Source organism: Suncus etruscus, chromosome 12 (assembly GCF_024139225.1).
Source record: "Suncus etruscus isolate mSunEtr1 chromosome 12, mSunEtr1.pri.cur, whole genome shotgun sequence".
Classification (NCBI taxonomy): domain Eukaryota; kingdom Metazoa; phylum Chordata; class Mammalia; order Eulipotyphla; family Soricidae; genus Suncus; species Suncus etruscus.
The window spans coordinates 18,754,089-18,898,267 of NC_064859.1; the positions used below are offsets into that span (position 1 = coordinate 18,754,089).

At 45.3% G+C, this 144,179-nt stretch overlaps 3 protein-coding genes across 3 annotated transcripts in view; 2 read left to right on the forward strand and 1 right to left on the reverse strand.

The window, feature by feature from the left end:
- Positions 1-9,053, forward strand: part of SPTBN1 (spectrin beta, non-erythrocytic 1) — a 120,762-nt gene extending 111,709 nt beyond the window's left edge. Inside the window, exons 32-35 of the mRNA XM_049784810.1 lie at positions 3,912-4,150; positions 5,782-5,955; positions 7,095-7,137; positions 7,685-9,053. Of these exons, the coding sequence (XP_049640767.1) occupies positions 3,912-4,150; positions 5,782-5,955; positions 7,095-7,137; positions 7,685-7,903 (675 nt within the window). The 3' untranslated portion in view covers positions 7,904-9,053. The remainder of the gene's footprint in view (positions 1-3,911; positions 4,151-5,781; positions 5,956-7,094; positions 7,138-7,684) is intronic.
- Positions 9,054-17,022: 7,969 nt separating this feature from the next.
- UNC50 (unc-50 inner nuclear membrane RNA binding protein) lies at positions 17,023-24,738 on the forward strand. The gene is made up of 6 exons (XM_049784806.1): positions 17,023-17,102; positions 18,713-18,996; positions 19,784-19,904; positions 22,643-22,782; positions 22,869-22,970; positions 24,401-24,738. The coding sequence occupies exons 2-6, from the start codon at positions 18,717-18,719 to the stop codon at positions 24,535-24,537; spliced, it is 780 nt and encodes a 259-aa protein (XP_049640763.1). The 5' UTR covers positions 17,023-17,102; positions 18,713-18,716; the 3' UTR covers positions 24,538-24,738.
- A 6,650-nt stretch (positions 24,739-31,388) lies between these two features.
- MGAT4A (alpha-1,3-mannosyl-glycoprotein 4-beta-N-acetylglucosaminyltransferase A) lies at positions 31,389-100,641 on the reverse strand. The gene is made up of 15 exons (XM_049784802.1): positions 100,330-100,641; positions 75,496-75,663; positions 66,443-66,583; positions 49,393-49,526; positions 48,552-48,598; positions 45,751-45,864; positions 43,714-43,789; positions 40,067-40,181; positions 38,671-38,801; positions 37,483-37,590; positions 37,168-37,361; positions 35,934-36,012; positions 34,920-34,986; positions 32,498-32,610; positions 31,389-32,370 (listed from the first exon to the last, which is right to left on the reverse strand). The coding sequence occupies exons 1-15, from the start codon at positions 100,421-100,423 to the stop codon at positions 32,344-32,346; spliced, it is 1,608 nt and encodes a 535-aa protein (XP_049640759.1). The 5' UTR covers positions 100,424-100,641; the 3' UTR covers positions 31,389-32,343.
- Between the last annotated feature and the right edge of the window lie 43,538 nt (positions 100,642-144,179).

Consider the following 144,179-nt stretch of genomic DNA (forward strand, 5'->3'; position numbering starts at 1 on the left):
CCGCGAGAACCTTACATGATAATTGAGATTTAATGCGATTACAGCACAATGAAGAAGAGAACTAGAGTCTGACAGGTACGATATGTGCAGTTTTACTAACAGGGTACAGCCTCCACGTACCTGCACTTGTGCCCAGCGGCCCTGTGACTAGGCAGACTGGGTGCTTTGGAGACTATGATCCAAGCTTCATAGTCCAGAGCTCTGGAAACATTCCATGCACCATGATGCATTCTTTCTCTCTCTCTCTCTCTTTTTTTTTTTTTTTTGGTGAGTTTTTTTTAAAAGGATGTTTGATTGACTTGGGAAAACTGTTGTAATTAGGGGCGCAGAGTCTCAGATGTTGTGAGTCCCTCGCACTATTTACTGGCATTTTACAAAGCAGTGCAGCCCCTCTCCTCTCGGCCAAGTCCTGAGTACAGAGGTCCCCTGTGTGGCTGAGCAGTTCAGCCAGCCACAAGGACTCAGGACAGGGGCGGCTGGCTGGTGCTCGCTGAAGTTAGCCTGGCAGGCTTCAGACCTGCCTGTGCCATTGATGATTTCAAGGTACCAGACAGACAGAGAGAACTTGAGCTGGTACTCATGGGACCCCATCCAAGCCAGGCACACTTTCATCTTCTTTTGGCCTCAGAAGTAATTTTAGTGTCTCTGCCCAGAGACCGTTGTATGTCTCATATCTTCCAATCCATGTTTGATTCTCTCAGATTGTGTGTGGGATCCTTTAGTGAAGAGGGGGCCTTCCTTGGGAATGGTGTTTATCTGACCAGCCAGGATCGGAAATGGCTTAACCACAAACCCCATTCCTTAGGAATTAGAAGCCAATTAAAGAGGTGTGTTCCTACTACCAATAAAGATAGACAGATCGAAACCAAATCCTTCCCAGGCCCCAGTGAGACAGTCACGTGCTCATTTGCCATATGTAGATGGTAGTGGCACCAGAAACCAGTGTTGCTATGTGTCCCCATGAGTTAAGTCTCATTTGTCTTCTCATTTCATGATGCATGTCTTTTTTTTTTCTCTTTTGTCAGGATAACATCATATAGCATCTTGTTTGTTATTTCTCATTTCTATGTACATATCTATCTACCAGTGCTTGTAGATGGATATCTAGATAGATGCCAAGCTTCGTCTGCCACGGGGTAGTGTGCAGCCAGTTGGGTCTCTGCATTAGAACACTGCATTTGCGAGAAAGAACAAAAATACTGCTTCGCCATGGTCTTTAGGGAGCCCCTCTTATGCTTTTCTGGCTCCAAATTATGTTTGTCTTTGAATTATATATATGTGATGCTTCTGTGTATATTTATATGTACATATATATATATATATATATATATACACACACATATTGAAATGTTTTTAAACATCATCAGGGCCAATACTCAATTTTATGCTTTTTTAATATATTAAAAGATAAAAAAAAAAAAGTGAACCATGTAAGCACAGAGAGAAGTGCAATGCTATTCACAACATTTGTTCTAAAGACTATTTTTAGTTTTTTTTTTTTCTTTAATTAGAACTTGCCAGAACAACTTTTTAATTGGACTGTATGGGAAGTAAAAGCCTATTAGTTCTTTTGAGCCATGGTGCAGAGACTCAAGTTCATGAACTTGAAAAAGAGTTGCTTCATGCACTTGGGAAGCCCACCGGGCATCTCTTATGCTACTAGTCATCACGCTGCATTGTTTCACCCCGGACTTCAGTGTCCAGGGGTGGTAGCCAGCCAGCCACTAAGGCACTAATCGCTTCAGAGTAGCTGCGGGGGTGGGGGCTGGGCGGGACACCGGGGACCCACCATTTGGTCACTGCATATGATTTGCTTCTGATGTTTGTCTCTCGCTGTGTGTGGCCTGTTGGTTTGCTCAAATCACATGTCCATTAAAATTCATTTTTGTGTCCCTTTTATTTTCCTTGTTTTCTTGGTTTAGTGATTCATTTGCATCAACATTAATTATCTCTGCATTCTGGTTTGGGGTTTTTCTCTTTCCTTCTAACTCTAAACAGAAAAAAAAATTTTTGCTGCAGAATTTCTCCCATAAGTAAGAGACTTCACATTTCCCTTTCTCAGCCCCGTGGAGTGCAGTATCTTCCCAACTGTGACTGAACAGTTGTTCAAGCCACCTTCCCCAGCACTTGGCTGGCCATACCTGCAGCACTAATTTTTTTTTGACCTGGTTTCTGTACACACTAACTTTGTGCCTCCCCGGATTCACACCCTCCAGATCAAACTCACACTTCAGAAGGCTCCTGAAATCGCACACAAAAACAGATTTGTCAACTTTGAAGTCCACATTTTATTTTAATTTTGGGGTGGTTTTTTGGGGTTATTTTGTTTGGGGGGTGTGGGGTTTTTTTCTGATATTTTTTTCTCCTATAACTGTGTATTTAAAGTGAAAGGAAAGGAATATTTGAATAGCTTTTTGCTCATCAGCAAATCCCTTCTGGCTGCTCCCTTGAGGACAAGTGACAAGTGAAACAACACGCATCCCCGTGCCCTCGTTCCTTTCTGCCCTAAGATTTCATTCCCACACTAGCGTGTGGGTGCAGGGCACCCCTGGATTTCAGAGCCTCTTGTGAACCCCAAGACAAATGCTGATGGGTTCTGGATAGATCACATCAACTTGTGCTTCCCATCCAGCCGGTTTAGCTAAGATAGCAATGAGAGACCCACGTGCTGAGAGTTGACATTTCTGAGTGTCCCCACAGGGCTGGCCTTCTGCCTGCTGTCCTTGAGGGCATTGCTCCTAATCGTGTCACTTGGGTTCTGGGCAGCAGCATTGGGAATGCCCCTAATGAACATACCTCTGACACACCTATGTGTGTGTCTGTGTCCCAGGGGGCAGGTGGTCGGTAACCCACTAAAGCACCAGTCCCTGCCCAGCTTTCGTAACTCGCTAATCCCGCACCCTGGATGCACCAGCCAGGGGCAACTCGGGGTCTTGGGGGGGTTGTTAAGGGTCCGCAGACAGGCAGGCAGGCCAGGCCAAGACCTCACTGCTTTTCCGAAGCCGGAAAGCCCTGAGGGTTTCCCTTAAATGAGCTTGGGAAGGAGCAGCTCCCGAAGACGCCTCCATCGCGAAGGGCCAGAGTGCGGGAAGCCTGGCCGTGACGGACGCACGCGCCGGGGAAGGCCCTGGCTGTGTCCGGGGGTAAATAGCCGTGTGCTGTTGAGTGACTGTGACTGGCTTCTCCAGCTCCTTTAACCAAACTACAACTCACGATGCCACTGGGCAGATGTGGTTCCACGTGGTGTCTGTTGACTTGCCTCGTTTCTTTCCGGCTCTTAAAGTTCCCAAGTCTAACTGGGGTGGTGATGTGATGCATGATTGCCGCCCTAATTCCTGCATGTGTTTATGATGAGGTGTCGGGTGGGGGGAGGCAGGAAGAGCCAGAGAGAATCTTCTGGAAGCCAATGGTCCTGCTGTGGCCTCCATTGGGGGAATGCTGTGTTGCTCTGATGGAACTGTCTGTGGGTCTCTGTGAATGCCTTTCGCTTGCCCTTCCCGCCCTCCCGGGGGCGCTCTGGGGTGTCCAGTGGCTGCTGTATAACACTCATTCTCCGATTTGGTATGTGTCATTGTCCCCGTGTCCTTCCGTTCCAAAGTCACCGTCTGAGGAAATGACCCGAGTTCCACTCGAGCAAATGGAGCGGTCAGAGGACCAGAGTGCAGTAAAACTCAGACTGGCCTTTTGCTTTTCTTGTTTCCCAGTACATGGGTGGGCATTAATCCGTCCTCTCTCCCTTCTAATGTCCCGGGGTGCCCCGCTGGCTTTGTGGGGTGTGCAACGGTTTTACTGTACTGCCTCGATCCGTGCCGGCTTTTATACGCAGCCACTAGTGCGAGTCAGAGCGTATGTGGCCGCCCTGAGCTGCCTGCAGGACCCTGACCCGCTCTCTGCTTCTCCACTGTCCCTAGATGGCAGAAAAGGGGGACACAAGCGACTTGGTCAACGGCGCCACGGAGCAGAGGACCAGTTCCAAGGAGTCCAGTCCCATCCCTTCGCCCACGTCCGATCGCAAAGCCAAGACTGGTCTCCCGACTCAGGGTGCCGCCACGCTGCCGGCCCGGACACAGGAGGCGCCTTCAGCCCAGATGGAAGGTTTCCTGAACCGCAAGCACGAGTGGGAGGCCCACAACAAGAAGGCTTCGAGCAGGTGGGCTGAGGGGTCATGTGCTCAGAGGGCCCTTTCTGGGTGCTCAGGGCCATGTAGGCTGGCACAGTTGTGCAGGTAGTATCGGAAACAGAACTAGCCACTCAGTGTCTTGATGCCAATCAGTATGGTGGCTCTTCTGCACCCTGGGGGAAAGGGCACCTTTATTTGAGCTGCTCAAAGGTGGCAAAAGTACTAAAGGTTCTGGCCCTGGTGAGCAGCCGACCCAAGAGGGAGGAAGCCAAGGCCGCAAGCACTAGTACTGACATGCGCACGTTCATGGGTCAGCTTAGACGCACAGAGCTGCTCAAAGGTGGCAAAAGTACTAAAGGTTGGGGCCGGGAAGGTGGTGCTAGAGGTAAGGTGTCTGCCTTACAAGCGCTAGCCAAGGAACGAACCGCGGTTCGATCCCCCGGCGTCCCATATGGTCCCCCCAAGCCAGGGGCGATTTCTGAGCACATAGCCAGGAGTAACCCCTGAGCGTCAAACGGGTGTGGCCCAAAAACCAAAAAAAAAAAAAAAAAAAGTACTAAAGGTTCTGGCCCTGGTGAGCAGCCGACCCAAGAGGGAGGAAGCCAAGGCCGCAAGCACTAGTATTGACATGCGCACGTTCATGGGTCAGCTTAGATGCACAGCACTAGCCTGGCATGTGTTTGGTCCCTGCCATCAGAACAGAACAAAGCAAAAAGCTCCAGGGGCTGGAGCAAAATAGCACAGTGCTAGGGCATTTGCCTTGCATTTGGCCAACCTGGGTTCAATTTCCAGAATCTCATATGGTCCTCCAAGCTTGCCAGGAGTGATTTTTGAGCACAGACCCAAGAGTAACCCCTGAGGCCCTCCAGGTGTGAACAAAAAATAAATAAATAAATAAATAAATAAATATATATATATATATATATATATATATATATATATATATATATAAACTTCATTTTTTTGCTTTGGGTTGGGAAAAGGTGCTCAGCACATTGTAGCACTACGGGGGGGGGGCACAGGGTTCTGTTCCATCCATTCACTGCAGGGACCCCCCCAAACCTGGGTCTAGGAGTACCTGTACCCAGGCACTGCCAGTGGGGCCCAGAAGCAAAACTAGGTATGTTCCCCCTATCTTTGTTTCCACCAGAGAACACTCTGGTGAGAAATTTCTTTTTTTTTTTTTTTTTTGTGGTTTTTGGGTCACACCCGCAGTGCTCAGGGGTTATTCCTGGCTCCAGGCTCAGAAATTGCTCCTGGCAGGCACGGGAGGACCATATATGGGACGCCGGGATTCGAACCGATGACCTCCTGCATGAGAGGCAAACGCCTTACCTCCATGCTATCTCTCCGGCCCCTGGTGAGAAATTTCTAAAATGTGTTTATTGACATTGACTCAGCAGAGGGGGCACCGTGTTCCCCCCCCCAAAAAAATTTAGAGACAGAGAAGTCATCTTCAGACCTGCCCTATGTCCTGAGTCCTGGGGTCCACAGAGGAAGCTCTCATCATCAGGAAGATGTGCCAAGAGCAGAGCATAGCCTCCCACGGGGTGCGATTATCTTCCGTGCTGCTGGAAGAGCATTTCTAGGCCCAGGAGAGTCTCAGTTCTGTAAAGGCCCATGTGATATGTGCCTTAATGAATCGTCTTTGTACTGTACAGGTCCTGGCATAATGTCTACTGTGTCATCAACAACCAAGAAATGGGTTTCTACAAAGATGCCAAGACGGCTGCCTCAGGGATCCCCTACCACAGCGAGGTCCCCGTGAGCCTACGGGACGCTGTCTGCGAGGTGGCACTTGATTACAAGAAGAAGAAACATGTCTTCAAGCTGAGGTGAGCCTGCCCCTGGGTGCCGTGTGTTTCTTCACCCTGAACTTGCTCTCCTTAGAGACCATCCCTAGTCACTTTCTCGAAGTAGTTTAACAAAGAACACAATGAGATACTGGAGAGGGGAGGGCACTGGCCTTGAACATGGCAGACCCGGGTTCAATCCCTGGCATCCCAAAGGGCCTCACAAGCACTGCCAGAAGTGATTCCTAAGTACATAGTCAGGAGTAACCTCTGAGCACCATCAAGTGTGGTCCCACAACAAAAACAGCAACAGACAAACAGGCCAGTTTGTCTGGCATTGGGTTTGGGCTTGGTGCCTTGCTGCTGGTTTTTCTGCATGATGATGACCCGGCTGAGCATGAAAAAGGAGGACTCTTCAGCTCTGTCCCTGGATCTTCTGTCCCTAAAATGAGCTCAGCAGCTCAATCCAAAGGTCTGCACCATACACTCGCTGTGCACTAGTCGGTCCTGCTGACTCTGGCCGTGCAGAGCAGCAGCCGTTCACCTTCTCTAGACACGCAGGGATGATACTTGTGGCCAGGAGGTCATTTAGCCTTAGTGGAGCCGTGCAAAGCTTTGGTGACCCAAAGGTAGTGCTTCACCTTGGGGACCAGCCACGCACAGTGGAGGAGAGTGCAGGGAGGTGCGAGCTAGTGTGCTGGGCAGGTGGGCATTGGGCATGGCCTCATCTGACAGCCCTCTTGTGTGTGTGCATGTGTACATGGGTGTCTACAGGTGTCTCTGTGTGTGTCTGTGCATCTGTGAGTCTGTGTGTGTCTGTTTATATCTGTGTGTGTGTGTGTGTGTGTGTGTGTGTGTGTGTGTGTGTGTGTGTGTGTGTGTGTGTGTGTGTGTGTGTGTGTGTTCTGTGTATGTGTTCTTCATCTCTGGTACCTTCTCTTGCTCACAGCCCTGAGTGGGCCTCACAATCTCTGGTGATGTGTCTATGACTGGCTGTGATCCTTGGGTGGAGCTGAGGCTCAGGGTGTCTGGGCCAATAGCAGTGACCCAGCCCCTAGGCCCGCAGCCCCAATAGGAGTGTTTCCGCTGAGGCGCCAAGAGCTAGTGCTGCCCCACGGAGCTGCCCTTGGCAGCTGTTTGCCCTCACATCCAAGGCTCCTGACTCTCTCCCTCCTTTGCAGACTGAGCGACGGCAATGAGTACCTCTTCCAAGCCAAAGATGAGGTGAGTCCCGCCGCTGATGGTCACTCCTTCCTGGGCAGGGCAATGCTGACCACCATGGCCTGGTCTCCTCACTAACCCCTGGAGGGCCCTGGGTTCTCCTGTACCTCAGGAGTGTGGGTGTGTTCGCATTTCCCCAGCCCTGGCAAGACAGCACATTTGGGTTCATGTCGTCCAGTAAGAAAGATGCCCCGGGCCGGTACATCCCTACTGACCTGCCCTCTCATTCTCTGGCCCACTTGAAGGAAGAGAGGAGGAGAAGGAAGGTGAACAGGTAGCACCTGTGGGACCTTCAGAAGGTCCCTGTGCCACAGCTGTCAGGCACTGAGGCAGCCAGCATCAACCTGTAGGTGGAGCCAGATATGAGGCTGTTCTTCCTCCCATGCACAGCTGACTGAGGCTGCTCTCAGGGGTGTCTCTGACACTCAGGGATGACTCTGGCCGCGGGTGTCTTTGGCCCTCAGGGGGATGTCAGGGGCATCTCTGACCCTCCTTGGTCTGCTGCCACCCTCCGAGGTTAGACTAATCCCCCTCTCCACCATCTCCTCAGGAGGAAATGAACACTTGGATCCAGGCCATCTCCTCCGCCATCTCCTCCGACAAGCAGGAGGTGTCCGCCAGCACCCAGAGCACGCCGGCATCCAGCCGGGCACAGACCTTGCCCACCAGCGTCGTCACCATCACCAGCGAGTCCAGTCCCGGCAAGCGGGAGAAGGACAAAGAAAAGGACAAAGAGAAACGATTCAGCCTATTTGGCAAAAAGAAATGAACTCCTTCCTCTCGCCCTGCCTTTCTCATTCCTCTCCGTGAATTTCCAGCATGCAAGCTCAGAACAACACATCACTTACTCTGTGCCTAATGTTCCTCCATGTGTTTGGGGTTGGTTTGGGGTTTTTTTGGGTTTTGTTTTGTTTTTGGGTTTGTTTTTTGTAATTTATAGAGCATTTGGGGGGGAGGGGTTGGGGAAAATACACCTAAAGAAAAACAAAACAAAAACACTTTATCTCCAAGTTACAAAAGTTTGAGGTGCAGAGGGAAGACCCAATTTTTTTTTAATGAAATTCTATATAGATTAGCTCTCACTATTTAAACAGTTCCTCAATTTTGTGAGGCTGTGTTGGGAATGACCCGCCTCTCGTGCTGTTGGTACGCCTAGCAGCGGTGCTTAGTCAATACTCCTTGCTCCTCAGACAGACGTGCCGTCTCCGGCACCACATCCTTCCATGTACTTCCGGAGGTCTCCTGGGGGGTCCTGGCTACACAAGGGGTCTGACCTTGGCTCAGCAGACCCCGAGTCCTGATCACGCTGCAACCAGAGTGCAGCTCCACATTAACTACTCTACAAACCAAACCGTTTGTATCCAGCCTCACGTACTAACCCATGACATGCAGCTTTTCTGCATCACTGGTGACAACGGTTAAGAATGTCAGTATACCCGAAGGCATAGAAAACTGTTTTAAAGATTCTGTAATTTCAACTCTTTCTTTTTTTTTTTTTCTGAAATACATTATATTGTATGTTTGAGATAATTCTAGTACAAAGTATAATAAAACTAGATGTATAATAAACCCTTTAAATCATTGGTAAGTGTACAAGTGGAACCGAAGCATTTACTGGACAAAGTCATGTTACTCTAATGGTTACTTGCTCGTGCGTTACCACACTGTGTTATAATTTGCTTCATTACCTGCTCTCGGAGACATAGTGTGTATTTCTCTGTCACTGTAATGATTGTAATGACCGATTTTCATCTTACTGCACAATCAGAATGACCTTGATAGGAATGAGCTCGAAGCTGGGCCTGAAGAAGGAGGTGGTCGACCGCCCAGGCTTGGTGCTCTATTGTTTGACCTGTACCTCTTGACTTTGGCCCTATCCGTTAAAATATATGCTATGTCATTAAATGCTTTTAAATCTAGCGACTGGAGAATTGGTGTTTTTCCTCTCTGCATGCCTGCCATGGGGGTGGGAGGGAGCAAAACAAATAAGCAAACAGGGAAACGTTAGGTAGAGAGTGCATCTGGATTCCTCTTTGGCATTTTTGTTCCTGTCTGGCACACCCATTTTGAAAACTCCGGCAAACAGTAAAATGGAATGTGCTACAGCTACCTGTAAGTGTTTATCTTCTCATTAGGAAATGTTATCAGCTGGTCCAACCTAAACACACAACAGGCTTGATCAACTTTTTCTGTGCAAGACCAGACTTTCTGTCTCTGTTGGTCTTGGGTCTCTCCTCCTGCAGGCCTGAATGCTGTTGTGGCCTGCAGAGAAGATATTGTCTGTCTGTGAACATTGATGCAACACGTAAGACTTTATTTACCAAAAAACTTGGAATCTAGTGGTTTTCATATGCCAAAATATTATTCCTTTGATTTCTTAATGTAACATTAATTTTTAAAGTGTCAAATCTAGTTGTTTTAGTATAAAATCTATTTTTACTCCATAGTTCAAAACATTTGTCCATTGCAGGTCAGAGTGAAATCTTGTGGCTTCAAATCTCCCTGTAACTTCTTTTTTTGTTGTTTTGTTTTGTGGCCACACCCAGTGACGCTCCAGGATTACTCCTGGCTATGTGCTTAGAAATCACTCCCGGCTTGGGGGACCATATGGAACGCGGGGGAATCAAACTGAGGTCGTCCTAGGCTAGCGTGTACCACTCTGGCCTCTTCTCCCTGTTACTTCTAAGAAAATTATCCTTTAGAAATTAAAGGTGAGAGGGCTAGAGAGAAAGCACAGTGGTAGGGCGTTTGCTTTGCAAGTGGCCAACCCAGGAACAACTGTGGTTTGAATCTCGGCATCCCATATGGTCCCCCATGCCTGCCAGGAGCGATTTCTTAGCACAGAGCCAAGAGTAACCCCTGAGTGCCACCAGGTGTGGACCAAAAACCAAAAAATAAAAATAAAAAATTAAAGGTGAAACCAGAGTGATACCACAGCAGGTAGGGTGTTTGCCTCTCAAACAGCTGGCCCAGATTTAATTCCTGAGGACGACTTGGAGTGATTCTTGAGCACAGAACCAGGAATAACCTTTGAGCACCAAGTGTGGCCCAAAAAAGGTTCCCAAGCACCAATTAGGAGGTTCCAAGAAGAGTTTCATTTTGATAGAATCTGCTTCATCGTGGCTTTCACAACCTTGAGTATCCCAAGTAGATCTTTGACAACTTCCTCCCTACACTGTAGGGCAAGATGTCCTGTTCTCTTCTGTCCCCATCAGATTTCTCACAGAAACCTGTTAGTTTTTTTTTTTCCATGAAAGTGATGGTTCAGACCACAGTGAGGGCTACAAATGAACTCTGCAAACTACTGGGTCAGAACTTATTCGGCTATATCAGGAGATGGAGCGGAGGAAAAAAATTTAAATACCTCATGAATTAATTCCTATTGAAATTCAGGGTTGCATGACCACCATTTTCTGTGTTGTGACTCCCTTTTTCCACTTAGAATCATGACTTGGGGTCAAAGGGGGCTTAGAATATCCTATAATGACTCGTGCCTTACTCCTTTTGAGGCACATAAAATCAAAATAGCAATATCAGCACTTCTACCAATACAGTTACTGAAAGTTGTATTTTAAATTAAGCTCTTAAGATAGGTTCATACATGGTTATAAGCATGTATGGCATAAGTTGACATAAGTTTTCCCCAATAGTAATATCTCCAGAACTAGAGTGTGATTTTGCATCCACCATGTCAGACTGCAGGACAGAACATTCCCAATCACAAGACTTCCTCTTGTTCAGCATTGACAGCCAACCTGCTTCCCAGACCTCCCACGCCTGTTACGTGGCAACCACCAGTCTGTTCTCCTTTGTCATGTTTTGTCGTGGCAAGATTGTATAAGCAGAACTACAAAAGGTTTAGCCTTTGGGGACGGTCTGCATTCTATTTCTCTGACCTCACTCCTTAGTTGTTGGTATTTGGGAACTACAGAATGGAAACTCCATACCTGGCTCTATGCTTGGGTCTCCCAGAGTGCTCAGGACCAGAAATAGAGATGATGCCCCAGCGTCCTGCAAACCAAGTGTGTGCCTGGTCTCAGAGCTGTCTGCAGTTTAGTCTGGTACATATTTATCACAGTTTAACTGCCCTCACTACACACACTTAAGCAAAGGGCTTCTAGGTAGTTTCTAGTTTGGCCCTGTTTGAGCAGCTACAAACATTTGTGACATTTGTGTGTACATTATTCTTCACTTCTCCAATACAAATTTCGGGCGTGCAGAGAACAATTTTTATGTACTTCTTGACTTTGGAGCCACTCCCAATAATGCTCGAAGCTTCTCAGGACTCCTTCCAGTGTTCACAGAGTTATACCCTGCTCTGTGATTGTAAAGCTTATCCTCAACCAGCCTGTTTGTCTCTCCCAAAGAATAAATGTTAAAGACATTTTGTTTGTTTTTTTGTTTTATAGGTTTTTTGTTAAATTATCTTTATTTAAATACCATGATTACAAATATGATTGTAGTTGTATGATTACAGTCATGTAAAGAACACCCCCCTTCACCAGTGCAAGATTCCCCCACCAATTTCCCAGATCTCCCTCCTCCCCACCCCACCCACACCTGTACTTGAGACAGGCTTTCTACTTCCCTTATTCATTCACATTGTTATGATAGTTCTCAGTGTAATTTATCTAACTACACTCATCACTCTATGTGGTGAGCTTCATGTCATGAGCTGCACCTTCCAGCCCACATCTCTCTTGTCTCTGAGATATTGCTAAAAATGTCATTCATTTTTCTTAAAACCCATAGATGAGTGAAACTATTCTGCATCTTTCTCTCTCCCTCTGACTTATTTCACTCAGCATAATAGATTCCATGTACATCCATGTATAGGAAATTTGCATGACTTCATCTCTCCTGACGGCTGCATAGTATTCCATTGTGTATATGTACCACAGTTTCTTTAGCCACTCATCTGTTGAAGGGCATCTTGGTTGTTTCCAGAGTCTGGCTATTGTAAATAGTGCTGCAATGAATATAGGTGTGAGGAAGGGATTTTTGTATTGTATTTTTGTGTTCCTCGGGTATATTCCTAGGAGTTGTATAGCTGGATCATAGGGAGCTAAAGACATTTTGTTATCTGCTATCTCTATTCTACACTTTATCCCAGCATGCGGGTGGGTTTTTACTATATTTATTACAATGTGCAAGAAAATATATCTGACTTCATCCTCTCCATTTTAACCTTCTGTCTCAGCTCTTGCTTGGTTTGGAGGGGTCACATCAATCGTGCTCAGAGCTTATTCCTGGCTCTGTGCTCAGGGATCACTCTTGGCAGACTTGAGGAATCATGGGATGCCAGGTACTGAACCCCAGGTTAGTTGTGTGCAAGGTCAATGCCCTCCTCAATTGCAGTACCTCCCCCCAAGCCCCAACATCCTATTTCTTACAGTCACTGGCAGGTCTGAGGACCCAGACTAGCAACTGAAGAGGCCCAAGTACCCCACATAGGTGGGTGCAGGCATGGGACTGGAGCCAAGGAAAGCCATTTACTTGGGTAAGAGGAGGGCTCAGTGGAAAAGGGTGACACAGGTTTTGGGGATAGGAGTCAAAATGCTTGGCATTCCTCAGCTGGGAGGAGGATGGAGTTAAATTCCATAGCAGAACAATCTTAAAGATAAGCATGTCCTCCTGTTAACTACTGCATGACAACATGCCTCACCAGCATTTCTATCAGATGTCTCAGGGGGAGCAGCCCCCACTGTGGGAAGCTAAGCAGATGGCAACTAGGTGTCATCTGAGGGAAGGGACCAGCAGAAGGCCTGCCCCTCCCTAGGCCACTCTCATGGTACTAATTCTTGGGGCCCAGTCTGGAGAAGGGACCCTTTTGACATTTGTTCTAAACTTGACAACTGTAGCAGGCTACCTCAGCACTTCATAGAACATACCTCAGTGATCTGTGAAGAGACATGGTTACTGGGGTAGGTTTACTGCTGACACCTCAGAACCCTCCAGGCAGAGAAAAGCCAGGATGCCCCAACCAGAAACAAGGCATCTGAACTGAGTGTCCAGAAGTTTAGACGCCACCATGTTGAACCTGTGGCTCCCTGCCCCATCACCTTCTGGCTGAGTTATGGTCTCTGCCTTAGCCTGTCAGAAGGGTACTCCAGAGCCCAGCGAGCCCTTCAGAGCCAGCCTGGGCTCTGGGTCGTGTGTGTGTGTGTGTGTGTGTGTGTGTGTGTGTGTGTGTGTGTGTGTGAGAGAGAGAGAGAGAGAGAGAGAGAGAGAGAGAGACGTGTGTGAGAGAGATAGAGAAAGAGAGAGAGAGAGAGAGAGAGAGAGAGAGAGAGAGAGAGGTCAAATGCTACCAGGATGTTCGAAATCTGGCCAGTGTCTGAGATATGAGGCTGACCTGGTCTGACCCATTTCCTCTCTCTGTTCTCTCCAGACTGAAAGACCTTGTCTTACTGATAACAAACAGCAGCAGCCAGAATTCAGCCAGGCAACTTGCCAGATACCTGGGCGACATCAGCTCCGCAACAGTCTCTGAAGCAATGCTGGCTGTCTCGATTACACAGAAGGGAAAGTAAACTGGAAAAGCAAGTGCTTTTCTAGCAGTTGAGATCGGAATGCTAGCTAACCCACTTTCCTGAGGCCTCATTCAGATGGAAGACATATCTACTGAAGGCCCGTCCATGTGCAAACATCTCTTTTGTTCTTATAAAAGAGATGGAAAGATGTGTATAAACTTATTTAAATATGGTCTACTACCCTTCAGTAACAATACTGCAAACCACTGTGTCTAAAAGAAAAAAAAGGAGAGAGAGAAAGAAAAAAAAATGCCCTGCCACAGAGGCAAGTGTGGGGTGTCAGGAGGGAAACTGAGGACTTTGGTGGTGAAAAATTTGCACTGGTGAAGAGTGTTGGCTATTGTATGACTAAAACTCAATCATGAACAACTTTGTAACTATATCTCATTATAATTCAACTCAAGAATATAGTTATAAATTTTAAAACATTGATCTTCTGGTGAAGGGTTTTGTTTTGTGTGTGAATGAGTGTGTTATGTGTCTTGTTTGGTTTTTAAGTCATACTTGGTGGTGCTCAAGGTCTACTCCCAGCTAGTGCCAGAAGGTGCTCCTAATGATTCCTACCCAGGACTGTGGAGCCACAGTCAGACCCAGGCTCTGGCACATACTCAGTCTTTGGCATGATCTCTCTGGGGATAGAGCTGATGTAGGAGGCCAGGGCCTGCACATTGCCAGCACATTCTAAAAGCTACAGGCCACTAGCAGCCACTAATAGTCAAGGCTGGATTTGGTGAGAGCAAGTCCCATATATCCCTCAGGCCAGCTCACACTCATCTTCACCCAGTACCAGGCATGGAGAAGAAATGATGGCATCCAGCTGCCTTGATGGGTGAGGGGAGACCCATAGAAGATCTTCAAGGCTTTGTGACTCCCTAAGAAAAGCTTTCAAGAAACAGAGAGAAGGTAACAAAGACAAAACCGAAAACAACAGCTCTATAGCTAAGCCGACAAGACAAGAGCAGATCTTGGTAGCATAGCATATCTTGGTAGGAGACCATATTTGCATAAGTTTATGCTTGCCTTTACATTTCTTTTGTAAGTAGCAAAAGAGAACATGTTTCTGTTTGCACATTGGCCGGCCTTCAGTAGAGCTTTTGTCTAAGTGTGGTCTCAGGAAACTGTGTTAGCATTAAGATCCCAGCTGCTAGAAAGAACTATCATCCACAAAACAGAGGAAAGAATGAAGAATTTTTAGAAATGACGAGAGCAAAATATATTTATAGGACAGTAAAAAATGAGATAACACTTGCGTCATGACCTTTAAGCCAACAGAAAAGTGAAATATAGATTCTATGACACACCTGGTGACACTCAGGTGTTACTCCTGGCTATGCATAATCAAAAATCTCTACTGGCTAGGGGAATCATATGGGACGCTGGGGATCTAACCAGGTTCATTCGGTTGGATCTGCCGAGTGCAAGGCAAACGTCCTATTGCTGTGCTATTGCTCCGGCCCCTCTGTGGCTTTTATTTACACTTTTTTCTTCTGAATTCAATATAGAAACAATTGGTGGGCCTTTTCTTATTAATGGAAACAGCAACGGTTGGCTCCTTGGAGCATGTTTTCAAGACAGTCCTGTCTCGCCCCCTGGAGGGAGGGCTGTGAACAACGCTGTGTCGCCCTGGTGCAGCCTTGTACTGTCCTTGTGCTGCCCTTCCTCAGGCCTTCCAAGACTATAAGGCCCAAAGAGAGAAAAGAAGTAAAGACATCTTTCAATGTGCACTTTGCTAGAGACCTAAAAATATATATTTTATTTTGTAGCCTCCCAAGCAGTGCTCAGGAGGCCTGGGGCCCCTCCTGGCACCTCCCAGTGTGAAGGTCTGGGGGAACAATTCTCAGCTAGTGGGCCAGCTGAGAGTGCATGTCATCAATACCAGTGGACACTCAACCACTGTACCATCCATCTAGCCCCCAAAGAAGCTCTATTTTTTTTTTTTTTGGTTTTGGGGCCGCATTCAACGATGCTCAAGAGTTATTCCTGTTTCTTTTTCTTTTAATATCTTTATTTAAACACCTTGATTACAAATATGATTGTAGTTGGGTTTCAGTCATGTAAAGAACACTCCCCTTCACCAGTGCAACATTCCTATCACCGGTGTCCTAAATCTCCCTCCTCCCCACCCACCCCCACCTGCACTCTAGACAGGCTTTCTGATTCTCTCATTCATTCACATTGTTATGATAGTTCTCAATGTAGTTATTTCTCTAACTACACTCATTACTCTTTGTGGTGAGCTTCATGTTGTGAACTGGACCTTCCAGCCTTCCTCTCTTTTCTCTCTGGGAATTATTGTAAAACTGTCTTTTATTTTTCTTAAAACCCATAGATGAGTGACACTATTCTAGATCTCTCTCTCTCTCTCTCTCTCTCTCTCTCTCTCTCTCTCTCTCTCTCTCTCTCTCTCTCTCTCTCTCTCTCCCTCTCTCTCTCTCTCCCTCTCTCTCTCAGACTTATTTCAATCAGCATAATAGATTATATAAATTCATACATGTATGAATTCATATACAAGTTGTATAAATTCAAATTATGCAAACTATATGAATTCAAGTTATACAAATTGCATAAATTCATACAAGTTGTATGAATTTAGAGCATGGACATGAGATCCTTTGAGATCAAATCTAGGCACTAAGATATAGAGATCATATACTCTGCGAATTGAACCACATCCTTAGACTCCTTCTCTTTTCCTGGGCCCAGGAATCACTAGCCCTGGAGATATTCAGGGCACAATATGGGGTATGCCAAGGATCAAACCCGAGTCGGCTGTGTGCAAAGCAAGTAACTCTACCTGCTGTACAAGACAAGTGCCCTACCAGCCCCAGAAGGTCTATTTTGAGGGCTACGAAGGAGGCTGCAGTTTGGAAAAGCACTTTTTGCGAAAAGTCGGTTCTTTCATTTCTAAGCAAAACCTGGGGTTTTATCAGGGTTTTTTTTTTTTTACTAGGGTTTAAATAGCGGGGCCAGAGCAGGGCCTTGCACGCAGCCAACCCATGCACCAGGTAAGGCCACGCGAGCACCACCAGGGGCCGCCATTGCCAGGCCCCCTGGTTGCCAGGGCACCGCTAGGGGGGAATTGGGGAAGGAACAACAAACAACAACAACAACAAAACCCGCTAGGACTACCGGGCCTTTCGTCACGACTGCGCATGCGCAAGATCCTTTTTTTTTTTTTTTTTTTTCTCTCTCTCTCCCCCCCCCCACCCCCGCCCCGTCTGAGCTCATGAATTTCCCAGCCGCTGTGACCCGGAAGCAGCCCGCCGGGACGGAGAACGGAAGTCGTGGCGGCTTCTTCCGCCCGAGCGGCAGAAGTCGGCGCGCGTTTTGCGTCATATCCGGTGCGCCGGCGACGTTGCCGGAAGAGAAGCGGCCCCGAGCTGCTGGGCTCGGCTGCTGGCTGGCTGGCTGGACTCGGCGGCGCCGTGGCTCCAGGTGAGGAGGCTCCGGGTGTGACTCGAGCTCGTGCTGGGGACCTTTCTGGGCCTCGAGCAATGTGGCCGACGCGCTGACACCGGCGCGGGACCTTGCGATCCCGGCAGGTGCTCCCCTGGCTGCGGGTGGTCGGTGGCCCCAAGCTTTGCTGGGCCGAATTGAGCCTTCCTTGGCTTGCCTGCCTACCTGCCTTCCAGGGGAGGTTTGGGATCTCCGAGAGCGCCGTTCTGCGCCCTATGCTGTTCCGGTGCCCCCCTGCACCTTCCCCGTGGCGCAGGCAGCTCCTCCCTCTCGGCGGGAGCCAAATGCACCGGGAAAGTCATGGGACCCCTGTGCTGTCACCGCCCCTCACACCCCAACTGCATTTTTGGTTTCCGGTTTTTGGGTCACACCCGGCAGCGCTCAGCGGTTCCTCTGGCTCTATGTTCAGAAATCGCTCCTGGCAGGCTCGTTTGGGGGATCCTAGGGAATGCCATCTGGGATTCGAACCACCGTCCTTCTGCATGCAAAGCAAATGCCCTACCTCCATGCCATCTCTCCGGCCCCATTGAATTTTTCCCTTTTTTGGGGGGTTGGGTTTTTGGGTCGCACCCGGCAGCGCTCAGGGGTTTCTCCTGGCTCTACGCTCAGAAACCGCTCCTGGCATCCCCATGGGATGTGAACCACTGTCCTTCTGCATGCAAGGCAAACGCTTTACCTCCATGCTACCTCTCCGGTCCCAGGAATAATTCTTGAGTGCAAAGTAATCCCTGAGCATTGCCAGATATCACACACACACACACACACACACACACACACACACACACACACACACACCCTGAGAAATGACACACACACACACACACACACACACACACACACACACACACACACACACACACACACACACACACACACACACACACACACCCTGAGAAATGACCAGGAATAATTCTTGAGTGCAAAGTAATTCTCTCTCTCTCTCTCTCTCTCTCTCTCTCTCTCTCTCTCTCTCTCTCCCTCTCTCCCCCTCTCCCCTCTCTCTCTCCCTCTCTCCCTCTCCCTCTCTCTCTCCCCCTCTCCCCTCTCTCTCTCCTCTCTCTCTCCCTCTCTCCCTCTCCCTCTCTCTCTCCCCCTCTCCCCTCTCTCTCTCCTCTCTCTCTCCCCCTCTCCCTCTCTCTCCTCTCTCTCTCTCCCCCTCTCCCTCTCTCTCCTCTCTCTCTCCTCTCTCTCTCTCTCTCTCTCTCTCTCTCTCTCTCTCTCTCAGAAATGACCACTGCATCGATATACTATTATCTAAACATGTTTTTCCTAACTCCACACCTCTTTTAATTCTTTGGGGGGGGGGGCAGTCATACCCGGCAGCGCTCAGGGGTTCCTTCTGGCTCTACGCTCAGAAATCGCTCCTAGCAGGCTCCTGGGGGGACTCTAGGAGATGCCATATGGGATTCGAACCACTGTTCTTCCGCATGCAAGGCAAACACCCTACCTCCGTGCTATCTCTCCGTCCTGCACCAACTGCATTTGCTTCGGGACCCCAGACCTTCCCGGGGTGGGTGGGTTTTGGGGTGGGAGGCTCAGCCCTCGGTGACCCTTGACACATCCCTGACTGACTGACATTCCTCCCGTAGGACGATGCTGCCCAGCACGTCGGTGAACCCGTTGGTGCATGGCAATGGGGCGCTGAGCTCCCGGGATGCGGCGCGCCACACGGCTGGCGCCAAGCGCTACAAGTACCTGCGCAGGCTCTTCCGTTTCCGTCAGATGGACTTCGAGTTCGCCGCCTGGCAGATGCTCTACCTGTTCACGTCCCCCCAGCGAGTGTACCGGAATTTCCACTATCGCAAGCAGACGAAAGACCAGTGGGCCCGGGACGACCCCGCCTTCCTGGTGCTGCTTAGTGTCTGGCTCTGTGGTGAGTGTCTCCCCCCCTCACACCCCCTGCAGCTGCACCCATTGTGCTTTTGGAGAATCTGCTGTAGGAGGCATCCTGTGGGCTCGAACTGGGGGATATTTGAAGCTGCCTTTCACTTTGTGAAGCCTCAGATTTCTCACAAGAAAAAAAGGTGGTTCTGCTGGGTTCTTCAGCCCCAGGCACAGGCCAGAGTGAGTCTTTATTGCTGAGTTTTGAAAAGTAGAAGACAGTTATTCCGTGATAAATATAAATGATGACTGTGATAAATAAAGTGGCATCTTGAAACTCTCCGAGGAAAGGCATAATGAATAGAAGCCGCCCTTTCACAATCTGGCAAATGCAGAGTGAGAGTGACTGAGAAATTACTTTTAAATCATTGGTAGCCTAATGATCCTGCCCACCCAATGGGTGTCGGAGCGTAGGTTAGGGTAGGATAGACAGGAGCCCTTAGAAACCCATAGAAAGTGTTCTGTGCTCTAAGGAGGTATGCCTTTCTTCAGTGGTCAGACTTGGCATCTTTGGGGTTTTGCTATTTGTTCAAAGAGGAAACATGTAGGGGCCAGAACGATAGTACAGGTGGAGGGTGGGGGTGGGGGGTGGGGCTTGCCTTACTCAGATGACCCGGATTCATTCCCCAGCATCGCAGATGGTCCTCAGAGCCTGCCAGAAATAAGTCCTGAGCACCAATGGGTGTGACCAAAACCTAAAAAGAACAAATATGAAGCAGCTGGAGGATAGGGAGTGTCTCTAGACCCTAAAGAGTGTTTGCATGAATCTTTCTTCTCAGTGTCCACCATAGGATTTGGCTTTGTGCTCGACATGGGATTTTTTGAGACCATCAAGCTGCTCCTTTGGGTTGTGTTCATAGACTGTGTGGGCGTTGGCCTGCTCATAGCAACTCTGATGTGGTAAGTTCTGAAGCTTTACTTTTCCAGACTTTGTAGTAGTGCTCACTCATGATAGACTGAAAGATTGATTTTAACTCCCAGGATTCTATATCATATTTCTATATTGGTACTGATAACAGAAATACTCATATTATCTCTCTTTCTCTCCCTCACTTTTTCTAGCTCCCTCACTTCCCTCTCTTCCTTTCTCCCTCCCTCCCTTTTTTTTTCTTTTAGACACTGGTTTGCAATGTTGTTACTGAAGAGGTATCATACACATTGCTTTCCCTCCTTTCAGCATCAGTTCTTGTCCAAAGTAATCATCTCCCACTATCATTGTCATAGTGGAACCTTCTTGTCCTAACTGTATCCCCCCCCCCCGCCCCCCCTGCCCCATTCCTTGTGGCAAGCTTCCTACCATGGGGCAGTCCTCCTGGCCCTTGGACCTATTGTCTGTAACAAAATTCATGACTTAGAAAAACTATTATGCAGATAACCAATAGTTTTGAGTTTCCCAGATAATGCAGTTTTCTTTTTTGGGGATGTGTGGGGGAGTTTGGGCCCCACCCAGAGCACTCCTGGCTCTATGCTCAGAAACCACTCCTGGGAGGCCAGAGAGATAGCACAGCAGTAGGGCATTTGCCTTGCATGCAGCCAATCCAGGATGGGCGGTGGTTCAAATCCCGGCATCCCATATGGACCCCCGAGCCTGCCAGGATGATTTCTGAGTGCAGAGCCAGTAGTAACCCCAAAGCACTGCTGGATGTGACCCAAAAAAACCCAAAAAAACACTTGGCAGGCTCAGGGGACCATATGGGATACTGGGGATTGAGCCTGTCTTGGCCACATGCAAGGCAAATTCCCTACCTGCTTTCCTATTGCTCTGGCCCCCAGTGCAGAATTTTCTGTTGCATTTGTTGGTGAGTCTCTTTTGAGGTGTCAAGCTAGAGGAAGTAAGTTAGAGTAAATTAGAGGAAAGATCTAAGTAATAAAAAAATTAAAATTTTTTAAATTTATTTTTATTTATGTATTGTTTTTCGGGCCACACCTGGTGACGCTCAGGGGTAACTCCTGGCTATGTGCACAGAAATCGCTCCTAGCTCTGGGGACCATATGAGATGCCGGGGATTGAACCCAGGTCTGTCCTGGGTCAGCCACATATAAGGCAAACGCACTACCGCTGAGCTATTGCTCTAGCCCCTAATATTTTTTTTAAATGTTGCCTAAAACCTGCTTCTGCTAACTCATGTCAGTCACATATTTGTTCTCAAAATATCCATGAAAAATGTATATTTAAAAAATGGTAGTAGGTAAGATTTCAAGCCTAGTTCAGTTTGTTATATTCAATATGTTTAATGTGTGTGCTCCATAGGATCACAGGAATCAAAGCAGTATGGAGTTTAGTCCTTATAGATTGCATTTTTATTGTTTTAGTTTGGGTCAGAGAAAAGGCTTGATCTGCGCAATAGCTCAGAAGACTGAATGAAATGCTTTTTGATTGCCAAACAAACATGAAGTTACACTTGAGTGTGGACCCCGAGAAGAGATGGAGCAATAGTACAACGGGGAAAGCCCATGCCTTGCATGTACCTGCCCTAAATTCAGTCCCCAGCACTCCATATAGGCCCTGAGCCCACCAAGAGTGATTCTGGAGTGCAGAGCCATAAGTCCTGAACACCCCTAGGTGGGACCATCTTTTTTTGTTTGTTTGTTTTTGGGCCACACCGGTGACATTCAGGGGTTACTCCTGGCTATGCGCTCAGAAATTGCTTCTGGCTTGGAGGACCATGGGACACCGGGGATCGAACTGAGGTCTGTCCTGGATCAGCTTGTCCCACTGTGCCTTCCCTGGGCCCTTGAGGTGATTTCTCTGGCTTCAGGTTCCCCTACTCTCCTCCCACCCTTGGTTGCTGTGATGGGCAAGGCTGCCCATGCACACTCATGGCCGCACACGTTGGGGTACTGTACACACACACACCTACTTCGGTCACCGTTTACCAGGATTTGACTAGGTTTTGGCTCAAGTGCTCGCTAGCCTGCTTGCAGTGCTCACATTCAGCAGGGTGCACACTTGTTCCTGAGAGGCCCCAGCACCGTCACCAGAATGCGCCCAGCAGGGCCCTAACATCCACCCACACGTGCTGCTCAGTGTCTTTCTCCCTGCCGTCGTGGATACTGTGATATCTCTGGTACAAAGTGTTTAGTCTTTGCTTTTCTGTGATTGCCGTGAGGCTGAATGACATCCTGTTTTAACATTTCACTAGAACTCATGAATGTGGCACCTGCACCGCCTGTCCTGGTGGAGGCCGGTGCTGTTCAGTTGTAGAGATTTGGCAGAGATTTGTAGAGATTCCGGCCTTTCCCTTTCAGCTTCTTGGCTTAAGGTCCCCTCCCTCAGTTGCTGGAGTGCCAAGTAGAAAGTTCTGGTTCCTTCTCCCATCAGACTTCTAGTGGGTCATCTCAGGAGTCCCCTGGAGCAGAGACTCACTCTGTCTCAGTGCCCTATGCTCTCTGGAGGTTCCTCCATGCTCCCCGGACAGGAACCCTTCTTGGAGTAGCCATCACTTCGAAGCTCTCAGCGTTGAGTGTTGTTCTTGGTCTTCCCAATCCTTTGGCCTTCCTCTTGGATGTGACCATGTCGGTTTTTTTTTTTTTTTCTTGCACGGGTAAGGCTCTGTTCTTAGCTTGGCACACAGGTGGTTGAAAGAGGAGGGTTTGTCGCATTTTACTTGGAAATAAACATGAGCTTTGTTCTTTAGGTTTATCTCCAATAAATACTTGGTGAAGCGGCAAAGCAGAGACTCCGACGTGGAATGGGGCTACGCCTTTGATGTGCACCTGAATGCATTTTACCCCCTCCTTGTCATTCTGCATTTTATCCAGCTGTTTTTTATCAACCGTGAGTAGCACTTCCTTTTCAAGAGATCACCCAAAAGTTTTCCTTCCCTACCTCCAAGAGACTGATCGTGTGTATCTCTCTGGCAGATGTTATCCTAACAGACACGTTTATTGGCTATTTAGTTGGAAATACCTTATGGTTGATTGCAGTTGGCTATTATATCTACGTAACCTTCCTGGGATACAGTGGTAAGTAAAACATTTTGGGGCAAGTGGGGGAAGAAGAGAGAGATGGGAGGGGAGAAAACACACCTCTTGGAGTATTTACATTCACCAAGTGTTACAGACTAATCACTTTTAATCATATTTAACAACTATACTGCATAAGTTTATTTAGTTCCATTTTTGAAATGAGAAATTTGCTTGCCCATGGTTTTGTACAAGGAAGTACAGTATCTGGAATATAGCACTTTGTAATTTAAAAACTTTATGTTAAACCATATTATTTCCAAGTTACTTGGAGGAACCGAGTTTCTGCCTCCCAGGTTTTCCATTTCTGGGGTTGTCAACTGCAGGTTAGTTTGGGATATTAGTTAGGGACATAGAAAGATAGGAACACTGCTGTATTATAGCTTGGACAAAGATTCTTTTTGGATGTTTTGTTTGTTTGGGGTGTTTTTGGTTTTTTGTTGTTGGTTTTAGTTTTTGGGCCACAACCGGCAGTGCTCAGGGGTTACTCCTGAGTCTGCACTCAGAAATCACTCCTGGCAGGCTTGGGGGACCATATGGGATGCTGCTGATGGAACCTGGGTTGACCTTGTACAAGGCAAATGCCCTCCCCTGCAGTGCTATCACTTCAGCTCCTTTTGATTTTTTTTGATGTGCTTAGGGATTTTTCTGGATTTTAGGGATTTTCAGTCCTGCTCTATGTGACGTGTTACACACAAGTTTCTCAGGAATGGTGACTAGAACCAACAGGGTAGTTTCTAGGAAGTAAATCTTTTTTCTTTCTTGCTTTTTTTTTTTTTTTGTTTGTTTTTGGGTCACACCCAGTGACTCACATTCAATAGTTACTCCTGGCTATGCGCTCAGAAATTGTTCCTGGCTTGGGGGACCACATGGGTCACCAGGGAATTGAACCACAGTCCATCCTAGGTCAGCTGTGTGCAAGGCAAAGACCCTACTGCTGCCCTAGGAGTAAAATCTTAATCATTCTGGCAACTCCCTAAAATTCCGGATTATCTGAGTGCAGCTGAGTTTCAGCAGGGGCTCCTGTAGGTGGAATATGGAGATGGAATCAGGTCAGACCTTCCATTTAAGAGATTCAACTCTTTCTCCAAGCTTGGGCTGCTAGCTGCACCCTCATTTTCCTAGAGTGGGAAGTCTAATATTTCATCAGTAGGAGAAATCACCACTAGCATGACTCTTAGAGGCTTCAAATCTGTCCTGGGTTTTCCATTAACGTTTTTGAGGTTCACCTCTCGTTCTGAGCCTCTCAGCCCAGGTTTATTAAATGATCCCATTCAGGGTTTCCAGCTATAAGCTAGAGAGAACTAGCTGGGGGAGCTGCAGGTGACTGTCTAGCATTTAGCTGATTCCTAGGTGGATTATTTGAGGCTTCCATGTTGTATAGGAACAGTCTGTTTGTCAGCTTTTAAATGAGCTTCTCTTTTTTCCAGCATTGCCATTTTTGAAAGACACGGTTATTCTTCTCTACCCATTTGCACCTCTCCTCCTGCTGTATGGACTGTCCTTGGCCCTAGGCTGGAACTTTACCCACATGCTTTGCTCCTTCTACAAGTACAGGGTGAAGTGAAGAGAGAGAAGATATCTCAACTGTGCTGCCAGTATTGGCCAAACAACAGTTTTCTAGAAAACTTGTAAATAAATCACTGTAGATGTCTTAAAAGTATAAAGATTGCAAATCTGTGTAAGTATATGTAAAGACTACTGTCAAGTGCATTCCTTAAAACTAATTAAATGTACATCTCCATAATAAATATTTTTTTAAACTAAAGCATGCTTTTTTTTTCGGGGGGGGGGGAGGGGAGGTTTGGGCCACACCTGGCAGTGCTATGGGGTTACTCCTGACTGCTCAGAAATAGCTCCTGGCAGGCACGGGGGACCCTATGGGACACCGGGATTCGAACCAACCACCTTGGGTCCTGGATCGGCTGCTTGCAAGGCAAACGGCGCTGTGCTATCTCTCCGGGCCCGCATGCTTTTTTCTTAATTTCAAGATGGCCACATAAACAAAGTATTTGTTTGGAGAACGTGGTCATAAACTTGTGTGTGCTTCCCTGCACACAGACCCAGTAATTGCTGACAAGGTCAAGTCTGTCCAGTTTCTTCTAGGCTGTTGAAAGGATTGACAGACCATCTGATTCTCATCTGCCCTCCAGGAGCCTTTCTGGAGCTGATTTAGAAAGACCCTGAGGCCACCTTTTCTCTTCAGACAGACCCAGTCAATGGAGGCAGAACCACACCAAGGTCAGTTCACAGTGAGAGTTTGGTGACCCGACTAGGGCCTGGAGTTAGCTCAGAAACTGCACACACCCTCTTGTCACAAGGCTACAGAACAATTAATAAGAGGGCCTTGAGGGCCCAGAAGGAACAGGTAGGGTATTTGTCCTTCTTTCTGCTGGCTCACCTGTCCCTGCCTGTCACTTCTCATCTTATCTTTCTCCCCTCTCCTCCATCCACTCTGTTTCTTTCCTTTTACACCCTATGCACTCAGTCAATCCCCAGTAGGAATGATTCCAGACCACAGCCCAGAGTGGTCCAAAAACAAAAACAATCTCACTGTATTCCATAACCAAGTACAGTCTCTAGAGACATTTACTATGGTCAATTGACTATAGACATTAACAATCTTACCTGGCCCGTCCGTTTCTCCTCGTCCCTCACTTCTCCCCCCTCCCCCCAAAAAAAAAATCTTAGAGCTCAGACACTTCTGGTCATAGAGGGAAGAGAACAGGAAGGGAACAGGACGGGCTGGTAGAGTCCGGTTAGGGGTTAGAGTCATCTGGTTGGGAAGGTCCCAAAGGCAGTCCAGGTGTGCCTGGTGACTTGGATCCCGACATGGGAAGAAGGCCACCTGGTCCTGCTGGTTCTGCTCATTCTTGGAGCACAGGACAGAAATGCTGCCTTGCTGGAAGGCTCCTGCCCTTCTCCACACTCCTCAGGTATTCTGGCGCCTCCCAGCCTGCCATTCCCTGAACTTTCTCAAGGACTGGGCCATTGGAGTTCTACTTTGAATCCTACCTGCTGGAAGGTTGAAGGCTACAACTTTAACAATGAAAACACAAAGGAGGAAGAAGGAAGATGGAGTGAGTCACTGCTCCTCTCCCTTTTCCCTAAGGGCTTCACTCAACTCACTCAGTGCCTCTTCTCTCTCCTTAAATTCTCACTTGCTTCATGTGTGTTCCACCCTGCAGAAAACCCTTCTCAGAAAGGCAGGAAATCTGGTTGGAGGCTGTGAGGGCTTCAGGCTCAGTTCAGTGTTCCTGTGAAGCAGAGTTCAACCCCTTGACATTCCCCCTCAGGAAAAAACACTGAAAAAAAATAAAAACTAGGGCATGTTTTTTCAACTTCTAAGTACACAGTAACAGTGGCACAGTTAACAGAACTGATGATTACATTATTTTTCATTGGAGCAGCCAGTTTGAAAATAACATCCCCTTGAAAATACACCATGGGCGGGAGTGGTAGTACAGCGGGAAAAGTGGTTGGGTGGTGTCAGCTAAGAAATTACTAAGATGATCGTGGCTTAAATTTTACCTTGATGGTATTGTCTCTTTCTTTTCTTTAGCTCTACATTCCTCATATTAAGCCTTGAGAATTAAAAAAAAAAAAAGGCAAAGAAAAAATTTAAGAAATTAAATGGAAATGAGGCTTTTTCACAATGAATAGTTTGGAATGACAGAGGCATTTTGGAAAATTCTCGCATAAAATACAAAAGATTGTCTAGAATTGATATAGATTTAGGAAATACAGTAGGTAAGTTCTAGTTTAAAGAAAAATTAAGGAGCCAGAGCAATAGCACAATATGGAGAGCATTTGCTTTGTAGTCAGCTGACCCATACTGCCTGAGAAAACGTGGATCTCTTTAATTGTCTCTGCATGTGGAGGATGGGGGACCAGCTAATGACGGTCATCAGCTGAAGCAGAATGACAATCAGACAGTGGAGTTAGTCTCTCCCTCAGGACCTAGAGATGGGTCAGAGACCCAACAGTCAAGCACTAAGGAGCTTAGTGTGCAGGGTTAGACGAGGGGTAGAAGGGACGTGAGAGATCTTCTGTGGCACCTCCTCACTAACGCTCCCCTGTAGGACTCTAGGTGGACTGGTGGAGCTGTGTGCCTATCTTCAGAGTTCTTTCTCTTCTCATTTGACTCTTGGTTAGTTTTCTTAGAGGGAGAGCAAACACCACTTCCTCCTCATCCTCCAGGTGGTGTCTTGGGACCTGGGTACCTGTGTTCCTGGCTCTGTCCTCCCTCTCTAATTTCCTTCTGTTTGAATTTCTTGGTTTCATGGAGGAGGAGGAGGAGGAAGTGAAGGAGGAGGAGGGACCCCCTCACCTCTTCTTCCTCCAGTTTAAATTTTATTGATAACATTTGTTGAGGATTAGGAATATATACAAATATATATTAGGAAATATGAGGGAGATAGTACAGTAGATTGGGTGCTTGCCTTGCACATTATCCTCCATTCCCTACCAGGTATGGCCCAGAACAGCAAAAACTTATGTAAATTTGATGATTTTGTTACAGTTATTATTTAATATTGATTTGTGTTTCTTTTTTTTTTTTTTTTTTTTTTTTTTTTGGTTTTTGGGTCACACCTGGCAGCGCTCAGGGGTTACTCCTGGCTCTATGCTCAGAAATCGCTCCTGGCAGGCTCAGGGATTCGAACCACCAACCTTCTGCATGAAAGCCATGCTATCTCTCCGGCCCCAGTGTATTTGTTTATTTCTATTGCATTTTATGCTGCACTGTATTTTTCAGACACCATATAGACATACATATGTATTATATAGGATATTTTATATTATAATTATATACAAATATTCATATAAGATAGGTATTTTTATACTTTAAAGAAAATGGATCACATAATTGACTAAAGCTATAAAATCAAGCTTTGAAAAAAAGGAAAAAAGAAAGTATACTAGCAAGCACATTTGTTAAAATTATTGACTCCAATGAAGTCACTGATACAATAGCAGAAGGTTTAGTAAACTCTTGTTAGCTGTCCATTTTGTTAAATTGGTATGTTCCTATAGGGATGACATCATCTTAACAAATGAAGTTGTCCAGAAATTCAAAGCACTATTATTGATACTGCAGCTTTTGTGGGGCTGGGTCTCATCTGCCAGGCTCTTAAAAAAAGGAATATAGGGGGAAGGTGCCTGTACTCGCTCCAAAAAGCCCTGGTGATATCAGCCCAAATACAGGTGTACCTGTAGTTTAGTTGATGTTCTGAAAGGAATCAGGGTTGATGAGACAGGGCCTTTGGGAAAACAGTGATTCCAGGTGATCAAGGCAGCAGGCATGGCTTCAGCATATAAATCTTTGATTTCCCCCAACTCCTTGCAGCAATAAACTGATCACTTAAAACTATTTGGTGGGATCTTACTGGTGGTGCTTAGGAACTAGTGCCAACTCAGTCTTCAAGAGTTGTTTTTGGTATTGCTAGGGATTAAATGTGGATTCTTTAGGCATCCAGTCCATTGAGCTGTCTCCTTGGCCTAGATATATCTTTAATGGACATCATTATATCCTATTACAGATATATATATAAGTTTATCCCTATACCTCCATCAACAGTTTATATAGGTTAAAAAAAACAAAACTGAATCTGAGCCCGGAGAAATAGCACAGCGGCGTTTGCCTTGCAAGCAGCCGATCCAACACCTAAGGTGGTTGGTTCGAATCCCGGTGTCCCATAGGGTCCCCCGTGCCTGCCAGGAGCTATTTCTGAGCAGACAGCCAGGAGTAACCCCTGAGCACCGCCAGGTGTGGCCCAAAAAAAACAAACAAACAAAAAAAAAACCAAAACTGAATCCCTATTGCTATGATCATACGATTTTTATTTTTCCTTTGATTCACAGTGTATAAGAGAGTGGGAAGAGAGAGAAGAAAACTGTGCCACAGAGGCAGGCAGGGGGTGGTGGTGGTGGTGAAAAGGAAATGGGTGTGGTAAATGTGCCCTGTAAAGAGTGTAAAACATTGTATAACTAAAAGTCAATCATGAACAACTTTGAACTGTGTATCTCATGGTGATTCAATTAAAGAATTTATTTTTTAAACACCCTGGATTTTTCTCTGCTATTCAGTACTATCTGAAATTCTCCTCCTATTCCTCCAGAATAAGAAAGTCCATTCAGAAGAAAACTGAAGAGGAGAGAAGGGCAAGCTCTGAGGATGGGCACCCAGGTCCCATCCATACCACTTGGATTCCACATGAGGAGGTTGAGGAGGGGTCCAACTACCTGGAGAAGGAGGACCCCACAATTCCTCCTTCACCCCATCCACATCCTCATGATGTAGACCACTGGTGGTGGTGGTGGTGGTGGGAACCTGGATCCCTGTCCTCTTTAAATAAGAAAATGCATCACATAGTTGGCATAGTTGACCCTAATATATCTGTTTCCAGATAACTTAGAGCAAGTTATTAAAATAATAGAAAAGGAAGAAAGAAAATTTTAAAGGAAAAAAGTACAGTGATAAGGAAATTTGTAGAAATTATTATATTGAGGTCATTATTGTATGAGGTCATTAAGACATTGGCAGAAGGTTTAGTAAGAAGCTTTTGTTAGCTCTCCATTCTGTTATTTCATTTAGTTCTGAACATTAAGTGACTTCAGCTACACATTGGCATCTAAATCCGTGTGTTCCTATAGGGATGACAGCATCAAACAAATGAAGTTGTTCAGGAAGTCAAAGAACGATATTACACTACAGCTTTTGTGAAGTGTCTTTTCAGCTGCCAGGCTTCCTGGAAGGAGGAGAATGAGTCGGGGAGAGTGTCTGCACTTGCTCCAAAAAGCCCTGGTGAAATCAGCCTAAATACTGGTGTACCTGATGGTCAGAGGAGTGGAGGCAGGGCCACAAGCAAGTGGTGATTATGGGGAAATGGATGCAGCAGGTGTGGCTTCATGGGAACTGGGGTTTGGCCAGTGTATCCATGATTTTTCAAGGCTTGATTGACAACTGTTTGAAGAATCAGTCTGTCTTTTGTTTTCTTGGGGCTGGAGGAGGAGAAGGCGGTGCAGTGTGTCCCTCCTCCCATCTGCTCTTCATGGTGATAGTGAGATCTACCTGGGTGCCTGACTTTAGAACTCACCTTTCCTCTTCAGTTTTCTTCCTATTGGACTTGGTTCATTTCCTGCAGGAGGAGAAGAATCCTACACCACTACCTCTTCCTCCTCCAAAGCTAACCAAGAAAGTCCAATAGGAAGAAAACTAAAGCGAAGAGAACAGATAGCTCAGAGGTCAAGCACCCAGGTCCTACCCTACCATCTCCACCTCTCCCTCCTCCAAGTTGTGTGTGCTTCTCCTCCTCCTCCTTCTCAAAAATCTAATCAAGTCAAATCAGAATTAAACTATATAGGAGAAGAGAGAGCTGAGAGCACACATTCAGGTCCCATCCACATTATCTGGGGGCCCAAACCCTGAGTAATCCCAGCCCAGCTGGGAGAAGATGCAGACAGCTGTGACCCCAAATCAAAACTGAAGAGCAAAAACAAAACGAAAATTATAGAAAATATTCTTTAATTCCAAAACCCCAATCAAAACAAGTGGACTTAACGGCATGGAATTCATTACTGGCAACATTTAAAAATTTTAATCACTGCATGACAAAGTCAACATGTATCGTTTTTTGATTCAGAAAATTCACCAAAAAAAAAAAAAAAAACAAAAACATTCGAATATGAGGCAACAGAAAGCTGCTCTGTCTGTTATCCTCAACCCTGTTCACTTCCATCCCTGGGCCTGTGATATGGTTTGGAAGCCATTTGGAGCTTCTCACTCACCACCTCTGAGCGCTCTGCAAGCATTCCTGCCACAGTAGCTGGAGGGTGGCACATGGGACTGATTCCCAAAGCTCAACGTGAACACTGAGTGAGCCACTGAGTGCTGAGGTGGGTACTTATTGACAGTCACAGTCCCATCAAAGTCATCTGCTTCTGTGTTCCAAAGATTCTGTTAGGCTAAAAGTTCATGCACTGTCTACAGTGTGAAGGAAGGAAACCTCTCATCCCTTTCATGATTGCAAAGGAGCAGTTATTCTGAGACTGTTCAGCTGTTGTGTTTTGTTTTGTTTTGTTTTTAATTTTTTGGGCCATACACACCCTGTGACGCTCAGGGGTTACTCCTGGCTATGCGCTCAGAAATCGCTCCTGGTTTGGGGAACCATGGGACGCTGGGGAATCGAACTTAGGTCTGTCCTGAGTCAGCCACATGTAAGGCAAACTCCCTACCGCTGCACTATTGCTCCAGCCCCTGTTCGGCTCAGCCCCACCTTCCCATCACCTCTTCTGACTGGGCACTGGTTTGGTAGAATTTAAAACGGCCAAATTAACTAAGTTATCTGGTACTTCTTTCCTTCATTTCAACCGTAATACTTTCAACAATAACAAAAAACAACCAGTTTCCACTTTTTCTCTTTAAATTTAAACAATCATAGTCATACAATAGAATCTAGAAAACATTTTGTTGGAGTGTAGATATAAAAAGACAACCAACAGAAAATGTCACGAACTCATGGATTAAAGACAAAGATCAGAAAGGAAATAAGGGCCTGTCATCTTTCATACAAGAAGTGTGACAAGTCTCCTAGTTCGTCCTATATTTGAGAGCTACCAGAGGATATTTTGTGACTATGGTCTCTGAGCAGTATCGTAAACTAACTGACCTTTACAGTCTCGGTTTTGAGGAATGACAAATGTATCTGGAAATAAGTGTTCAGCATCAATGTGAATATAAAAGTTTCAGAATAATTTCTCCAGAAAATCAATCTAGAATAATTCTTAAATGGCAGTGCATTTGGAAAAATGGCATTAACTGGTTATGTTGGCATTTCCAAAGGAAAAAAATAGAACTTAAAAAGCAAGGTAGTTGGGTTTTCAAAAAAAGGATCCATTCAAAAATTTACTGCACAAAAATATGTACTTCTTAAGGTTTTCTAATAAATTAACTTCATAGCATCTTAATGCATATATATAATCCCTGATAATCTATAAAAGAGGGCCTTATAATAGTAAAATAAATGAACTTCAAAAGTACCCCCTTCATAAAATGTATTTAACATTAATTATTCTCAAATTTAAGGAATGTAAGAATATGTACAACTCTTAGGTATTAGTATAATACCAAAATAGTACAAGTCATATTAATAGGCTGTCATAACTGAATGTCTGCATCAGTTAAAATTGAAGGACAGCTGGAATTCAGATGAATACAGTATAATTTATCCAGGGGCGATTCTCCTTCCAAGTAGAAACGACAATCACTGACAGTAGATTTCACAGAGGTAGTGTTCGAGTGTCTTAAAAAGGTACGTGTAACTATCTTTACTAGATGCCCAGAAAACAAGCTTGCTGGTTCCTTAGAGCATGGTCAGTTGGTGACTTTCTTAATATGAATCTGAAATAAAGAAGAGTAAAAAAGAAACATAAGATCACCACAATTCCAGAAAGGTCTTAAAACAGGCAAGCGGTAAGTTAGGACAATGTAAGTCTCCTTTCCAGGGAGTCTGCATTTTAGTCTTTACCTCATTAAGAATGGCCCAAACAGCAGAATTGTGAATAACTGAAAGTCGAAAGGCTGAAATGGGATTTAGGCTGGGATCCACCATTCCTTCTGCCACACCATTCTCGAATTTTCCTGAACAGGGGGGAAAAAAACATCAGCACTCTTTGGTAGACTGAAACATGGAGCACAAATAGCTGGGAATTAAAGCAGGAGCGAAAGAGCAAAACGTCCTTGGGTCATACTCCCTTCTCCCTACTCTAGTGTCTTCTCTTTCTCAGGACATGCAAACAGAAGCTTCAGAAAGAACCCTGAAAACAGGCAGGACGGGACAATTTTTTTTAACAAATTTAAAAGAAAATTCACCACAATAGGATTTTAATATAGAGTTTTTAGCAAAACGCACTTGCCCAAACCATGGCCAAACATATTTTGATACATGGTCATCCTGAGGATACATTTATGTCAAAAGAGCAATTGTCAATGTTTTAATTAGAGCTACAACAACTGGCCTTGAAGAGGGGATCGACATATGTTTGATTTTTCCCAGGCAGTGATCCCCTGTCTAGGCAGTTTCAAGATTAAACTTGGAAATAAGTGTCAGATGGAAGAACTTGTCCCAGGAGTGCAAGGACTGTGGGCCTGGGAGCTCAGAGGGTGGAGCTGCATTTGCCTGCATGGGCTAATGTGATCCCTGAGCTATAGGGAGCAGTTATAACTGCATCTCCCTCCAGGAACCCAGGGGTGGTAAGGAACCCCTGACCACTGCTAGCTATGTCCCAAAAGTCTCCAGCCCCTACAAAAAATAAATAATAAGGACCATGAAATTCTCTACAAAGACACTGAAGCTTTCCTGCTGTTGGGGTCGGGGATCAGTCCCCCTCTCGAGCGGTGTCTCGAGGTTTCAAGGAGAGCCGGTAGCCATGCAAATTTGCAAAGGTGATTTATTTTCTGATGCCAGGATGACACCAGGGCCAGTGCCCAGGGATGAACCCCAGAGCAAAGACTGAACCATCACTTAAGCAGTGTTTTCATAGAGCACTTTTCCAAAGGGACAGCATATGTCACGGAAGTAGTATTCCGTTTGTTACATGTTACTTAGGAATACAGCACAACTCAGATAAAAGAAAGAGATATTTAGCAAGCAAAGAAACAATCGATAAAACATAACAGACCACCACTAAAAGTTACACAAAGAGACAATTGCTAAAACTTAACAGACCACCACTAAAAGTTTTGATCCTACAGAAAAATATTAAACTTAAGGTTACATTTCTTTACCTTAAAGGCTGGAGGTGGGGTGGCCGCCTTACTCCACCTTACTAAAAGTTTTGCAAGCAAAGATAACAGAAAGCATGAGCAAATTAGGGGTATACTGCCCTCCTTGAGTAGAGCCGGGTTCTTATCTCTCTCGGCCAATGCTAGCCTGTGGCTCTGAAGGTCACGAAATAGGATGCCTTGTAAGCTTAGGGAAACCTCAAACTTAAACTATACGCATTTATAAAAAGCAAACACTTCTTGTCCCTATCACTGCTGCCAGGAATAATATTCTCCCAGTAACAAGATAAAAAAAAATAAAAAAGATTTTACAAATGGCTTCTGGGCTACAACTTTCTGTCCACAAATGGAAATTTTTCCCTATGGTCCCCTGAGCACCACCAGGAGGGAAACCCCGGGGAAGAACCAGTTGTGGCCCCAAATCAAACCAAACCAAGCAGTCAGTCACACTGTAGAGATAAAGACAGGCACACTGCACAGACAGGCATGCTGCTGAGATAGACTGTCATGCTGTGTAGACATGCACACTGCATAGACAGAAGCACACTGCACAGATAGGGACATTACATGGACAGAGAGGCACACTGTGTGTTACTGGGATGCAAAACGTGGGGAAAGTCTGGGCACCTTCCATGGAACTACAGTGTTGGCAAACCTATGACCCAATAAGGAAACATCCACATTACAGATGCACAGAGAGGCCCGCAGTCTCTGGGAAGCTTCCAGGACTCAAGGCAGAGACTGGGTCATAGAGGTTCTGCCTCAGAGATGCACCTGTGGCCGCCCCAGACACTGCAGGATCCAGATGAAGATCCACTACCGAGGGTGTCAGAGATGGCAGAGGGAGAAGGGCCCAGTAAGGAAGATGAGGGGGACTCCATAATGGGAGAGAGGGACCCAGAAAGGAAGGAAGAGGCCCAAAAGAGCAGAGAGAGGGAGAAAGACCTGTAAGGCTCTCTGGTCTGAACTCATGAGGTCCCGGGAAGGAGATCCCAAAGCTCCTGACCTTCTCCTTTCATGAAAACTAAGTTTGAACAAACGAATGGAAGTTGGGCCAACGATGCTCACTGGCTTTCTAGAAGATGCTTAACAGATGACAAGCACCAAACAGTACTTCAGAGCACCAAGAAGCAGAGCGGAGGCACCTTCCTGCAGGGGGGCCTTACCTATCCGGAAATAACCATCTTCTAACCGCTTGTCCAGGGTTTCTTTGCTTATTTCCAAACCTTCACTCTAAAATAGAAAAACCGAACCAAACAGAACATGTGATAAATAATTTAACTCCTAGCCAATGCGAGGCTAAACAATCAGTACATCTGAGTATAAAATGGGTCTGTGGGACAGTTCAGAAGAGGCATGAGAGAAGACAGGCTGACGAGAGGATGAGAACAAGAGAGGATGGCTCTGCCCCATCAATCTCTGCAGCTTCTCTTGGCTGAGACCTCCTTCCCTGTGGCTGTTCCCAGCAGGGGTCAAAAGCTGTGCTGTGCTAAGACGGCTAAGGAGGTGCCATCCACTGAGCTCTGAGGCACTGAACTTTGTCTGGGGCCTGAAAGTTTCTGTGCTTGATTTGGGGTTGGGGGTGAGAAAGTCAGTGTCCCCTTCCCTGCCAGTGTCAGCCAGCAGAGTAGGCCTGACAGTAACCCTGGGGGGTCCCAGAGCTGCACTGACCAGGATGCAGAACCCTGTGCATACCTGACCTACACTCCCTACTTGGACACCATAACCCAGGCCCCTCCAGAGTTAGCATTACACAGATTTTTCCATTCAAATCACTGAACAGTCCATTATTTTCTGTTTAAAATATAAAGAAAAGTAAGTATGTGATGATACTTGAAGGAAATCTAAGCATAAGCCTGGAGATCAGCGAGTTTTGTCTCAATACCAAAAGGCACCAAATGGTCTTTGAGAGAGTTAAAATGAAACAAGACCAACACCAAAGAAAAACCATGATTCCTTTATTTCCCTAACACCTAACTTCTAAGTCCCTTTCCAACAAGAAAAACAGAGGCTTCGAATAAAGGGAATGAGAACATACTAGTTGGACCCCATTTCAAAAAAAAATTTATTATCACTTTCCAGTAAGTAAGGTCCTGTTGTAGTCAGAGAATTTTCTTTTGCTTATAAACAAGAATCACTCCGATTAAGTTTAGGGAAATTAAATGAGAAAATAGTCTTACCTTTAAAGGCAAAACTTCCACAGTTGTGTTGAGCAGAATATCTTTTGGGTGCTCTTGGTTGCCGCTGTGGAATAAATAACTGAAAATTCGAAGAATAAAAATCTAGGTCAGGCTAAATTTGACGGAAGATTCATAATGGATTTCTAAACAAACTGAGCACAAATGACATTAGACCTTGTAGTGATCTTGTAATGACTGTGATATTTAGAATAGTAATTGGACATTGTCAAGCTTAATCCATGAATGGAAAATTGTCACCGTTTGTCAAACTAACCATCTCAACCAAACCCCTGGGCTACTCAATAAGCTCTCTCCACCAAAATTTAAGAGACACTTCAGGATAAAGACATGCATGCAAACTGAGATTTTTAAGGAGAGTTCTTCATAGAAAACTATACCAAATTGGGCTGGAGCCATAGCACAGTGGGCAAGGTGCTTTCCTTTGCTTGAGGCTAACCTGGGTTCAATCCCCAGCTCCATGTGGTCTCCTAAGTACCATCAAGAGTAATTCCTGAGTACAGAGCCAGGAGTAGCCCCTGTGCACCACCAGATGTGGTCCAAAAACAGAAAGTATATTAGACAAACAATGAAGGGGGCAGAGAGATAGCACAGTGGTAGGGCCTTTACCATGCACACGGCAGACCCAGGACAGACCTGAATTCGATTCCCAGCATCCCACATGGTCCCTCAAGCTTGCCAGGAGTGATTTCTGAGTGCAGAGCCAGGAAAAACCTCTGAGTGTCACTGGGGGTGGCCCAAAAACCCCCCCCCAAAAAAAAAGAAAAAGAAAAGAAAAAGAAAATACCAACAGAACTTATTACAGAAATAAATGCTAACACTGTACTTAAAAATAACACTTATTTGGGCTGGGAAGGTGGCGCTAGAGGTAAGGTGTCTGCCTTGCAAGCGCTAGCGTAGGACGGACCTCGGTTCGATCCCCCGGCGTCCCATATGGTCACCCCAAGCCAGGGGTGATTTCTGACTGCATAGCCAGGAGTAACCCCTGAGCGTCAAACGGGTGTGGCCCAAAAACCAAAAAATAAATAAATAAATAAAAATAACACTCATTTTATTACTCAGCTACCAAAATATGTAATTTATAGCTCCATATTTGGTACTATGTCCATGTTACATGTATTTTAACGACAACAGCAACAAAAAAGTAAAAGAAAATCCATCACATGTGATAAGAGGTCTAGAGTTCAAGGTCAAATACCCTAGCCCAATCACCGACCTTTCCACATTGACAGGCTTATCAAATTTGAACAGGATGTAGTCTCCAGCAGCTGGGGTAAGAGCCCAGAAGAAGTCCTCGCCCATGTATGTTTTCTCCAGCGTGTGTCCCTGGTAGACCTTCAGAGAAGTCGACACCTCTGCGGGGGGATTGACATGGATTTTCAGAAGCAAAGGTTTCATATAGTCTTTGTCCTGGAAGAGAAAGGTGTTGAGGTTATTAAACAACATGCAGCTTCAGAAAAGCAATGACTGGTTTCGCTCCAAGAAAAATTAGTGATTTGCCCAGGAGAAAAAGGAAACTAAGAGCACTAACCGTGAGTTTCTGGATTTTCCCTGTGAGTGAAGAATGCAGGCCAACATGCTGGAAAAGGGAAGGTCTGAAGCGAATTCTCAGGTTTGACTTTTGTCTATTACAGTGTTTCTAAATATTAAAAAAAAAAATCACTGTTACATTTTAAAGTAAAACCCTATGAAGAGTTTTGGTTCGAATAGGTCGTTACTAACATGATGAAGAAACTCAGGGAATAAGCAGCACATTTGGCCATGTAAGGTATGGCCTTGCATGCAGAAGAATGGTGGTCTGAATCCCGGCATCCCATATGGTCCCCTGTCCCTGCCAGGAGCAATTTCTGCGAGTAGAGCCAGGAGTAACCCCTGAGCGCTGCCGGGTGTGACCCAAAAACCAAAAAAAAAAAAAAAAAAAAAGTGAGGCAGTAATTCAGTCAGGACGTGGAGGTGCTGTGTACACACCATTTTGATCCTACTCAGCACTGTGGCCCTGAGTTCAGACCAGAACATTCAAGGGGTTGTGATGCACTGCGGGATTAAACCCAGGGCCATGAGTAAGCAAAGGTATGCTCTCCGTGCGCTCCACCTGTGTGTGCCAAAGGCAACTAAATAGAAATATTTAGGAGAGAGTCCTACTTCCTTTACAAACCACATTCTTGACTTTATTTTTTTGGGGGGTGGGGGTAAGAAATTCTGTTGAATTTACTTCCTGATTTACAGCCAGTAGTTTGAGGCCCTGGATTCAGTGACACTTGCACCAGGTCACCCAAGCCAGCTAGGCTGTGCCAGGAGACACATGGGGACCCCATGGGCAGGAACTGGGCAGAGCCAGACCAAGCATGGATGCACAGGGCTGAACTCCTGAATTACCGTCTCTGGCCCCAGACAGAAATGTGTTCATGAAAGAAGGTAAATACTTCAAAAGATTAAGTATTGGGGTAGGAGTGATAGCACAGTGGAGAGGTGGTTTGCCTTGCATGTGGCCAATCCTGGTTTGATCCCCAGCATTCCATATGGCCCCCTGACCTGCCAGGAGTAATTTCTGAGCACAAAGCCAGAAGTAACCCCTGAATGCCGCCCCAAAAAAGACTAAGTATGAATAGCTTTTGTTTTTCCAGATGCCTCCTTCATTTTTCATTTACAAAATCGAGCTCCAAAAGCCAAATCTCATGAATATATGAAACCTTTGACTCTACATGAGAAAGTAACTTACTGAGTCCTTTTCGGGGTTGCAGACTTTGACCCAGAGAATGTGGTCCAAGAGCCAGTCAATAGGCTTCTCCTTGTAGAACATGAATATGAACTCCACAATGAGACTAAGGTCTGGTGCACGAAACATCTTCCCTGGAATGACAGTGCAGTGAGCAGCTGGAAGGAGCAGCTGAGTGCCCACAAGGTCACCTACAGGCCAAAAGCTTCCAACTCTGAATTTTCAGTAATAATTTCCCATTTGCATTATTGAGAACACACTTTCTTGAGTTTCCAACTATCAACAATCATATCAATAAATAAAATTCTGAGTTGACTTGAAAACAAAATCTATCCTAGGACTACAGGCTCAAAGAATTGAAAAAGTTGGATAATTTTTTTCCATGCATGTCCAAGACACTTCCCATGGAAAAGGAACTTAGGTTAAAAAATTAAATTTTTTAATTTAGGTTAAAAAAATTAAAACAGTAAAAAAAAAAAAGATTCCAAGTTATTTCTTCACTTAAATCTTCACAAGTACCTTAAATTAAGTTTTGAGATAAATGACCAAGTCATTAACCTCTGTGCTTACAACTTTAAAATAGCATGGGAGAGCAAAATGTTATCAATAAAATTTCTCAAGCTCTTCAACTTTAAAACAGTTCTTTTTAGTTAGATAATTTAGGAAATCGTGTAGGGGAAAATACTTTAAAATGAGTACTTTAGGTGGCCGGAGTGATAGCACAGCAGTAGGCATTTGTCTTGCAAGTGGCCGACCCAAAATGGACCCAGGTTCAATCCCTGGCATCCCATATGATACCCGAGCCTTTCAGGAGTGATTTCTGAGCACAGAGCCAGGAGTAACCCCTAAGCACCACCGTGTGTGACCCCAAAACAAAACAAAACAAAAAAAAGAGTTCTCTAGACAATGAAAGTAACAAATACAAATTAGTCATTGGATAGGAACACCATGTACTATATCAAATAGTGATATATGGAGTAGCATTTTTCTAAGCCTTAATCTGGGGTGGGGGAGAGAGAGAGAGTGAGAGAAAGAGAGAAAGAGAGAGAGACAGAGAGACAGAGAAGGGAACCTTAATTATCAGGGATGATGTCAGCTCTGTTTGAGTGTACTCATGCACTGAGTGGGACCTTCCACTTTCAGAGAAGCTGTCAGGCTTCCTGGGACCACAGTTGACTATCTGGACACAAGCAGTTGGGTGGGAGAAATCCAAGGATCTCTATAGTATAAAGTTTCTAGAGGCTGTTGGGCCTCATCATTTCATAGACAGCTTGAACTTCAATTAAATCTATCAAGTGCAATTCATTTCCAGAGGAAAGAAAAAGTAAGCAAGGTAAAATAAAATTAACTTCTGCAAGTCGGCTATTTCCTAAAGCACATGTTTGAACACTTTTCTTACCAATAAAACCCAGCTGGGAAAATTCTAGAATCATCCAGTCCTCGGAAGACAGTTGAAGTGCAAAGTTTTTGATGATGTTAAAGTAATTCTGTTTGACGATAATATCATCTTCAAGCTAAAGAATATGGATAGTAACAAATCAGAGAGTATAGAGATTTAGTTAAAAGAACATTATTTATTATGAAAAACTGATAACAGAACTTATTAATCATATAAATGAAGGAAAACAGTGATCAAATATGAGACAAATACAAAACCAAATGCCGGGTTGTCTTAGACATAAGAATATCCAAGACTAAAGCTGGAGCGATGCACAGCCAGGAGGCACTCTCCTTGCACACGGCTGTCCCTAGTTTGATACCTGGCACCCAGAGAGTTCCCCAAGCCCCATCAGCAGTGATCCCTGAGCACAGAGCCAGGAGTAGGCCCTGAGAACTCCTGGATGTTGCCCTCCGAATAAGAAACAAACAGGAAATTCAAGATTGAGACCCCTAGATTTCTAACATTTTAAATGTCACTGATGATGACGAAACACTGATGGACAATACAAAGCACTAAAAATTAAAACACATTCAAAGAAAGTCAGGGTGCAAAGAGTGAGAGTGGAGGATAGTACATGTCTTGCATATGTGACCCCTGAGTTCAAACCCTGTACAGTCGCCACACATTACTGGTAGTAACCCTTAAAAAGAATAAAACATTTTTTTCTTTTCTTTTTTTTTTAAGGTGCTAGAGATCCATCTCAGGGCCCCAGACTGCAAGGCTAAGTGCCCAATCACTAACTTACATCTCTATGTCCAGGGAAATGAAAAAATATTTTTTCAGGTGTCTTAATGTTATTTTTAAAATAATGAGCACAGGAAATACAAGTTGTGTGAGCCAGCCTATGAAATGACTCATCACCACAGGAAATAAGTTTCACTTCACAAATTATTCCTTTCCCCTACTCGTTTTGACCCTCTAGTAGTATCCAATATGATTCCAAATTAAAATGTTTTATAATTTCAAATAAAAGTACTTTTTATAGACATTTAAAAATGTCGAATCAATTTTATTTTGTTTGTTTGAGGCCCCTCCTGTTGATGCTCAGTAGTTATAATACACTCAGGAATCACTCCTGGCAATGCTTAGAGGACCATATGGGATGTATATGGGACCATATGGGAACCCTGGTCAGCCACATGCAAGGCAAATGCCATCCCCACTGTGCAATCACTCCAGAGCCAGCCTTTTCTATGAGAACTGATGAGCCAAGATTGCCCTGACAAGTGAATAATAATACTTCAAGAGCAGCAGCTACTATGTACCTGCAGCACCAGTTACTAGCATAGAGTGATGCCTACAGTACATGGGGACAAACATGCAGTACAAGGACATGCATTCCAGGGGACCCTTTATTCACAAAAGAACAAAAGACTATGTGCTAAACAGAGACTGTACAGAATAATCCCTACCATGTGACTGTTCAATGAATATCTGATTACATGCAATAATGAAAGCATCTCTAGTATCTCTTTTTTGTTTTGTTATGTTTTATTGATTTACTTAGGAAGCACATCTAGTAGTGCTCAGGACTCTGCACTCAGGGACCACTCTATAAGCTCAGGGGACCCTAAGAAATGCTGGGGATCAAATCCAGGTTGGTTGCGTGCAAGGCAAATGTTCTTCCCACTGTGCTCCAGTCCTGGGAATTATCTTACATACTGAACATACTAGGTTTTCCCTGACTGTCTTTCTTGGACCCAATTCTTTGCTAATTAATTATCCTAGATATTTTCTTTTCATTAAATTCAATCAAGGGAGGGGAAAACAAAAACACTCGAAAATTTAGAGTGCCATCAGTTCTCTTCTTGTAGACAAAACATCTCAAAGCAACAGAACTACACTATGATTCTCTCTGTAAAGTCCCTGGGTGCCTCAGGGGGCACAAGAAACAGGATGGATAAAGTAGAATATGTCGTCATCATCAAAGTAGTAGTAGAAATAGAATAAACCAGAAAAATACTGTCTATAGGATAAAACTAATTCTGGCCATAAGAGAAACCAGAATGATATTGGCCTAGAATAAACCAAAATAGGGGCCAGAGAGATAGCATGGAGGTAGGGCATTTGTCTTGCATGCAGAAGGATGGTGGTTCAATTCCTGGCATCCCATATGGTCCCCGGAGCCTGCCAGGAGCGATTTCTGAGCCTAGAGCCAAGAGTAACCCCTGAACGCTGCCAGGTGTGACCCAAAAACCAAAACAAAACAAAAGAAAAAGAATAAACCAAAATAATATTAACCATAGGATAAACCAAAATAATATTGGCCATAGGAGAAACCAAAATAATATTGGCCATAGGATAAACCAGAATAATATAGGCTATTGGATACACCAGATTGATACTGGCCATAGGATAATCCAGAATAATACTGGCTATTACTAGTTTATTATTATAAATTAGAATGATATCGGTCATAGGATAAACCAGAATGATATAGCCATATAATAAACCAGCATGATAATATTGGCCATAGGAGAAACAAGAATAACATTGACAACCTGTCTCTGTCTCAGAAACAGTAGCTGGACATCATGAAACTGCAGCATTTATGTCAAGGGCATCATGCCCTGTGCCTTCCAGCACCTCCACTTCCCTCACCCTGAGCTCTACTGACCCTACTCAGGAGTACAGCTGCCCATCAAGATGTCAGGCAAACAGTTGCCAGGGTGTTCCTGCACAGGGTCCTATCCTGCTCTCTGCCATCCTTGTCTGTCTGATTTCCACTTTCAACAAGGGTCATGAACACTCCTGTTATCTGGTTGGGTGCTCCTCATGGCTTAAGGCTCAGGGGACAGTCTTGACAGCACAAGGACCACAGGAACTACCCTGCAGGGATGGACCTGAGTAGAGCCTGGACTCCAGTCCTGTGGGCCATTTCTTGTGCCCCCAGAGGACCAGCTCAAGTAAAAGAAATTCTGATTGTGACATGTAAGCTTAAGCCATTATTAAGAAGGACATGTGGGAGTAAGGAAAGCTTCTCAGACAGATTCAAGGTGGGACATGAATAAAGAGAGCACTTGCCTTGCACATGGCAAATCTGGGTTCACTGCCTGGTATTACTTATGGTCTCCTGAGCCCACCAGGAGTGATCCCTGAGCACAGAGCTGGGAGTAAGGCCTGAGCACTGCTGGATGTGTCCTAAACAAAAGCATTTAAGTTATTGCCTTCAGCTGAAAAGTCAGATCAATCCACAATCATTCTCTAGAACTGTGCTGTGAAAAGCTAAGCCAGGAGAATTCAACGTCAGTTTTGTTGCCTTAAAAATAGATGTAAATACACTCATGGTAACCCTGCACCAAAAAAAATAAAAAGTATTCTTAAGATAAGATCACTGAACAATGCTAAGAAAAATCCTTTGCTAAGAAAATCCTTAACCTAGCTCTAGTTCTGTCTTAGTATTTAGAGAAAGTGGAGATGAAAAGAGAAATTATGATGCTGGGAGAGAAAGGAGGAGGAACAAGTGAGGTCTGGGGCACTGCCCCGGGGACAAGTATTGGCTGTCGAGGCCACATTCTGGCAGGAGTAGACTCCAAGTGGCCACATCCATTGACTTTCAAGGCTGCCATACAGCACCGCTTAGAATCTGAAAACACCACACATACCTGAATGTAATAGACGCCCTTTTCCTGAGCGTACATCATGAGAAAACAATAGTCCAGATTTTGTTTTGTTCTCCATCTGAAATGGACATTTGCAAAAGAATCATACATGAGACACATGTTAGGTAAAGATGAGCCGTGCCCTAGTTTCTAATGTGCATGGTGCCTTTTATCAGACCCCACTTTGCTATACACAAGCGATACATACACTGAGCCCCTGGGACAGTAGAGCAGTTAAGGAGTTTGCCTTGCATATAGTTGGCTCAGGTTAGATCCTTGGCACCCTACATAGTCCCCTGAGCAGCCAGGTGTGACCCATGAGTGTAAGATGACATCGAGCTATTAACCCCAAACAAAACCTTCTTCCATCTCCTATCTTCCTATTTTCCATAAGTTTATCCTTTGATATGTAAAAGTCCACCTGGATCACTCTGCCCTGCCATGTGCTGGTGGATTTGGTTCAGGGAGAATAAAGAAAAGCAAGTCTGGCTTGGCATGCTGGCAGAGACACTATGAGGCAAAAATCAAACTGATTTCATGATTTTCCTGGCTGGCTTGGCTTTTTAATTCTTCACAGATACCCTACTACTTAAATCAGACCCATCTCCCTGGGGTTAGAAATGCCTGTGTGCTGTGATCTCACAACTCATGGATTTTTATTTTACACATAAGCATAGTGCCAAGTAGTGGCAAAAATGAAAAGATAAAAGAAGCACAAAACATGTTCTCAAAATTATATTTTCCCCCTCTATCTGGCTATAGGAAATCTAAAATTAATTCCCATATATCATACTTTGTTCCAATAACAATAACCCAATCAATGTTTCCTTGTAATTTTATTTTATTTTTTTTGGAGGGGGGCCACATCCATTTGATGCTCAGGGGTTACTCCTGGCTATACACTCAGAAATCACTCCTGGCTTGGGGGGACCATATGGGATGCCGGGGGATCGAACTGCAGTCCATCCTAGGCTTGTACTTGCAAGGCAATCACCTTACTTCTAGTGCCACCGCTTCAGCCCTCCTGTAATTTTAAATCCCAAGAAAGAATCAAATTAATTCTATCATAGTACTGCAGAACCATATTATCTTATCAGTTTTATGGAATCAGATGCATATAAATAAGTTTCTAACTGGATTAACTTTTCTTTTCTTTTCTTTTTTTTTTAATTTTGGGTCCATACCAGGTTATGCTTAGGGGCTACTCCTAGCCTGATGCTCAGGGGTCAATCCTGCAGTGCTTGGGAGACCATTCAGTGCCAGGAAGCAAATCCAGGCCTCCAGCCTACAACACAAGTGCTCCAGCCCTTTGTGCACCTCTCTGATGATCTCTGAGCATCTCCCTGACCTTGGACTAAATCCTTGACCATTGGCAATCTCCCTGTCCTCTCCACATACTACTTTTTGGAGGTGAGGCAAATAAGTTGAGGGACTACACTTGCAAGCGCTAGCCAAGGAATGATCGCTACCGGTTCAATCCCCAGCATCCCATATGGTCCCCCCAAGCCAGGGGCAATTTCTGAGAGCTTAGCCAGGAGTAACCCCTGAGCATCAAATGGGTGTGGCCCGAAAAACCAAAAAAACAAAACAAAACAAAACAAAAAATACACTTAAGAATGGTAACATCCTCAGGGCCGGAGTGGTGGCGCAAGTGGTAAGGCATCTACCTTGCTGGCACTAGCCTAGAATGAACCGCAGTTCGATCCCCCGACATCCCATATGGTCCCCCAAGCCAGGAGCAATTTCTGAGCGCAAAGCCAGAAATAACTCCTGAGCATCACCGGGTTTGGCCCAAAACAAATAAACAAACAAAAGAAAAGAATGGTAATATTCTTGATAGTACAGTTATGAAAATCGTTATCAAATTCAAACTCTAATAAAAAAAAAATCCCACCAGAATTCACAACAGAGAAAAACCCAACAGTTCTCATGAATGAGCCCAACACTACAATTCATTGAAGTTCACTATCAACAAGAAGCACATTTAATAGATGCTCTTTGGGTCACACAGTTTGGGGAAGTCTGATGACATGATCTCACCTGACTCTCTCTTTAGAGTCTCCGAATGTCTCCTTTAAGTTGGTCAGGTCAGGGTAGTAGCTTTCAGGGGGCGATATCACTTCTAACAGGCCAGAATTAATTTCTTTAGAAAATCTATCAAGAGAAAAGTTAATGGTTATGGCTACCTTGATGGCTCCACATAATTGAAAATGCTGCGAAATATTCTTTCAGCAGCTAAAATTTAAAGCACAAATACTCAACATTTTTAGAACAGTGTACAATACCACTCTTTTAGAGGAATCCTAGGCCAACCTTGTGGATCACATTTCAAAAAAGTTACCAGAAATTGTGTCCAAACAAAAGTCTATTCCCACACTGATCACTGGAGGAAGAATCTAACAAATGCCACTGAGTCCTGAACTTGGCACATTTTAAAGATCTCTTCTAGCATTTTAAGAGACAAGTGATTTTACATAAAGAGCAGCCAGATAATTTTTATTTTTCTCTCTTCTTTTCAAGTCAAGGACACACTGGGGGTTAAAGAAACATACAGTTCAATGAAGAAATTCGTAAATCAAATTTGTATGTGTGGGGCTGGAGAAACAGCATGGAGGTAGAGCATTTGCCTTGCATGCAGAAGGATGGTGGTTCGAATCTCAGCATCCCCTATGGTCCCCTGAGACAGCCAGGAGTGATTTCTGAGCATAGAGCCAGGAGTAACCCCTGAGTGCTGCCGGGTATGACCCCCCAAAAATTTTTTTGTATGCGCCACTCCCAAAGCTACGGAAGCAGCATCATAAAGACAAGCCATTCCTGCACCTACTTAGCTTCCACCCATCACCACTCTAGCCCTTCCCTCACTCCCTCACAGCACATGACTGGAAATTTTTCATATGTTGTACATACAAATCTATTTTTCCTGTTTACATTTTTTAATTTTTTATTTAAGTCATTGTGATTTACAAAACTACTCAGTTAGGGTTTAGACAATGTTTCATCACCAATCCTGCCACCAGCATCAACATCCTTCCGCCAATGTTTCCAGAGTCCATCGCATGCCACCTCCCTACCACCCCAGTCTGCCAGCATAATGGGCCTGTTTTTAATTTTGGTTGTTAAGGTTTAGGGCTCATGATTTCATTGTTGTTGACTGTGGCTTAGATATTTAGTTTTGTCCTTCCCTTTTTTTTTTTTTATTTTGTTTGTTTTTTGTTTGGAGGCCAGACCCAGTGACACTGCTGAGTTCAGAAATTACTCCATACCAGCTTGGGGACCATATGGGATGCCAGGGATCAAACCTGGGTCAGCCACGTGGAAGGCAAAGGCCATACCCACTATGCTACTGGCCCCAAGTTTTATCCTTTCTTAACACCACCAATGCATCTTAGACCCCTTGGCTCTTGTTCCCTGTGATTTCACATGTGTCTTTCTTCTCCACTCAATTTCTTTCCTTTTCACTTTGGGGCCAAGAATGTTCTCAAAAACCCCCATATAAGCCATTGCATTTCTTCATGTAGTTAAATACCATGTGTAAGTGACATCATTCTGTATTTATCATACTGTCTTTATCTGGTTTGCTTCATTTAACATAATATCTTCTAGTTCCATCCATTTTGCAGTGAACTGCATGATTGCATGTGGTACATGCAATATATATATGCAATATATCTATAATGGAATACTGCATAGCTGTAAAGAGTGATGCAACCATGCTACTTAATTTTTGCAGAATAGACATGGTTTATTATTGAGTTCTAAAGATGCTGATTATGACAATCTTCTCTGTCAGCAGTAAGAAGTTTACTTAATAAAGAGAGGGTTAAAGTGTTGGGAAATCTGATGACTATATTTTCTGTCTTCAGATTAGAGACTGTTAAGAGGAGTATTACACACGTTATGACATTCAAACTTTTTCTTTCATAAAAGACACCTATTAATATAGTCACCAAATTGATTAAAACCAATGGCAAGTCAAGTCATTCTATGAAAATTACGCTATAAAGAAAAAATAAATGATAACTATAGGTTGTAGTTATATAAATATAGTTTATTTTTAGACTATATACTCTACAAAATTTTCTTTTAGCAGAATTGGTTTGATTCTGTAAGGTATCCCTTCCCCTAATGTCCTAGATTAATCCCTCCTGGATAGTCAGTGATCAGACCCACCCAGACATGAAATGGCGATGATTCTGAATAAAGAATAAGAGAGTCTTATTATAATAAGAGAGAAAGAGAAGGAGAAGCATCAAGAAGAAGCTGCTGGTAAAAGGCTTAGCATAGAAGTTATGTGAAGAAAAGCCTATGTTGAATAGGGCATTGGAATAAAAGCAAGCTGACTTCAATTAAACTTTAACTGACAGTGAATTATTTTGCCACGACTACCCTTCTTCAGACCCACCAGCAGAAGGGGCTAGACTCTAGCCGCTAGAGGCATCATACTGAGGGAGGCCTCACCCAACATGTGGATCTTAGACATTATGTTTTATAATAAATCAACACATTTCCACACAAAAAATTTAGTCCCTGGGGCATGCACACAATGGAATACTACTGAGTTATCAGAAAAAGGTGAAATGGTGCAATTTTACAGCTACATCGAAGGATTCCTCAGAAGGGGCAGAGAAAATAAGGTAGTAAAGGAGCAGCAAAGTCTCAAAGGCAACCAAAACTGAGAGCTGAATGGCCCCTAGCAACAAGTTGGTTTGGAGGCCAGAAGAAGGGGGGCCATCAGGCACAGTGGGGTGGACACTATGGGCTTGGAATGTAGTTTGCTATTATCAATGATGAAAATCACAGTGCTTCAGAGGAAACTTATGAAGATGAATAGAAGGACTTACTCTTTCTCCAGGGTGTCTACAACATGGTTCACATAATCAATATCTGTCTGAAAAAGAAAGAAAATCATGTGTTTGCATTTCCTATTAAACTTTAAATAAACAAAAATTAGAGCGAGACATTGAGGACAGTCTCCAAACATACCAACCAAGAGTTAGATCAATGTGAAAACTATATAATGGAGAGTTGTTTTTTTTTTATAGCCGGCTATATATGGATCCTTTTGTTATTTATTCTGTTAGCACAGGAAAATGCCTGTCATATTAAAAATATAACAATATGGCTATATCCAGAATCTAAGAGGAGAGGTAAAGAGATGAAGCAAAGAGATGAAAAAGTCCCAGGCTACACTAAATCTTTCTCAGATTTTAAAACTTCCAAGAACATTCATATAAGACCCCAAAATTAAGCTCCCAGGAACAGAAATAAGGCTTCACTATCCCAATGACTATAGATCCCGTGGACTGGGTTGCAGGACAAGTAAAGATATGTAAAGATAAGTCAGACCATCAGCTGAAAAGTGTCACCTAACTCTTCCTGCTAATTTTGGGCTTTGTGGGTTTTTTTTTTTTTTTTTGCTTTGTTTTTGGATCATACCTGGCAGTGCTCAGGGGCTAGTCCTGGCTTTATGCTCAGAAATCACTCCTGGCAGGCTCAGGGGACTCTATGAGATGCCAGGGATTGAACTCAGGTCAGCCACATGCAAGGCAAGTGCCCTCCCCTCTATGCTATCACTCCAGCCCTTCTTACTGCTGTGTGGAATCCTAGTCCCATGACAGCAAATGATGGTTTCCATTTTTAAAGACTACCAGGCTCACAGAAAAATGCCACGTAATTAATGACCTCGCCTATGAAGACAATGATGACACAATCCAACTTCTCCTCAGGGTACAGGTTATCAATAAGGGAGCGAAGAGTCTCTGTGAGGTAAGATTTAACTTCTCTTTTCACTGTGGGAATTCCCATGACTATGGAAACTGAAACACAATAAGAATGAAAATTATATTTTTTAAAAAGTTTATACAAACCATGCAGGATAACACCCTATAAGCTGTACTATACCGTTTTTCATCAATAGGATTAGTTATGGGTGACGTGAATAAGTGAATGAAGGCCCTTACACTGAGAATTAGAGATTTGAGGGGCTAATAACTCCAAATCAAGATTTTTATTTTAAACATGTGGGAATAAGGTGAGTAGAGTTAAGAGAATGAAGTGAATTATCCTGGAGGCAAATTTCCATATACTTTAGTATAGCAGTTTTCTTTTTTTTTTTTTGGTTTTTGGTTTTTGGGCCACACCCGGCGGTGCTCAAGGGTTACTCCTGGCTATCTGCTCAGAAATAGCTCCTGGCAGGCACGGGGGTCGACCATATGGAACACCGGGATTCAAACCAACCACCTTAGGTGCTGGATCGGCTGCTTGCAAGGCAAACGCCACTGTGCTATCTCTCAGGCCACAGTATAGCAGTTTTCAACCTTTAGGAAGGCATTGGGAGATCATTTGTGGACTGGAAACTATTCACAATGGTAAAGAAATATTTTTGTTATTTGTTTGCTTGCCTGTTTGGGGGGGTACATACTCAGTAGTATTTTGGGATTGTTACTCTTGGGTCTGTGCTCAGGGTCAAAGCCAGGAGTCTGGGAGTATTCTTAGAAGGAGCTGTGAGTACTTGGATCTATTTCTCCTGCCCCAAGCAACAACTCTTAATCTTTTTACACCTTTGGAACATCACTACCCAATTGAAAACCACTGCTTCCATTTAATGTCAGAATCTAAAAAATTAAAAAATTTAAAATAGAGATTAGCAGTTTAATATCTCCTATGAAGTCCAAAGACTTTGTGTAAAAAACATAATACAGAGATTGGAGAGAGAGCACAGGAACAAGATGCTTAACTTGCAGGCAACTAATCCAGGTTGGATCCCTGGCATCCTCTATGGTCCTTTGAGTATCACCTTAAGTGACCCTTGAGCACAGAGAGAGGACTAATCCCTGAGCACACTGAGTGTGGCCCCAAAACTAAGAAAAAAATATGTCCTGACCTAGAATATACATACAAAAATGACAGAAAGTAAAAATGCATACTCTTCTCACAATAATCCAAGAATTGTTTGGTATTGAGATTAGTGGCATTAGAGAAGAAATTCTTGCCAAAAAAAAAAAAAAAGTGTGCTTTGAAGCCAAAATAAAAATCCTTTGTTTAAACTAAGATATTCATGAACTCTAAGTACGTTGGAAATCAAAGTGCTAATATTTGCTAGATTGTTAAGAATTACAGTCTGCGTGTTTGTGTTAATTCTTCACCAAAGGGACCATTTATCTTGCCTTCTGGGAACAGGATAAGATTATGTTTCCTGGTCTCCTTGGGGCTGGAAGAGGAAAGTCAGGGTGTGAGGAGAGAGGCTGAGTCACCAGCTTTTTAGTCAACAAGGCTCCAAACTAACTGCACCACCTCAAATACCCAAATACTGGTACAGTCTGAAAAACCCGTCACAAGATAGGCAGGGCTGAGGCCGCAAGGTGCTTGCCTTAGAGAGAGGTCTCATTTTAATTCATTATCATTATCATGATTACAAGTATCATTTCAATTCTCAACATTTTTTTTATAAAAAACATTTATTCTTTTTTTTTATTTTTTGGGCCACACCCTGTGGCACTTGAGAGTTATTTCTGGCTCTACACTCAGAAATCCCTCCTGGCAGGCTAGGGGGACCCTGTGGAATGCAGAGCATCTAACCCAGGTCCGTCCTGGGTCAGCCACATGCAAGGCAAATGCCCTACTGCTGTGCTATTGCTCTGACCCCTCAATTCTCAACTTCAATTATTGGCTTTAAAGTCAGGAACAGTTTCAAGAAAATCTGAGTTTGGTATTCTCAACCTGGATTTCAGTACAACTTTGGTAAAACTAAGTTACTTTGAGGGCCAGAATGATAGAGCAACCTTAAATACAACAGACCCAGGTTCAATTCTCAATCCCACACAAGGGGCTTTGAGCACAGATCTAAGAGTAAGCCTTGAGCACCACTGGGTGTGGCCAAAAACAGACAAACGAAAAAACAAAATGTATTTTCTGTACCATTCCGAGACCTTTAGAGAACTTATTCAAGTATTCTGCCCATTTTTAGATTTAGCTGTTTGATGTAGAGTTGTGAATCTTTCTGTACGTCCTTTGTTGAATGCACAATGTATAAACATGCCGAAATTCAGTAGGTTTCCTGTCTGAAGGGTTTTGATTTTTTTTTTTTTTTTTTTTTTTTTTTTTTTGTGGTTTTTTGGGTCACACCCGGCAGTGCTCAGGGTTACTCCTGGCTCCATGCTCAGAAATTGCTCCTGGCAGGCACGGGGGACCATATGGGACGCTGGGATTCGAACCGATGACCTCTTGCATGAAAGGCAAACGCCTTACCTCCATGCTATCTCTCCAGCCCCTTTTTTTTTTTTTTTTTTTTTTTTTTTTTTCTGGGTTTTGATTTTTGACACAGTTCTGGTTTTTACTTACTCTTGCCATGTGAGTTGATTAACCAAATATATCTCTAAGAAGACTTTCACTACTTCTTTTATTTTGTTCTTTGTTTTTGTTTTTGGGCCACACCCGTCAGTGCTCAGTGGTTACTCCTGACTCTGCACTCAGAAATTGCTCCTGGTAGGCTCAGGGGACCATATGGGATGCCATGGATCGAACCCAGGTCAGCCATGTGTAAGTCAAACACCCTACCAGCTGTGCTATCGTTTCAGCCCCTTGATTTGGTTCTTGTTTTTGTCTTTGAGTCAGTGGTCAGCTGTGGATTTTATTATACTTGACCTTCATTTTGCTAAGATATTCTCTCTATTGCCAAGTTATTAAACATTTATTCTCATAAACAGATGTTGAATTTTGGGATGGCAGATACTATAAAGTTTCCTTGGGGTACTTGGATAAAAGAAGTAGACCAAAGTATTGCCTTGCATTTGTAGTTTCATATTTACAGCTCTATAAGAAAGAGTAGTAGACAAAAAAATTTTCTTAACATGACTGTAAAAACCACTAATGCGAGAGGCTCAGCTGGGCCCAGAACACTCCGAATGCCAGGATTTCTTGGTGTGTTTGCCTGGTATGTTGGGGGCTCTGGGCAGGACAGCTAGCCATAGGACCCCTGGGCTGGCCACTTAGTCCAGGGGAACAAGATTCCCCCACATCAGGCGGGTCTTCAGGGCCACGCCTGGTTAATCGGGCCCTGGGGGAGGGGGTGAGAAATTCCTCCCTGGGCAGCCAACAACTGCAGAGGCTCGGCTGGGACCAGAGCACTCCACATGCCAGGACTTCGTGGGCTTTTGACTGGTATGATGGGGGCTCTGGAGCAGGACAGCTAGCATAGGACCCTGGGCTGACCACTTTGTCCAGGAGAGCATGATTCCCCCCACACCGGGCGGGTCTTCAGGGCCACGCCCTGGTTAATCCGGCCCTGGGAGGAGGGGGTGAGAGATTTCTTCCTAGGCATCCAAAAACTACAGAGGCTCAGCTGGGCCCAGAACACTCCGAATGCCAGGATTTCTTGGTGTGTTTGCCTGGTATGTTGGGGGGGCTCTGGGGCAGGACAGCTAGCCATAGGACCCCTGGGCTGGCCACTTAGTCCAGGGGAACAAGATTCCCCCACATCAGGGCGTGTCTTCAGGGCCACGCCTGGTTAATCGGGCCCTGGGGGAGGGGGGGTGAGAAATTCCTCCCTGGGCAGCCAACAACTGCAGAGGCTCGGCTGGACCAGAGCACTCCACATGCCAGGACTTCGTGGGCTTTTGACTGGTATGATGGGGGCTCTGGGCAGGACAGCTAGCCATAGGACCCTGGGCTGACCACTTTGTCCAGGAGAGCATGATTCCCCCCACACCGGGCGGGGTCTTCAGGGCCACGCCTGGTTAATCCGGCCCTGGGAGGAGGGGGTGAGAGATTTTCTTCCTAGGCATCCAAAAACTACAGAGGCTCAGCTGGGCCCAGAACACTCCGAATGCCTGGATTTCTTGGTGTGTTTGCCTGGTATGTTGGGGGCTCTGGGCAGGACAGCTAGCCATAGGACCCCTGGGCTGGCCACTTAGTCCAGGGGAACAAGATTCCCCCACATCAGGCGGGTCTTCAGGGGCCACGCCTGGTTAATCGGGCCCTGGGGGGAGGGGGTGAGAAATTCCTCCCTGGGCAGCCAACAACTGCAGAGGCTCGGCTGGGACCAGAGCACTCCACATGCCAGGACTTCGTGGGCTTTTGACTGGTATGATGGGGGCTCTGGGCAGGACAGCTAGCCATAGGACCCTGGGCTGACCACTTTGTCCAGGAGAGCATGATTCCCCCCACACCGGGCGGGTCTTCAGGGCCACGCCTGGTTAATCCGGCCCTGGGAGGAGGGGGTGAGAGATTTCTTCCTAGGCATCCAAAAACTACAGAGGCTCAGCTGGCCCAGAACACTCCGAATGCCAGGATTTCTTGGTGTGTTTGCCTGGTATGTTGGGGGCTCTGGGCAGGACAGCTAGCCATAGACCCCTGGGCTGGCCACTTAGTCCAGGGGAACAAGATTCCCCCACATCAGGCGGGTCTTCAGGGCCACGCCTGGTTAATCGGGCCCTGGGGGGAGGGGGGTGAAGAAATTCCTCCCTGGGCAGCCAACAACTGCAGAGGCTCGGCTGGGACCAGAGCACTCCACATGCCAGGACTTCGTGGGCTTTTGACTGGTATGATGGGGGCTCTGGGCAGGACAGCTAGCCATAGGACCCTGGGCTGACCACTTTGTCCAGGAGAGCATGATTCCCCCCACACCGGGCGGGGTCTTCAGGGCCACGCCTGGTTAATCCGGCCCTGGGAGGAGGGGGTGAGAGATTTCTTCCTAGGCATCCAAAAACTACAGAGGCTCAGCTGGGCCCAGAACACTCCGAATGCCAGGATTTCTTGGTGTGTTTGCCTGGTATGTTGGGGGCTCTGGGCAGGACAGCTAGCCATAGGACCCCTGGGCTGGCCACTTAGTCCAGGGGAACAAGATTCCACCCCACATCAGGCGGGTCTTCAGGGCCACGCCTGGTTAATCGGGCCCTGGGGGGAGGGGGTGAGAAATTCCTCCCTGGGCAGCCAACAACTGCAGAGGCTCGGCTGGGACCAGAGCACTCCACATGCCAGGACTTCGTGGGCTTTTGACTGGTATGATGGGGGCTCTGGGCAGGACAGCTAGCCATAGGACCCTGGGCTGACCACTTTGTCCAGGAGAGCATGATTCCCCCCACACCGGGCGGGGTCTTCAGGGCCACGCCTGGTTAATCCGGCCCTGGGAGGAGGGGGTGAGAGATTTCTTCCTAGGAATCCAAAAACTACAGAGGCTCAGCTGGGCCCAGAACACTCCGAATGCCAGGATTTCTTGGGTGTGTTTGCCTGGTATGTTGGGGGCTCTGGGCAGGACAGCTAGCCATAGGACCCCTGGGCTGGCCACTTAGTCCAGGGGAACAAGATTCCCCCACATCAGGCGGGTCTTCAGGGCCACGCCTGGTTAAATCGGGCCCTGGGGGGAGGGGGTGAGAAATTCCTCCCTGGGGCAGCCAACAACTGCAGAGGCTCGGCTGGGACCAGAGCACATCCACATGCCAGGACTTCGTGGGCTTTTGACTGGTATGATGGGGGCTCTGGGCAGGACAGCTAGCCATAGACCCTGGGCTGACCACTTTGTCCAGGAGAGCATGATTCCCCCCACACCGGGCGGGTCTTCAGGGCCACGCCTGGTTAATCCGGCCCTGGGAGGAGGGGGTGAGAGATTTCTTCCTAGGCATCCAAAAACTATCAGAGGCTCAGCTGGGCCCAGAACACTCCGAATGCCAGGATTTCTTGGTGTGTTTGCCTGGTATGTTGGGGGCTCTGGGCAGGACAGCTAGCCATAGGACCCTGGGGCTGGCCACTTAGTCCAGGGGAACAAGATTCCCCCACATCAGGCGGGTCTTCAGGGCCACGCCTGGTTAATCGGGCCCTGGGGGGAGGGGGGTGAGAAATTCCTCCCTGGGCAGCCAACAACTGCAGAGGCTCGGCTGGGACCAGAGCACACTCCACATGCCAGGACTTCGTGGGCTTTTGACTGGTATGATGGGGGCTCTGGGCAGGACAGCTAGCCATAGGACCCTGGGCTGACCACTTTGTCCAGGAGAGCATGATTCCCCCCACACCGGGCGGGTCTTCAGGGCCACGCCTGGTATAATCCGGCCCTGGGAGGAGGGGGTGAGAGATTTCTTCCTAGGCATCCAAAAAACTACAGAGGCTCAGCTGGGCCCAGAACACTCCGAATGCCAGGATTTCTTGGTGTGTTTGCCTGGTATGTTGGGGGCTCTGGGCAGGACAGCTAGCCATAGGACCCCTGGGCTGGCCACTTAGTCCAGGGGAACAAGATTCCCCCACATCAGGCGGGTCTTCAGGGCCACGCCTGGTTAATCGGGCCCTGGGGGGAGGGGGTGAGAAATTCCTCCCTGGGCAAGCCAACAACTGCAGAGGCTCGGCTGGGACCAGAGCACTCCACATGCCAGGACTTCGTGGGCTTTTGACTGGTATGATGGGGGCTCTGGGCAGGACAGCTAGCCATAGGACCCTGGGCTGACCACTTTGTCCAGGAGAGCATGATTCCCCCCACACCGGGCGGGGTCTTCAGGGCCACGCCTGGTTAATCCGGCCTGGGAGGAGGGGGGGTGAGAGATTTCTTCCTAGGCATCCAAAAACTACAGAGGCTCAGCTGGGCCCAGAACACTCCGAATGCCAGGATTTCTTGGTGTGTTTGCCTGGTATGTTGGGGGCTCTGGGCAGGACAGCTAGCCATAGGACCCCTGGGCTGGCCACTTAGTCCAGGGGAACAAGATTCCCCACATCAGGCGGGTCTTCAGGGGCCACGCCTGGTTAATCGGGCCCTGGGGGGAGGGGGGTGAGAAATTCCTCCCTGGGCAGCCAACAACTGCAGAGGCTCGGCTGGGACCAGAGCACTCCACATGCCAGGACTTCGTGGGCTTTTGACTGGTATGATGGGGGCTCTGGGCAGGACAGCTAGCCATAGGACCCTGGGCTGACCACTTTGTCCAGGAGAGCATGATTCCCCCCACACCGGGCGGGTCTTCAGGGCCACGCCTGTTAATCCGGCCCTGGGAGGAGGGGGTGAGAGATTTCTTCCTAGGCATCCAAAAACTACAGAGGCTCAGCTGGGCCCAGAAACACTCCGAATGCCAGGATTTCTTGGTGTGTTTGCCTGGTATGTTGGGGGCTCTGGGCAGGACAGCTAGCCATAGGACCCCTGGGCTGGCCACTTAGTCCAGGGGAACAAGATTCCCCACATCAGGCGGGTCTTCAGGGCCACGGCCTGGTTAATCGGGCCCGGGGGGGAGGGGGGTGAGAAATTCCTCCCTGGGCAGCCAACAACTGCAGCGGCTCGGCTGGGACCAGAGCACTCCACATGCCAGGACTTCGTGGGCTTTTGACTGGTATGTTGGGGGCTCTGGGCAGGACAGCTAGCCATAGGACCCTGGGCTGACCACTTTGTCCAGGAGAGCATGATTCCCCCCACACCGGGCGGGTCTTCAGGGCCACGCCTGGTTAATCCGGCCCTGGGAGGAGGGGGTGAGAGATTTCTTCCTAGGCATCCAAAAACTACAGAGGCTCAGCTGGGCCCAGAACACTCCGAATGCCAGGATTTCTTGGTGTGTTTGCCTGGTATGTTGGGGGCTCTGGGCAGGACAGCTAGCCATAGGACCCCTGGGCTGGCCACTTAGTCCAGGGGAACAAGATTCCCCCACATCAGGCGGTCTTCAGGGCCACGCCTGGTTAATCGGGCCCTGGGGGGAGGGGGTGAGAAATTCCTCCCTGGGCAGCCAACAACTGCAGAGGCTCGGCTGGGACCAGAGCACTCCACATGCCAGGACTTCGTGGGCTTTTGACTGGTATGATGGGGGCTCTGGGCAGGACAGCTAGCCATAGGACCCTGGGCTGACCACTTTGTCCAGGAGAGCATGATTCCCCCCCACACCGGGCGGGTCTTCAGGGCCACGCCTGGTTAATCCGGCCCTGGGGGAGGGGGTGAGAGATTTCTTCCTAGGCATCCAAAAACTACAGAGGCTCAGCTGGGCCCAGAACACTCCGAATGCCAGGATTTCTTGGTGTGTTTGCCTGGTATGTTGGGGGGCTCTGGGCAGGACAGCTAGCCATAGGACCCCTGGGCTGGCCACTTAGTCCAGGGGAACAAGATTCCCCCACATCAGGCGGGTCTTCAGGGCCACGCCTGGTTAATCGGGCCCTGGGGGGAGGGGGTGAGAAATTCCTCCCTGGGCAGCCAACAACTGCAGAGGCTCGGCTGGGCCCAGAGCACTCCACATGCAGTGACTTCGTGGGCTTTGACTGGTATGATGGGGGCTCTGGGCAGGACAGCTAGCCATAGGACCCTGGGCTGGACCACTTTGTCCAGGAGAGCATGATTCCCCCCACACCGGGCGGGGTCTTCAGGGCCACGCCTGGTTAATCCGGCCCTGGGAGGAGGGGGTGAGAGATTTCTTCCTAGGCATCCAAAAACTACAGAGGCTCAGCTGGGCCCAGAACACTCCGAATGCCAGGATTTCTTGGTGTGTTTGCCTGGTATGTTGGGGGCTCTGGGCAGGACAGCTAGCCATAGGGACCCCTGGGCTGGCCACTTAGTCCAGGGGAACAAGATTCCCCCACATCAGGCGGGTCTTCAGGGCCACGCCTGGTTAATCGGAGCCCCTGGGGGGAGGGGGGTGAGAAATTCCTCCCTGGGCAGCCAACAACTGCAGAGGCTCGGCTGGGACCAGAGGCACTCCACATGCCAGGACTTCGTGGGCTTTTGACTGGTATGATGGGGGGCTCTGGGCAGGACAGCTAGCCATAGGACCCTGGGCTGACCACTTTGTCCAGGAGAGCATGATTCCCCCACAACCGGGCGGGTCTTCAGGGCCACGCCTTGGTTAATCCGGCCCTGGGAGGAGGGGGGGTGAGAGATTTCTTCCTAGGCATCCAAAAACTACAGAGGCTCAGCTGGGCCCAGAACACTCCGAATGCCAGGATTTCTTGGTGTGTTTGCCTGGTATGTTGGGGGGCTCTGGGCAGGACAGCTAGCCATAGGACCCCTGGGCTGGCCACTTAGTCCAGGGGAACAAGATTCCCCCACATCAGGCGGGTCTTCAGGGCCACGCCTGGTTAATCGGGCCCTGGGGGGAGGGGGTGAGAAATTCCTCCCTGGGCAGCCAACAACTGCAGAGGCTCGGCTGGGACCAGAGCACTCCACATGCCAGGACTTCGTGGGCTTTTGACTGGTATGATGGGGGCTCTGGGCAGGACAGCTAGCCATAGGACCCTGGGCTGACCACTTTGTCCAGGAGAGCATGATTCCCCCCACACCGGGCGGGTCTTCAGGGCCACGCCTGGTTAATCCGGCCCTGGGAGGAGGGGGTGAGAGATTTCTTCCTAGGCATCCAAAAACTACAGAGGCTCAGCTGGGCCCAGAACACTCCGAATGCCAGGATTTCTTGGTGTGTTTGCCTGGTATGTTGGGGGCTCTGGGCAGGACAGCTAGCATAGGACCCCTGGGCTGGCCACTTAGTCCAGGGGAACAAGATTCCCCCACATCAGGCGGGTCTTCAGGGCCCACGCCTGGTTAATCGGGGCCCTGGGGGGAGGGGGTGAGAAATTCCTCCCTGGGCAGCCAACAACTGCAGAGGCTGCGGCTGGGACCAGAGCACTCCACATGCCAGGACTTCGTGGGCTTTTGACTGGTATGATGGGGGCTCTGGGCAGGACAGCTAGCCATAGGACCCTGGGCTGACCACTTTGTCCAGGAGAGCATGATTCCCCCCACAACCGGGCGGGTCTTCAGGGCCACGCCTGGTTAATCCGGCCCTGGGAGGAGGGGGTGAGAGATTTCTTCCTAGGCATCCAAAAACTACAGAGGCTCAGCTGGGCCCAGAACACTCCGAATGCCAGGATTTCTTGGTGTGTTTGCCTGGTATGTTGGGGGCTCTGGGCAGGACAGCTAGCCATAGGACCCCCTGGGCTGGCCACTTAGTCCAGGGGAACAAGATTCCCCCACATCAGGCGGGTCTTCAGGGCCACGCCTGTTAATCGGGCCCTGGGGGGAGGGGGTGAGAAATTCCTCCCTGGGCAGCCAACAACTGCAGAGGCTCGGCTGGGACCAGAGCACTCCACATGCCAGGACTTCGTGGGCTTTTGACTGGTATGATGGGGGCTCTGGGCAGGACAGCTAGCCATAGGACCCTGGGCTGACCACTTTGTCCAGGAGAGCATGATTCCCCCCACACCGGGCGGGGTCTTCAGGGCCACGCCTGGTTAATCCGGCCCTGGGAGGAGGGGGTGAGAGATTTCTTCCTAGGCATCCAAAAACTACAGAGGCTCAGCTGGGCCCAGAACACTCCGAATGCCAGGATTTCTTGGTGTGTTTGCCTGGTATGTTGGGGGCTCTGGGCAGGACAGCTAGCCATAGGACCCCTGGGCTGGCCACTTAGTCCAGGGGAACAAGATTCCCCCACATCAGGCGGGTCTTCAGGGCCACGCCTGGTTAATCGGGCCCTGGGGGGAGGGGGTGAGAAATTCCTCCCTGGGCAGCCAACAACTGCAAGAGGCTCGGCTGGACCAGAGCACTCCACATGCCAGGACTTCGTGGGCTTTTGACTGGTATGATGGGGGCTCTGGGCAGGACAGCTAGCCATAGGACCCTGGGCTGACCACTTTGTCCAGGAGAGCATGATTCCCCCACACCGGGCGGGTCTTCAGGGCCACGCCTGGTTAATCCGGCCCTGGGAGGAGGGGGTGAGAGATTTCTTCCTAGGCATCCAAAAAACTACAGAGGCTCAGCTGGGCCCAGAACACTCCGAATGCCAGGATTTCTTGGTGGTTTGCCTGGTATGTTGGGGCTCTGGGCAGGACAGCTAGCCATAGGACCCCTGGGCTGGCCACTTAGTCCAGGGGAACAAGATTCCCCCACATCAGGCGGGTCTTCAGGGCCACGCCTGGTTAATCGGGCCCTGGGGGGAGGGGGTGAGAAATTCCTCCCTGGGCAGCCAACAACTGCAGAGGCTCGGCTGGGACCAGAGCACTCCACATGCCAGGACTTCGTGGGCTTTTGACTGGTATGATGGGGGCTCTGGGCAGGACAGCTAGCCATAGGACCCTGGGCTGACCACTTTGTCCAGGAGAGCATGATTCCCCCCCACACCAGGGCGGGTCTTCAGGGCCACGCCTGGTTAATCGGGCCCTGGGGGGAGGGGGGTGAGAGATTTCTTCCTAGGCATCCAAAAACTACAGAGGCTCAGCTGGGCCCAGAACACTCCGAATGCCAGGATTTCTTGGTGTGTTTGCCTGGTATGTTGGGGGCTCTGGGCAGGACAGCTAGCCATAGGACCCCTGGGGCTGGCCACTTAGTCCAGGGGAACAAGATTCCCCCACATCAGGCGGGTCTTCAGGGCCACGCCTGGTTAATCGGGCCCTGGGGGGAGGGGGTGAGAAATTCCTCCCTGGGCAGCCAACAACTGCAGAGGCTCGGCTGGGACCAGAGCACTCCACATTGCCAGGACTTTCGTGGCTTTTGACTGGTTATGATGGGGGCTCTGGGCAGGACAGCTAGCCATAGGACCCTGGGGCTGACCACTTTGTCCAGGAGAGCATGATTCCCCCCACACCGGGCGGGTCTTCAGGGCCACGCCTGGTTAATCCGGCCCTGGGAGGAGGGGGGTGAGAGATTTCTTCCTAGGCATCCAAAAACTACAGAGGCTCAGCTGGGCCCAGAACACTCCGAATGCCAGGATTTCTTGGTGTGTTTGCCTGGTATGTTGGGGGCTCTGGGCAGGACAGCTAGCCATAGGACCCCTGGGCTGGCCACTTAGTCCAGGGGAACAAGATTCCCCCACATCAGGCGGGGTCTTCAGGGCCACGCCTGGTTAATCGCTGCCCTGGGGGGAGGGGGTGAGAAATTCCTCCCTGGGCAGCCAACAACTGCAGAGGCTCGGCTGGGACCAGAGCACTCCACATGCCAGGACTTCGTGGGCTTTTGACTGGTATGATGGGGGCTCTGGGCAGGACAGCTAGCCATAGGACCCTGGGCTGACCACTTTGTCCAGGAGAGCATGATTCCCCCCACACCGGGCGGGTCTTCAGGGCCACGCCTGGTTAATCCGGCCCTGGGAGGAGGGGGTGAGAGATTTCTTCCTAGGCATCCAAAAACTACAGAGGCTCAGCTGGGCCCAGAACACTCCGAATGCCAGGATTTCTTGGTGTGTTTGCCTGGTATGTTGGGGTTCTGGGCAGGACAGCTAGCCATAGGACCCCTGGGCTGGCCACTTAGTCCAGGGGAAACAAGATTCCCCCACATCAGGCGGGTCTTCAGGGCCACGCCTGGTTAATCGGGCCCTGGGGGGAGGGGGTGAGAAATTCCTCCTGGGCAGCCAACAACTGCAGAGGCTCGGCTGGGACCAGAGCACTCCACATGCCAGGACTTCGTGGGCTTTTGACTGGTATGATGGGGGCTCTGGGCAGGACAGCTAGCCATAGGACCCTGGGCTGACCACTTTGTCCAGGAGAGCATGATTCCCCCCACACCGGGCGGGTCTTCAGGGCCACGCCTGGTTAATCGGCCCTGGGAGGAGGGGGTGAGAGATTTCTTCCTAGGCATCCAAAAACTACAGAGGCTCAGCTGGGCCCAGAACACTCCGAATGCCAGGATTTCTTGGTGTGTTTGCCTGGTATGTTGGGGGCTCTGGGCAGGACAGCTAGCCATAGGACCCCTGGGCTGGCCACTTAGTCCAGGGGAACAAGATTCCCCCACATCAGGCGGGTCTTCAGGGCCACGCCTGGTTAATCGGGCCCTGGGGGGAGGGGGTGAGAAATTCCTCCCTGGGCAGCCAACAACTGCAGAGGCTCGGCTGGGACCAGAGCACTCCACATGCCAGGACTTCGTGGGCTTTTTGACTGGTATGATGGGGGCTCTGGGCAGGACAGCTAGCCATAGGACCCTGGGCTGACCACTTTGTCCAGGAGAGCATGATTCCCCCACACACCGGGCGGGTCTTCAGGGCCACGCCTGGTTAATCCGGCCCTGGGAGGAGGGGGTGAGAGATTTCTTCCTAGGCATCCAAAAACTACAGAGGCTCAGCTGGGCCCAGAACACTCCGAATGCCAGGATTTCTTGGTGTGTTTGCCTGGTATGTTGGGGGCTCTGGTCAGGACAGCTAGCCATAGGACCCCTGGGCTGGCCACTTAGTCCAGGGGAACAAGATTCCCCCACATCAGGCGGGTCTTCAGGGCCACGCCTGGTTAATCGGGCCCTGGGGGGAGGGGGTGAGAATTCCTCCCTGGGCAGCCAACAACTGCAGAGGCTCGGCTGGGACCAGAGCACTCCACATGCCAGGACTTCGTGGGCTTTTGACTGGTATGATGGGGGCTCTGGGCAGGACCAGCTAGCCATAGGACCCTGGGCTGACCACTTTGTCCAGGAGAGCATGATCCCCCCACACCGGGCGGGTCTTCAGGGCCACGCCTGGTTAATCCGGCCCTGGGAGGAGGGGGTGAGAGATTTTCTTCCTAGGCACTCCAAAAACTACAGAGGCTCAGCTGGGCCCCAGAACACTCCGAATGCCAGGATTTCTTGGTGTGTTTGCCTGGTATGTGGGGGCTCTGGGCAGGACAGCTAGCCATAGGACCCCTGGGCTGGCCACTTAGTCCAGGGGAACAAGATTCCCCCCACATCAGGCGGGTCTTCAGGGCCACGCCTGGTTAATCGGGCCCTGGGGGGGAGGGGTGAGAAATTCCTCCCTGGGCAGCCAACAACTGCAGAGGGCTCGGCTGGGACCAGAGCACTCCACATGCCAGGACTTTCGTGGGCTTTTGACTGGTATGATGGGGGCTCTGGCAGGACAGCTAGCCATAGGACCCTGGGGCTGACCACTTTGTCCAGGAGAGCATGATTCCCCCCACACCGGGCGGGTCTTCAGGGCCACGCCTGGTTAATCCGGCCTGGGAGGAGGGGGGTGAGAGATTTCTTCCTAGGCATCCAAAAACTACAGAGGCTCAGCTGGGCCCAGACACTCCGAATGCCAGGATTTCTTGGTGTGTTTGCCTGGTATGTTGGGGGCTCTGGGCAGGACAGCTAGCCATAGGACCCCTGGGCTGGCCACTTAGTCCAGGGGAACAAGATTCCCCACAACAGGCGGGTCTTCAGGGCCACGCCTGGTTAATCGGGCCCTGGGGGGAGGGGGGTGAGAAATTCCTCCCTGGGCAGCCAACACTGCAGAGGCTCGGCTGGGACCAGAGCACTCCACATGCCAGGACTTCCGTGGGCTCTTTGACTGGTATGATGGGGGTCTCTGGGCAGGACAGCTAGCCATAGGACCCTGGGCTGACCACTTTGTCCAGAGAGCATGATTCCCCCCACACCGGGCGGGTCCTTCAGGGCCACGCCTGGTTAATCCGGCCCTGGGAGGAGGGGGGTGAGAGATTTCTTCCTAGGCATCCAAAAACTACAGAGGCTCAGCTGGGCCCAGAACACTCCGAATTCCAGGATTTCTTGGTGTGTTTGCCTGGTATGTTGGGGGCTCTGGGCAGGACAGCTAGCCATAGGACCCCTGGGCTGGCCACTTAGTCCAGGGGAACAAGATTCCCCCCACATCAGGCGGGTCTTCAGGGCCACGCCTGGTTTAATCGGGCCCTGGGGGGAGGGGGTGAGAAATTCCTCCCTGGGGCAGAGCCAACAACTGCAGAGGCTCGGCTGGGACCAAGAGCACTCCACATGCCAGGACTTCGTGGCTTTTGACTGAGTATGATGGGGGCTCTGGGCAGGACAGCTAGCCATAGGACCCTGGGCTGACCATTTGTCCAGGAGAGCATGATTCCCCCCACACCGGCGGGTCTTCAGGGCCACGCTGGTTAATCCGGCCCTGGGAGGAGGGGGTGAGAGATTTTCTTCTCCTAGGCATCCAAAAACTACAGAACCGCGCGGGGGCTTACGCCCCCGCGCGTACTTTATGTATTTCATATATTCAGAATATACCTTATTCTTATGTTATGTTTTCCGTATACAGATTGTTTATTTTTTAATTCTCACGCTTTCCCACCACCCCTACAAAGCTCTTTTTTACTCCTTAACTCTCTACCCCCTTCTCAAACATCACTAACCTAGTTTACTCTTTTTAAACTTCAGTAGTGTAAATCGTAATCACAGTCCAAAGCTGTGCATTGTGTGTGACAAACCCCAAACTGTTTCAAGATACATAAAATGGACACGTATTTCTTTAGTATATTTTGTGTTTTTTCTCTGACAGCTTATAATTCTTACTAAATGTTGTCCTTATACAGTATGATGCTCTAACCACTTTTTATCTTCTCTTTTTTGAGCTGTTTAACAAGGAAGTTTGGTGGAAGAGTCCCCCCAGTTTAATGCTTATGATTGAATCATGTTAATGGGAATCATTGTAAAATTGTTCTTATGGCCCCCATATGCGCCAATAACACCATGTGGCATTGCTTCTTATTTGCATAGGCACATTAAAATGGGAAAATAGTATAAATACAAATAAGATCCTAGTCTAAAAGAGATTGGAACACACAAACCTTGTAGTGCAAAGGGGACCTTACACCGCTGAACATTGACATAACGACCTGGCACAGAACCTCAGAAGAAAGGGCATATTCCATTCTCCCCTGAACCAGGAAGCCATCCACGAAACATCCAGGCTGTCTATAACATCACCTGGAAGCAATCCTCTACCACGGAAGACCTACACTGCTCAGACTTCGACCTGCTCAAAAGAGACTTCCCTTAACACTGAGAAGACTTAACAACAACAACGACCTGCTTACAGGACAGGGCTCCCAGTGGTTGCCCTTTGATTGTGAGGTGAAAGGAGAGGATGCTCCACGTCCTGACTTCAATGTAAGATATGCAGATTCCAGGATCTTTAATACAGAAACATGATACCAACAACAGAGACTGGTGAAAAATAAAAGTGTGCTGGCACTACAGACAATGTATTGGATTGGACGATCTAGCTTGCTTGGAGCCTAGACTTGGGTCTTTGCCAGGAAACTTCAGGGGTCTGGTCTCTTTGTACTTAGGCCAAGGTTATTTCTTTCCATGTCCCTCATATTTTGGTGGGCCTATGCAAACAACAATTGCCACTCTAACACCATTCTTACTGTGCTCCTTTGACTCTAATCCTTAAAAAAACTCACTTAAAATTTTGAGGTTAACTTAAGCTCAATATCATGTATATGGAAATGTAAGAAAATACTATGCCTGTAATGTTTAAGAGAGTTACGTAAGTTTTATGGCTTTAGATTGCCTTGTGTACTGTTAAGAAATATTTTAATGTGTTACAATCTTGGACTTGAGGGACAAAGTAATTGTACATGGATTCTGTCTTATTATCTTAATGTTCTTTGGCTGAAATTTCAAAAGTTTAATATATCAGCAAGGGGACTTCTGAGAATTATGTTATGGGTGATTGTCCTTCCACTGTAACCTTTACCTTGTCCTCTTACTTTGCACCCTTGTTCTCATAAATAAAAATAAAAATTAAAAAAAAAAAAAAATAAAAAAAAAAATAAAAAAAATAAAAAAAATAGACCCACAAAACAAAAAAAAAAAAAAAAAAAAAAAAAAAAAAAAACCACTAATGCTACAAAGACAAAAATCGCATCACCACTCTACCTCACAACAATTTTAAAAATAAAAAATGATAACGTTTTAAACGTTTTTTGCCTGGAATGGGGCTTAAACTAGAATTCTCTTAATCTTTCTAAGTTCTTTTTACAGGAAAAAAATATGGAGGCACTTCAATGCAGATTTTAGAATAAGTGTTGTATGTATGTGTAGATATTCAACCAAATAACAAAATATACATACCTCCTTTTCTCCCACTTCCAATTTGCACAGCAGGCTGAAGGCTTCTTTCATTTTGCAATAAATGCGGCAAATGATGATAAATATTTGGCACTTGAAGAGATTTTTTGCTTGTTAATTCTTTTAGTAGTGATAATGTAGTACCTGTAATACACAAGAATGATCAATCTGTAGACGTCTCATAAAATGATAGATTTTTAAAAATACAGTAGTATAGCTTTATACGAACTATAACTCAAAATCCCAGAACTAATCATCACACTGCAGTGAGGCTGACCCTGGGTCTAACTCCAGCACCATATGGTCCCTGGAGCAACACTGGATGCCGCCCTCAAGGCCACGAAAGACCACTGGATAGTGTAGGTGGTCCCCACCATCAGCCTTGGCCAAATTGCACCCAATATGACTGTAGAGATAGTTCCAAAGGGAAGGAGGTGGCTTTGCTACAGTGGCTACAGTGGCTGTGGCTTGAGTTTGAGGCTCTGACACCCCATATGGCTCCTTGAGCAATGCCAGGGTTACTCCTGGGCAGCCCAGACAGCCCTTTAGCACCACGTGCTGTGTCTGTTCTTGTCCCAGTTTCTCAAGCTGTGAGGTCAGATTATCGAGTTAGATTCTTTCTTCTTTCATGATGTGTGTCTGTCTTATTGCAAACTCCCCAGAGCAGAACTCTACTGAGTCACATGGGTTCTCATAATTTTTGTGTTCATTTATTTCCAGAAACAGTCTTGATTTCTTTTTCTTTGACCCAATGGTTGTGGTTGTTTAACAGTATGCTGTTCCATTTACAAGTGATTGAGGTTTCTTGGTTATGTACTTAATTGATATCTTCATGGCACTGTGGGCTGAAAAGATACTTGCCATGTATGACTTCTGCTCCCATAACCTTATGTATGCCTGAAGTATACCTGGTCTTAAGTGTAAATCTAGCTTTCCTGATGACATTTGACCTGTCCAATGATGAGAGTGCAAATATAAAGTCTCCTGCTAGTATCCTGCTGCTGTGGAAATATTTCTGCAGGTCTGTTTTTGGTCCTTCCTTTGATGCTTCCTTGTTAAGTGTCATGATCACTCACCAGTATGTACCATTCATCCCTGCTTTCATTTCTTTAGCATGAACATGATTTGTTCTGAAACAAGTCTGGTCTTCTCTACTCTTCTGAGTCAACTGTTGGTTTGCTGGTTTGCAGCACTCAGGGGTTCCTCCTGGCTCTGCCCTCAGAAATTACTCTTGGCAGGCTTGGGGGACCATATGGTATACCAGGGATTGAACCCAGGTCAGCCATGTGCAGAGCAAAGGCCCTGCCCGCTGTGCTATTGCTCCAGGCCCTGCCTCTGTTTATCTTAAGAGTTTGAGTGCTCTCTTAAGCAGAATTGTTCTCTGTAAGCAGAAGGCTGCTTTTTTTTTTTAATTTATCTTGTTTCATTCAGCCACTCTAGGACTTTCAAAAGAAGATTTCAGTTGGCTGATGCTTACAGAAAACACTGATATGAAGGGATTTGCTGTTGTCTTTCCAAGAAGAACTTGGTTATTTCTGCAATGACATTAGATTTTTAAAGAAATCCACTGAGTAAAAACCATTCTTTGCAGAACTGATTTTCAGGCATTAAAAGCTCTCAGCTGGAGAGCCAGAGCTAAAGCACAGCAAGTAAAGCATTTGCCCTGCATACAGCTGACCTGGGTTAGATCCTCGGCATTCCATATGGTCCTCTGAGCAATGCCAGGAATAACCCCTGAGCACAGAGCCAGGAGTAATCCCTGAGCACTGCTGGGGTGGCCCCAAAAAGTTCTTGTTTGAGAATGGTCTTAGCCCTCTCCTAAGCTTGGGTGATAACCATACAGGGTGGAGGAGTCTTGGCTGTGGGTTCTTTTCATTTTTCTTTATATATGTCACACCGCTCACATCTCATTTGTAGTTTTATTTTAAAAGTCGATGGGAGGCTCCCATTGCTTCCCTTGCAAGTGGAGTTTGGCTCTGCCGCTACTTAAAGGCCTGTATCTCTCCTAGGGATCTTGCCATTTCCATTACAAAGTATCTTGATGGTGTTCTCTTGGCATTTTTGTTTGGCATCTTTGGGCCGAGAACAGTATGTACCTCCCTTGTCAGACTCCGGTAATTCTCAGCTGTTTCTTCCCCTTCCCGTCCCTGGTCCCCTTTGGGGATTCCTACGAGGCAGTGGTCACTCCTCTTGACTGTCAAAGTTCTCTCTGAGCATAGAGCCAGGAATAACCCCTGAGAGTTGCTGGATGTGACCCAAAAACCAAAACCAAAAACAAACAATCAACAACAAAAAAACTCTTCAATTGGCTCTTCTTTATTGATACTACTATGTGGCTTGTTTGTTTTCCAGGTCGTGATTCCACTCCCCCCCCCATTCTGAATCTGAGTCCTGCCATTAGCACCTTCCTTTCCCTTTCTGTTCAATTCTTCCATCAGTCTTTCTTCAAGACCCTGGAGTCTCTCATCCAATACTCAGTTCTGCATATACAGAGAGGATTCCTCTCCTGAAGGGATCATCAGGCAGTGTAAAGAGTTGAGCACTTTCTTAGGCTTCTGCTCCGCCATCCATGGATCCAGCTGAATCCCTTGGTGGTTTTGAATCCCTGGTGCTATGGTGCTAAGGGGTGGATCTCCCAGTGCTAGGCAGCCTAAGCAGTGACTGTTTATTCATCACTTGTACCAGGATGACAGCCATGGCTGATGCTGGAACTAGCACCCACAGCTGTGGCAGTGCCAGGGCCAAGGTAGGACTGACCCAGGGTCCAGATGCTAGCATCTGGCAGCTGATAAGGCAACTGGAGTAAAGCTTGGGGATGATGGTGATGTGTGTCCAATGACAGATCTTCACTGGCTGATCTTCATGGCCACGGGAAGGTTTCTGCACCAAAAGGACCAGTTTGTCCAACACGCGGCTCAGGGTTCAGGGCTCACTCCTAAATCTGCACTCAGGGATTACTCCTGTGGTGTTCAGGGGTTACTTCTAGCTCTGTGCTCAGGACTCACTCCTGGCAAGCTCAAGGGGATCATATGAAATTTCTGGGATTGAAGTTAGTTTCACCGCCTGCAAGGCCAGTGCCCTACCCACTATGCAATTATTATTTTTAGTTGGTTAGGGCCCTTTCTGCTCACCATCCTGGCACGCTGGGCTCGTGCTCTGCATCTTATGGCTCTCTGGCCCCTTTTGCTCTTCCAGATTCTCCTCACCCTAGTCAGACTCTGCCCCAGGGAAATCTCCCCTTAGCTCAGGTCTGGCATAACATGCTGTGTTGGGTGGCATGGAGTACCCAGTAATGGCTGTGAACTGGGTTTACTACAAGGCCCCAGGAGGCAGCAACACTCAGCTCTGTGACCGATGCAGAAGCTTAGGGTTGTCCCTCTGCAGCCAGCTCAGCCCCTCAACTGACAAGAAGTTTGGCCTTATTTCCTTTTTCTTTCTTTTTTTCTTTTTCTTTTTTTTTTTTTTTTGCACCCACCCGCCCACCCCACTCCCACGCCAAGGCCCCTTCTCTTTTTGCTTTCTTAAAGTAAAATACTATTTTCTCGAAATCCTAATTTCTTTTTTTTTCTTTTGGTTTTTCAGGCCACACCCATTTGATGCTCAAGGGTTACTCCTGACTAAGCGCTCAGGAATTGCCCCCTGGCTTGGGGGGACCATATGGGACGCCAGGGGATAGAACTGCAGTCCCGATCTTTCCTTGGCTAGCGCTTGCAAGGCAGACACCTTACCTCTAGTGCCACCTCACCGGCCCCAGGGGAATGCTAATTTCTTTAATCAAAAAATTAATGGGAACAACAATCCCAGACCTCAAAGGTAACCTCTAACAAAACATAGCAAGTAATCTCATATCATGAACAAAAGCGGTACCAAGGGCCCGGAGAGATAGCACAGCAGCATTTGCCTTGCAAGTAGCCGACCCAGGACCTAAGGTGGTTGGTTGGAATCCCGGTGTCCCATATGGTCCCCCGTGCCTGCCAGGAGCTATTTCTCAGCAGACAGCCAGGAGTAACCCCTGAGCACCGCCGGGTGTGGCCCAAAAACCAGAAAAAAAAAAAAGCGGTACCCAATAAGCATGAAAAGAATATTGAATTCTGGGGCCAGAGAGGTAGCATGGAGGTAAGGCATTTGCCTTGCATGCAGAAAGTCATTGGTTCAAATGCCGGCATCCCATATGGTCCCCGAGCCTGCCAGGAGCAATTTCTGAGTGTGGAGCCAGGAGTAACCCCTGAGTGCTGCCGGGTGTGTCCCCAAAAAAAAAAAATAAATTCTGCTGTTTATGTGATAGATGTTTTTTGCTATTCAGAACATCAGAAACCCTGTTGTCTAATCATTTTCTAAGGAATATCATTTGCGTGATTTTAGCAATATTTAGTGACTTCCTTTTTTTTCCTCCTGAAATTGTGCTGTGTGTCTGGAGACTCTGATTGGGGTTTATATCCTGACAGAAATTCTGGGCCTGAGAGATTGCAAACTCAGCGGTAAAACTCCATCTTGCAGTGTGTGGGCCCCTGCCCTTAAGTGTCGACTAATGCTCAGCAAGTCCCACAACCACATGTGCAAGAAACATGGCCACATTATCACAAAACAAACCCCAAAACAAGGGATAAAAAAAGGGAAGGGGCATCATTCCTTGCTTAAATTGAAAAACAAAATCAGAAGACATGTCACCCTTTGATCTGTGCAAAAGCCAAGATTGCTATATACAGATGACTGGTTGTTACAACCAGGACTGGACAGTACACATTCTGGGACCAACAACAACAACAACAACAAAAACAAAAAGCTCTAGCCTAGCTTTTGGTCTACGATCTGTTCAACAAACAAGAGCTCCAATTCCAGAGGTCTGACTGAGACAATCACAACTGAACTGGTCTTCTGGAAACATAACAAAAGACTCTACCCCAGGCTCCATCCTAGGAGCAACATAATGACCAAGACCACCAACTACAGAAGATGGATTAAAATGACACTGAAGCAGAACTGCTAGAATCAAAAAGAAAGACTTCATTATAAGCTCCATTCCTTGAGCTGTACAGACACCAAGATCTCTAGATACAGAGGTCTGATTTTACCATCCATGACGAAGCAGAAGTCTTCCATACACCACAAAAGCACTGAGATCATGCAAGGAGTCTATAGTTAATCCCATGACAGTATACTTCAGGGGTGGAGAAACCCTGTATCTCCTAGACCAAGGAAATTCCCTCTATAATATCCCCAACAGTTACTGTGCCTATGCAGGAGGAAAAAGAAAAAAAAATAAAAAAGCAAAAAATAGGGGCCAGTGAGTTGGCGCTAGAGGTAAGGTGTCTGCCTTGCAAGCACTAGCCAAGGAAGAACCTTGGTTCGATCCCCCAGCGTCTCATATGGTCCCCCCAAGCCAGGGGCAATTTCTGAGCGCTTAGCCAGGAGTAACCCCTGAGCATCAAATGGGTGTGGCTGAAAAAAAACACACACACACACAAAAAGCACAAAATAATAATTTTTCCACATATATATTTATTGATTGATTGATTTTTTTGACGTCTTTATTTTGGTGTAGATATTGAAGTTGATATCTCCAATTTTATTTAATTTTCTCTTTCTCTTTCTTTTTGCACTCCAGCATGGTTTGATTTCAGAACTGAGACTATTGTGTGGTGCTTGTCTTTATTGCTGTAGTGCTCACTGGATACGTAATTTGATATTTCTTTCTGTATTGTTGTGGTGTTTCAATTACCTTTTTCATGTCCTCTCTCAAACTGAGGTTGAAAGCCTCTAGAAGGACTCCGCCCATTTTCAGCTTATTTGACTTTTTTTATTTTTTATTTTTTCTTATTTTTTACCCCATTCTATTGCTTTTCTTTCCTTCAAACAAAACCACATATCTCGAATTATCTAGCTCCGCCTCTCAAATAGAGGGGGAAACAAGGGAGGATACCAGGATCAAACAGATATATGATCACTAATAGCTAGACAAAGAGGGGACCACCTACTCTAGCAGCCCAGGGGGTGAGGGTGGGGGATATGGGTTGCAGAAAGGGAATGGGAAAGGGAGGAGGACAAATTTGGTTATGGGTATTCCCCTGATTCAATGTTAATATGTACCTAAAATACTACTGTGAAAGATATGTAAGCCAATATGATCAAAATAAAAATTAGGGCCCAGAGAGATAGCACAGCGGTGTTTGCCTTGCAAGCAGCTGATCCAGGACCAAAGGTGGTTGGTTCGAATCCCGGTATCCCATATGGTCCCTCGTGCCTGCCAGGAGCTATTTCTGAGCAGACAGCCAGGAGTAACCCCTGAGCATCGCCGCATGTGGCCCAAAAACCAAAATAAATAAATAAATAAATAAATAAATAAATAAATAAATAAATAAATAAATAAATAAATACAATAAAAATTAAAAAAAATAAAAGAACATAAAAAAAGAAAATGGGGGGGGGAGAAAATCATAACCAATGAGAGTAACTCGAGGGCTGCCAGAATGTGAATGATTTACACGCAAAACTCTTTTCACATAATTATAAAATGGAAGGAGAAAGCGTAAACAACCAATCTGCCTAGTCATAGCGTATTTCTTATCCTTTTCTTTTGGATACGGTGGGGAGACCACATTCAGATGTGCTCAGGTCTTACTCCTGGCCCTGGGAATGGGGATCCCTCCTGGTGAGGCTCAAGGGAGCCTATGTGAACCAGAAATTGAACCCAAGTTGTGGGCCACACACAAGTGCCCTACCTACTCACTATACAATCTGTTCAGTTCTCCAAATATTTAGATATGCATATTATTATATGTATCTGTATAATGTACATGTATATATGTACATATGTGATTATACATTATTAGCCAACTTTTTATTCAGCCAAAAATGTGTATTTTTAAAGAAGATTCAATGACTATAAAATGCTAGTTATTTAATTTTAGAAATCAAAATCAGTCAAGAACACATAGTCACAATTTTGAAGAAAATATGAATGGAAAAAAGATTTGGGAAAAAAATGTTACTGGAAATCACTTGGCAGCAGACTTGATGGCTATTTATTATTCTCCATCCCATCTATAATGCCACTGTTATAATCAAGAAGGAAACAGCACATAAAACTTTATAAATTAGGCACGATACACATCTCCAGATACAAGCAAGAACACAGGAGTAGAACATTGAATCTTGCGACCCTAAATGTCAAAATGTGTCCATCTTGCAAGATTCGGGGGCCAATGATACACAAGTACTAACCGTTAGAATGGGGAGACTGGAGAAATACAGAGGACAGGAATGACATTCACTTCACTCCGAGCAATTTCACTTTGACCAGGAGTTCTCAGAGAGGGAATGAGCCAGATCCTTTCAAAGAGCCTTTCACGATATTCAGTATTTTTTCTCCTATAGGTCATATTAAAGAGAACCAGCTGCTTCTAACTGCTCAAAGGTTCTCCGTCATCAGTTCCAGCAAGTCACGGCATCAACATATACAAATACAAAGTTGAATTTTAATTTCACCTTCAATATATTTTTAAAGGATGCAAGTACTTATTATTAGCCGTGGCATTTATGTATGTATGCATGTGTGTCCATGTATATGTGTTTCTGGTGTTTATATATGTAAACACTATCTTTGTGGTGCTGAAGGTAGAATCCAGGGCATGTGTTCAGTCATCAGGCCACATCCCTGAGCCTCCATGAAATCTGCACACCTGTAAGCTAATCTCAATATCACCCTCAGAAGTACGGGGCAAGCAGATAATAAAAACTGTTTTAGAATCCAATACAAAAAAAAAAAAGAATCCAATATAATCATTTCTTTTTGTTCGTTTGTTTTTGGTTTTGGGTTTTGGCCCACACCCAGTGATGCTCAGGGGTTACTCCTGGCTCTGCACTCAGAAATTGCTCCTGGGGGCCAGAGAGATGTATGGAGGTAGGGCATTTGCCTTGGATGCAGAAGGATGGTGGGTCGAATCCTGGCATCACATATGATCCCCGAACCTTCCAGGAGCAATTTCTGAGCATGGAGCCAGGAGTAACCCCTGAGCACTGCCAGGTGTGACCCGAAAGCCAAAAAAAAAAAAAAAAACGAAACAAGAAAAGAAAAAGAAATTGCTCCTGGCTCAGGAAACATATGGGATGCTGGGAATAGAACCTATGTCCATCCTGCTGGAGCAGCTGATGCAAGGCAAGTGCCCTACTGCTGTGCTTATCACTCTGGATTATTTCTTTTTTATAATTTTAGCTCTTATGTAGTTCTTACAATAATATTTATATAAATTTATATAAATGTATATAAACACATTTTAAAATTTATATATGTGTATAAATATGTATTTCTATATTTTCATATATTTATATATTTGTATATATTATAGTTCTTATCATGATTTCTCAGCTCATACTCATTTTAGAGCTGTCATTTTGCAGTCTGCACGCCAATCCCTCAGTCAGTGAGTCCAGACACCTCCATCACTATTCCACAGCCCCACTGGCTCTCCCGACCATCAGCTCCAGGACCTCCTGGCAGAATCATTGGACAGTAACCTTCTCAGCTGTTGTGTCACCCACCCCCATCTTCTACATAACTTTACCTTAGGGTAAGACCTGCCCATTTCTGGGAGGGGTCTTGGAGAGGTCTCAAAGGTTTGCCTAAGGGCCAGGAGAGGATTGAGGAGAGAATTTTGGAAGATGGAAGGGGCAGGAGGAGAGATGGCTGAAAGAAACTAAGACGCAGGGCAAGCTGAAGAGAGCATGCTTAAATAGGTTTCAGATTATAGGCCACACACATGTGGTGGCTAGGGCCATGAATAACGATGATATCTCCGGAAGCCTGACTGCCTGTGAGTTTTCTCCCTGCTGCTATCCTGAACAAGCAGACCCTATGGCTGGAGGGAGTTGGAGACACGTGGCCTGGGGTGGAGGAGAAAGACTTCTCATCCCTCCATTACCATCCATCACCATCTGCCACCATCCAAGACCATCTAAAGGGCTTTTATTCTACACTGCTGGATGACAAATCACGCTCAAGGACTTTCCCCAGAGCCCTCTGCATAAATCTTTCATTAAGACAAAGGCATCACCTGTACCTGAAAACTTGCTCATCGCATCCTTACTTCCATTTGCTTCTGCTCCCATGCGCTTGAAATGCTGCACAATGGCGCTTAATTCTGAGGAACGCTGAGAGATTCTGTGTTCGGCTATTCGAAGACGTTCTTTCAAAGCCAGAAATTCCCGCTGGTAAGCAATCAGTTTTTCTAGAAGTAAGAACAATCAGTATGAGCATATATTTGCATATAATTTTGGAGGGGACACACCCAGCAGTGCTCAGGAGTTACTCCTGGCTCTGTGCTCAGGAACCATTCCTGAGGTGCAGGTGATCATATGGGATACCTGGGATTGAGCCCAGGCCAGCTGCATGCAAGTCAAACACTCTACCCACTCTATTATTGCTCCAGCCCTGCATATATATTTATTTTGTATGTTTTTTTGAAGGACAGATTTACAGAGCTTAGAGATTACTCCCAGCCCTATGCCACCAAGACCTGTGGACAAATCTGAGAATTGAACCTGGGGGGCCAGAGACAGGACCCAAGACCCAGATTACCTGCTTGCCAAGTACACACACTCAGCCCAGGGAATTCTCTCTCCCATTCCTATTAGGATATACATTTGAAAGCCACACACTCAAAACAGGACTAAAGATTAGAATTTTCATCATGGCTACATTTATCAGAAACATATATTTATGTCATCATTAATACATAACTAGAAAGAATAGAGTCCAGACTGGCTGTATAACAAAGCCATCATTAACCTGGCATAATTTTACGTGTCTGGAAGAATGTGATATTTCTACCTGGCATTCCAAAAATTTAAAAGCAGGGAGACAAAGACAAAAAATAGCCATTTAGAATGAATGAACATCAAGCATCATTCTTACAATATGATTTGTCTGGCACAACCAACTGGAAAGATCAGATCTGAATAAAGAAAAGAGGAAATGGTTATGATTAATATCCTTTTTCCTGACTTTCCGTAAACCTAAGACTCTGAAACTTACAGCAACTCTAAAGAAACCGCTCTGAGTTCTTCAAGTCAATTGTGCAGTGAAAGGGATACACTAAGATTTCAAAGACTTATTTGATTGGATCAAAAGAAATTGCTGATATTTGATTGTTTTTGACAAAAATAACCATCTCAAATGGTTTTAAATGGTACAACTAACTTTGTTTTGGAATTGGGGGGGGGGCGTCCCAGGAAAGTTCAGAGCTGGGCTCTGAGGTTTGGTGCAGGAAGGACCCGGCCTCTGGGTAAGCCACTCAGGGGACCTGGTGGTGTGACCTAATCAGGGGTCTCAGGTTGCCACAGGTCGAATGCCTTTCTCAGGCACTGGCATTATATGTGGCTGACCCTGGTTCAATCCCTGGTACAGTAAATGGTCTCCAAGCACTTCCAGGGGTCACTCTTGAGCCACTAGGCATGGCCCCAAACTCTCAAAACAAGGGACCAGAGAGATAGCACAGAAGGCAAAGCATTTACCTTGCACACAGCTGATTCAGGTTCAAACCCCAGTATTCCCCTATGGTCCCGAGTCTGCAAGGTGTAATTAGTAAGTGCAGATCCAGGAGTAACACCTGAGCACTACTAAGTATAGCTCCCCAAAACTCGCAAATTCTCAAAACTAAACAAAACAAAATCTGGTATTGGGGGTCAAAGAGATAGTACAAGGGTCAAGACACACACCTGGCAAGCAGATAGCCCTGTTTCAGTGCTCCAAACCACACTCTCCCCCAAGCTTCGCAGCCAGGCTTTCCCAAGCAGCCTGCAGGTCACAGCACTGCTGAGGGGTGTCTGGGCCCCCCAGCAGCACAGGGTCAGAGCAGCACCCCATCCCTGAGCTGCAGGCTGAGTATCCCCACAAGAGGCTCTAGGGCTCCTCCCCAGGCTCCTGATTGAAGCTTTCTTCATTCTCCTCCACCCTACCCACCCCCCAAAAAAAAATCCTGGTTTTTATAGTGAAATGAAAACTAGCAAGACTTAAAAGCACTTCTGATATTAAGCATTAATTTCCATGTAAACAATCAAATTCTCATAGTGGTTTCTGTGGCAATCATAACACACAATAAGCATTATTCCAAAACTGGCCGTGAGCTCTGCCAGCACTGCCAAGCCTCACTTGCAGACTGAGAAACGCCGTCTTTCCTATCACCCTTACACAATCACCTTAAAATAGAAGGTGTTAAATAGATGAAGTTAAAATAGATGAAGTTAAAATAGATGAAGTTACGGACAATTTCACATTTAACAAATCTCCTAAAGATACACATACACATACACACACATACACATACATACACACACATACATACACACACAATTTTTTTACATATTTTTTTACGTAAACACCTTGATTACATACATGATTGTGTTTGGGTTTCAGTCATGTAAAGAACACCACCCATCACCAGTGCAACATTCCCATCACCAATGTCCCAAATCTCCCTCCTCCCCACCCGACCCCTGCCTGTACTCTAAACAGGCTTTCCATTTCCCTCATACATTCTCATTATTAGGACAGTTCAAAATGTAGTTATTTCTCTAACTAAACTCATCACTCTTTGTGGTGAGCTTCCTGAGGTGAGCTGTAACTTCCAGCCCTTTTCTCTTTTGTGTCTGAAAATTACTATTGCAAGAATGTCTTTCATTTTTCTTAAAACCCATAGATGAGTGAGACCATTCTGCGTTTCTCTCTCTCTCTCTCTCTCTCTCTCTCTCTCTCTCTCTCTCTCTCTCTCTCTCCCTCTCTCTCTGACTTATTTCACTCAGCATAATAAATTCGTGTACATCCATGTACAGGAAAATTTCATGACTTCATCTCTCCTGACAGCTGCATAATATTCCATTGACACACACACAATTTTTAAAGTGGCATCAAAAAACAACTTAGACAGGCCGTCAGGCACAGTGAACAGAGGTTGGTAGAAATGGGTGGAAGGAACAGAACATCAGTGGAGCATTCGGGCACAAGCGGCTGAAATGCCCAAGGGCCACCTCCCACTCCCAGACCTCTCTCTGTGCCCGAGATCCACATCACAGCTGGAAGGCCTATTCCTATCAATATTGTTGATAGCAACAATATTTCAGCAACGCTGAAAATAAAAAATTTTTAATAAAAAAAGACATGCAGAATTAGATTGTTTGATTCACAGGCTATCGTTAAATAAAAGACCACAATTCCATTTGTTCCCGCGTTGATATTTCCACTACATATAAAACAGGTTCTTCCTTCATAAATAGCAGAGACTCTAAGTTGAGTTTTTCTACCACCCATCACCATTGGCAAGTTGACCCCTAAGTTGAGTTTTTCTACCACCCATCACCATTGGCAAGTTGACCCCTAAGCACGGCCATCATTTAACAACGGCTATCACTTAACTATCATCGATCAAAGCCAATATTCAGTTACTGGTGGAATGAATTAGGGTCCACCCACCGATCTTAGAAGGCACGATAATATATGGCTGACAGATGATGCAGCCAAAACTGATATAACACTCGCTTCTTAGAAATAAGTGCAAGGTGCTGGTATCAAACCCAGGGCCTCACACACTGCCCTCATTTCTCCGGTTTCTTTTTTAAGGCAACTATTTGATTATTTTTTTAATTATTTTGTTATGAAGGCAACATGACTTACAGAGTTACTCAGAGTAGAGTCTCAGGCACTCGATGTTCCAGCACCAACCCAATTCACCAGTTCCCTTCCTGGAAGGCACCTTTGGGAGTCTGGTTGCTGTGTGTCTCGTCTCCTGCACTGTGCTGCTGGCCCTGTGAATGATGTCTGCACCCTTCAGCTCCACTCCACACATGGGCCCAGGTCCTAACTTAATCTCCTCTTCTATTTTTTTTCTTTTCTTTTTTAGAGACAGGGTCTCGCTATGTTGCCCAGGCTAGAGTGCAGTGGCTATTCACAGGCACTATCCCACTACTGATCAGCACGGGAGCTTTGACCTGCTCCGTTTCTGACCTGGGCAAGTTCGCCACTCCTTAGGCAACCTGCTGGTCCCCCTCTGCTGGAGGGTGGGGGGTCACCATATTGATGCCGAACTTAGTGTGGACACCCGATCGGCATAGCGCACTGCAGCCAGAACTCCTGGACTCAAACCATCCTCCAGCCTCAGCCTCCCGAGTAGCTGGGACTACAGGCGTGCACCACCATGCCCAACTAATCTCCTCTTCTTACTGCCCTATCAATTTCTCTCCTTCCCTGTTCTTCTTGATTCTATAATCCAGGGTCCAAGGTGACCTGTGTGCCACTCCTTTGGTCCCCTGTATGTCTTTGTCTTGTTATTCTATTCATCAAAGATATATGAGGCCAGCCAGTATCTGCCCTTCCTCTTCTGACTCATTCTGCTGAACATAGTGCCAGTTTTTTTTCTTCTTTCTGTTTTTTGGACCACACCCACAGGGGCTCAGGTTTGACTCCCAACTCTATACTCAGAGATTACTCCTGGCAGGCCTTGGGGAATCATATGTGGACTTGGGAACTGAACCCAGGTCAGGTACATGCAAGGCTAATGCCTTTATCTGCTGTGCTATCTCCCTGACCAATGCTGAAGCCCAGTTTCTTTTTTTTTTCTTTTTGGGCCACACCTGAAAGTGTTTAGGGGTTACTCCTAGCTCTGCACGCAGAAATCACTCCTGGTAGGCTCGAGTGCTATATGGAACACAGAATTGAACCTGGGTGGGCCAAATTCAAGGCAAATGCCCTCCTTACTGTGTTATCTCTTCAGGCCCTACTTAGGAGAACTTTTATCAGACTACACTGAGCCCCAAGTTTATAACAGCTCCTCACTTCTAAAACATAATCAATTATTTGATTCAGTCTGACCTCTTGTCAGTAGGAGTCATTTTCAATAGAAGCCTTGGAACAGGTCACTCCTGGAGCACCAGGCCCAGCAATGCTGCCCAACAACACCGGCCACCCATCAGTCCAACCATCAGGCTTCCATCTTTGATGCTCAGGGATTCAGGCAGTGTTGGGACACTCTGAGACTCCCACATTGACCCTCACTTTAGCCACATCTCTTCCCTCTCACTGGAACTTGTTGGATTCCCCAAGGGAGAGAGGACTGGAAGTGAAAAGAGCAGGTGGTTGTGAACAAAGTTCCTGCTCCGACATTTCCTATGCTCCTCTGTTCTCCATGCAGCCCTGGAGTCCAGAAGACAGAATGGTATATGTGTATATATATATATATATATATATATATATATATATATATATATTATCTAAGAATTCCCTTAGATAAGAGGACTTTGGTCTCTATCACAATCACCTTGTTTTTCAGAGCTGCTACTGATAACCTGACCTGCATTCCTATTGTATCTTTCAAAGCAGGGTTGGTCAGTCCTTTTGTTTTGGTCTCTGTTGTACTTTCTCCTTTCCTCTCCTATCCTATCCTTGCCTCTCCTCATCTCCCCCATTCCTCTCTCTTCCTTATGTTCTTCTGCAAACCTCTTTTCACATTCTCTAGACTTCTCATTTTCAGCCCCAAACCTCACTTATCTCCTCCTCCCCTATTTTTATTCAAAATTATTTACAATGCCCATCTTCCCTGTCATATTTGTTTTGGATTCCTAAAGACTTTCTTTCTCCAGTTGATGCCTGCAGCCAACTGACCTGGAGACATTTAACCTTTATGTAGTTTAACTTACACTGACTTTTCCTTCTTGAACCATAATGACAAAGAAAATAAAAGGGAAAAACACTTTACTGGTGTGTGTGTATGTGAAGAGAGAGAAAGAGAGGGAAGAGAGAGAGAGAGAGAGAGAGAGAGAGAGAGAGAGAGAGAGAGAGAGAGAGAGAGAGAGAGTCAGTCTTGGGGACTGGAACATTAGCACAGTGGGTAGGGCATTTGCTTTCCATTCGAGCTGACCAGGGTTTGATCCCTGGCATTCCATATGGTTGTCTAAGCCTGCCAGGATTAACCAGAGTGCTCCCAAGAACAAAAAGAAAAATACAACAACAACAAAACTCTAATGGTCTTGCGGAAGTCCATCCTGAAGAAACATCAGGTAAGATTGTCTTCAAGAAGAAATCAATTAAGAATTTTCACATGTTTTAGACAAGAAGTTCCAATTAGAGATCAAGATGGACCCAAGTCTTCTGACCCTGTCTTGCATCTAAATCCAGTAAGAGCTCTGGGTTTAGGCATAAAATGAGCCTCTGAAGATCAGGAGGCAGAAAGGATGGCAGGACCAGGCTCATTCCCTTTTTGTTTAATGATCCAAGTCTGGGAACTGGAGAGGCCACAGCTGACCTAGAAATACCCACAGGAAAACCCCCAGATGTACCCCAAACATGGCCCTCTGGCCAAGGGATTAAGGGGCAATCTGCAAAGGGGGACTGTCCTGATGCATGATGCTAGCCAAACTGTGTGAAGCAAACCAGGGGTACCACAGGGGTGCACACACTCATGGGGGCTCAGGCAGGGCTGATTGACTACCAGGGTTCTTCATGGCCTGAAGTCATGACACAATGGCATGACCAAGTTAGAGTAAAGGTCAAGGATGATCACACACAAGGAACTGCAGTGGGAAAATGGAGCAAGTTAACTGCCGCTTTCTGTAACTCCAGAAACATTTAAAAACTGTTCTTTTCAGGGCTGCAGTGGTGGCACAAGCAGTAAAGCATCTTAGCCTAGGACAGACCATGGTTTGATCCCCTGGCATCCCCTATGGTCTCCCAAGCCAGGAGCGATTTCTGAGCGCACAGCCAGGAGTAACCCCTTAGTAATACCGGATGTGGCCCCAAAACCAAAAAACAAACAAAAATTGTTCTTTTCAATAGTTAAAAACAAAACAAAAAAACCAAAAACCTGATTTGTAAAAGCTTTGAGAATTAATGAAACAATTTCTATGGTCCCCAAAGAAAATACTGCATTTTCTTTTAGTTGGTCTTTTTTTTTTTTTTTTTTTTTTTTTTTTTGGTTTTTTGAGAGCTCAGGGGATACTCCTAGCTCTACGTTCAGAAATTGCTCCTGGTAGGCTTGGGGGACCATATGGGATGCTGGGATTCAAACCACCATCCTCCTACATGCAGGGCAAATACCCTACCTCCATGCTATCTCTCCAGCCCCTTTAGTTGGTCTTCTTTTTTTTTTGGGGGGGGGTCACACCGGCAGCGCTCAGGGGTTACTCCTGGCTCTATGCTCAGAAATTGCCTTTGGCAGGTACGGGGGACCATATGGAGTGCCGGGATTCGAACCACCGGATGATCCTTCTGCATGGAAGGCAAATGCCTTACCTCCATGCTATCACGCCGGCCCCAATTGGTCTTCTAACTAAAATAATTTCATTGAATGTTTGCCATAAAAATCCAGAATATTCTCCAGTGCTAACTGAATGGATATATTGTATTTGTTTGTCTATTATGCATTTGTGCAATGGAATTTGCTAAGGTTTTTTTTTAAGTTTAAATTTTTAATATATTTTTATTTAAACACCTTGATTACAAACATAATTGTAGTTGGGTTTCAGTCATATAAAGAGCACCCACCTTTACCAGTGCAACAGTCCCATCACCAATGTCCCAAATCTCCCTCCTCCCCACCCCATCCACACCTGTACTCGAGACAGGCTTTATACTTCCCTCAGTCATTCATATTGTTATGATAGCTTTCAGTGTAGTTATTTCTCTAACTGCACTCACCACTCTTTGTGGTGAGCTTCATATTGTGAGCTGGACCCTCCAGCCCTCATCTCTATTATCTCTGAGAATTATTACAAAAATGTCTTCTATTTTTCTTAGAACCCATAGATGAGTGATACTATTCTGTTTCTATCTCTCTCTCTCTGTGTTTTTGATTTTGGGCCACACCCAGTGATGCTCAGGAGTTCCTCCTAGCTATTCACTCAGAAATCGATCCTAGCTCGGGGGACCATATGGGACACCGGGGGATCGAACCGAGGTCTGTCCTGGGTCAGCAGCGTGCAAGGCAAATGCCCTACTGCTGTGCTATAGCTCTGGCCCCATAGAATTTGCTAAGGTTTTTAAGCAGACAAACATTAAAAAAAAAGTGTGCTGGGGCCAGAGAGATAGCATGGAGGTAAGGAGTTTGCCTTGCATGCAGAAGGACGGTGGTTCCAATCCTGGCATCCCATATGGTCCCCTGAGCCTGCCAGGAGTGATTTCTAAGCATAGAGCCAGGAGTAACCCCTGAGTGCTGCCTGGTGTGGACCACCCCCAAATAATCACCACCATACAGGTGATTATATATTATGTGGAAATGAAAAAAAAATTAAACTGATCATTTTAATTGAACTTATAGCTCAAACAATGCCAAAGCTTTGCAATTAAGGAGCAAAGATCAGATAGGGCAACAATAAATCATGGGCTGTAAAAATGTCCAGAACTGGGGCCAGAGAGATAGCATGGAGGTAAGGCATTTGCCTTGCATGTAGAAGGATGGTGGTTCAAATTCTGACATCCTATATGGTCTCCTGAGCCTGCCAGGAGCAATTTCTGAGTGTAGAGCCAGGAGTAACCCCTGAGTGCTGCCAGGTGTGACCCAAAAACCAAAAAAAAAAAAAAAAAATGTCCAGAACTTGGATGATGCAACAGCAACAAAGCTTCAGGAAATAAGAAGCTATTCCAAGCACAGTGTCCATCTAGAAGAATGAATAATGATCAGAATATGCCCTAAGAACAGGGATAGCAGAAACTAAGACTGGTGTTTAGAGAAGGCACCCATGTCAGATGACATTCCTATCACACCAAAACTCTCACAATAAAATATGATTCTGCTTCCTTTAAATTTTTACTAAACAATAAGTTGGGTATTTTTTTTTACTGTTCCTTTCTTGGTTCTATATTATTTGTAAAATCACTTAATATAAAAATATAAGTATCATAGAGAGAAAGATAAATAGATAGATATAGATATAGATATAGATATAGATATAGATATAGATATAGATATAGATATAGATATAGATATAGATATAGATATATGTTCCTTAGGCAGGCAGCAGGAGGGCAAGCAGGAAACTGGGAATAACAGTTGTGGGAAATGTGCCCTGGTAAAGGATGTTGGACAGACATTGTATGAATCAGACTGAATCAGGAACAACTTAGTATCTGTGAAAGAAAAATTCCAACTGTATTATGAACAACCTTGCAAACAGTGTTTAAATAAAGTAATAAAAATAAAATAAAATATAGGTATATTCTGGATTCTGAAGGGGAGTGGAATATATCTTTTCTGTCATAATGAAAGATTTACGACAGAGATCAGGAAGTTTTCAAGGTTACCACATCCTCCCACATACAATGTGGCCCTTGGAACTAAGCTTCATATTTAGGGACTTTACCCTCGAGGATCACGCTAAGGTGGGAAGAGTAAACGGTCAGCAAACATCCTGTGGTTCTGTGAGCTCAAACCACTCCATGGGTCCCTGACTCGCTGCTGTTCCTTCTGCATCTGATCACATACGGGGTCAGACAAACCAATTGACGGTGCTCCCAAAGAGCACAGTCCTTCCCGTTATCTGATACTATGGCAGCTAGAGAAGTGCACATCCAAATTTAAAAATTCTCACCTAAAGAATGAGTGTTCTCCCCAAAATTCCTTAGATTGCAACATCCACCTTTCTAAATCTGGAATTTCACACGTTCTAAAATCCCAAGTTCATTCCTTACTGTTCATCTAACCTCTCTCCTCACATACTCCCCACATCTCATACACCACCTAGACTGAAGCATGAATTTTGGTGGGGAAGGGGATTAGAGTAGATACTGGGTCCTTTCAACTGTTCTCAGGACTTACTCTTTTTTTGTGTGTGTGGTTATTGGGTCACACCCGGCAGTGCTCAGGGGTTACTCCTGGTTCCATGCTCAGAAATTGCTCCTGGCAGACACGGGGGACCATATGGGATGCTGGGATTCGAACTGATGACCTTCTGCATGAAAGGCAAACGCCTTACCTCCATGATATTTCTCCAGCCCCAGGACTTACTCTTAACTCTGGAATCAGGGATCACTCCTGGAAGGCTCAGAATAACCAGTGTAGGCCAGAGCAATAGACAGCACAGCAGGTAGGGTGTTTGCCTTGCACACCACCAGTCTGACCCGGTTCAATTCCCGGTATCCCATATGGTCCCTCAAGCACTGCCATGAAGAGCCCAATTCATGAGTAACCCTTGAGCACTGATGGGTGTGGCCCAAAAACCATGAAAGAAAAAAAAGGAAAAAAAAAAGAATGGAAGGGAGGGAGGGAGGGAGAGAGAGAGGGGAGTAAGGAAAGGAAGGAAGGAAGGAAGGAAGGAAGGAAGGAAGGAAGGAAGGAAGGAAGGAAGGAAGGAAGGAAGGAAGGAAGGAAGGAAGGAAGGAAGGAAGGAAGGAAGGAAGGAAGGAAGGAAGAAGGAAGGAAGGAAGGAACCAAAGAAAAGAATTCACTTGAGGCAGAAGAAATAGCACAGCAGTAGGGCATTTGTCTTGCACGCAGCCGACCCACGATGGACTGTAGTTTGAATCCCGGCATCTAATATGGTTCCCCCATGCCTGCCAGGAGCCATTTCTGAGTGCAGAGCCAGGAGTGACCCCTGAGCACTGCCAACAAACAAAAACAAAAACAAACAAAAAAAAAAAAGAATTCACTGTAATATCTCTTTGGCTGCTAGAAACATGATCATTCTTCATGCCTTCTTGTATTCTCTGAATTCTCTTAGAGTACATTTTGCAACCTGGAACCCTTAAAGAACTCTTCCTTTACTCCCTCATATTATCTCTTCATTTATTCTTGATATTTTCTTCCTTCAATATGATCAAAACAGTTTCCAAAAACACTGCATTTTATTTATTTATTCCCTTTTAGTTCAGTTCATGCTCTCTGTTCCAGGACCCCCGCTCCCCTCTTTCTTCATTTCACAAAATCCTTTCACTCTTCAAAAGGTTTTGCTTATTTCCCATGTCTGAGTTCCTCTACTTAGTTCCTCTTCATCTTCATAACCCTCTTTTATGTCATTGCTATGACTTCCCCTGCTACCTGTGAGTAGCCAATCCTTATCATCCTTGGAAGTCTCAGAGAGCTGAGTGCAGATAATCAGTTGCACCAGCAAAGGGAAAGGGGCCAGGGGCAGAGGATAGAGGAAAGGAAGACACTCTCCTGCCTTCTCCGGCAGAGTGGCCGGGCACCGGCTAGTCCTGGTCTCCTACAGCACCACATTTTCTACTCTTGCTCAAGAAGCTGCCAGACTCGTGCCTGCAGTGCTCAGCAGGAACCAAATTGCTGTGAAACAGCACAGGGACTGCACAATTATCCTGCCAGTGCCATGGGGGGGGGCAAGTCTGATTGTAGTGTCTCAGCCCCCACCCCAGCCTGGTGCTAAGGGCATTACAGAGTGCCAGGGAGCACCAAGTCACTGGCTCCTGGAGGAAAGTTCTGAGCACTAGCCCTGAACACCCTGGATGTCCCCTTGAGATGGTTTTCTGAGGATCATCCACCCCAGAAAGCCTGCACAGCTTCAATGACATTTATGTATACTAATAAAACAGGTCTTGAAACATCTTCATCTGCAGTCTCCCTAGCAGACCCCAAAGACTATATAATTTGCATCTAACAATGTAGATCAAATTCAAAATAAAAACCAATAAAATGGAGATTTAAAATCTGTTTTAAAATGATAAGTACTTTATCTTATCAAAAATATATTTTATTTTTAAAAAATTCCTGAAAGAAATTGAGTAGAAATTTCACTCATCCCTCTTTAGTATCTCTCTTGACATAGCTGCATCTTCTTTATCCCCTGACTATTTCTTGGAAGAGCAGAAAGACAAATAATCCAACACCTAAATGCACAGGCCCCAGGTTCCATCCCTCATGCAGCCTGGCCTCCTGGATGCCAACCATGTAGCTGGAGCCCTTCTACCCTTCCAACCCATGGCTGGAGCACCCCATTTGGTCCCTGAGCACCACTAGGAGCTATCTATCGCCTAGTGCAGAGTCAGGAGTAACCCCTGAGAATGTGGCCCTGCCACGCCCCACTCTCTCAAAATGGAATCTCCAGATTTGTTCCTTCAGAGATGCAACACAAGAAAGGCCATAGTACATCATTGGGTAAATACTGCCCTTCCAGGAGCCTGGAGCCTTAGTACAGTGGGAGGATGCTTGCCTTGTATATAGCTGACCTAGGTTTGATACCAGCACCCTATAAGGTCCCCCATGTACCACCAGGAGTAATCCTTCAGTACAGAGCCAGGAATAACACATGCCCCTGGCTGTTATTTCTAGGTGTGGTCTCAAAACAAAGAATACTTCCCTTCAAGAAAAAGGCCAGTGATAGAAGGAAATAACCCATCTGCTGCAGAAAGAAACACAAAAGCTAAAGCTGAAAGTCCAGTAGAGGAATCGTGGGAACTGAGTTGGAAGAAGGAAGCAATGGAAATAGATTGATGAAGCATCTTTTCTCTCCACATAACCCCCTTTTGAAATAGTTCTGAATCTCAGTAGTATGATAATGCTTCAAATATCTAAAATGTAAGTGGGTTTGACTGCACAGGAAAACTCCAATACAGAACGTAAGTAGTAATGGATGATGCTGACTACACATGAAAAGCATAACAGTAAAGAGGAAGTAACTAAAATAAATCAATTTTGGAGAAAAAAAAAACCTTTGTAGAAGACCAAAACCTAATTACATGTGGCTACAGTACAATGGGGAAGGCCTTGCATGTTGCTGACCTGGATTTGGTCTTCGGCATCCCATGTGGTCCCCAAGTCCACTAGGAGTGATTCCTGAGATCAGAGTCAGGAGAAACCTCTGAGCATGATTGAGTATAGATTTAAAAAACCCAACTACAGTCATGTTTGTAATCATGGTGTTTAAATAAAGATATTATTTTTTTTGTTTTGTTTTTGTTTTTGGGTTACACCCGGCAGTGCTCAGGAGTTACTCCTGGCTATCTGCTCAGAAATAGCTCCTGGCAGGCACGGGGGACCATATGGGACACCGGGATTTGAACCAACCACCTTTGGTCCTGGATCAGCTGCTTGCAAGGCAAACGCCGCTGTGCTATCTCTCCGGGCCCAAGATATTATTAAAAAATAATAACCTAGTACACAAATTACTTAAGTAAATTTTCTTCCACTTGAGTACTTGCAGGATAGGAAGGGTGAAATAAAAGATGGACATGGAACATGTTATGACATAAAAATTACTTAAGAATAAAATGGGGGTGTGGCGAGATAGCACAGTGGTAGGGCATTTACCTTGCAAGCAGCCAATCTAAGACCAACGGTGGTTCAAATCCCAGCATCCCATATGGTCCCCCATGCCTGCCAGGAGCGATTTCTGAGAAAAGAGCCAAGAGTAACCCCTGAGCGCAGCCACCGCCGAGTGTGGCTCAAAAACCAAAAAAAAAAAAAAAGAAAAAAGAAAAAAAAAAAAGAAATGGGGGCAAGTAGCCAAAAGCATCACATCCAAGGGGGGGGCACCAGAGCCAGGGGGAACACCATAGCCAAGGGGGGAGCACACAGTGATGCATGTGCAAACTCCAGTCACTGCAGCGATATACTAAAAAGAAGGGGACAGGGTGGGAGGGAATAGCAATAAAATAAATGAATTTCATCGACCTAATGAGGTCTAATGCTAATGACGAGTCTTCTAATGATGAGTCAGACCATCAAAGCAAGTGATAGGTTGGGAAAGAGGAAGGAGTGTGTGGAAGGCACAACTGAGCCAATACTGCCACCAGGGCTTTCCTGGTAATTCAAACAAAGATGAAATGACATAGAGGGAAATAAAATAGATTAAAGCATTACCCAAGAGTCAGTGCGCATGTGAGCAACTGGAAACAACGAGAGCTTCTTTCTGGGAAGGTTCTGATTATTAAGCGTAGAAGAGACAATGCAGGGGGTTGGGGGGGACAGAACTGGCAAACGCCACCGGAAAAAGGGGAAAAGAAGAATCATCTATGTGTGCAAGAGTCTGTTGAGAAACAGGACATCTGCTTCATTTCAAAATTCATCTTCAGGCATGGGAGACAGTGCAGAAGTTGGGGCTGATCACTATGCATTTAGGAGCCTACAGCAGGCTCAGCACTGTAGCCCTAGGACCCCTGATCCCAACAGTGAACCCCAAGGGCCACCAGGAACTAAAAATTACTCCAAAACAAAAATGTTAAAAGAACCCACTTAGAGCTCATCACCTCACCATGTAGTTATCTATTACTTTTGGTAGCTCTGTGCCTCCCTCCTCCCATAGCAGAGCAGCAGGCACATTTTCTCAGGCACATTCCAGAAGATGTCCTGAGCCCCAACCCTCGGACAGTACCTGACCCCATAACAGCAAATGCACATGATACAACTTCGTATTCATAGCAGTGGGAAGGAGCTAAAATCAGAACCCTACAATTAATCTCCCTTAGGGCTTATTTGAAAAAGCATTGTTCTGTTCTGCTAAAGAAAAAGGAAAAACTCAAAATTGCTGAGTTTTTGAGTTTGTTGAATAGAATATTAGTAGAATTATTGAGTAGTATACAGGCTACTATATCTTGGCCTCCCATACACTGTTCATGAACCAAGACTCTGTTTTGGGTAAATGTACAGAGAATTTGGTCTCTCTCTATCTCTCTTCCTCTCTTCTTTCTCTTCTCTTCTCTCTCATCTCTTCCCCATCCTCTCTCTCCTCTCTCTCCCTCCTCTCTCTGACCCCTCTTCCTCCCCTCTCTCTCTTTCCCCCCTCTCTCCTTTCTCCCCTTCTCCCCCTCTTCTTTCCTCCCCCTCCCTCTCTCATCTCTCTTTCTCTCCCCTCTCTCTCTACTCTCTCTCTTTCTCTCAGCTTCCAGAACAAGGGGTACCAATCAGACATAAGACTGGTCTTATCTCTATCCATCCTTCCTTCCAAAGCCTGACTCAGAAATCTGACCTCAAGGACAAGGGGTCCCCCAAATCCAGTACTACATAACATCTTCCCACAGAACTAACTTCACTTATAGCAGAGCAGAAGTTGCAAGAGGCCTCTCTGAAACAAGAGAGGCAGTAGGGAAGGTTACTGGGAAGATTGTGTATCAATGAAGACACACACACAACTGTGGTAACTAGTTCGCTGTCAGGGACATAGCAGCATTGGCTGAACAGACATGAGAAGAATGGCAGATGACACCAAAGGAAAGAAATAACCAATATTAGAGCAGAGAGTAATGCTGTAGAGAAGAACAATAAAGAAAATCAGGAATCCAAAAGCTGCTTCGGTGAAAGATCAACACAAGTGATAAACATTTAGCTAATTTGATCACAAACATTCAAGGAACTAGAACTAGAAATGAAAGAGGAAACATTAGCTTAAAAAGACTAGTGAGAACTACACATAACAGATTAGATGAAATGAAAAAATTCCTAGAACATAAAATACAGAAATTGAAAAGATATGCAATCTGCAAACATGGGTAGCAAGACAGGAAAAGCAGGTTGAATCAATGAAAAAGTACCCAAGGAGAGGGCAAGTCCAGATAAATTCACTGCTAACTGAAATTACCAACTCAAAATATTCTAGCCTAGGAAGGACAGATCCTCAGGATTTCCATATGGTCCCCCAAGCCAGGAGCAATTTCTGAGCGCATAGCCTGGAGTAACCTCTGAGTGTCACGAGGTCTGGTCGGAAAAAAACAAAACAAACAAACAAACAAAAAAAGAAAACGTCCTTGATAGAGGCAAGCAGGTAGGTGGGAGGAAGATGGGGGATGACAAGAAACTGGCAGAAGGATGTGGACACAAGAGAAGGAATCAGTGTTAAAACACAAATGACTTGATAATTTCATAGTGACTGAAAAACAAAATAAAGGCCAGAGTTTGGAGCTACAAAACAGCTAAGCCAGAAATTGCTCCTGGCTTGGGGGACCATATGGGACACCGGGGGATCGAACCCCAGTCTATCCTAGGCTAGCTCGGACAAGGCAGGCACCTTACCTCTAGCGCCACCACACCGGCACCACACACAGCCAGTCTGGCTTGAGCCCCAACTCTGCATTATGATCCCCCAAACCCTTCCAGGGGTGATCCCAGAACACAGAGCCTGGAAAGTCCGGAGCTCAGCAGGGTGTGGCCCCAAACACTCCCCCCAAAAACCCAATCAGCAAACTAGTAAGGACAGAAAATTTCCTTATCTCAAATAAAGGATATCTACTTTTTTTTTTTAAAGGATGTCTACTTTTAAAAACATAGCTACTGTCCTATTTAACTACAAACTAAAATCACTGTATATTTGCTGCAGGCTCAAGAGGAAGACAAGGGTGTCTGGTCAAAATTTTTATGCAGCACCATGAGAGAAATTCTAGGAGAAAAAAGTAAAGAAATATTAAGGCATCCAGATTGAAATGAAAGAAAAATTACTTCATCACAGATGATCCAATCTTGTGTATAGGAAACCCCAGTGAATCCATAACATAATTGAAACTATTCAAACTGGGGCAGGAGCCACAGTACAGTGGGGAGGGCAAGACCCAGCTTTCATTCCCAGTATCCATACATTCCCTGATTTTACCAGGGGTGATTCCTGAGTGCAGAGATCAAAATAATGCACAGAAGCCCTGAGCATTACAGGGTGTGTCCCCAAACCAAAAATTTATTAGAATTAATAAACTGAGCAAGACACTACATTTCAAGACACTACATCAACACACAAAAATCAATCTAAATATATCTGAGTGCAATGAATAATAAATAAAATTGAAACAAATCTATTCAAAATACTATACAAAAGATTTAAAAAGTCAACAAGCATAAAGCTACAAAATAAGTATAAAAATATATAAAACTTTAATTTGAAAGTATCTATGCATGCCTCTGTTCATCATGCACTTTAATACAATAGCCAAGAATAGGTAAGAGTCTAAATGTCATCTGGAGGGACCAGAGCTCATGGCATAGCAGGTGGGACACTTGCCTTGCAAATGCCTGACCTGAATTCGATCCCAGACATCCCATATGATCCCCCAAGCAAAGCCAAGAGTAATTCCTCAGTGCAGAGCCAGGAGTAAGCCTTGAGCATCACCAAATATGGCCCCAAGACAAAACAACAACAACAAAATGTCCAACTACAGATGAATGAAGTAAGAAGTTGTGGTATATAGACACAATGGGACACTATGAAGCTCTAAGAAGAAACAAACTTGGGGGCCAAGAGAGAGCATAGCAGTAGGGTATTTGCCTTGCAAGCGGCTGACCCAGGACCAACAGTGGTTCGAATCCCGGCATACCATATGGTTCCCCCATGCCTGCCGGGATGATTTCTGAGTGCAAAGCCAGGAGTAACCTGAGTGCTGCTGGGTATAATCCCCCCAAAAAAAACAAACAAGCAAAGGAGCTGGAACGGTGGCACAGAGCAGTAAGGTGTCTGCCTTGCCGGCACTAGCCTAGGATGGAACATGGTTGATCCCCTGGCATCCCATATGGTCCCCCAAGCCAGGAGCAATTTCTGACAGCATAGCCAGCAGTAGCCCCTGAGTGTCACCAGGTGTACCTCCTACAAAAAAAGAAAGAAACTCATGCTATTGTCAACAACATGGATGGGACTAGAAGAGATCATCATGCTGAGTGAGATTGGTCAGTAGGACAGGGATCCAACAGAATAATCTCTGTCACATGTGGGCCTTAAAGAGACACAGCAAGGGAGCCACAAAGATCCAAAGAGAGCCAATCCTCACAACTGAGTCAGGATCCATGGGAACAGGTGAGGTGTTGGAACCACTGTCATGAAAATCATGATCAAAAGTACTATAAAGATAGAATCTCAGTTAAAAAAAACAAAGTTACCCCAGCACCCCTCTACCTCCTTCCTCTGGAACTCCAGGGCTTCTCCTGGCCACATTCCTGGGCAAGCCAGCTAGGTGGGAATAGCAGCACAATAGGCTCTGTCTTTAGGACTTACCAGGAAAGTTTCCTTATTAAACCGTCCATTGTGGCAAATATTTGGATATCATTGTGTTTCATCTGCTTGTCATAATCTGAAAGCCTTCCAGTAACTCGTTTTATTGACAAATATTTGGATAGCATTGTATTTCATCTGCTTGTCATAATCTGAAAGCCTTCCAGTAGCTCGTTTTATTCCTTTACTCCCTCACTCACATGTTACCCCACATTTAACCATTTTTCTGTACTAATAATTTTTTTTTTTTGGTTTTTTTGGGCCACACCCGCTGACGCTCAGGGGTTACTCCTGGCTATGCGCTCAGAAGTCGCTCCTGGCTTGGGGGACCATATGGGACGCCGGGGGATCGAACCACGGTCCATCTCCTAGGCTAGCGCAGGTAAGGCAGGCACCTTACCTCGAGCGCCACCGCCCGGCCCCCCTGTACTAATAATTTTTGTTTTGGCCAAGGTGGATTACATATCTTTCACAGTTATTTTTTGGGTGGAGTATGAAGTTTCAGCAGGCAACACGTCACAGCAAGGTTCCACGATGTAGGCTTTTTTGGCCAAGATAAGGGGAAGATACAACCTCAGCTGCCCCCCACAGCCTTCTCTCTCCTTCCCAGTCCCCAGGGTTATTCCTGGACACCTGCTCAGGGTCCCAGCAAGTGGGTTCCAGCGAGGTGCAATTTAAAAGAGACCTCAGGCTTCCTTGTTCCTGCAAGGGGCTGGGAGGGGACTGGTGAACTTCCAACTTCCAGCAATTAGGAAGCAAACGCCTCTCAGGGAGTTGGAAGCTTCAGCAGGCAACAAGGGGAGGACATGGCTCGATGTGCTCTTCACTTGTCCAAATCACAGACCAAAGTGGTGTCTCGGAAACAACACCCTCCCTCTTGACTATTTCTAAAACATAAAAGGGACACGTGTATCTCCTTTGTATATCTCAGATGTATTCCCTTAACATCTATGACTCTTTTCGAACATCCTCATATAGTGACAATTTTGCCCACTGGCTTTGTTATTTGATTGTTTGATTTCCCCCCTTTGAGATCTGTTTTATAAGCAATACTGGTAGAAGAGTATCTCTGTATAGATTTCATGTTTGAACCAAGTTATGGGGAATGTTGGACTTTATTCGTCGGCCCCCAGATGCACTAACAATATCTTGTGGCATTGCTTCTCCTTTGCATAGGCACATTAAAATGGGAAAATAATACATATTCAAACAAGTTCTTATCTAATAGAGATGGGAACACAAATTTGGTAATGTAATTAGGCCTTTTACCCGAACATTGGCATAATGATTTGGCTTAGGCCTCAGAAGAATGGGCATCGCCCACACACACCTGAACAATGGATACCATCTATTGAAATAACCACAATTGTCTATATTACATTACCAGGATCCAAGCCTCTACCAGGGAAGACCTACCACTGCTTTGGCATTGACTTACTCCAAAGAGTGCTCCCAACACCCAGACGACTCAGCAACAGTCTGCATGAAGGGCAGATCGCTCCGCATTTAATGGTATGCTAAAACTAGAGAATGCTCCACATCAGCCTGACATTGATGAAAGAAATGCACAGAAACCAGAATCTTTAAATATAAGAATCTGATACCAACAATAGCTAAAGTGTGAAAAAGTTTCACCGGGACCACAGAGAATGACTCGGGTTGGACAGACTGGTATGCCTAGAACCCAGAGTTGGTCTTATGCCAATAAACTTCTGGGGTGAGGCCGTTTTGTAATCTGGTCAAGGATTTTTTTTCCATTTTCCCCATTTTTCTGGACCTATGCAAACAACGGCGATTGCCACTATCATACCTTTACTATATTTTTTTACTCTTATCCTTTAAGGAAAAAAAAACAATTTACTGAACTTAAAAACAAATAACTGTAGTAGAATGCCTGTCTCGAATACAGGCAGTGGATGGGAAGGGGGGAGGGGGTAATGTTACACTGGTGAAGGGGGGTGTTCTGTTTATGACTGTAACCCAACTATGATCATGTTACTTAAGTAAAAAATATATTTTAAAAAAATTATATGTTATAATGTTCAAAAAAAAAACAAAGTTTAAAAAAGATACAACTAAAGAGTTTTGGGGGTTTAGGCTATGTCTCAGTGGTGATCACAACCTTGCATATGGAAGGTCTGTGTTCACTCCCTTTATTCTGCACAAAGGAAAAAAATTGTTGAAACAAATGAAATGAAAGATCTAATAATAAAAGATAAAATTTCCAAGCTATCAGTAGGAAATATTTTAACACTTTTAGAACAGCAACCCTGATTTAATCCCAGTTTACTTATTTCATTAAGTTTAAAACTAGTTCTTAAAGTCATATGGATTGTAAGGGACCTTAAATAGCTGAAAAAAATCTGGAAGAAAAAAAAAGTTGTAGGACTTACACTTCCAAATTTCAAAACTGACAACTCAATGATCCAACAGCACAATGTAAAACTAGCACAGGATCAAAGGGTATAAATGAGATTATAAAAATGATGACATGAAAGGGTACAAGTGGGATTCCAGAAGTGATCTCAGACTCCCTTATCAACAGATTTCTGTGAGGCTCAAGACCACTCAGTAAAGGTGGGGTTGCTCTATCAATAGGTGGGAGCCACGAGGGGGGGACCAGGAGAGCAAAAGTGGGGTTGGACTATAAAGCAAAAATCAGGAATATATGACTCACATCTGAGGCTGAGTTCAGCCCCAGAAACCAGGTGGCCCTCAAGGACTATCACCCTCTGCTGGATCCACATGTATACACTCAACTGTGTGCCCAGACATTGAGCACTACTGAGTTTTATGATAGTTTAATACCAAAATTTTAGGTGATGGCTGCTCTTAATCAAAATTAAAAAAAAAAAAAAGAAACTTCTGTGAAAAGACAAACCACAGAATGCGGGGGAAAAAATTGCAAGCCAAATATCTGCAAGCCATAAATCTGCCCCTAGGAAATAAGATTGAAAATATGAGCTCTTAGTAAGAAAATATAAGAACTTGGTGAGTGACAAAAAAAAATAGTCAAAAGGATTGAGTAAACCTTTTTCTAAAAATACAATTACCTAAAAAGATTCTGGTCCCCTGGAGAAAGTGGATCAGAGACATATGAAGTTTCCACAACCAGGAGAATGAGAGCAACCAGCTGCCAAGTGTGGGGAAGTTGCTATATACCAACTCCTTACCATGTGGGTCACGGGAATATGGAAACTCTTTCAACTTCATTTTAAAGTAAATATATTGATGGTGTGTTATCAGCCAGTAATATGCACAGCTGTTTTTTAGATTGATGTTCTCTGGGTTACTTTAAAAATTCACACAAACAAAGGCATCCGTCATGAGTGGTAGTGTATGATCCCCTGTGCCACCTGACCCAGCAATCCCGCTCCTAGAAATCCCCAAGGAAATGAGGAAATATCTACACAGAGATGAGTGTGTGGTCAGACGTGACAATTGCTTGCTCGGTGTGGCTGTGTTTGGTCTGAGCTATATCAAAGAAGGTTTGCCTAAGCTTCATCTTCACCAGCAGGTAAGACCTGCAACCACCTCTGTCCCTTCTCAGGTTTGCTCGCAACTCTCCTAACCTGTCCTGGCCACGTCACTGGAGTTCTGTAATATTCTCTTTCATGTGTTATTTGGGGGGCAGGGAACAGATTGCCCTACTGAAACTCATGTCTTGGCCCTAAGCCCAACTTCCTCAGCTGGGTTACACAATTCAGGCCAGTGCCACAAGCCAGCTCATCTATTCCGGGCAGGAGAACCATGAAGATAGGTGACCACTGTACGCACTTTTCCGATCTGCCTGGCAAAGTCTGGGCTCACATGTCCCTAAGCACAGGACTTTGAACCTGCTCACAATGCCCTTCTCTGCCAGATACCACTTGCATATTTACTGTCTTTTCTGTGAGGCGACTCAGGAACCTATTATTGTTCTTCTGATCTACAGGCCAATCATGAAGAGCACAGTCTGTGGAGTCAACAGCCTCAGTGCCAACCTCACTCGCCACTTACCAAGTTTCGCCATGGCTCTATCTCGGTTCCTATATCCATAGCAGGGTAATAATAGAGCCCCAGTGGTCATGAGGCTGAAATAATATGTCATATGTTCATAACTGTACAAGCACAGCACTTTGTTACTGCCTTGTCCCCAGTGTCCGAAGGCATCATCTTTATTTACATCCATCTTTTCTGACTTAACTTCCAAATGTCTTCATGCTTCTTCTATCCAAAGCATGTAATACAGCACTAGAGATGGGTGAAACTCACCCAAAAAAAGATTAATGAAGCAGTGAACAATAAAAACCAGTAGTCTGGGAATGCTAATAATTATGAAAAAAATACTCTTTCAAAATAAGAACCAGAGTGCGTGGATTAGGGGTGTATAAACATACTAGCATGAACTGTCTGAAACTGGGCCTACAGTGGAAAATCCAAGCACAATCTGACTGCCAGAAAGATCTAGGAAAAATCCTAAATATTCAACAGTTAGAGTAGTTATATAAATGAGACTGTTAAAACAGACAGGATTTTACATAACCAAAACAGGAGGCCCTGTTGATGCTGGAGTCTGAATGGAATAAGAAGCAGAAAAACTGAAGATCACACAGGGAAGGGTTACTGTGCGGAGTGATCAAGAACAGGCTTCTGGGGCCGGAGAGATAGCATGGAGGTAAGGCGTTTGCCTTTCATGCAGAAGGACAGTGGTTCGAATCCAGCATCCCATATGGTCCCCTGTGCCTGCCGGGGGTGATTTCTGAGCTTAGAGCCAGGAGTAACCCCTGAGGGCTGCCAGGTGTGACCCAAAAACCAAAAAAAAAAAAAAAAAAAAAAAGAACAGGCTTCTTTGGTTGTATATATGCACTACTTCATGATTCAAGAATCTTAGTTGTTTTTTCAATTGATTTTGATTTTAAAGCCAGTTTTATTCCCCCCTCTTAAAAATGCTCGTAATGCTTTTACACCAGAAACAAGATAACAAAAACATTAAAGAACTTCAAATTCCTTCAATTAAATAATAAGAAGGACCACGGGTCTCCTCTGAAGATATCAAATTCCCAACAAAGGAGGAAAAAATAAAACAAGATAAACCATAAACTCTTCCTCTAGCCAAAAGTCTCCAACTGTAAGGAGACTTTTTAGGTCAGCCACCTGATTTGTTCACATCAGGCGCCACCAATTGATCGTGATTCAGAGTTATTCCCTGATATGTCTTTTCCTGATCAATATCTGTACAGTACAAAATTACAATTACAAAATAAAACCTAAAGATATGTTCTTGTTCACCAAGATAAGGTTTTTCATTATTCCCTTGAAGGGCTGCCTGCCAATTGGAGCCTAATTTAGAGAAAAAGAGGAAAAGGGAGGGGGAAAAAACCCACAATTGCTCAAAACAGAGTAAATGGGGGTAGTTTTTTTTTTTTTTTTTTTTTTCATTGTTGGCTTTGGTTTTGGTTTATGACCCATACCCGCCCATGCTCAGAGATGACTTCTGGCTCTGCACTCAGGGGTTACTCCTGGCAGGGCTCAGGGGACTCGATAGGGTGCTGGGGATTGAATCTAGGTGGGAAGTGTGTAAGGCAAGCGTCCTGCCTGCTGTACTATGGCTCTGGCCCCAAAGAGCATATGTTTTTCTTTTCTTTTTCATTTTATTTTATTTTTTTTGGTTTTTGGGTCACACCCCGCAGCACTCAGGGGTTAATTTTGGCTCTATGCTCCGAAATGGACCCTGGCAGGCACAGGGGACCATATAGGATGCCGGGACTCAAACCACCGTTCTTCTGCATGAAAGGCAAATGCCTTACCTCCATGCTATCTCTCCAAACCCCAGAGCATATGTTTTTCATTTATATCAACTTATTTTAAACATTCACATACACTCCCAAAGCTATATTCGTATCAATGTAGAAGAATCAGTCCTGTATCCACTGTCATTTCTCTTCACACAAACCATGCGAAGGCCACAAGAGCAGCTTCAAATCAGCAGAGGATTACGATGGTTACCCTGCTGAATTCTGACAAACCACTTACATATTTGGTGCTTCATCCTTCTGAATGGCCACAGTTCTTAGAACAATCAGGTAAATGTCATCAATCAATCATCAATCAATCAATCAAGGAGAGATAAAAAACTGTTGTCTTTTCCAAATAAGCAATAAAGCTAACTTTCTCTTAAAAGTTTTTACTGCCTACTATTCACAGTTTAAAAAATCATTTGGGGGATTACAAATAAAAAAAATTATTTTGTACTCTGATTAGAATATGTCCTCACACTCCTCATAAAACTGTTTGTTAAAGAGGCCGGAGCAATAGCACAGTGGTAAAGTGTTTGCCTTGCACGCGACCAACACAAGACGAATGGTGGTTCGAATCCCAGAATCTTCGAAAACAAGCCCAAACCACCAACATAAACAGCATAAAAATATTCATGAAGGCACCAGAAAAAGAGGTTTATTAAAACATTTAGGATGTTTCATAATCAAATTAAAATGGCAAAACTAAAGTTTTGATCATTCCATTTTAGCTGTCACACTATAAACTGCTAGTAAGTATTCCAATGCAACGACAATAAATCAAAACCAAAACAAACCATTCAAATAGAAAAAAATTTCTGTCTCTGCTATCCAGGAAATTTCATTTTCTATCCAGGAAATTTCATTTTCTGTCAAGGAATCACCTTGCCACTAGTGATTTCACAATAGGCTCCTGGGGTTGGTCAGCTGCTTTTTTTTGGGGGGGGGGGTTGGGGGACCACACCCAGTGGCGCTCAAGGGTTACTCCTGACTCTGCACTCATAAAATTACTCCTGGCAGGCTATGGGATACCAGGGGTGAAATGCTAGTCAGCCATGTGCAAGACAAACGCCCTCTGCACTGTGTTATCGATTCTACCCTTAATTTTTTTTTTGTTTGTTTTTTTAACCCAAGTATTTACTCACCTTCTACAGAGAAAAAGGAAAAAAAAAAAAGGGAGCAGACCCAAGGTTGAATGAAATGTTTGGCCCAGAGTTTCCTTACCTTTCCCATTTTGCCAAGTTGTGTACCAGGACAAAGTGAGGAAGCAAGTGATGAAGACTATCACAGTGGCTACAGTCCCATGTCGGAGCCTCATCTCATTTCACCATCACACTGGCTCACACGGCTACGACTAGGCCTGTTCCTGAGCCCCAAGTGAATTAAGTCCCACACGATGGGCCGGGGCTGAGGGAAGCATCGAGAGGAGCTGTCCGAACAGTCTAGAGAATTAGCCTCGCTGCCTGCACACGTCTTCAGGGCTTGCCAGTACAATCTTCAGGCTCATAGGTAGCTCTTCAGCTTCTCCTCCCTTTCCTCGTCTAGGGGCAAAGAAAAAGCAAGTAATTTCAGGATAGCAGAATACTGTGCCTTCACGACTCACTGGTATGTAGAGATGAACAGGCTGGGCCCGGCCTAATCAGAAGGAGGATTCCCACGGCTGAATGACTGATTTAATATACCTGGCTCTTCTATCCCAGGGAGAAAAAGTATCAAGCAAAGTTATGGCTGCAGTAATAAGGGGGAAACGTGGGGTCTGTTAAACAAAAACAAGTTGAGAGGCCGAAGGATCACCCAGTGGCCCCAAGGCCACTCTATGCAGCTCTCCTACATCATGAGCTTAATGGGTCTTTCAGGAAACTGCTATTCTAGACCAATCAGGACCCAGGGCCTAGACTGAGTTCTGCCATTTCTTTCCTGACCTCAGAGATGTCACAGACCCAAGCCTTGCATCTGCCACTCATCACATGAAAGAACAATCTTTTCTGGCTCTTTTTTCACACTGATATAAACAAAATCATGAATTCATAATAAAATAAAAATAGAAATATATAAACGTATAACTACAAGATACAAGATATAATTAAAAGATAAAATAATTTTATGATTATCGCTGCTATGGGTTTCATCATAAAAGAAAGGTAATTTTTTTTCAATGATTACTCCCAGGGTGTAAAGTGAAAGTACTTAAGCACTGGGAAAAACCAATTATCCATCCAGGTCCCAGAACATCGAGATCACACCCACTGAACAAAGCTACTGCAGAGTCCAAGACAGAAGAGATTGTCAATAACTTTAGTGAGAAAAATTTATTGACAAAGCCAATAGCTTGTATAGCTAAGGAACAAATAAACAAAACAAACAAACAAAAAAACAACAACAAAAACCTCTCTGCCAGCCAGTCCACTGGATTCCAACTATTATCATTCCTTGGGGCCAGCCAGGCGCTCCCAAATGTGCTCCCAGATCTACGATAGCCACACAGGGACTAATCACTAGCTCAGCTTGGCAGTGAACTGAGGGCCATGCTGCTGAGGTGAGTCAATGCTCCTGGGAAGAGGCAGGTCACATCTGCGTGCTGATGCCTCCCACTGTGGTCTATGTCTGATTGAAAAGGCCATTTGGAGGCAATTCAAACACTACCATCAGCTGCTTGAGAAGAATGCTCACTGGTGAAGAAAGATCACTATGGTCTCATGGGAAACAAATCAGATGCTAGTGCATTTCCAGGATGCTTCCAACCTTCACCAAATCCTATCAAGCAGATACTATTAACATTCCTCGCACCCACCCAAAGAGAGAGAGAGAGAGAGAGAGAGAGAGAGAGAGAGAGAGAGAGAGAGAGAGAGAGAGATTTTTCTGGCCACACCCTTCAGTGCTCAGGATCACTCTTGGCAGGGCTCAGGGGGCCATGTGGTACAGAGATTTGGACCCAGGTCAGTACATGTATGCCTTAACTGTTTGCCTTGTATGCAGTTGACCCTGGCATCCCACAGGATATTCCAAACCTGCCAGGGATGGCCCAAAAAACAAACAAAAAAAGTGAACCCAGAAGTCCTGTCTCCCTCCACTGACACTTATCAGACACTTTGACACTTTGCCTCTCAGACCAAGGCACTTAAACCGGACAGTACAAAGAGATGGTACAACGGATATTTCAAGTCTCAGGGCTCAATTTCACACAACAGTTTAAATGTGGTTCTGAAAATGTTCTATTTGATACCAAACATCTATTATAAAATAGAAATTTCCAAAGAGTAAATGTCAAGCTTTATCTGTATCTTCTCCTGCTGCCTGCTTGGCCAGAGTCTCACAACCAGGCCTGCCTATTAGCCCTCCCGTCCAAGAGTTAATTAGAGCATATGTTTCTCTGAAATTCACTATTCCTTTGCTTCCACTTGCTCTCTGAAAATAAATGCAAACATCTTCTCATTTACAAGTTATCACTGTTTTCTAAAGCCAAAGGTATTCACAGCTAACAGTTAAGACAAGTTAAGATCAAGCATGCTTTAAATTCTATAGCTTAGAATTTGAAATCTTCATCGCAAAAATCCATTAAATTCCACAAAATGCCTGATACGTTGTTTTTGTCCACAAAGAGCCAACAATGAGTTCTAACTCTAAAAGAGGAAGTGAAAACTCAGTGAATTATATAACTTAAAAATTTTAATCCTCTGGCATTATATAAAAATGCTCCTAACTTCCTGTTGCTACAAACCTAATTTCAGATACAAGGTCTTTTTTTAGAATAAACATGCAATTAATAATGGAAAGAAGAGAAGTAAAGAATTTTAAAGGAAAGGGCCTTACAATAAAAGTTTTCTTTGATATAAACAAACAGGGAGAAGCAGTAGTGAATAAATTCCAAAATCAAAGTATATATATATATATATATATGACTTTAGCCATACTATTATTGATAATATATAAAGATTTCAAGTTAAATTACATACTGAATCCCAGGAAGTTATTAATCTTTGATTTGCTATAATGAATCTTAATTACAAGACCTGAAAATTTGCAGGAGAAAAAAAAAACAGAGCATTTTACTTACTAAGAATCTAGTCACACATTTAAATTCAGGAATCCAAGTTCACAAAGTTATAAAGGAAGTGGCCTGCCTTGAACAAGATACATGCAGTCGGCTTCCCCTCTCCAAGCAAGAACCCTCATTACTCATTGACTCAATGCCAAAAGCAAAGTAACCCATATTTTCTCACTTGGGAGAATGTGCATCCAACACCTTCAGATTCTCCCTGACTCAGATACCATGACATCTTTTACACTTTCCACCAAAATAGACAAAACTACAATTACCAGCCATCTCCATCCTGGCAAAATCAATGAACTTTGCATCAATCTTGGACTAAGCCTATTTCATTTAGTCCTTTAAGAGCTGTCTGCCTTCTGTCTGTTTTACCTTATTCTTTTTAGTGGATTTAAAGCATGATGCTCCAGGGCCTACATACTACTCCCCAAAATGTAACAAGGGAGATGAGCCTTTTTTAATCTCCTCTCTACCCCCTCCCTACTTCCTTACAGGACAAAATCAAACCAAACAAACAAACAAAAACAACAACAAAAAAAAACCCCAAACCTTTATTTTAGTGGCTCATGACAATAAATAAGGGGGCATATTTCTTCAGGCCCACAAAGCAGGATCGAGGTGGAAAGAGGAAATCCTCTCCAAAAAGCACTATGGACTATAAAGAAGTCCAGGATCAAAGCCAGCTCACTTTTATAGGCTGCAATTATTTGAAAATTCATTATGCAGTATCAAAGGGCTAAATGGCTTAAATACCGTTTTTCATAATTGCACCACCACCCCGATGTCCAAGAGACCTGTTCCTTATTTCTGGCTTCGGGGCAGGGCAGGGCTGTGGTAGGGGGTGTGGACTAGAGACTAGGGGGTGTGGGGTGGGGGTGGAAAGGGATAGGGATGGGCTGGGGGAGATCCACTCTGGGAAATAAACCGGTTTCTTGGGATGGGATGGGATGGGATGGGATGGGATGGGATGGGATGGGATGGGACGGGACGGGATGGGACGGGGGAGATCCACTCTGGGAAATAAACCGGTTTCATGGGATGGGGTGGGATGAGATGGAATGGGATGGGATGGGGGAGATCCACTCTGGGAAATAAACCGGTTTCATGGAATGGGATGAGATGGGATGGGATGGGACGGGACGGAACGGGGGAGATACACTCTGGGAAATAAACTGGTTTCATGGGATGGGGTGGGAAGAGATGGGATGGAATGGGATGGGATGGGATGGAATGGGATGGGGGAGATCAACTCTGGGAAATAAACCGGTTTCATGGAATGGGATGGGATGGGATGGGATGGGATGGGATGGGGGAGATCCACTCTGGGAAATAAACCGGTTTCATGGAATGGGATGAGATGGGATGGGATGGGACGGGACGGAACGGGGGAGATACACTCTGGGAAATAAACCGGTTTCATGGGATGGGGTGGGAAGAGATGGGATAGAATGGGATGGGATGGGATGGAATGGGATGGGGGAGATCAACTCTGGGAAATAAACCGGTTTATGGAATGGGATGGGTGGGATGGGATGGGACTGGATGGGATGCGCTCTGATGGGATGGGACGGGATGGGATGGGATGGGATGGGATGGAATGGGATGGGATGGGACGGGACGGGATGGGACGGGATGAGGGAGATCCACTCTGGGAAATAAACCGGTTTCCAAGCGCGCAACTGGGTCCCAAAGGTCCTGAATTCAGATCCAAGCAAACGCAGGGCGTTCCCACTTCTCTGCCCCGGAGAACTCGGGTGAGCAGGGAAGGCGCAGCCCAAGCAGGGCGCCCTGCGTGCGGCGAGGACACCGCGCACCGGATCGACACCCACCCGAGGGAGCAGCTAGCTGACCCAGCCCGGGAGAGTGGGGATGGGGGGGGTCCCACCTGCAGCTAGCTCCGCGAGGGGAAACTGAGGCTCATTGAGCGCACGGCTGCTCTGGGCAACCCCGCAGCTCCACTGGAGCTCCGCCCCGCGTGGCGATCAGGACCGCGCCCGGAGCCGACACGGTGCCCCGCACCCCGAGCCCTCGGAGGGCCCCGCAGAGGGCGGGCAGGCGGGCAGGCGGGCTGACGCGCGCGGGGCGCCCCGGCTCGGCTCGGCTCAGCTCGGCCCGGCCCAGCAGGTGGATCGGCAGTCGCGCAGCCCCGAGCCCGCACGCACGGCGCGGCCCGGCCCTGCCCGGCCGAGCCGCAGCCCCGCAGCCCCGCAGCCCCGCAGCAGCCCCGCACCCACCGCTGCGCCCGTCGCCGCCGCTCTGTCTCTCTCCAGGCCGCCCTCCGGGGTTGCTGGAGCGGCGGCCGCCGCGCAGGCCCCGCCCCGCCCTAGCCCCGCCCCTGCTCGCTGAGGGCCCGCCCTATGCTGCGGCTCCGGCCTCGCCATTGGACGGCCGCGCTCCACCCGCTCCGGCTCCGCCGCCGCCGCCGTCGCAAGCCCCGCCCCCTACTCGGACTTTGCTCTCGCCATTGGAGGGCCGCGGGGCCTTCCCTGAGAAGCTCCGCCCCCCACCGCTGTCACCCGCTCAAGACACGCCCCACGCCGCCGCCACACGCCCCGCCCTCCCGCCCAGGACACGCCCTCAATGGCGTCATTTAGGGATACGCCCACTCCCTAGAGCCACGCCCCCTAAACCTGCCTTCCCGCCCGCGACCCTCTCTGGTCCAGGCCCAGCTGCTGCCGGCTGGCTCGCCGCCATCCAGCGAGCGCCCCCGCGCGGCTAGTGCCTGCCTGTCAGTCACTTGGTGATGGGCATCGTTATCGCTGTGCTGGGATGTCGGTGATGGGCTGGTGAAGAGCATCGTTATCCCTGAGCTGAACATCGTTATCCCGATGATGGCCTAATTGAGCGTCGTTATCCCGGGGCTGGGCCTGGTTAAGCTGGCTCCCTCTCTCATGACGCGACTCTAGGAGAAGCTCCACAGAGGGTGGCCAGGAAGGAAATGACTCTGGTCCCAGCCCCCCCAACCCACCCCCAGTGGCTCCAAAACTTGAGATATCCCTGAGAAGCAGGTTCTGGGCAGAGGCTGCTTTTACATGCTCCGATGATGCGACTGACTGACAGGCCTGACACCTTGACCCAGAAAACCCAGCAAATCCCTTTCAGCTCAACTTCTTGCATCAATCCTGTGCTGTGGACCGAGGTTCAAACGCTTCCCCTGGCTGGCTGCAATTTTGAAAACAGACCACCGAGCACTTTTGCTACAGCAGCAGGGGGAAGCTGGTGCGAGGAAGGCCTTGTGAAACCAGAGACTCAGAGTTCTGGTCATGGGTGAGCAGGCCTGGACGGTTTCGGCCTCCCAGGAAGCAAGGCATATCTGTGGGTGCAAGCCTCCTCTCCTTGCCTCCAGGGCCCGGCCCTTGGCCCTGAGCCACTTCTGTTCATTTTTTGGTCTGAGTTTTGTCCTAGGCCTTCTCCAGACTGTACTCCCAATGTTCCCTTGTGTCTTGTCCTGAATTTTCTTAGTCTCCAGCCTCCATCTGTCTGAGCATAAGACCCTGCCTGATTCTGCTCTCTGACCTAGGAGCTTTGACCTCATCTTGCCTCTGTTTGGTGGCATGACCTTCACCCCCAGCTCCCACCCCTGCTTCCTTATCCTGCTGTCTGCCTGTAAGAGTACCAAGGGTCAAATTCCGGTCAGTTGTAGGCATTGCAAGGGCCTTAACCACTGTTCTATCAATCTGGCCCGTTTTTGAGTCTTGGTAAATGTTGTGATTTAGGCTTTGTGGCCATTGGATCAAGAAGGATTTTTTTTTTTTAATGTAAAGTCTTAGGGCCAGAGCAATGGCGCAGGGCTTAAGGCATCTGCCTTGCATGTGCTAGCCTAGGACAGACCGCATTTCAATCCCCCAAGCCAGGAGCGATTTCTGAGCTCATAGCCAGGAGTAACTCCTGAGCATCACTGGGTGTGGCCAAAAAAACACAAAAACAAAACGAAACAAAAATGTAAAGTGCCTGTTTATGTGTGCAGGACATGGAGAACAGAGACTCCATAATGAGCCAAAGAGGAAGCAACAGGAATATTCAGACTCAGGGACACATTGGGATAGATTGTCTCTTGGAGAACTATTGTTGATGATTCTGGAACTAGGAGAAAATGTTACCTCATCTGGGTCTACTGGTGGCAAGAATGTCCCACCCTGGACCACCCTTGGGAAGACGGTGTCACTACCTCTAGCACCTGCTCAACATCTTCACCTCTTTGCCTTCTGCTGGAAGAAGGTGACAGAAAGCACTGTCGGTTCTGAGCAGATAGCCAGGAATAACCCCTGAGAACCTGCCAGGTTGTGGCCCAAAAACCAAAAAAAGAAAAAGAAAGAAAGAAAGAAAGGAAGGAAGGAAGGAAGGAAGGAAGGTAAGGAAGGAAGGAAGGAAGGAAGGAAGGAAGGAAGGAAGGAAGGAAGGAAGAAAGAAAGAAAGAAAGAAAGAAAGAAAGAAAGAAAGAAAGAAAGAAAGAAAGAAAGAAAGAAAGAAAGAAAGAAAAGAAAGCAAGCACTGTTGGGACCAGTTGTGGGGAGCACAGAACAGAGCTCAGGGAACAGAACTCTCTTGACTCAGGCATGGGGCTGGAAAACTTGGCTGACGACACCCAGCCAGCCCGGGGCCAGAACCTGACCTCAGTCTATGCATTCTCTAAAGCAGAACCAGAAAACTTTGTACCAGAAATCTGAGAGAACGTGAGAATATGTTCCCAGAATTTTCCACTTCAGTGGACATCCCTGAACACTAGGAAACCCTTTGGATCTCACAATTGTTGACCTGCCCTTGGCTATGATGGCGACCTTGTCCCTAACTAATGACACCACTCTACCAACTCTTTGAGATAAGTTCTTTGAGACCCAGTGGCTGAAACAATGCTAGAAACTGTACTTTACCCTCGGGGAGTTCAATCTGCTTGTCAGACAATAAGACCCTGCTCCATTAGGCCCATTCTCTCGTCAGGGTTCCCCAGATTTCTTAGATCTATCACCTGTAAAATAAAAATATCCATGAGTGGTGAGTCTGCCCCACATGCCTTGTTTCTAATCCCTTAGGCAGATGAGTCTGATGAAGCAGGGTAGTGGCAGAGAAATAATATCAAGTCAGTCAGGACAATATTTATTGGAATCAGCCACTATTTGCCTCATGGCCTCTCTCTGCCATGTGCTACCTCTGCACCCCCAAAGCCAGAACTGCTATTACTTTATTCTCCAGAACTAAATCCACCAGGGTGGGAGGAGGTCCTATAATTCAGGTGGGCTTTTACATAGTAAAGGAAGAGGTTACCGAGAAGAGGAAGTCAAGGGAACACCTTTATTTGGGGTTAATAGCTGAGTATTATAACCACCCCCTTTTCAGGAAAAAAGCAAGGACACCAAACAGTGTCCCCATAAAATCTGTCTTTTACAAGTCAACAAACAGCAAGTGTCTCCCATTGCTACACTATGCCCCCTCTCATGGTTCTAGTTACCCCTTCTCCAGAGGGTGTCCCTCCTGCTGAGAAAACATCTGAGGTTTCATCCCTAAGTCATCTATGCATCAGAATATATCTAATCTTCTTGTCTGCATTTATCTACCTTCTCTGGTCCTCTTTGAACTACACCCAGGCCTTCTCCCTAGGCCCTGGCTGGAACAATGATTCTGCCAGATTCAGATTATACTCTGTTCTGACACCTGTAATGAGTTTTTTCCTCTTTCAAATTTTGAGATGTGGTTTAAGTCACATGACTACACTGGAGCACATAGTTGTCACAGCCCACCACCACCAAAATACCCAACTCTGGCCCTGCCAACATTTCCAACTGGATGACAGCTCTTTATTTACACTGCCTGTTCCCACACAGTTCTGGGATTTGATCCTTCTGAGGCTATTTATATAACACACTATTTTAATATATTATTCATAAAATATTGGTGTAATTGTGTTTACAAAGAGCTTATTTTGGAGGTCTCCAACCCAATGAAAGGGAAAACTTCGGCACCCCTCAGCCTTGACAGTATGAACAGACATGGGGAGATGGGACCCTCCAGTTATAAGCACCTGGACTACCATGAGTAGTAGAATCTTTTTGGGGGGGCCACCCCCAGCAGAACTCAGGGGTTACTTCTGCCAAACTCGGGGCGGCATATGGGATGCAGGGTATTGAACCTAGGTCAGCCATGTGCAAGGCAAATACCCTATCCATTGTGCAATTGCTCTGGCACTTGTTCCATGTTTTAACTAAATAAAAAAAGCTGGGAAGTACCAATATAATCACTTACTGACTTGTATACCTCTTTCCCTCAGCATTGTGCTCTAGGGAGGAACCATCTTATTCATCAGCATTGCAGGCATGAGGAAGCTGCTCTGTGAGAGATTGTTGATCAGATAAAGGTCTTCAGTGCTAATTGTGAGTCTTGTTGGTTGGTTTTGGCTCCAATGCCCAACTTCCAGTTGGCAGGCAGGCTCAGGGGACCATATGTGGTACAGGGGATCCAACCTATATCTTCAGCCTTCAGGGCCTTGTCATGCCTTAAAGATCAGGAGTCAGGAGGGGTTGCTGCTGGTCCTATGGGAGAAAGCAAAGAGACAGTCTGGAAAAACAGGACCAGTTGGGAATTTTACAATGGTCAAGCAGCTGTGATCATAAAATAGCCAAAGGCAGAGTCCTTCTGTCACTGTCACCAGAGAGCCATAAAATGTGGATTGGATCAAAAGGTGACCTCAAATATTTGCTCAACGGTGCTATATGTCTAATCTCCATCTCTAGACCAGTATTTAGTAATATTTACCCAAGGTTTTGGTTTTGCTTGCTACTCTGAATTTTAAATTGATGCAGATTCAAAATCACAAAGCTTGATATGAGGTAAAGGTGAATAGAAGACAGTTCACTTTAGTAAGCGAATATTCTAATATCAGGTTTTTGAATGCAACTGAAAAATATTGCACATCAAAAATGAATAGCTCAGGCCAGAGAGATAGCATGGAGGTAAGGCATTTGCCTTTCATGCAGAAGGACGATGGTTAAAATCCCGGCATCCCATATGGTCCCCTGTGCCTGCCAGGGGCGATTTCTGATCGTGGAGCCAGGAGTAACCCCTGAGCACTGCCGGGTGTGATCCAAAAACCAAAAAAAAAAAAAAAAAAAAAGAATAGCTCAAATAGCTCATTAGAGAACCTTCCAGAATTGTAAATACTCCAGTCAATAATATTGCTCAAGTAAGTTAGCCTCTATATGAGGAGTTAGGACAGAAATGGCATAAGAAATAAGGAATCTCTTCCCATTCCCTGCCTATGGGGCAGATATTTTTCTTTCTCTTTCCTCTTCTCAACTCTCTTTATTCTCTTTCCTCCTATCTCTTTATTCTCTCTCTCTCTCTCTCTCTCTCTCTCTCTCTCTCTCTCTCTCTCTCTCTCTCAAGTGTAATCATATCTTGAGGATAAGATAAGATATCTGGGGATATCAGCAAGTCCTCTTCCAGATTCAAAACAGGAGAACAATCAGAAAGGATTGTGGAAAACCTGAAAATAATTGAATGACACATGCAAAGGGGTTGTTCCAGGAGAAACCAAGTCTGGTCTGAGTAGGTTTCTAGTTCTTTTCTTTTGGGTTCATGCCTGGTTCCATGCCTTGAGCAATCTTCCTATTCAGAGGCCTGGTTTCTTTTCATATTCATTTTCCTCCTTAACCCGTTTGCAAACCTCATCAAGGTATCCAAGTAAAAAATTTGATATTTGTGTAAGAGACTCTAAAACCACAATACAGAAAGCAAAATTTATTGCTGAAGTTGACGGTCATAATTTTCTGATATGATTCCTTTCCCCAACCCAAAACATTTATAAAACTAATAGCTGATGAGATTTCTTAGATTAATCTTCTGTATTTCAGCATTCATTGGAATTGTGAGGGTGCTATTATTATTTATCAACTTTATAATTTTCCAACCTGAATTCGATCTCACTGGTCACATTCATGCTGCCATTGAGCAATGAGAAAAAGAGAGAGAGAGAGAGAGAGAGAGAGAGAGAGAGAGAGAGAGAGAGAGAGAAAAGTATTGTGGAATTGCACTCTGCTAGCAGCATGTGAATTTGGTGCCATGGACTTGTAATGAAAAAATGTAAGAACTGATCTCCGCTAACAGAAAAATAAATTGGAATTGTACTGAGAAAGTGCCCAACTGAACTTATCTGAAGTGAGAATTGAATTTTTATTACAGAAATCTGAGGAGTTAAAAAAAAAAGAACACGTCCTTCTAATTATCTGGTGATCCTTATAATTTATTGTTTTATTGTATTTATTATTTATTGTCCTTATAATATATTGTTTTATTGCATTTATTGCATAAAAGAACTTTGAAGTTTAATGTTTGCCTAATTTTTTTGGTGTGTGATTACCTACCTACCTTCATTCAGCAAACTAAAAGAATTTCTCCTTTCACATGGAAGGAGAACTTTTACAGGTTGGAAGCAGAGACCTCTCAAAGCCAAAACTGGCAGGAGGCTCAGGGGAGAATGTTGGGAAGTGGCCAACGAGAAGATCAGATTGCTGGCTCAATGACCGGTCATGCTGCTGAAGAGGATCCTGGGCCGATTTCCAATTACCTCTAGAGGATTTCCCACATGCCTCTAATGGTGATGACTGCAGTGTCCCAGAATCTAGTGCACTTCTGGAAGCAAGGGAGAACAAGATTGCAAGGTGTGAAAGAAGAATCAATATTTTCCAAAGGCATCCATGTACTTTAGGGGCATCTGCTCCAGACCCCTCGGCCCCATCAACTATTTCCTATTCAGTCCCAATTCAGTCTTTAGGGGCCCCTCATAAGCATAAATTATTTTCTGTAGGTCTGAATTTCCATTCATTTGTTAGAACAGCACAGAGGAACCAGATTTCCTCATAGGATCAGAGGATTTCAGTGGCCTGGCTGTCTCTTGAGAGAGGCTAGAGCACAGGTATAGAAGGGGGGAACCACTGGTCTCCCCCAGAGATCATGTAGACCTCTTGGGTGGAAGCCTATGGAGAGCAAGTTAAGAAAGTGAGTCACAAATGCCAGTGACTTTGTCTCATTGAGGAGATGGGAGCAAGGAGAGAGAGACTGGGGTGGGGGGAGGGAGGCTGTAGCCTGAAATATAGTGGCAGCTCATACAGAACCTATAAAGGGGAAAGGACATTTGGGGCTCAGGGGGCCCTGAGTGGCTTTGAAGGCTGATTTTATATTTCCTTAAATGTCAGTCTTGGCTGAGGTTTTTTGCAAGGGTGTGGCCCAGGAGAACTTAATGCTTGGGGTTTGTTTCCCTCAATCTTATCAGGGTTTCACTTGTGGTCACCCTCTTCACAGAATAGTGTCAGGGGGCCAAGCCCCTCGAACTTATCATATGTCTTCAAACATTTCTTGAATCTAATGTTTTCTGCCTCTCCCAGAACTTACTGCCAAGGGTTTCCTACCTATGCTGCAAGTTGGCCCTTGTCACTGAGGCCAATCTCACCATGATGGTACAAAGTGATTAAAACCACTGTACCACTCACTAGGGTACAACAAAGTATACTAAAAGGGAAGGAAACAGCCAGATGAAGAGACAAACAAGCCAGAAGGCTGCGGAAGTGACTTTCTCCCCACTTCCAGCTCTCAGAAGCTGCCTCTGAAGGGGTTCTGAGCATTTCATTATAGGCATGTTGATAGATCAAGTCATTGTATGGAATCAACTTCTAGTTCCCTTCTCTTCTCAGGAAATGGTGAGAGGAAGCAATGAGCAGACCAACATCCATTCCCATTGGTTTCCTGGGCAATCAGTCCACAGCCTCAGGTATTTTCCAAAACTTGCGTACATTAGGCCCATGAAGAACAGCAAAACACTGATCTTATTTTCCAAGCAAATAAAAGAGACCCAATATTATGGCAAAAGATGGTCTTATCATTTAAAGTGACAGAAGATTTGGGGAGTTATGAGACAATAAAAGGTCCTTTTGCTCTAATGGAAACCCATGAGTTTAGGAATTATGAAATAGGAACAGTGGGAATACCAAATACACTGAAAAAGTTATTTTGATGATCTGAATGGCCACACTATTTATCATCTATCTCACTTATCTATCTATTTATCTATCTATATATCTTGGGAGATTACACATGGCTGTACTCAGACCTTAGTCCTGGAGGTATTAGAAAGACTGTATGTGGTGCTGGGGATCAAACCATGTCAGCCACACACAAGGAAAGTACCATACTATTGCTTCAACACCATATATCTTATAAATCACAATGGTAATTTCTTTTTTGTTTTGGGGCCATACCCAAATATGCTCAGGGCTTACTCCTGTCTCTGCACTTAGGGATCACTCCTGATGGGGCTTTTGGGATCAAACTTAGGTCTGCTAGATACAAGGCAAGCATCTTAGCCACTGTACTATTTCTTTAGCCATCACAGTATCACACATTTTAAAGTTTTCTCAGATGATAAGATATTGGTGGAGTGGTTACCTTAAGACAATCATGGAAAAACAGTTAAGCTGTACTTATTATTTCCAGACAAAAATGCCCCAAAATGAGTGCCTCCCCAAAGAAACTAAATTAAGGCTTCTTGTTTGGTTGGTTGTTTTTGGTGTTTGGGCCACATCTGCTATGCTCAGGGGTTATTCCTGTCTCTACTCTCAGGGGATCATATGAGATGCCTGGAGTGGAATCTATGTTGACTGTGTGCAAGACAAATGCCCTATCATCGCTACCTCCTCAGGAAGTGCCCGTGGACCTCCATTGCCTCCTCAGGATGTGTCCGTGGCCCACTACTGTTGGATCCCCAGACTTTGTTCCTCTCTGACCTTCCCTGAACACCTCATGTCTGAGTCCAAATTCTACTTTGCATGTTTGATTGTGCTCATGGGGGCCTCTTTATGGTGAGGAGGAGACAATAGGAATCTATTCCTGACCCAGATGTAACTGTGTCTGATGCCACCGTCAGGAGCTCACAGACTTTTTCTAGTCGCCCTAAGCATCAGGCATTGGTCCTGTGGTGAGGGCTCTGAAATTCACAGCTAGAGAAAACCTCCAGGTCCACAAAAAGAATGTGATAGCAGACACATTGCCTTTCTTTTTTTTAAACTAAAGCACGTGTCCAGTCACCCATTTCAAACAAATGTATTTGTATGAAACTATTGTGTTTGTAAAAAATAAGTCTATTTTTACCAAACCTGGATTGCTCATGTAAATGGATGAAGAAGACTCACAAAGAAAAAGTAGGCTAGTGGCTCCATGAACCAACCCCCCTCACTCTGCTAGGAAATAAGAAAACACTCTGAAAAAGTCTCTCAGATCCTACCTAATAAAAACATACACTGTGCACTGTGCCAGGTGTAGACGCTTGACACTGCTCCTTCTTAGCATTTACCCACTTTTTTATTTTTTGGTTTTTGACATTTGAAGCGCCCAGTGTATGCACTGCAATTAGTACCTTTCCCTTTTTACTGGCATTTCATCCGGCTGCTAACTGACGTGCAGAAATGTGAAAACATGACGTGAGCATCTCTTGCTAAAACAACTTTACACACACACCCCACACGCAAACATACTGCAAACATGCTGCTCCCTAAATGGCCCTACACATAAGCCAAGAAACAAAAAGCTCATTTTGAAAAATAACGTCCTCTCTCCAATCTATTAGTGCTTTTTTTGTGGTACCATTAACCCTCAGAATCTTGTAAGCAGGAGAGAGAGAGAGAGAGAGAGAGAGAGAGAGAGAGAGAGAGAGAGAGAGAGAGAGAGAGAGAGAGAGATATGTTCTTACCATCCAGAGGTCATCATTTCCACATCACTTGAACACACATTAAATTTTGAAGTCATTCTATCTGTATCATTGAATAAAAACACTGGGAAAACAAAAGAGCACTTATTTTACTCATATAAAGATGACTTGCTTTCAGCTTGAATATAAAAGCACACAGAAAGTAGGTTGTTATGACAGTGTAATTTTAGAAAAACTGGGGTGACCCCATACAAGAATCTTTTCTTTTCCTTCCTTTCCTTTCCTTTCCCTTCCCTTCCCTTCCTTCCTTTCCTTTCCTTTCCTTTCCTTTCCTTTCCTTTCCTTTCCTTTCCTTTCCTTTCCTTTCCTTTCCTTTCCTTTCCTTTCCTTTCCTTTCCTTTCCTTTCCTTTCCTTTCCTTTCCTTTCCTTTCTTCTTCCTCTTCCTCCTCCTCTTCCTCCTCCTCTTCCTCCTCCTCCTCCTCCTCCTCCTCCTCCTCCTCCTCCTCCTCCTCCTCCTCCTCCTCCTCCTCCTCCTCCTCCTCCTCCTTCTTCTTCTTCTTCTTCTTCTTCTTCTTCTTCTTCTTCTTCTTCTTCTTCTTCTTCTTCTTCTTCTTTTATTTTTGGACCACATTCAGAGGTGCTCAGTTGCTACTCTTGGCTCTGTGCTTAGAAATTACTCCTGACAGGCTCAGAAGACCATATGAGATGCCGGAGATCAAACACAGTCAGCTGCTTGCAAGGCAAACAAATAGCCTGCTGTGCTATTGCTCTGGCCCTAAGACTTACTTTTCTTGGTGTTTCTCTGCCCCCCTTTATCTGGCCTACATCTCCTGTCAAAGAATTCTCTCTCTGTGAATCATTTTGATCTTGGTAACCACTGTGCACCATGTATAGAAATCAAATCATTAAATTGCACACTTGTAAAACATCATTTTACATCCCTCTGAAACATTAACGTAGAAGAATGGGTATTTTTGGCGATTCACATTATTTCTTGTCACCATGGCTGACTCAGGCTTTAAGCCCAGACAGGCTGCTGAAGCCAGAGGTGAGAACATTTCTGGTTCCATCAGACTTTGAAATGACAGTTGACTTTGATGCCAGACCTTGATGCAAAAGGCAGCAGGAAACCTAGGGGTGAATGGACGGGAGATGCCCCAGTTCATCAGAAGGACTCAGGCCAACTCAGCCCATGTGGCACTTCCTAGTAATGAAGGCTCAGAGAAGCCTTTATAAGAAAGTAAAATTCAGATTTAATGTTACTTATCCCTATTTCAGAATAGCAGGAAAGGCAAACAAGACATACTTTCTTGTTATATCTAGTTTGTGGGCCTTGGTTTCCAACCTCTGGGAGATTTCCCCCTTAGTCATTAGGGCAATATCAGTTAGCACTATCATGAAGGTGAATGAACCTGACAGTTCTAAATGTTGCTGAAAATGTGAAGTCACATTAACACAACTGTGGAGAAGTATCTACACACAAACAAAAAATGTTAAGTCTTCTGAAGGGCAGAATGTGGAAGAGGTGGGGTCATCTTTTAAAGCACCAAACTCACCTGGGAGAGGCATCATAAAAGCTATATATGAGGGCTGGAGCCATATGCCAGCGGTATGGCCTGTGCCTTGCAAGCATCTGACCCACGATGTACCTCAGTTAGATCCCCGACATCCCACATGGCCCTGCAAGCCAGGAGCGATTTCTGAATGCATAGCCAGAAGTACCTCTGTGTGTCGCCTATGTGGCCCCAAAACAAAACAAAACAAAAAGGCTATATATAAAGAAAAGAAAAAAAATGAGAAGAAAAAAAGGAAGAAAAGAAGGAGGAAAGGAGGGACGGAGAAAGAAATGAAAGAAAGAATGAATGAATAAGAAAGAAGAAAAAGAAAAGGAAGAAAAAAGGAGAAAGAAAAGATGGAAAGAGGAAAAAAGAAAGAAGAAAGAAGAAAGGAAAGAGAAAGGAAGAAAGTAAAAGGAAAGAAAGATAGGAAAGGGGGCCTGGCGGTGGCGCTAAAGGTAAGGTGCCTGCCTTGCCTGCACTAGCCTTGGACGGACCGAGGTTCGATCCCCCGGTGTCCCATATGGTCCCCCAAGCCAGGAGCGACTTCTGAGCACATAGCCAGGAGTAACCCCTGAGCGTTACCGGGTGTGGCCAAAAAAAAAAAAAGGAAGGAAGATAAAGAAAAAGATAAAGAAATGAAGAAGAAAAAGAATTAAGAAAAAAGAAAGGAGAAAAACACATCCTAAGGGCCAGTGAGATAGTGCAGAAACTAAGGCCTGTGGCCCCTGACCAGAGCCAAGGGCAGCCCCTAGATTAAGGTCCTCCCCACCACCACCCAACCCTGTGATTTTTGACATGAATCACAGCTGGAAGACCAGGTAAATAAATGCTTATTATGATTATAGAGTGGATTGTGATAGCCATCTGGACAAGAAAACAGAAAAAATAGTGTTAATTAAAAGGTCTTGTGTGTGTGTGTGTGTGTGTGTGTGTGTGTGTCACTCCCTGCAGTGCTCAGGGGTTACTCCTGGCTCTACACTCAGAAGTTGCTCCTGGGAGGCTTGGGGGACCACATGGGATGCCGGGATTTGAATTACCGTCCTTCTGCATGCAAGGCAAACTCCCTACCTCCATGCTCTCTCTCTGGCCCCTAAATTAAAAGGTCTTTGAGAACACACTCGACAATGACTGTGTATTAGATTTATGACAATATACAACCAAACTTCACTGTGGTCATAATGGTGACTTTTTGGTAATAAGTGGTAGAATCCAAATGTAAAAAAGCAATGAGGAGGTTTCTTTGGTGGGTGGAGGGATTGAACCCATGACCTTGTATATGGAAGCATATATATATAAAAGGAAAGAAAGTACATCTCAGGTCCCTAAGGTGAAAGATTTTTCTGGAATGATAGAAGTGGTATGGTTTCTGCAGGAAGCTCCCACACCTCGTAGCCCCGGCCCTTTGGCATGAGAGGAACCCACGAATTAGAATCCCTTGGGCACTTGAAGCCTAGCTTCCATCTCTCGATCAAGAGGGGACATTCATTTAGACAGGGTGTCTGGACTGCAAATGCAGCAGCTGTGGGTTCCCATGCAGCCATCCTGTGGCTGGTCAGGAGGCTCTAAGTCTGGCCTGGACTGTGATGTGGGGTTCGATTTGGCACCATGTTTGGCAGAGAGGGCTGGCAGGATTGTATTGGGGTCCTCAGAGGAATGAGAGAACTGGGATACAGAAGACCTTGCTCACTTTCCCACTCCATATGGTGAACTTGACAGTTGAAAGTTAGCACCTCACTCCTAAAACTGCTTTTGACAATGACTTTGTCACACTGATTGTGACCTCCAAGTATTTGCAGGCTAGATAAATGGTAAAGGGCAGAAACAAAGAGTAAGAGAACAACTGGTTCTTTTCCCAGAATCTTCCTATCTTAGCAGGGGTGCAGAGAGGCCCTCAGCCCCTCAGCTGTGCATTTCCCTGGGTTCATGTTTATTTTTCTTGCCGACTGCCGACTTGACTTGGCTGACTCCCTTCTTTGCTATCAGAGTTACCCATGGAGAAGACAAATCATCTTATCTTGTCTGGCTTTAAAATACCAGTACAGGAAACTAGTGTGTCCCAGCCTGACCCAGACTCACTGTGACTTAAGTCTGGTGGACTCTAGGCTACCTCCTCTTCTTAACAACTTACTGCACCCAGAAGAAAGGTCCTAGCATCCTCAGCTTCCTTGAGGATTTGGTAAGTACAATGGGAGGCAAAGCTGAGAAACATGAAACAAGAACAATGTCAGGGAACCCCATACTTTATCACTGAAGTGCTAACTTGTTGGATTGTGATTTTTTTTTTTTGGTGTGATTTTCTCCAGTGCAGCCTCTGGGAGGTTGAGGTGGGGAGAAAATTAGCCCCATTCTGATCACTGTATACTCTAAATGCAACCACACGGGCTGGAGAGCCTTATACTCACTGATGTGTGCTCCACATGCTCTTTCAAATTCTGTCCCAGTTCATGAGATGCTGAAACAAATATGAGCATGTAAAATAGCAAGACATGTCCTACAGCCAACAGAAAAGTATGTCCACAAATTCCAATTTCATAAGTGCTAGCAGCTCATTCATAGGTCATGAGTAACAAAGGTATACCCGGATCTTGGAGCGTGCAGGTGAGCACAGCATGAAATTTACTCTTAGAAGCAAATAACTTGGTACATATGTTGCCCAAAATAGACCCTGGGCACAAACATGTGAGTCCCCAGATATAAAAGTGTCTGAATTCCCCAGGTGCTCCAAAACAGAGGTCAACTTCTTCTGTCTCCTTTGGTGCAGTTTGAAATGTTTGCACTCGTACCTGCAGAAATCAAGGCACTACAGGACCCAATATTGGGGGAACAACCATGTCAGTTTTGGAATGTTCTGATCCTTGGGAAAGATGTCAAATTGCACTGCGGGCCACATGGTTCATGATCCAGCCGGGCATCACACAGGAAGCTGATCTTTCTGTGGCATAGGAAGTTGATATTCCATGGCAGATTCGGGCTCGGATGCAGCCAGGCTCATATTCAGCCAGGCTCATAACCATTCCGTGTGACCCTTAGACAGATGCCTGGTGGGTTTTCCTGCCAGTCTGCTTATCTTCACAGATGGAGGCTGACGTTGCTTCACCGAGTGGTTCTCACTCCAGTTCCTGAAAGTACAGGGTATGCTTTCAGTTCCTTAAAACAGTATTAGCTCTCTTCTTGGGACCAGGCCTTGTTCTTCATCACTATAATTGGGCCCAAAGCATATGCATCCGCCATTCCTGCCAGGCACATCTGTAGCATGAAATTTGAGGAAGATTTTGTGAGTGTAAGAGAAAAGACACGTGTACAGTTGCCATCAACCCCATGAGAAAGGAATAATATAATCAGTGAGGTCGTGGATACACCATCAACTTCTTCACTCTGGACCAAGTTGGCTATGGAAAACAATTAACCATCATCTGGAAGTTAGACAAGACTCATGGCAGCAGCCAACCTCATCGCTTCTGGGCACAGCTGCCCAGCACCTGAGTGGGAGAGACAGATATAGGTCCTGCCAAGGGTGGGGGTGTGTGGAGAGCCATGAATAATATATCTTCCTGTCAAACTGATGCTCACTCTTGGGTCTCAGTGGCCGTGAATGACAGGCTTGTGTGCAGCACATGAATGGGCGCCTTCTCCTGCCATTTGCTTCAGGCAAGGTGGTTTCGGGATCTTGGCTCCTTCCCTCTCTCTCACTTGCTGTTTCCAAATTTCCTGACTGGACATCACACAACTTCAAATAACACCTGACTTAAAAAGAAATCCCCTACTAAAGAGGAATCTGAATGGAAAAAGAACAGCAGCTCTTTCAGTTTCTAACCTCCCAGGAAGGTCAGGAGACAGCTGAGTGCTAGTGAGAAAGGGATGGGAAAAAGGACAATCACAGGGTAGGTCATGTGCATCTCCAGGAATCTATTTCATAGATGAGGACACTTCTACAACAACCAACCCAAAGAAATATAAATGAGCTCTTCTAATGTCTTTTTTTTTTTTTTTGGATTACACCCAGTGGTGTTCTGGGGTTACTCCTGGCTTTATGCTCAGGAATCACTCCTGGCAGGCTTGGCTCACTGTTAGAGCCAACTGCCTGATAGGGGCCTGTGTTGCTAAGGTCTATAGGGGCCTTGCAGGCAAGACTCTGACAAGATACTTCAAGCCTTTTTAATAGAGGAGCCCAGGGACATATGACAAACTCCTAGGCTGGAAGAAGGAGTGAGAGAAACAGAGAGATGGGCGGGGAGAGAGAGCTGTGTTTGAGGCCAGGGTTAGGTCATATTGAGGGCCAGGTACAGGGAACAGGTAAACAAGGTAAAGGATAAATATCCAAAAGATACAACAGAAGGTCTGTCAACTCAGGGAGAAAAGCCATAGCCAGAAGTAGAAAGTTTGGTCAAATTGCTTCTCTAACTGCCTCTTCAAACTGTCAGACTCTCCACACTGACTTTCCACTGGGGGTGGGGGTGGGGTTGGGGTTCTTTTATAGCCCTAGCCAGCCAATATTAGTTGATTAAGGTCTTAAGGTCTTTCTTAAATGGGTGGACTCCTTTTATGGCTGAACTGCTGCTGTCCTACAGTAATGTAGGACAGCAAGTGTGTGGACACATAGGACAAGAAGGGACCATATGGAATGCCAAGGAATCGAACCCGGGTCAGCCACATGTATGGCAAATGCCCTACCTGTTGTACTATTGCTTTGAACCAGTAATGTGCCTTTTTTAAAAATATGATTTTCTTGGGGCCAGAGCGATAGCATAGTGGTAGGGCATTTGCCTTGCACGAGGCCAACAACAGACAGACCCCAATTTGATTCCCGGCATCCCATATGGTCCCCCAAGCCTGCCAGGAATGATTTCTGAGTAACCCCTGAGTGCCGCCCTTTGTGACCCAAAATCAAAACAAAAAAATATGATTTTCTTGTTTCTGGGTCACACCCACTTTTTTGTTTGTTTGTTTCAGGGCTCACATCTGATTCTGCACTCAAGAATTGCTCCTAGAGATGGTTGGGGGCCCTATGGATTGGTGGGAACTGGATCAGCCATGTGCAAAGAAGATTGTCCTCTGTGCTATCTTTTTGGAGCCCCTATTCCTAACAAAATTTCTTTCTTTCCTTTTTTTTTTTGATGCATAACATCTGCCTTCATTTTAATTGTAATGAGAACAAAATTTTATTCAACTCTGGTATGTACCCTCTGTGAATCCTATCACATGCCATTTTGGTTACAGATATCCAGCATTTATAATGGAGAACCAAACTGAATCCAAATAACTAATTGATAAAAATCTGTGATTTACATTCACTTGAGAGTATTATGGCCAGCTTCTGACAAACTTTCTTTTAAAAGGTAAGAATTAGGGCCTGGAGAGATAGCACAGTGGTGTTTGCCTTGCAAGCAACCGATCCAGGACCTAAGGTGGTTGGTTCAAATCCCGGTGTCCCATATGGTCCCCTGTGCCTGCCAGGAGCTATTTCTGAGCAGATAGCCAGGAGTAATCCCTGAGCACTGCCGGGCGTGGCCCAAAAACCAAAAAAAAAAAAAAAAAAAAGGTAAGAATTTAGACGCCAAAGCAATAGCATAGTGAGTAGGGCATTTTCCTTGTACACAGCTAACCTGGGTTCAATCCCCAGTACCCCTATAGTCACCTGAGTAACTCCTGAGCACAGAACCAGGAGTAACCCCTCAGCACTGCTGAGTATGGCCCCAAATAGAAAAAGATAAAAAATTAAAGGGTAGTATAAGTTGTTGTTCGGTTTTTTAGTTTTGTTTTGGGCCACACACTTGCTGTGCTCACAGATCACTCCTGATGGTGTTCCAGGGACCATAAGTGGTGCCAGTGGAATATTATGCAGCCGCCAGGAGAGATGAAGTCATGAAATTTTCCTATACATGGATGTATATGGAATCTATCATGCTGAGTGAACTAAGTCAGAGGGAGAGAGATAGACACAGAATAGTCTCACTCATCTATGTGTTTTAAGAAAAATAAAAGACATTTTTGCATGGGAATCTATTTGAATTTATTTTTTGGATTGGAGAAAAACTTCCATTATTTTATCTTATTTTCTTTGATATTATTATAAATTTGTTTTTTTTTTTTTTTTTTTTTTTTGGTTTTTGGGTCACACCGGCAATGCTCAGGGGTTACTCCTGGCTGTCTGCTCAGAAATAGCTCCTGGCAGTCACGGAGGACCATATGGGACACCGGGATTCGAACCAACCACCTTTGGTCCTGGATCGGCTGCTTGCAAGGCAAACGCCGCTGTGCTATCTCTCCGGGCCCTGTTTATTATTTTAATATGTAAAATTAATGCATTCATTTACCCCAATAAAGTCAGAAAAATAAAAAAGATAACACCCAGCTATCAATCCCAAAGAAAGGTGTTCCCCCAACTTCCTCCTTCCTTAAACCTCTTCCTTTGATATGTAAAAGCCCACTGGATAGGTACTTTGGTCTCACTCTTTACCTTTCCCCTCCTAGTAGATGGGTGTTGGTATAATTAAAAAAAAAAAAGTCAGTGGGCTGGAGCAGTGGCGCAAGCAATAAGGTGTCTATCTTGGGTCCATCCTCCAGCGTCCTACATGGTTCCCCAAGCCAGGAGCAATTTCTGAGTGCATAGTCAGTAGTAACCCCTGAGCATCACCGGGTATGGCCAAAAAAAAAAAAAAAAAAAGAAAAAAAAAAGAAAAAGAAAAAGGAAAACAAAACAAAAAAGTCAGTTTTGTCTTGGCACTAGGAGACACCATGAAGAAGAAGCCACTGACTCCAGCTTGGTGAAGTGAGTTTTCATAATAGATTGTATTTGAATACATCTAAAAGCATGTCATCTATTATAAAAATGTTCACTCACTTCTCATGCCTAAATCTTTAAGATCCACAGCCGTACTGACACTGGATTGATCTGAGTTCAGGTTCGCTGAAAGCTCTGCAGGTAGGCGTGCCATAATTCAATCCTGCTGCCTGAGCCACGCAGTGTAAGACACTGACACGAGTTCCAGAATCCTGGAGAAATCGCCTCACTTCTCTGGCCTCCATTTTCTTATAAACTACAAAGATAAATCTTTGATTTGGCCAAACCCAGAAATACCAGCTTGGTTCCTTTGAACTCTTGGGATTTCAGATTAGTAAAATACCTGGAGTAAGTGCAGCTACGGAGAAAATCCAAAAGTGATATGCTTGATATTGAGGTTTTCACAATAGTGTGGACTTTGGAGTAATGCAAATAACAAAAGAGAACAAAGGTTTGCCCTGTCTCCCTAGCCCACGGGCTCTACCATAACTATCTGATTTACCATTGGGCGACCTGCCTTGCCAGCTCCTTCCCCATCCCATTGCTCTTCCATGTTCTGGACCTTAGCCCTCAAGGAAACACGGTTCCCAGATAATAAGACAAATGCATGAGTGTTGCCTCCAGCTTGCTTGGACATTCTGCTGAACTCAAGAAACCACACAGGATGCTTGGTATCAAAACTGAGTTGACTGTCTGAAGGTAAGCATTTTCCACCACTGGATTATCACTCCAGCCCACTGCTCTGTGCATCCTTGATAAAAAAAAATCAGGTCTCCCTTTTTTTCCCATATCATGATATAGGATAGAATGAAAGAGTTAAGGAGGATAAGGGGTTAAAAAGAGTGATTTTTTTGTGGCTTAGGTTCTCTTAACTAATAACACATCACTTTCTCTGATTAGGACAACCTATATCATTTATTCATTGTAGAAGTCTTGGAAAAATAAATAAAAATATATTTGAAAATATTTGTTATTCTACTCCTAAAGAGAAATATTGTTGATGCTCTGTGTTTGTATGTCTACATACAAACTCTCTGTTTTTTTTACAGAATGAGGTGACATTATTATATAAATACAGTTCCTGTGCTGTAGAAACTCTAAGCTGTAGTGCGCCGTGTAGACATGGTGCCACACTGAGTTGGGCACCAATACAAAGACTTCCAGAAGTGGGAGGGGACCTCAGGGTTACCTAAAAAGAGAGAAGTCAGCACCTAACAGATTAACAGGTACAAAGTCATAAATTTATCAGGCACACAATACTGGCTATGTAATCTTTCATTATATTGACACACCATATTTCAGTTCTATTCCAACAGCTGGACTGTTGTAAAATCACCCCACACACCTTATCTCCAAGCCCAGGTGAGCGAGCCTGAATCAGGATCACGCATGAAATAATCCAAACCAGGCTGAGGGTGAAACACATGGCAGTATTTTTCCAAGTATGGAGGAAGCTCCTGCCAGAGCTACTGTTTTTTATTGAGTATAGAAACCATCTCAAGGTGGAATTGCTGTCCTGAGCCCGTCCCTCCAGGTTTACATATAAGACAATCTTTGTTTTGGGTGAAATCAAGTTGTAAACAAACAGATACAAAGAAACCAGGGTATAATTTGTTTTGAGTAAAATAAGGTATAACCCAACAGACTGTTTTCAAGGTTTCATAATATAAAAATTCTTCATTGACTCAGAAGAGACATTTTTACCTCAGCCCAAAAAACTCTTTAATGTTACATTAATGCATTCCCAAGTTTTTACATAAAAGTCATACATGAAACAAACCAATAGAACTGTATTAAGTCCAGATAGAAATGGACACAGTCTTGCTGTCTCATTATTAAAAGGAAGTGATACACAAAAGAGTGGAGAGAAAATAGTACTGACTTGCCTACATTAGCCTGGACTCTCTAAAATAAAATAGGGAAACAGCTTTGCAGTTGTTCTAAAAAAACAAAGTCTTCAAAATTTATCAGACCCTCTCTACCACCCATGCTATACTTTCAAACACTATCTTATTAATTTTCCTATTCATCTCCCTTCCTTGAAATGTTTCTAAACATTTTGTTCCATGTTTTCACTAGATTATGGAGAAATAGTAGTGCCTAGTTCCACGCTCAATATGGGATTTCAGAAAAACAAAACCAAGCAGAAGAGAAATCATAACTAATACACTGACACAAATATTTAAATAGTATAGCTGTTTAACAATTTGTTAAATTGTTAAATTTTATTAAAATTATTTAATAAATAATTTAAAATTTTATTAATTTTTTCCTGTGTGCAATGTATTTATTGAAATAAATGATTTGGTCATAAATTACCTTCCCTCTAAAATTCTGCACAATTCTTGTACACAATTTGATGAATATCTGTTGATATCTTTAGGATAGAGTCGCAGGAGCTGAATTCTAGGGTTTTTAAGAGTCTTGACACTTATTACTAAATCACCCTACTGAAGCTTATACTAATCATTATCAACAAGGACTTTTCCATAGATTGTCATGATTATTAGAACATCTGGCTCAGGAACAGATGATGAGTTACATTTTGAAAGTAATACATTTAGATGGATAGATTTCTCTTTCATATATGATTTTCCAATGTCTTTACTTAGGGCTACAGAAACTTGGGTGCAGGCCAGACAGTTTGTGGAGAATAGAGCTGATGTGACAATGGGATATTGGTCAGATCCAGGCAATTCTATTAAGAACCCAGAATCAGGAAGATACACACAACAGTCAGATCTGATGGGTCAGCTCCGAGTCTTTTCTTCTTGTTTTGTTTTGTTTTGTTTGCGGGGGGAGGGGGGCATCACATCCAGGAGCACTCAGGGGTTACCCCTGGCTCTGCACTAAGAAGTCACTCCTGGTAGGCTCAGGGACCATATGGGATGTCGGGATTTGAACCCAGGTCCGTCCTGTGTTGGCCAGGAGCAAGGCAAATGCCTTACTGCTGTGCTATTGATCTGGCCTCCAGCTCCAAGCTTAAAAGGGAACCTGCTTTAGACTTGACTTCTGGGGCTGGAGCGGTGGTGCAGAGTGGTAAAGTGTCTTCCATGCCGGCACTAACCTAGGACGAACAGATCCCCAAGAATTATATATGGTCCCCCAATCCAGGAGCGATTTCTGAGTGCATAGCCAGGAGTAACCCCTGAGCATCACTGGGTGTGGCCAAAAATAACAAAAAAGAATGGACTTGACTTCTACCTTTGGTAACTAAGCCCAGCTGTAATAAAATAAGACAGTACAAAGAAAGGGGTGATCAGGATGTACTTAAAGAACCAGGAGAGGAAGGAAAGGAGGAGAAGGAAGAGAACTCAGAGGCAGTGAATGAGGTTCAAAACACCTTTCCTGGAGAAAGGTCATGAAGAGCTCAAAGAACTGGAGTATGTAGCTTGTACTTGGGAGCCCTACACTGGATCCCCAGTACCACTGGATCCCCTGAGCATAGCATGAGCTTAAGTTCCAAGTTAGGAGCTGCTTCTGAATGCTACCAAATGGAGCCCCAAACCAACCAACCAACCACCCAGCTAACCAACCAACCAGCCAACCAACCAACCACCTAGCAAACTACCCAGCCGATCAACCAGTCAACCAACCAACTAACCAACCAACCAACAAATAAGCCAACCCAATTAGCCTTCCAAAACTGCCACCAAAATACCTCTCCAGTGATTTAATATATATTGTCTGACTTGGCTCATGGCCAGGATCTGGTAATATATTAGTATCCAAACTTTCTTGAATTTAAGAGACTTCAATGCACAGCTGTCCAGAGTACATTTCATTTATGAATTCTTTCTTTCATGTTTGTAATATGAAGCTCAAGGATTCAGCTTGGATCAGCTGTGTGCAAGGCAAGTGCCTTAACCCTCATGTTTCCTCTCTTTAGACCAGCTGTAGGGGGTTCCTTGGAGGAAGACTTGGATTAGGGAGACACTAAGCAGTGCCCCAAACATGACAGCAGGAATGGGGCACATGGTGTATTGGCCTGTGTCTATCACAGCTGGGTGTCCTGACAACAGCAAAGATTTTTCACAGTTCTGAGGCTTCACCCAGGTACCAGCAGGCTCACTTTCTTCTGAGGCCTCTGTCTTGGCTTGCAGGTGATTGCTTCTCTCTCTGTGATGCCTGTTTCATCAGCTTCTCTTCCTAAACCTATGCCTGTCAGCATGGATGGGGCCCACCTCAATGAGCAAGTCAGGTGGCCTGCCCTCAACTACAGCCACATTTGATGGTGCTGAGGCTGATGGCTTCCACCAACATAGGATATCTGGGGGCCACAGTTCAGTGAGCAGCAGACAGAGAAGGGACAAATTCTGAACAGAACTCCTATTTTAGGGGGTTCATATCCCTGGCAGAAAATGAGCTGGAAGATGAGCTCATCCTTCCTTCCTGGGTCTGGGGTACTCCACTGCAAGGCATTTTACAAGAAGAGCAAGTTGCCAGCCTAGATCTCCCTGTGCCCAAGCCCATTCCTGCCTGGTCTGAACAGGAAATTTGAAAGCGAACACAGACCTGTTCTGGCTACTCCATCCTTTAATCCCATGAAGCACACACAAGAGACACCCAAGTGAAGACCCATTGAAGACTTATTAATAAATGATACCATCCCTTCCTCAAAAATTGCTGTCCTAGTGCTTAGAAGCTCAAGAATAAGAGATGGATAATAGTTTAGTGTTGTGATAAACTAGGTTAAGGATTTTTCCAACTCTTTTCAATGTTTCTGTGTATAAAATATTTATTAAAAAGTATAAGCTAATAGACAATGTCTCCTGGAGGTTCCCATGCATCAAAATCTCATGTAATCATAAAAGCTTAGAGATGGTAATAAGCAAATCACAACAAAAAGATCCTTTGGGGGCAGTGAAGAAATTCATTGTAGGTTCCCCCACGCAAAGCTTAGGGAGTAGCTGGTATCTATGTGCCCATCATCTGAGCCCATACACAATGTATGTAGCTTTGGCCTTTGTCCCTCCAGCCAACTTTGGGTAAAGTTGGGTTCATCTCTCCCAACCTAGGCCATGCTCCTTTCTCACATTCCAGCTCTGCTCTCCTCTCTTCTCACATGATCCCTCAGTGCTAGAATAACAGAAGTGCAAGTGTTCCCCAAAGTTTTCCATCCTGAATGTCTCTTCTTTCCAGCCTCAGATGACAGCGCACATCAGGGCCTCGAGCCCTCTGTCTCTCATCAAAGCTACCCAGCAGGATTTACCCCCGAGCTACCACTGCTTTAGATCCCCATTCCATGCCCCATACAGCTCCAATCTAAGCACGTGGGTGTCTCATGTGAGTCCGTGGGCTCAACCTCTGGCAAGACAAGCACATGTACACATATATACACACACATGTGTTTATACTGGCAACTTCCAATTTATATTTCAGCACATGCCCTACTCTGAGTTCAGACTCACAGACCTGTTATCTCAGTCTCCCCAGCTGAAAAGTCAGGTGTGAAAAGTGTGCTCCAGTGACTGTATGTGTGCTCAGGGGACCATATGTGGTACTCAGGAGACTGTATGTCATGCTCAGGGAACCATATGTGGTGCTCAGGGGATCATATGTGGTGCTGCTGGGGATTTGAATATGGCCATTGCTCCACTGGCTATGTGCAAGGCAAGTGCTTGCCCCCTAAGTGAACTTTTGGGATTAGTGTTCACAACATTACCTGGAGCTTCCTTGAGACCTCAAGCTCCATTTCCAAAATATTGGATCAGTAGCAGAAGTGACCCCTGGGTGATGTTTGTGTAAATATGATTTGAGAAACAGGACTACAGATTAGAACACACAAACTCTCAGCATGTCAGGACCTTTGCACCTACAGATTTTGACCCAGAACCTTGTAATTCTCTTCTAAACAGATGCAAACCAGAACTGTTTTAGGAGAGGAGAATGCAGTCTGGCTCCAGAAACGGGGAGACAGTTACTTTAGAGTCTAGACTCATTCGCCTTCAGACAGCAAACAGAACCACCTTTAAATGGATTCTGTGTAGTCCACTTAGGCTCACACTTTACTTTTTTTGGTCCCTTCAAGGTCCTCACTGGGGTCTAGGAGTCACTGTGCATTACAACCAGAGTGTGTGTGTGTGTGTGTGTGTGTGTGTGTGTGTGTGTGTGTGTGTGTGTGTGTGTGTGTGTGTGTGTGTGTATCCAAGGACAACTACATGAGACCCAGGAGTTTTGGGACTCTTCCTACTAGCCCTGCTCTTGCCCACTCAACCCCTCTGCCTGGACAGGCTCTCAAATTCTCCTTTATTCCACTTCATTCCCTCAGGAGACTCTGCTAGTTAATCCTCTCTGGAGAAGGTTAACCAGTCTTACCAAACTTAGGGATTTTGCCTTTTCAGGGAGTTCTGGGACTCAAGGCATCACAGTCAAGAGAAAGGTAAGGGAAAAGTTTAACATTAAGTATGGTACCAGTTCAGTTTGATCTCCCAGCTCCCACAAGGTAGGCTTCCTCCTGTTTCCCAACATTCAGAGACTTACTGAAGGGCAAAGGTGAGCTTAGTAGTTTGGACCTTCAGGGTCAACCTTTAGCACCTCACCTGCCATTTCCCTTTACCCCACTGACTGTACCTGCCACAACCAACTCTTTTGTTTGGTAATTCCTGAGAGTGGTGAGGCAACCATCAGAGGTCATTGCACATCAGTTAGAAGCAATTTTTCCTAGAATAAAGCAGCATTGCACCTAGGTTCAGTTGGACTGGTTTGGACTCTTCTGGCTTGTTCTGCAGGGGAGACATGACTGGTCTCTGCTTCTCTGGTCTCTGCAAAAATCTCTGCTACATGCTTTTCTGTTCTGCTTTCTGCATGTGACCAAAAAGGTAGCTTCTTTAACATTCATGTTACTGGAAAGAAACAGTCTGTGGATGAGAGGCAGTCAGACCTGCAAAACTATCAACTATTACTTTGTTCAGACTGTGGGTAATTTTTTTTGCCTTAATAATGGTTTTATATGTAAAATAATTTGTACAATTTGTAAAGCATGGTATTATTTGTACGATCATTATGCTTTGAGGGGAAATAAGCTTGCTAAGTGTCTAACAATATTACATTATTTGTGTATGTAATAAAAAGAGATTCAACATCCATTAATGATTAAAAAAAACCTTCAAAACAAGAATAGAAGGAATATTGCAATCGTTTTTTTCAGATATATCTTTTATTTTTAATCCCTAAGCATATTAACAGCTGTTTAAAAGATTTGCATGCAAAGTATAAGTCTTTTTTTTTAATTTAAATTATTTATTTAAAGAAATTTTTAGGGGCCGGAGTGGTGGTGTTAGAGGCAAGGCATCCGCCTTGCAAACACTAGCTTAGGATGAACCGAGGTTCGATCCCCTGACATCCCATATGGTCCCTCCCATGCCAGGAGTGATTTCTGAGTGCATAGCCAGATTAACCCCTGAGCGTCAACGGGTGTGGCTCACCCTCCAAAAGAATTTTTTAGGCTTTAAAACAGAAGACTCTTAAAAGGAATTCTAGAAGGAGAGTGATCGAACTTCTATCTGGGATGAATGTCCCCACAGGAATATCTCTATTACTGGGAAATTATCCAGCCACTATCCTCCAAGGATAAAACCAAATTAGTAATAACTGGAGAAAACAAAATCTCATTTAAAATATGATGGTTGTCCAGGGCTGGAGAGATAGCATGGAGGTAGGGCGTTTGCCTTGCATGCAGATAGACCGTAGTTCAAATCCATATGGTCCCCCGAGTGTGCCAGGAGCCATTTCTGAGTGTAGAGCCAGGAGTAACCCCTGAGCATTGGCAGGTGTAACCCAAAAACCAAAATAAATAAATAAAATAAAATATGATGGTTTCCCAACTATGATCATGTTTGCAATCACGGAGTTTAAATAAAGATATTATTATTTTAAAAAATATATGATGGTTTCATTTAAAGCCAGCAGGTCTCTGACATTATAAAATTGATGTCATGCTTCATTCTATCTGTGTTTGTTCATAGGAATTAGCTTGTAGTATTTCAATAGAAGCTTCTTTAAACTCTGGATCATGACCAGTAAAAGGGTCACATAACTAACTCAACATGAGGTGAGGTCACAGAAATTAGCTCAAAATCAACCAGTGTTTTCTGGCAAAGCGGGGCCAGTGGTATCACAAAACTCTAGGGTGAACACAGTGTCGTTGAATGTGGCCAGAAGCAACTTTGCTCAGGTTTGTGAATTTGTGTGTTATGAGTTGCAGTGTTTTCATTATATACGCAAAGTTTTCTGCTCTTCTGTGAAGGTTTGATTACAAGAAGAAAGCAGTCCTTTATTTTTATAATTTTTTGGTAGTCCTCAGCATTTAATAGTCAAGTTAGTTGGTGCCAGAACAATAGCACAGTGGGTAGGGTGTTTGCCCTGCACACAGCTAACCTACTGTTGATCCCCGGCATCCCATGTGGTCCTTGAGCCTGCCAGGAGAAATTTCTGAGTGCAGAGTCAAAAGTAACCTCCGAGGGTCACCAGGTGTGACTGAAAAACCCAGAAACAAAAATATTAAGGGGTAAAAGAAATTAAAAAGTAAAAATCTAGGGCCCGGAGAGATAGCACAGCAGCGTTTGCCCTGCAAACAGCCATCCAGGACCAAAGGTTCAAATCCCGGTGTCCCATATGGTCCCCCGTGCCTGCCAGGAGCTATTTCTGAGCAGACAGCCAGGAGTAACCCCTGAGCACCGCCGGATGTGCCCCCCCCCCCAAAAAAAAAGTAAAAATCTTGAGACTTGTTCAATCCAGCAAAGGGAATAATCACACTTGTGCTAACCTGGAATTAGCCATTCTTGGGGAGGGTCCACACTTGCTACCTGCGCCCCACCCACATATTCGAGGCTGCCATAGAAAATGGCCTGTTTTCAGTCCCCGAGGAATCAGAGATAAAGAAGAATGGAAGAATCTGAAACAGACCCTGAGCACAAAGTCTATGAAAATATATATGAGTCTTATGAGTAAGATATATGACATTATTGATAAAGAGGTCATAGAAAAGAAAACATTTTGTTTTGTTTTGTTTTGGGGCCACATCAGTGGCAGTCTTAGGGGAGTATATGGGATGCTGAAGATCTAATCTATGTTGGCTGCATGCATGGCAATTACCCTATCTGCTGTACTATTGCTCCTGCCCCAAGGAAAAAAAAATTTTTTTTTTTGGTTTTGGGTCACACTCAGCAGCGCTCAGGGGTTCCTCCTGGCTCTGCTCAGAAATAGCTCCTAGCAGGCTCAGGGGTCCATATGGGATGCCGGGATTTGAACCACCAACCTTCTGCATGCGAGGCAAATGCCTTACCTCTATGCTATCTCTCCGGCCCCAAGAAAATATTTTTAAGTAAATTAAGTGTAAGAGATATAATTGACAACATACATTTGAACGTTCTTGTTCTGGGCTGAGAAACTTGTGCCCTGATTCAAAACTGTAAAAGCTTGTTCATCAGAGTAAACCCAAGTAGACCACCAGGACACATCATATTCAAAATGGCAAGAACAAGAACAAGAGAGAGAGAGGAGAGGGAGGGAGGGAGGGAGGGAGAGAGAGAGAGAGAGAGAGAGAGAGAGAGAGAGAGAGAGAGAGAGAGAGAGAGAGAGGGAGAGGGAGACGGAGAGGGAGACGGAGAGGGAGAGGGAGAGGGAGAGGGAGAGGGAGGGAGGGAGAGAGGTGCTCCTTATAACAAAAAGAGAAGCAAAGAGAGGAATCAAACATAGAGAGGAACATCACACAATGCAGAACCAGAGAGGGGTACAGGGATATATAAGAGCCGATTTATTTATTTATTTTGACAAATAAGCAAGATTGGCAGACTCTTAGCTGTATTCAAGGGTGAAACATGGAGAAAACCTCAATCAATCTGATTATAAGTGAAAGGGGATAAATTACAACATCCAGCTCAGAAATACAGTAGATTAGTGATAATACCATCATGATACTAACTTGAACATAGAAGAAATGGATGAATGCTTAAGACCACTCAACCTCTTTAAAATGAGTCAGCAGATGATTCACGATTCAGAAAACTGGAACAATGACTTAAAAAAAATTCCCAAAGGAACAAAGCGCAGGTCCAGATTTATTCACAGGTGAAGTCTACCAAACTCCAAAGAAGACTTACTATCTTTACTCCCCAAGCTCTTCCAGATCCTGAAGAAATTGGGATCCTTCCAAAAGTTTCTATCAAGTAGACATTATCCTAATACCCAAAGTAAGAAGAAACATTACTAAAAAGGAAAATTGGCCAATATTCCTGGCCGATGTTGATGCAAAGATTCTGATCAAAATTGTAGTGAACTGAATCAAACAGTAATTTCACTTGGGATGCAATACTTTATGACTAAGTAGGATTTATTCCAGGGATGCAGAAATGGTTTGATATGCACAAATCAATTAATACTCTAGATCATAGCAGCAAAATGGAAGATCAAAATTATGTGGTCATAGGTATGAACACCTGTAGAGAAGCTTTCAACATCTATTTGTGATATTTAAAAAAGCATTAGAAAGATAGTTATAAAAAAGGAACATGCCCAAGATAGTAATGGTCATATAAAATAAACCCACAGCCAGAAGCATAAAATTAAAATCATCACTCATTTGCTATGGAAAGTGCATAAAGAGTTCGCCAAGTTTTGAAGAAACAAAGATCTAAAACTCTAGTTTCCTAAAAGACATTTTTTTCTAAAATATTGTTAGATGAATCTTAACTTGGGCTTAGGAAAGAATTTCCAATTTCTGAAATGGCTCTGAACATGCTTCTGTTATTTTTGTGCTATTTATGCAAAGAAGTATCTCAGCATTCACGGCCAAAATATACAAATATCCATAAATTCGGAAAAAGTAGTGAAAATATTCTCAGTTCTGCAATATCAAATATTCCTTCAACATCCTTTTCGAGGCCAAAGAGATAGTATGGTGGGTAAGACATTTGCCTTGCATACGACCAACTCAGATTTGACCCCTGGCACATACATATAGTCTCTGAAGCATCACTGAGGGTGATCCCTGAGTGCAGAATTAGGAATAATTCCCTGAGCAGAGCCAGGAGTGATCCCTGAGGGCAGAATCAGGAATGATCCTTGAACATATAACCAAGAATAATCCCTGAGTGCAGCCTGAACACAGAGCCAGGAGTGAACCCTAAATACAGAGCCTAGAGTAAGCCCTGAGCACAGAGCCAAGACTAATTCCTGAACAGAAAGCCTGGAATAAGTAAGCTTTGAACACCACTGGTTGTGGTCCCAAAATCAATCCTACTGCCCACCCCCCAAAAACTAAATAAAAAGTTTCCTCACAATCTTTCTGTGGAACATTGTTTTTATCCTGACAAACACTACTGCTCTCTGATGAGTGGGACAGTATCTACATGCGATGGGTCCTGCAGACTCAGCTCCTCTTGGCTTCCAGGCTTTTCTAAGTTTGTTCTAGCATTGAGTTAAGTAAGATCTTACCTTTCCACCAGCAACGTAAAGGGAATGTGGGATGGATGTCTAGAAAAGTTCCCATGGTTTGGTGGCCAGCACCATGGGCAAAGAGAAAAGGGCAGGATACTGCTCTCAGGGCACACCTGGTTGGATTAGATGTGTTGTGTGCTCATGTGGGTGAGGGACAGACTGGCAGGAAGAGGGTCCCTGAAAGTCTGCCAGCTGGAAAGATGTCATCTCTATTGTAAAATGCAATAAGCATATTCATCTCATTAGGGTGAATATTTGTTTTATCTTTAATGAGTGAGAAAATTATGCATATAGCAAATAATTATTTTAAAACAATTTTTTGTGAATATCAAGTGTAAATGAATTTCTATGTGGGATTCATATACTTACCCATTTTATATACCTTTATGCCTGGGCTCACATAAAAAATTTTCAGGTAAAAGGGGTCACGAATGAAAAACATTTAAGAAGTCCAAGGAAAAAAAATTGACTCATATTCTTATGAACAAGATAGCGTTGATGCACCATCCCTCAGATTTGTTAATATGGAATTTTCCAGTTTCAAGTAAACTAGCTAGAGACTTAAAGATTTATTTAGAATAAATGATAAGAAAGTCACTAGTAATAGTCCCTCAGAGATGCTTAGAAACTCAAAATTTTAGGGGCCGGGAAGGTGGCGCTAGAGATAAGGTGTCTGCCTTGTAAGCTCTACCAAGGAATGGACCACGGTTCGATCCCCCGGCGTCCCATATGATCCCCCCAAGCCAGGGGCAATTTCTGAGCACATAGCCAGGAATAACCCCTGAGCGTCAAATGGGTGTGGCCCAAAAAAAAAAAAAAAAAAAAAAAAAAGAAAGAAACTCAAAATTTTAGAAGTAGGTTAAAGTAAGGAATAAGATGGACTAAAAATTGAATTATTTCAGGCAAAAATATTTCCAATGAACTACCAGACTGGATTAAGATGACACACAAGCACAGAGACATTCTCAGAAAAGCAGACATCATAATATCTAGACTTAGAGTATATATAGGAAACTCGTTTCAATTGTGTTTGTTAAATTAATTTCTGTGTCCTTTGGGAAAATCAAGTCTTGCAAATTTTAATTATGGAGAATTTACAGAGTATCTAAATAATTTTTTCTAAAACATTAACTACTGGACACATTTACTTGTTCTGAACCACACTAGACAGTGCTTAGGGTTTGCTTTTTCTCTTTGGCTTCCTCACATTCAGTGGCTGGCATCACTCCAGCTTAAAAGAGAAAGATGAAAGTCATCACTAGAACCATCTTCACTTCCAAGTAGGCACTCACAAGCCTGCCTGGCAGCAGCCTTCGTTCCATTCTTTTTGTTGGTTTGTTTTTTGGGTCACCCTCAGCAGTGCTCAGGGGTTACTCCTGGCTCTACACTCAGAAGTCGCTCCTGGCAGGTTTGGGGGGCCATACAGGATGATGGGATTCGAACCACTGTCTTTCTGCATGCAAGGCAAACATCCTTCCTCCATGCTATCCCACTGACCCCTTCTTTCCCTCCTTCCTCTCTGCTAACATGACATAACTGTTTCCCTAAGTGCTCAAAGGGCATATTTCCAGAGGAATGCTGGCAAACATGTAATAATTTGTTGGGGGGGAATACAGAAATCTCATTTGTATAGTTTGATATTTATACAATGTCAATAAATACTCTCGTTGTGGCAAATTTCAAGCAAACAATATGCTTGTGCATTGGCAGAATTACAAGAGCTAGTGAGAAGAGCATCAGTGTGTCATTTTCCATCACAAAGAAGTAAGACATAAATTATCTCAAGACAGTAGCTATTAGCAAAATAGAGTAAAACAGGAAGGAATAAGTTCTGAGCATCAATTACCTTTAGTTTCATAGGTCTAACTATGCATTTATATAACTTAATTTTTAAGAATCTTGATTTAAATATATGCTAAGTAGATCATTGGGGCCAGAGAGATAGTACAGGGATTACATGCAATTAACTCTACATTGATCCCTGACACCACATGACCCTCCAAAAACAATCTCTGAACACGCACCCAGGAGAACTCTCTGAACACCATTGGGTGTGGCTCCCAAGAAAACAAATGTCATTGGATCACAGATCATACAGGTCTTGGGTATAAAGAATAACAAATTAGCATATGTATAAATGATACTAGTTTATAGTTTTGCAATTTTGCTCTTTTTCTTCCCCTACCCTCCAAATTTTAGATAGACTGAGATAAGGACAATTGAAACCAGAATGATCTAGGCCTATAGTTTGCAGGGCATGACAGCCTCTCTCTGAAGAAGCGCTCCCTACATTCTTTGTGATTTTTTTTTCTTCAGGTTCATGTGCCCCACCTGGCAGTATTCAGGGGTTACTTCTGGCTCCAAGCTCAGAAATCATTCCTTGAGGCCGGCGTGGTGGCGCTAGAGGTAAGGTGTCTTCCTTGCCTAGCCTAGGATGGACTGTGGTTCGATCCCCCGGCGTTCTATATGGTCCCCCAAGCCAGGAGCAACTTCTGAGTGCATAGCCAGAAGTAACCCCTGAGCATTACCAGGTGTTGCCCAAAAAACAAAAAGCAAAAAAAAAGAAATCATTCCTTGGCAGGGTGTGGGAACCATATGGCATGCTGGGGATCAAACCCAGGTTGGCTGTATGCAAGGAAAGTGCCTCCCACTGTGCTATCACTCATCCTCTTCCTACATTCTTTCAGCTCTGATTGAGCCAAAATAGAATCTTAAAACACTTTTTGGGGGGGCCGGGCGGTGGCGCTAGAGGTAAGGTGCCTGCCTTGCCTGCGCTAGCCTTGGACGGACCACGGTTCGATCCCCCGGCGTCCCATATGGTCCCCCAAGCCAGGAGCAACTTCTGAGCGCATAGCCAGGAGTAACCCCTGAGCGTCACCGCGTATGGCCCAAAAACCAAAAAAAAAAAAAAAACAAAAACAAAACAAAAAACAAAAAAAAAACAACAACAACAACACTTTTTTTACTGGTAAGGATTCCAGAGCATATGTTCATGGCACTAAGGGACAAATGAAGAAATGAATCAAGAAAAAGTCCCTGGAACTGGAGCGATAGCACAGCAGTAGGGCATTTGCCTTGCATGCATCCAACCATGGAGGGATCCCGGTTCTATTCCCGGCATCCCATATGGTCCCCCGAGCCTGCCAGGAGCAATTTCTGAGTGCAGAGCCAGATAACCCCTGAGCACTGCCGAGTGTGACCCAAAAACCTAAAACCCCCAAAAAGAAAAGAAAAAGTCCCTCGGGATTGTACAAAGGGCAGGGTGCTTGATCTGTAGTGACTGGCCCAGAATTTCATCCCCAGCATCCGTTATGATACCCTGGGTTCTGCTAGGAGTGAATCCTGAGTGCAGAATTGGGAGTAATCCCTGAATACAGCTGTGCCCACAAACAAACAGAATAAAAATAAATAAATAAAACCTGTCACCTTTCTCATGAGTATTTTCCATATGGATGAGAAATTTAACTCTCTAAACTACTTGAAAGTTCCAAGCATGTTGGGCCGGAGAGATAGCATGGAGGTAAGGCATTTGCCTTGCATGAAGAAGGTCAGTGGTTCGAATCCCAGCATCCCATATGGTCCCCCGAGCCTGCCAGGAGCGATTTCTGAGCATAGAGCCAGAAGGAACCTCTGAGAGCTGCTGGGTGTGACCCCCCCCCAAAAAAAAGTTCCAAGCATGTCTTAAGGCTACTCCTGGGGAGGCATCTACAGTGGCTCAGTCTTGCATGCCTGTCTTCACTCTGAGTATCAGTCTCAAGACTCCTGACTTCAGATGGACTTCAAGATTGTCTCCCAATCCAGCTCTGGGATTCTGGAAACGAACCTTATATTTGCTGATTGAACTTGGCAGTTCCAATTTGGGAATAATAAGGGGATAGAAGCACAGGATGTGGAAAGGGAAGAGAAAGGACTTCCCTGTTGTCTTCAGCTCATGCTACCCTTCTTTCAGCACTTAGAGGCTCTCCAAAGCCCACAATTGGGGTGTCTTCTGGAAGTTTCTGTCTGTAGATGTGATCAATTAAGTAGTGGCCATTTTGGTGATTAAACTCAACCTCCAGTTCCTTGGTACTTCCTGTAGGCCAAATGCATCCTCACCCTACGGATTCGATTCTCTTGCAACCATCCTCAGTCTCACGGGTTCTGCTATACTTGAAAAGGGTTTATTACGAATAACAGAATGTGCTCTGCTCACACCCCAACCAGGAAGTCCCAAGGGGTTTGGTTGTAGGTGCTCCTAGGCCAGGAATTAAGACCCAAACCAAATACAGATCTTCCTAGACTTTCGATTGGATTATGTCCCAACCAACTCTTCATGACTTGAAAATCTCACAAATGGGAAAAGAGTCAGTGTGCCTCAGTTGCTCAAATGCTTAAATGCACTCACCCAAGGCCATTGAGCTCAGACAAAACAATGTGCAGAATCGACTCACAGGAAGCTTGTTTCCTAACAAGGTGTGGAACGGCTCACAGCTGGGAGTGAGTCTGTAGCCAGGGTGGATGTAGCAATACACAGTAGGGGGATGGGGTGGGCCAGAGCCACAGAGAACAGGAAAGGCACTTGCATTGCATGCGGCCAACAAGATCGATCCCAGACATAACTGATGGTCCCCTGAGCCTGCCAGGAGTAATTTCTGAGCACAGAGCCAGGAGTAATACTGAGGGCTGCTGGGTGTGGTCCAAAAACAAACAAACAAGGGGCCAGAGCAATAGCATAGTGGTAAGGCGTTTGCCTTGCACTCTGCCAACACAGGAAGGACCACGGTTTGAATCCCAGCATCCCATATGGCAGGTCTCCCGAGCCTGCCAGGAGCAACTTCTAAGCACAGAGCCAGGAGTAACTCCTGAGCACTGCCAGGTGTGACCTCAAAACCAAAACCAAACAAAATGTTAGAGCTTCTCAGCATATGGTTATGTAATATTGTATAAAGGAAAACATGAACATGTTTTCTGTTGTTGTTGTTGTTGTTGTTGTTGTTGTTGTTTTTGGTTTGGTTTTTGAGCCACACCAGGTGGTGCTGAGGGGTTACTCCTGAATATGCGCTCAGAAATAGCTCCTGGCTTGGGGGACCATATGGGAAGCCCTTGGTCACGTCCTAGATTGGCCGTGTGCAAGGCAAACACCCTACTGCTTTGCTATTGCTCTGGCCTCTGAACATGGGTTTTTCATGGAGTTTTGAACACTAAACGCTAAGCCCTTCTCCTCGAAGGATTTTCCTGCTCACAAACACCTTTTAGCTCATCAGGCATTGCTCTCCCTGCCCCTGCTCTGCTCCCCTTCCAAGTTGTAACAATGAGTCAGGGTCAGAAGGTCCCTGCTGTGCATTCAGGACACACCTCCTTCCCCCCTTTGTCCCCTCCATGCCACTGCTTAGAGCCAGCATTTTGCTTCACGATGGTGTCCAGTATTTGTCAGAAGGTTAGCCATGAAATGACCCTTCTCAGGCCCAGGAGCCCCCAGGATACAAACCCCATTGTTGGGGTTGGAAGCACCTGGCCAGTTTCTGGACGCTGTGCACTGTGTTCCAGGAGGGTGAGGAGATTCTGGCTCTCTTGGGACCAAAAACACACATGGACTTGTTCCCTCCATCAGCTTCACTATCCCGGACACATTTCCAGTTTGTATATACTAATGTACATATATATATTATGTTGCATGTAATATATAACATGTTATATATTATTTACATGTAATATATATTATGTGTGTACACTATACTCTTCCTCAGCCCCTACCTCCCCTGACTGCCCTCTGGGTGACTGCTTGATCAGATATCCAGGCATCCTGAGAACTTGTCCAGGTGACACAGGAAAATCAACAGCCATAGGTGATCTGAAGACCTTTCATTCCCACAAAGTGACAGAAATGAATTGTAGGCATGTCCGTTGGACACCTCTGTAAATGCAAACTAGACCCACAGTTCCTTGACTTGACCTTTCAGAATTGAATTCTAAGGCAGCATGTTCCTGTCCCAGCTCTGGATTCTGCACTAGAATGGACAGGTCCAACACTCTTTTTGTTTTGTTTTGTTTTTGGGTCACACCTGGCAGCACTCAGGGGTTACTCCTGGCTCTGCATTCAGGAACCATGCCTGGCAGGCTTGGAGGACTATGTGAGATGCTGGGATTCGAACCACCCTCCGTCCTGGGCTGGCTGTGTGCAAGGCAAACCCCTACCTCTGTGCTATCTCTCTGGCCCCAACTCTTAAAGTGATTATTCACCTACAGTATTCAAGCAGTACAGTAGAGAAGAAAGAAAAAAGTGATGCATCCTTTCTTTTGTCTTCATTTCTTGATTCCTCTCCTTTCTCTCTTCCTCCCTCCCTACCCCTTTTTCTTTCTTTCTTTCTTTCTCTCTTTCTTTCTTTCTTTCTTTCTTTCTTTCTTTCTTTCTTTCTTTCTTTCTTTCTTTCTTTCTTTCTTTCTTTCTTTCTTTCTTTCTTTCTTTTTCTTTCTCTCTCTCTTTCTTTCTTCTTTCTCTTTCTTTCTGTTTCTTTGCTTCTTTCTTTGTTTCTCTTTCTTTCTTTCTTCCTTCCTTTCTCTCTCTCTTTCTTTCTTTCTTTCTCTTTCTTTCTTTCTTTCCCTTCCTTCCTTCCTCCTTCCTTCCTTCCTTCCTTCCTTCCTTCCTTCCTTCCTTCCTTCCTTCCTTCCTTCCTTCCTTCTAAATCAATGCATTGATCAAAGACAGACATGATCAATCCCAGGTCTCAGGCTTCAAAATGCAATACATAATAAATCTGTAGCTGGTTTTCTTGAAAGAAATGTGAAATATAAGTACACTAGCTTCAGACAATTTATTTCTTTAATTTATCTCTTGTATTCACGAAGTCATCAAACCTATTCAGAGACACTTTCATTCCTGTTGGTGACTGCATGCTTTGTGATGGGCTCTAGTGCCACTCCTCCCACGAGGCTGATGCAAGGGTGGGTAAGGGTCTTTTCCAGCCTGTAGCCTTTGAGGCTGGACCAGGAAGAGGAGGGAAGACTGAGAGCCACAGACCACTCACAGGGAAGTATTGTCAGAGCAATAGCATTCATTTATTGAAGGTAGGGACAGGGTTTTTAAAGGCAAACTTTAGATGGGAAACAGAATGTGGGTAACACAGATTTACATTGCTTAGCCATTACAGCTATCAGATGGTATGTGAAGACAGTGGTTACAAAGTACATGGCATCATTAATTCAGATGGTATGCAAGGATAGTGGTTACAATGCTCAAGGCATCATTAAATCAGATAGTATGTAAAGATAGTGGTTGCAATGCTTATGACACTATTAACCTAGATAGTTTGAAAGGACAGGTTGTTTTGACCTGGATGACTTTCTCCCCAGCTCATCCTGTACTCATTATAGCAGGGAGCACAGGTCTCTGAATATATTCATTCTTTTACATTCAAGGCCAGCTTACAGAAATTCCCTTATTTCCCAGCTTCCCTTCCCCACAGGTTTGCCTTTGAAAAAGTTAAATTCTCAATGACTCATGCCATATTTTGGCACATCAAGCCCAAACCCTTGAACCAGTTTCCTCTGCCTTGGGCAGCAATGGATTGATTAATCCTTTCAGTACCTTAAAAGGGACCCAAGGAATCAAAATGGCTGTCCCTAGTTCTAACTGTGGTACCATATGGATCTCCAAGCACCTGGGATTTGGTTGGTCAAGAACCTCTGGAAGGAGCCCTCAGTCCCAAAGCATGTGTGGGAAGGCCCCTTTCCTCTGGAAACAAGGAAGTTCTCTACTCTGAGGGTGCCCTTGGGCAATCCTGGGAGAGACCTCATCCCCAAAGGCTGAGCTCCAGAAGCTTTGTAGGGGACCCATGCACTTGTCTTTAGCTCAAAACCACCATCCCCCAAGCTACTCAACTCTCTCCTGGCTTTGGTCCTCACTGCTGATAAAAGTGGGGAAATAAACAGCCCTGGGCCTCCGTGTTCTTTTTTTTTTTTTGAAGGGGGGGGGTTCAGACCACACCCGTTTGATGCTCAGGGGTTACTCCTGGCTAATCGCTCAGAAATTGCCCCTGGTTTGGGGGGACCATATGGGATGCCGGGGGATCGAACCCTGGTCCTTCCTTGGCTAGTGCTTGCAAGGCAGACACCTTACCTCTAGCGCCACCTCGCTGGCCCCTCCGTGTTCTTTTTTAAGAACAAAAAAAGGTTTTATTTGCAGAAGGCCCCAAGCACTGACAGAGGAGACTTCTCTCCACTCCTCTCTCCAAGTTTCCCTTCTACTAGATGGGCAGGTATGACCAGGTGCAATTCAGTGTCCAGGGCACTTCATGGCTCTGCCTTCCTCCCCACTACTCAATGCACTGGCCAGCTCACAAAGAGGGAAGGGCAGGAATCCTGGGGAAACCTTCCCATTGCGTTGCTTGGGGGTGGGGCAGTCAGCGTCAGGGCACTGAGTGACAGTCACACACCAAGAGTGAGGCAGATAGTAAAAATAAGGGAAGAGGGCCCAAGAGATGGTACAGTGTGTGCAGGGCACTTTGCCTGGCTTCAATCCCTGGCCCCCGAGTATAGTCTCCAGAATGATCTCTGAGCACAGAGCCAGAAGTAACCCAGTGGCTCAAAAGCAAAAAAAAAAAAAGGGGGGGGGGAGAGTAGAATATGGAAGGAGAGCAGCAAGGGATATATTCTCTCTGGGAAGTGGGAAGATCACCAAGGGCAGGGAGAAGAGAGAGAGAGGGAGTGAGGGAGGGAGAGAGAGAGAAGAGGTAAGAGAAGAGGCAGAAAAGGAGAGAAAAGGGGCCGGGCGGTGGCGCTGGAGGTAAGGTGCCTGCCTTACCTGCGCTAGCCTAGGAGACGGACCGCGGTTCGATCCCCCGGCGTCCCATATGGTCCCCCAAGCCAGGAGCGACTTCTGAGCGCATAGCCAGGAGTAACCCCTGAGCGTCACCGGGTGTGGCCCAAAAACCAAAAAAAAAAAAAAAAAAAGAAAAGGAGAGAAAGGGAGAGGAGAGGGGGAGAAGAGAGAGAACTTATCCAGGTAAAGATCAGTGAAATCACCCACACCACAGAGCTGGTGACCAGAAGGACTTAAGTCTTCACTGCACTGAAGCAAAGAAGACAAGTAGGAACAGTAAGACCTGCCCCTTCTTGAGGCAAGAGTTGTATGTAAGATGACACCAAGCTATTAACCCAAAACAAAGGCATTCCCCCATCTTCCTCTTTCCCATAAACCACTTCCTTTGATATGTAAAAGCCCACTTGAATCTTACTGCACCCTATTCCTGCACGGTTGTATTTTGTACTGGGTTGCATAAAGAAATTGCAGTTCTGACTTTGGGTGTAGAGAGACCAAGGAAAATAAAAAAAAAAGTTACTGACTCCTTGAATCTTTCCTGACTGACTTGGTTTATTAATCCTTCGCAGATACCCTGCTTCTTCAGACCCGTCTGCCTAAGGGGTTAGAAACATGGCATATGGGGGTGATCTCACTCGTGGTTTTAGAACCTGGAAGGTGTGAACTCAACAGAAGGAGATGTTCTGAATATCTGATTATCTGCCATCCTGTTCAAGACTCTAGTCTTTAGTCAAACATTATTCACAAGCAAAAGCTAAAA

Excerpts from the sequence above, each read along its gene's own strand:
- UNC50 (XM_049784806.1), top strand. The coding sequence starts at position 18,717 with ATGCTGCCCAGCACGTCGGTGAACCCGTTGGTGCATGGCAATGGGGCG. Across the intron at positions 19,905-22,642 it reads CTCATAGCAACTCTGATGTG|GTTTATCTCCAATAAATACT; the intron begins GTAAGTTCTGAA and ends TTTGTTCTTTAG. Across the intron at positions 22,783-22,868 it reads CCAGCTGTTTTTTATCAACC|ATGTTATCCTAACAGACACG; the intron begins GTGAGTAGCACT and ends TCTCTCTGGCAG.
- MGAT4A (XM_049784802.1), bottom strand. The coding sequence starts at position 100,423 with ATGAGGCTCCGACATGGGACTGTAGCCACTGTGATAGTCTTCATCACT. Across the intron at positions 66,584-75,495 it reads TGCGATGAGCAAGTTTTCAG|GTACTACATTATCACTACTA; the intron begins GTACAGGTGATG and ends TGTGTATTACAG. Across the intron at positions 34,987-35,933 it reads TGGAAGTTTTGCCTTTAAAG|AGTGAAGGTTTGGAAATAAG; the intron begins GTAAGACTATTT and ends TTTCTATTTTAG.